The 144,179-nt window shown below is 42.8% G+C and overlaps 1 protein-coding gene across 4 annotated transcripts; it reads left to right on the top strand.

Moving 5' to 3' along the window:
• The first annotated feature begins 64,003 nt into the window (after positions 1 to 64,003).
• Positions 64,004 to 143,841, top strand: ST6GALNAC6 (ST6 N-acetylgalactosaminide alpha-2,6-sialyltransferase 6). Of its 4 annotated transcripts, none has more exons than XM_089669011.1 (5): positions 64,004 to 64,588; positions 117,772 to 117,948; positions 120,474 to 120,883; positions 129,691 to 129,798; positions 135,162 to 143,841. In XM_089669011.1, exons 1-5 carry the CDS (start codon positions 64,580 to 64,582, stop codon positions 135,370 to 135,372), a joined length of 915 nt encoding a protein of 304 aa, XP_089525137.1. In that variant the 5' UTR covers positions 64,004 to 64,579; the 3' UTR covers positions 135,373 to 143,841. The 4 variants fall into 4 exon arrangements, with proteins under 4 accessions (XP_089525137.1, XP_089525135.1, XP_089525138.1 ...); XM_089669009.1 differs by lacking the exon at positions 64,004 to 64,588 and adding an exon at positions 91,338 to 91,557; XM_089669012.1 differs by lacking the exon at positions 64,004 to 64,588 and adding an exon at positions 117,587 to 117,655.
• The last annotated feature ends 338 nt before the right edge of the window (positions 143,842 to 144,179 follow it).

Here is a 144,179-nt window from a genome sequence, read left to right as displayed (position 1 = left end):
ACAGCGTTTGAACCATGCATCGCCTATGGATATTGAAAATGTATGCAGCTTGTCACCATTGCACGGGGCGTTTGTCATGTTTGGTATCTATTTACTCGACATACCATCATCTTTTCTATTTTACCAAACAATTGGCCAGTATATTGTGTTTTTGTGCATTAAAAGTAAAAAAGTGTATTGTTTTTAAAATTGCGTTTGAAAAAACGTTTTGGAAAAATATATAATGTTTGGGGGGGTCAAAGGAATTTCCTAGCAAAAATTACTGATTTTATTCATGTGAACAAAAAGTGTCAGAACAGGCTTGGTCTTCAGGTGGTTAGAAGAGTGAGGAGTGAGTGATGTGTGGCATAAACATCTAATGCTCGGCATAAAATGCCACCCCCCCCCCCATGACCTCTTTTTGGAAAGTAGACACCGCAAACTATTTACTGAGAGGCATGTCCAGTCAATAGAAGAGATTATATTTTTACCACAAGTTTTTAAAATGACAAAAAAAATAATTTATATATATATATATATATATATATATATACACATATACATACATGCATACATACACACAGTGAAGGAAATAAGTATATGATCCCCTGCTGATTTTGAATGTTTGCCCTCGCAAAGAAATGATCAGTCTAAAAGTCAAATGGTAGGTGTATTGTAACACAGAGACAAAAGAGTAAAAAAAAAAATTCAAAAGAAATGCATGTCTAACAAATTATGCACTGATTTGCATGTTCATGAGGGAAATAATTATTTGATCCCCTTCACAAAACATGACTTAGTACTTGGTGGCAAATCCTTTGGCAATCACAGAGGTCAGACGTTTCCTGTAGTTGGCCACCAGGTTTGCACACATCTCAGGAGGGATTTTGGCCTACTCCTCATGGTACATTGCTCCATCCATCGTCCCTTTGATGCGGTGCAGTTGTCCTGTCCCCTTAGCAGAAAAACACCCCCAAAGCAGAATGTTTCCACCACCATGTTTGACAGTTGGGATGGTGTACTTGGGGTCATAGGTAGCATTCCTCCTCCTCCAAACACGGCGAGTTGAGCTGATGCCAAACAGCTCGATTTTGGTCTCATCTGACCACAACACTTTCAACCAGTCCTCCTCTGCATCATTCAGATGTTCAGTGGCAAACTTCAGACGGGCCTGACATGTGCTTTCTTGAGCAGAGGGACCTTGCTGGCACTGCAGGATTTCAATCCTTGTCAACGTAGTATGTTAACAACTGTTTGCTTGGTGACTGTGGTCCCAGCTGCCTGGAGATCATTGACAAACTCCTCACGTGTAGTTCTGGGATGATTCCTCATAATCATTGACACTCCACGAGGTGAGATCTTGCATGGTGCACCAGACCTAGGGAGACTGACAGTTGTTTTGTGTTTCTTCCATTTGCGAATGATTGCACCAACTGTTGTCACCTTCTCACCAAGCTGCTTGGCGATAGATTTGTAGCCCAGTACAGCCTTGTGTAGGTCTACAATCTTGTCCCTGACATCCTTGGACAGCTCTTTGGTCTTTGCCATGGTGGAGAGTGTGGAATCTGATTGTTTGATTGCTCCTGTGGACAGATGTCTTTTATACAGATAACATGAGATTAGCAGCACTCCCTTTAAGAGACTGCTTCTAATCTCAGCATGTTACCTGTATGAAAGACACCTGGTAGCCAGAAATCCTGCTGAATGGTAGGGGATCAAATACTTATTTCCCTCATGAACATGCAAATCAGTGCATAATTTGTTAGACATGCATTTCTTTTGAATTTTTTGTTGCTATTCTGTCTCAGTGTTTCAATACACCTACCATTCGATTTTTAGACTGATCATTTCTTTGTGAGTGGGCAAACATTCAAAATCAGCAGGGGATCAAATACTTATTTCCTTCACTGTATATATACCGTATTTTTCGCTCTATAAGATGCACTTTTTTCCCCCTCAAAAAGGGGGGAAAATGTCAGTGCGTCTTATGGAGCAAATATAAAGCGGCCGGTCCGTATTTCCGCCATCACCATGTCAGAATACCGGGCCAGCCGCTCAGCTGTTCTCTGCTGCAGGACCTTACCTGTTCCTCAGTCCAGCGCTGTACAGTCTTCCCGTGCCGGCTTCTTCCCGCGGCAGCATCTGTGACAGCCGGGTGCCCACTGCGCATGTGCGAGAAGCACTGCGCTTTGTGAATGGTCCGGCGTCTTCTGGGACACATGACAGGTCCCAGAAGACGCCGGGACATTCACAAAGTGCAGCGCAGTGGGCACCTGGCTGTCACAGCCGGGTGCCCACAGTAAAGGGAGGACAGCTCCGCAGAAGTGGGAGCGGGTACCTGTCAAATTCAGGTACCCACTCCCCCTCCCTCCCTAAAGGTCCGCAGTCTCTGGTCATCTCCTGTACTGTCTGCAGTCTCTTGGTCATCACCTGTACTGTCTGCAGTCTCTGGTCATCACCTGTACTGTCTGCAGTCTCTTGGTCATCCCCTGTACTGTGTCCGCAGTCTCTGGTCATCCCCTGTACTGTGTCCGCAGTCTCTGGTCATCCCCTGTACTGTGTCCGCAGTCTCTGGTCATCCCCTGTACTGTGTCCGCAGTCTCTGGTCATCCCCTGTACTGTGTCCGCAGTCTCTGGTCATCCCCTGTACTGTGTCCGCAGTCTCTGGTCATCCCCTGTACTGTGTCCGCAGTCTCTGGTCATCCCCTGTACTGTGTCCGCAGTCTCTGGTCATCCCCTGTACTGTGTCCGCAGTCTCTGGTCATCTCCTGTACTGTGTCCGCAGTCTCTGGTCATCTCCTATACTGTGTCCGCAGTCTCTGGTCATCTCCTATACTGTGTCCGCAGTCTCTGGTCATCTCCTGTACTGTGTCCGCAGTCTCTGGTCATCTCCTGTACTGTGTCCGCAGTCTCTGGTCATCTCCTGTACTGTGTCCGCAGTCTCTGGTCATCTCCTGTACTGTGTCCGCAGTCTCTGGTCATCTCCTGTACTGTGTCCGCAGTCTCTGGTCATCTCCTGTACTGTGTCCGCAGTCTCTGGTCATCTCCTGTACTATGTCTGCAGTCTCTGATCATCTCCTGTACTGTGTCCGCAGTCTCTGGTCATCTCCTGTACTGTGTCCGCAGTCTCTGGTCATCTCCTGTACTATGTCTGCAGTCTCTGATCATCTCCTGTACTGTGTCCGCAGTCTGTGGTCCATCCCCTGTACTGTGTCCGCAGTCTGTGGTCATTTCCTGTACTAGGTCTGCAGTCCATTGGTTCAGAATATTTTTTTTCTTGTTTTTCTCCTCTAAAACCTAGGCACGTCCTATGGTCACGTGCGTCTTATGGAGCGAAAAATACGGTATATATAATTTTTTTCTTTTTACACAAAGTTGTCACTTAAATTATATATTTGCTCACACATTCCATGGGTATATGTGGAATTAGTCCCCCAAATACATTCTGCTATTTCTCCCGAGTATAGGTATACCACATGTGAGAGACTTTTTGGCAGTCTAGACTTGTACAGGACCCCAAAATCCAATAAGCACCTTCAGGCTTATAAAGGGCTTTATTTCCTCATTACACTTCCTGACTACCCATTACAGAAAGTAGACACACCAAGGAATTTGATAAGAAGCATGGTGAGTATTTTGCAGATCTCGTTTGTTGTCACAAGTTTTTGGAAAATTAAGAAAGAAAACAAAAATATATATTTTCTTTTTTTATATTTCAAAACTTGGTGAGTATTTTACAGATCTCATTTTTTTCTCACAATGCCTCTTATTAAATTCCTTTGGATGTCTACTTTCCAAAAAAAGGGTAATTTGGGGGTGTTTGGTGCTATCCTGGCATTTCAGGGCCTCAGAAACTGTGATAGGTAGTGAGGAAGTGGAATGAGGAAGTTACGCACCTTCAGGCTTTTAAAGTGTTCTTTGGTTTTAAGGCTCCTGTATGTGGCAAGGCTCCCAAAAAGTCTCACATGTGGTATCCCCATATTCCGTAGAAGTAGCAGAAAGTATTTTGGGTTGAAAGTCCACATATACCCATGGCATATGTGAGCAATATATCATTTAAAATTACAACTTTGTGTAAAAAAAAAGAGAAAACATTTTTTGGTAATTTTCCAAAAACTTGTAGAAAAAAATAAATGTTCCATGGACTCAACATGCCTCTCAGCAAATAGCTTATGGTGTCTACTTTCCAAAAAGGGGTCATTTGGAGGGATGGGGGGGGGGGTTTACTGCCCTGGTATTTTAGCACCTAAAAATGTGACAGGCAGTCAGAAAGTAAAAGCTGATTAATATGCAGTTATTGGGAATTTTTGTTACCAAAGACATGTAGCTAAATACATTTTGACCTAAATTTATGACGAAATTTGAGTTTATTGGATATTTTTTATTATAGAAATGAGAAAATATAGTTTTTTCTAAAAAATTTGTCTTTTTTTTGTAGCACAAAAAAAAAGTCCAGAGGTGATCAAATAATACCACCAAAAGAAAGCTATATTTGTGTGAAAAAAGAACATAAATTTCAATTAATGTACAGTATTGCATGACCGCGCAATTGTCCGTTAGACTAGCGCAGCGCTGTATAGCAAAAAATGGCATAAATTCCAATATCTATACCACCATTTGTAGAAGCTATAACTTTCACACAAACCAATTATTATACACCTAATGGTTTTTTTTTTTTTTACCAAAGACATGTAGCAAAATACATTTTGGCCTAAATTTATGACAACATTTGAGTTTATTGGATATTTTTTATGACATCAATGAGAAAATAAAGTTTTTTCTCGAAAATTTCTGTCTTTTTTTTTTTGTAGAACAAAAAAAAAAGCCCATAGGTGATCAAATATAACAAAAAGAAAGATCTATTTTTGTGAAAAAAAAGGACATAAAATTAATTTATGTACAGTATTGCATCGCTGCACAATTGTCAGTTAAACTAGCGCAAAAACATGTAGCAGAATATATTTTGACCTAAATTTATGACCAACTTTGAGTTTTCTATTTTTTATAATCGAAAGTAAAAATTATCGCTTTTCAAAATTTTCGGTCTTTTTTTAGTTTATAGCACAAAAAATAAAAAACCCAGCAGTTATCAAATACCACCAAAAGAAAACTCTGTGTGAAAAAAAGGACATAAATTTCATTTGGGTACAGCTTTGCATGATCGCGCAATTACCAGTTGAAATAGCACAGACCCGTAACGCAAAAAAATAGCCTGGTCAGGAAGGGGGGTAAATCGTCTGGAGGGCAAGTGGTTAAGGTAATAGCAATGATCTCTACTAGCCTCATGTAACATGTTCCCAGTTTTGTATTGTCCTCTGCAGCATATCCCCATCGAAAAATGTCCACACTCTCTGACTCTGATCTGTTATTATGTCTGCCGTTTATGACCATCCACTCAAGCATTACATACACTGCTCAAAAAAATTAAAGGAACACCAGAATATAGCATCAAATCAATTAAACTCCTGGGATATTGATCTGGTCAGGTAAGTAGCAGAGGGGGTTGTTAATCAGTTTCAGCTGCTTTGGTGTTAATGAAATTAACAACAGGTGCACTAGATTGGCCACAATGAGGCGATCCCCAAAACAGGAGGGGTTTTACAGGTGGAGGCAACTGATATTTTCATTACAGTACTGGTAGCATGAGGCAATATCTGGACCCTACAGAGGTTGATCAGGCAGTCCAACTCCTCCAGGATGGCACATCAATATGTGCCATTGGCAGAAGGTTTGGGGTGTCTCCCAGCACAGTCTCAAGAGCATGGAGGAGATTCCAGAAGACAGGCAGTTACTCTAGGAGAGCTGGACAGCGCCATAGAAGGTCCTTAACCCATCAGCAGGACCACTATCTGGTCCTTTGTGCAAGGAGGAACAGGATGAGCACTGCCAGAGCCCTACAAAATTACCTCCAGCAGGTCACTGCTGTAAATGTCTCTGACCAAACAATCAGAAATATAGACTTCATGAGGGTGGCCTGGGGGCCCAACATCCTCTAGTGGACCCTGTGCTCACTGCCCGGCACCATAGAGCTCGATTGGCACCTTGAACACCAGAATTGGTAGGTCCGCCACTGGTGCCCTGTGCTTTTCACAGATGAGAGCAGGTTCACCCTGAGCACATGTGACAAATGTGAAAAGGTCTGGAGAAGCCATGGAGAACATTATGCTGCCTGTAACATCATTCAGCATGACCGTTTTGGTGGTGGGTCAGTGATGGTCTGGGGAGGCATATCCATGGAGGGACGCACAGACCTCTACAGGCTAGACAATGTCCTTTGACCCATTGTCAGATCCTACGTTGGTGTAGTGAGTCCTGGGTTCCTCCTTATGCACAACAATGCCTGGCCTCATGTGGCGAGAGTATGCAGGCAGTTCCTGGAGGATGAAGGAATTGATACTATTGAATGGACCACACGCTTGTCTGACCTAAATCCAATAGAACACCTCTGGGATTTCATGTTTCGGTCCATCCGACGACGCCAGGTTGCACCTCAGACTGTCCAGAAGCTCAGTGGTGCCCTGGTCCAGATCTGGGAGGAAATACCACAGGACACTATCCCTTGTTGTCAGACATGCATACAAGCATTTGGGGGCCATACAATCTACTTGAGTTGCTGCAATGAAATTTGAGCAAAATGGACTAGTCTGCTGCATCATTTTTTCACTTTGATTTTCAGGGTGTCTTTGAATTCAGTCTTCTGTAGGTTGATCATTTTCATTTCCATCAAACAATGGAGCATCCTTACATTCCTAACAAATTACCCAGTCCATAACAGTATAGATATCCAGCATGATATTTTTCCCCATTGAGATCTGATGTGTTTTCAAAGTGTTCCTTTAATTTTTTTGAGCAGTGTATATTGAATATTATGTGCAGCCCTTTGGTGATGTCAAGGGTCACATTTTAGCTCATAAGTTGGCAACCCCTGGCCTATGCAGTTAGGAGGCTATAGAAGATGAGAACAATCTGAGTCACTTTGAAAAATTATCATTATCCAGGTCTCCAGGACACTTTTCAGCAGTAAATTTCCTGCACTGGTTACTCCAACAAGTCTCCACCCTCATCACTCCTATTCCAGAAGCCTGGCTAATGAACTCCTAGTTAGGAACCCCTTGACTTGTTGCTAGGATGCAAAAACTGTTGGATGCTCTCTCCAAGTCTTGCAGAACTGGTTTCACGTCCAAGCAATGAGTCAAGATGTGGAGGTTAACTAGTTTATTAGCCAGGCTTCTGAGGGGACCCAAATGGCCTACAGGTAACACAATAAAATAATGATCATTTTACAAAGCAGCACAGATTTTTATTATCCCCTTGACTGCATGGGCTACTTTCTGGAAAAGTGAACGTAGTCATTATTATACTGCCATTACTTGGAAGTTCACCTAGGATCACTGATCTATCATATGCCAGTGAGGCACATACTATGTCCAAATAGTGGAGAGGTTAGTCAGATTTTTAGAATTATAGTGCCACTAACCATCAAGGAGGGTCCCAATATACTGCTTTCAATATTTATATACTTTCTATATGTCAGGTATTGACGTGGGGCAGGCGGCTTGCACCCCCCAGATTAGTGGGGAACCCCTCATCGATTGGCCCCTCAAGGTATGGCCGGACATTCCCTTCCATTGCTGTCTGGCGCTGGGCATTTATAGGTGATTCACACAATCAGGGCCTGCATCGTGGGAAGTTTCCAGCTTTAGTTTTTCCTTCAGTGATCCTTTGATACACTGATTTGGTTCCTATTTTCTTCTCCTTTTTCCTTCCATGTGTTTTTGGCGCCTCAATCTTTTCTCTCAGTTTCTTTCTTTCTGTTTGGGTTCGTCGCCTGGGATGTATACCTGCTTGCTATTTTTTTTATTTATTCGATGGCTAAGGTTACTGTGAGCACCCTGAAGGTTTGTGCTTTCATAATCCGAAGACGAGATCTCAAATTTTGTATCATATGCATAGGCAAAAGATGCATGTGCCTTTTTTGCAGAAAACTAATTTTACAGGGTTATCTCCCAAAATTTCCACACACTACTATAAACATTTCTACATGAGTAATTGTCCTAATAATAAAACCAAAAGGTGTGGCTATAGCACTTCATGTCAACCACTGTGAAAGATGACTCCAAGGGCTGCTACCTCTTCCTTAAAGGACAGGTTCACATTTAGGAACATGTTTCACACATTTTTAGGGTGTAACATGTAACATGTTCCCAATGCTGCAGCCACTGCCCAATCCCCCCTTCCTGTGACAACAGTATGGGGAGAAGCTCCCCATATTAACTGTTACTTTTTAAAAAACGTGTGGCCGTGCGGGGCTCTGCCCACATGGGCAGAATGAACTACAAGTGGAGAGCTGTGGTAGTTTATTGAATCTTCCTGTCAATATATCTGCTTGCTTGTACATTCCATAGGGGCAAGCAGATATCCTGACAGATCTGCAGAAGACCTGCATGGCACCAGCGATCTGCTGATCGCTGGTTCAATGCTTTACAGGCTCCTGCAACCAAAAATAATAAATGCACATTTTTTTACCTGGAAAAGAATGTGCATTTAATATTTTTGGTAAAAACTTAAACTTATCGTTTAAATGTACACTTTATAATCAACTTTTCACGCTCACGAATATTTATATTCCTACCACTGGTCAAAAATTTCTCTCTCCTCTCAATTTTTTAACAAAACTAGAACAATTTGCAGAGGGATGTATTATTAGGAGGCAATTTTAATTTCATTTTTGATCCCCTTTTGGGCTCCAGGAAAAACCGAGCCCCTCCATTCTATCAACCATAGGCTTCATGGCTTACAACTTGCAGATATCTCAGACACCCATAATCCAACTGTCAAACGTTGTACCTTCTATTCAGAGACCCACTCTTCTTATAGTCGCAGTGATTATATTTCCCATCATGGTCTGAGTCGATCCCCTACGGAAAGTATAGTTTCTCATACACAGTGCTGTGAAAAAGTATTTGCCCTCTTTTTTTTTGCATATTTGTCACACGTAAATGATTCAGATCAAACAAAGATAACCCAAGTAAATACAAAATGCAGTTTAATTAGGATTTCATTTATTAAGGGAGAAAGCTGTCCAAACCTGCCTGGCCTTATGTGAAAAAGTACAGTAACTGTCCCCTAAACATACTAACTGGTTGTGCCACCCTTGGCAGCAACAACTGCAATCAAGAGTTTGCGATAACTGGCAATGAGTCTATCACATCGCTGTGGAGGAATTTTGGCTCACTCCCTCTTTGCAGAATTGTTATAATTCAGCCACATTGGAGGGTTATCGAGCATGAACAGCCTGTATAAGGTCATGCCACAGCATCTCAAACTGGATTTGAGTACTGACTTTGGCTAGGTCACTCCAAAACCTTAATTTTCAAGTGTTTTTTGAGCCATTCAGGAGGTGGACTTGCTGGGGTATTTCGGATCACTGTCCTGCTGCATAACCCCTGTGAGCTTGAGGTTATGAACTGATAGCCGGAAATTCTCCTTCAGGATTTTCTGGTAGAGCGCAGAATTCATGGCTCCAACAATTATGGCAAGTCATCCAGGTCCTGAAGCTTCAAAGCCCCAGACTATCACACTACCACCACATTTGACCGTTGGTATGTTGTTCTTTTTATAAACTGCTATGTTAGTTTTACACCAGATGTTACGGGATGCACACCTTCCAAATAGTTCAACTTTTGTCTCATAAGTCCACAGAATATTTGCCCAAAAGTCTAGGGGATAATCAAGATGTTTTTTTAGCAAATGTGAGACAGGCCTTTGCATTCTTTTTGGTCAGCAGTGGCTTTCACCTTGGAAGTCTCCCATGGATGCCACTTTTGCCTAGTCTCTTTCTTATTGTTGAATCATGAACACTGACTTTAACTGAGGCAAGTGAGGCCTGCAGTTCTTTAGATGTTGTTCTGAGTTCTATTATGACCTCCTGAATTAATAGTCATTGTGCACTTGGAGTAATTTTGGTAGGCCAGCCACTCCTGGGAAGGTTCACCACTGTTCCAAGTTTTCTCAATTTACTGATAATGGCTCTCACCGTTGTTCATTGGAGTCCCAAAGCCTTAGAAATGGTTTTGTAACCCTTTACAGACTGATACATGTCAATCACTTTCTTTCTCATATGTTCTTGAACTTCTTTAGGATGCAGCATGATGAGTTGCTTTTAGCGCACTTCACTTTTCCAGACAGCTTCTATTTAAGCGATTTCTTGATTCAACAGGTCTGGCAATAATGAGGCCCGGGTGTGGCAAGTTAAATTAAACCCAGCTTTCCAAAAAATGTGCTTAATCACAGTTCATTCATGATTCAGCAGCGGCCGGGGGGGGGGGGGGTGTGTGTGTTTAGGCAGGTTTGGACTGCTTTTTTCCCCGTAATGAAATCATCATTTAAAAACTTAATTTTGTATTATTCGGGTTATCTTTATGTAGTATTAAAATTTGTTTGATGATCTGAATCATTTAAGTTGGACAAGTATGCAAAAAAAAGAAAAATCAGGAAGGGGGCAAATACTTTTTTTCACGGCACTGTATGGTTGGATCACATTCCAGTTCATACTTAATTCGGACTTCCGAATACTACAAAACGTGTTGCATCCTGGTGCCTGAATTAGAGGATTCTGGGAGACTGGGTATTACAAACAGATATTATGGTAGCTATACATGAATTTCAAATGATTCACATACAAAACCCTATTCCTAAACCATTCCAATGGGAAGCTCAAAAATGTGTACTGAAAGGATTAATTTTTAAACATGGCTCTAGGCTAAAAATAATCTTCTGAAGTTGTGACCTTAATTAGTGATATCCATATCTTATAGGCTATCCACAAAAAGGTCCCTGCCTCTGCTACACTACAGTTTCTCTTATTCAGACATACAGAACTTAGCAGATTATTTGGTCATACATACATACAGCATATAGAGCTAGCTTGCTGCCATATACATGGGTTCAGTAATTAAAATGGTTGGTTGCTAGCCCGCTCAATTAAACTCCAGTAGTCCCAGAACTATATCCCTAAGATATCATGCCCTTCCCAGGGTGTAGTATACACCTTTGATGTCATAGCCAAAGCCTTTCAATTACATTATTCATCTTTATATAATATCTCAGCTACCTCTACTGATATCCATGAATGTCCACCTATAGTCCCACTAACACATTATATACAGTCCACTGCCCTTCTAACCTTGTCAGCCAATGCTCTTATGGAACCCTCACAGAAATTGCATGTGCAATTAATTCTCTCCCGTCGGGGAAAAGTCCCGGCCTGGATGGTTTCACCTTTTTTTTTCTCAATTTCAGATTTTCTCATTTCAGCTATGAAAGAGGAATTTAATTCCACATTCCAATGTGCCCTTTCCAAGGCACTCTCAAGAAGCCAACATAAATGTTATACCAAAAGCTAACAAAGATCCAGTGTTATGTAGCAGCTATAGACTCATTTCCCCCATCAACTTGGACTGAAAGATTTATGCAAAAGTTATTGCACTCAGACTTCAGTCTCATATACCTTCCTTGATTTATCTGGATCAGGTAGGGTTTGTCCTCGGCAGAGAGGAGAGTGACAACACCACCAAAACCATCACCCTTATTGATAATGCCAGGAAAAAAATGCTTTCCCTTATGCCTTCTTGCAGTCAAAACCAAGAAGGTGTTTGACTGCGGTTCTAGGGATTTCATTTTTGCCTCCCCTACATAGATTGGCATACCATCAGGTTTGTTGACCAAATAAGGACCTTTTATGACTTGTCCTCAGCTAGAGACAGGATCAGTGTTGATCTCTCTGACTCCATTTGTATTCATAATGGCACATGCCAAGGCTACCCTCTGTTGCCTATTCTCTATATTCTGGCAATGGAGCATTTAGTGAATGCCATCAGATCGAACCACTCAATCCAAGGGTTTGTAATAGGAAGGTACAAGATTACATTAAGTCTCTATGCAGATGGCTTGCTAGTATGTTTATTAAACTCCTCAATGGCAATCTTGGCACTTACAACAGCAATCTTTGAACATCACAGCAATTTAAGGGTAAACATGCAGAAGTCCGAGGTGCTAAATGTCTCTATACTGGATTCCATTGTGGCCATTATGCTGTCCTACTAATGGTTAGCTGACAGCTAGCATGCAAAACTGACAGAAGCAGTGTTGTGTTTCATTCCAAAACTGAATTTACTTCTGTGAATAGTTCTGTAAAACTGTAATACGAACACAAACTCACTTGTACTCATGTCTCTCACAAATGTATATAATGAGCACACTTCTTACAGTTACCTACAAATCATATTGAATACATTGAAATGTGACCTAGATACACTGCTCAAAAAAAATTAAAGGATCACTTTGAAAACACAGCAGATCAATGGGGAAAAATATCATGCTTGATATCTATACTGATATGGACTGGGTAATGTGTTAGGAATGTAAAGATGCCCCATCGTTTAATGGAAATGAAAATTATCAACCTACAGAGGACTGAATTCAAAGACACCCCGAAAATCAAAGTGAAAAAATGATGCAGCAGGCTAGTCCATTTTGCTGAAATTTCATTGCAGCAACTCAAAATGGTACTCAGTAGTTTGTATGGCCCCCCGTGCTTGTATGCATGCCTGACAACATTGGGGCACGCTCCTAATGAGTTGACGGATGGTGTCCTTGGGGATTTCCTCCCAGATCTGGACCAGGGCATCACTGAGCTCCTGGACAGTCTGAGGTGCAACCTGGTGTCGTCGGATAGACATGATATCCCAGAGGTGTTCTATTGGATTTAGGTCAGCCGAACGTTGGAGCCATTCAATGGTATAATTTCCTTCATTCTCCAGGAACTGCCTGCATATTCACAGTGGCTAAATGGTTAGCACTTCCGCCTGGCAGTACTAGGGTTGTTGGTTTGAATCCCAACCACGGCACCACCTGCCTGGAGTTTGCATGTTCTCCCTGTGCCTGCTTGGGTCTCCTCTGGGTACTCCGGTTTCCTCCCACACTTTAAAGACATGCTGGTAAGTAATTGGTTCCTGTCTAAACTGGCCCTAGTTTGGATATGTATGAACGTGACTTAGTGACCTTAGATTGTATGCCCCTTGAGGGTAAAGGACAATACATGTATATATACACACACACACACGTAAAGCACTGTGTAAAATTGACGGCACTATATAAGTACCTGTAATAAATAATATTCTTGCCACATGAGGCTGGGCATTGTTGTGCACCAGGAGGAACTCAGGACCCACTGCACCAGCCTAGGGTCTGACAATGGGTCCAAGCATTTCATCCTGATACCTAATGACAGTCGGGGTGCCATTGTCTAGCCTGTAGAGGTCTGTGTGTCCCTCCCCAGACCATCACTGACCCACCATCAAAACAGTCATGCCGAACGATGTTACAGGGAGCATAATGTTCTCCATGGCTTCTGCAGACCCTTTCACATCTGCTTACAGGCAGCATAATGTTCTCCACAGCTTCTCCAGACCCTTTCACGTCTGTCACGTGTGCTCAGGGTGAACCTGCTCTCATCTGTGAAAAGCACAGGGTGCCAGTGGCGGACCTACCAATTCTGGTGTTCAATGGCAAATGCCAATCGAGCTCTCTGGTGCCAGGCAGTGAGCACAGGGCCCACTAGAGGACGTCGTGCCCTCAGGCCACCCTCATGAAGTCTGATTCTGATTGTTTAGTCAGAGACATTCACACCAGTGGCCTGCTGGAGGTCATTTTATAGAACTTTGGCAGTGCTCATCCTGTTCCTTCTTGCACAAAAGGAGCAGATACCGGTCCTGCTGATGGGTTAAGGACAGTCTCCAGCTCTCCTAGAGTAACTGCCTGTCTCCTGGAATCTCCTCCATGCTCTGGCAATGGCACATATTGATGTACCATCCTGGAGGAGCTGGACTGCAGGGTCCAGGTATCGCCTCATGCTACCAGTAGTGACACTGACCCTAGCCAAATGCAAAACTAGTGAAAAACAGTCAGAAAAGATGAGTAGGGTAAAAAATGTCAGTGGTCTCCACCTGTAAAACCATTCCGGTTTTGGAGGTCGTCTCATTATTGCCCATCTAGTGCACTTGTTGTTAATTTGATTAACACCAAAGAAGCTGAAACTGATTAACAACCCCCTCTTAACTACTTAACTGACCAGATCAATATCCCAGGTGTTTAATTGACTTGATACTATATTCCTTTTAATTTAATTTTTTGAGCAGTGTATATATGTGACATTGACAAACACAATGAAAGAACTTATAGGCATATGTGTATCAAAGGGAGAAGGGAATCCTTTACTTTGTGTTCTTCTGGAAGCTAAATTGGGACTGGACTGAAGTGTGAGTGAAACCTCTTGTTTCATGAATAAATAGACTGCAATTGCAGTGAATGCCCAATAGTTGGCTCCCTACTCAACACAATGATGTCAATACAGAACAACCATTCTATGTGATTCCTTCCCTTTTCTATGGAAACCAACTGTGATTAAGTATTTAGGAATACAAATTCCATTAGCTTGACTATCTATATGGCTTAAAAAATAAACCCTTTTGTCGTTTGTAAATAGTAAAGATAATGAATGGCGAACTCTGAAACATTCTTGGTTTGGACTGATGACCCTTTCAAAAAAAAAAAAACATCCTCGTATCCTTTGTGTTTTCCAAACTGCTCCCTCAGATCCCCACTGACTTTTTTTTAGTTTTGAAATTTCATTTCTGTGATACACATGGGTGACTCATTGGCCAGTATTGAATATGGAAATTATACCTAGGCCTAAATCATTGAGATGGGCAAGTTTTCCCCATCTGGGTTAATATTATAAAGCAACACATCTTTCCTGGATTTTAGACTGCTTTCATAACTATTCAAGGGAATTATGGGTCCAAATAGAGGAACAGATGTCTTCTTTTTCTCTTGCATCTCTACCATGGGTTTTGCCCTTGCTATGGCCGCATCCAAGCTCTATAACTCTAAGTGTTTCATGAACGCTTAAACTTTGGGACCATTTGCTCCAAACTTTCTCATGGTCCTCTTGTGTGGTCCCCTTTACTCCACTTATAGGCAACCCAGAGTATACCTGAGGCTAAATTCAACTGCCCTCTCCTCTTTTGCACCCACGTCTCGTCTCTTAATAGTTGATATTTTTAGGCCCAACTGATGTGAAACTTTTGGCACAATTGAATGATCACCTACCCCAGCACCCAGGTAGGTGGTTACTATATTTTCAGATTCAGGACTTCTATATGTCTTTGAACAAAACATGACCGCTAGGGCAGTTATATCCAGGCATTGGAGATCCCAGCTAGCACCCTCTGAATGGGTGAGTGAACTGAATAATCTCAGGAGTATGGATAAATTATCAGCACAATTACAATATCCTTATTTTAAGAAAATCTGGCTTCCTTGGATAGTTCTTATGGAAAGCCCACAATTTTTGCACCCTTTTTGTCTTAGAATTTACTTTGGCTATGTTCTCTGGTCTCTGCCATGCCTTACATTAATGAGCACCTGGCCAATGTGTCCCAAATTTAACTCCACCCCCCCCCCTTTTTTTTTCTCTACTCGCTTTCCTTCTTTATTTTTCTTTCATATACACTTACTTACGGAATTTAATTCAGGACTTTGATATGCTTCAATAGTATAGCCTTCTCGTTTACTTGGTGTTCATCTTAACAGCCCCAATTTTATCTGCCTAAATAGCCTCATTTTTTTTGTTAAAGTTAAAGTGTATCATAATTCAAACAAATGCTCCTTCAATGTATGTTCTGAAAGAACCTGTCATATTTACTATTAGCATGATTTTCACCTGTGTACTTCTTGAGATCTACCTAAAGCTGGGAGAGGAGATATTCCCCTGCTTACAGCTGGATCTCTTTCTAAGAACAAGTTCTTTCACTCTGCTACTGCTTCCGTAATGTTTTTCAAATAATTTGAAAAAAAAAAAACAAACAAACAGGTATTTCCATCTTAAAGTAGCTGTGACATCCTCACTGTGCTGTGCAGAGAAAAGAACTGTGGGAGGGATCCAATAGGCCCCACCCACTACAGGCTGCCTGCAGGAAACTACAGGAGGGGGCGAAGACAAGACCAATCACTCTGCACAAGGAGAGAGAGCAGCTGTGACTGGTCTTTATTACAGGAAGCTCCTGCACAGAGGTAAAGTTTCATGCTAGATTACTACACAGATCTGGAAGAAATAGGTTACTACACAGATCTGGAAGAAATAGGTTACTACACAGATCTGAAAGAAATAGATTACTACACAGATCTGGAAGAAATAGGCTACTACACAGATCTGGAAGAAATAGGCTACTACACAGATCTGGAAGAAAGAGATTACTACACAGATCTGGAAGAAATAGATTACTACACAGATCTGGAAGAAATAGATTACTACACAGATCTGGAAGAAATAGATTACTACACAGATCTGGAAGAAATAGGCTACTACACAGATCTGGAAGAAATAGATTACTACACAGATCTGGAAGAAAGAGATTACTACACAGATCTGGAAGAAATAGATTACTACACAGATCTGGAAGAAATAGGTTACTACACAGATCTGAAAGAAATAGATTACTACACAGATCTGGAAGAAATAGGCTACTACACAGATCTGGAAGAAATAGGCTACTACACAGATCTGGAAGAAAGAGATTACTACACAGATCTGGAAGAAATAGATTACTACACAGATCTGGAAGAAATAGATTACTACACAGATCTGGAAGAAATAGATTACTACACAGATCTGGAAGAAATAGGCTACTACACAGATCTGGAAGAAATAGATTACTACACAGATCTGGAAGAAAGAGATTACTACACAGATCTGGAAGAAATAGATTACTACACAGATCTGGAAGAAATAGATTACTACACAGATCTGGAAGAAATAGGCTACTACACAGATCTGGAAGAAATAGATTACTACACAGATCTGGAAGAAATAGATTACTTCACAGATCTGGAAGAAATAGGCTACTACACAGATCTGGAAGAAATAGATTACTACACAGATCTGGAAGAAATAGGCTACTACACAGATCTGGAAGAAATAGATTACTACACAGATCTGGAAGAAATAGGCTACTACACAGATCTGGAAGAAATAGATTACTACACAGATCTGGAAGAAATAGATTACTACACAGATCTGGAAGAAATAGATTACTACACAGATCTGGAAGAAATAGGCTACTACACAGATCTGGAAGAAATAGATTACTACACAGATCTGGAAGAAATAGATTACTACACAGATCTGGAAGAAATAGATTACTACACAGATCTGGAAGAAATAGGCTACTACACAGATCTGGAAGAAATAGATTACTACACAGATCTGGAAGAAATAGGCTACTACACAGATCTGGAAGAAATAGATTACTACACAGATCTGAAAGAAATAGATTACTACACAGATCTGGAAGAAATAGGCTACTACACAGATCTGGAAGAAATAGATTACTACACAGATCTGGAAGAAATAGGCTACTACACAGATCTGGAAGAAATAGATTACTACACAGATCTGAAAGAAATAGATTACTACACAGATCTGGAAGAAATAGGCTACTACACAGATCTGGAAGAAATAGATTACTACACAGATCTGGAAGAAATAGGCTACTACACAGATCTGGAAGAAATAGATTACTACACAGATCTGGAAGAAATAAATTACTACACAGATCTGGAAGAAATAGGTTACTACACAGATCTGGAAGAAATAGATTACTACACAGATCTGGAAGAAATAGATTACTACACAGATCTGGAAAAAATACACAAAGCACACCAAGAAATTAAAGTGTTGCTAAACCTGCAACAGTATAATCAGTCTGTATATGCAGTAAAGCATGCTTGTTATACTCACTGTGGAACCTAAGGGGTCAATACTCCGCATTGTGTAAAAATGCTGTTTGATCCTGACATCTCTGGTCCTCCTCTTCTCTCCTGATAAGACATATCGTGTGGAGACACTCTGCACATGCTCAATTTGGTAAGTATTTAGTATTTAGAGAGGTTTTTTTTTTTTTTTTTCTTGAGAGAGCATGTAATCAGCACAGGGCCAATCAGCACTGCCCAGAGAGAGGTCCGGGCTTCTGCATCCTCCTAGAGAAAACGCCACCTACAAGCTTTAACCAGGGCTCTGCTGGACACTGACAGAACTCACAAGACTGCTCTAACTACTGATGAGAAAAAGTATTTAACAGTTTATATTTACTAAAATAATTGCACTTCCATGTTCTGTGTACTGTGGGAGACCAGATATAGTGAATGCAGGGTCCGGGGAGACCAGATATAGTGAATGCAGGGTCCGGGTTTTAGTAACACTTTAAGTAAGAATACACATACACAAGCAGGTCTATCCTTAATAGCCACGTTCAAGCCAAAGCTGTCCTCCAAAGTACCTCTTATGTTCCACAAGATGCTGTCAATTATCCAGATTGAATGACATCAGTGTCACTGAGACTACTTCCTGTGTGCATAGGCTGTCAAGGACATACCTCCTGGAGGGTGGACATACCTCCATCACGCTGACCTAGGTGAACAGTACTAAAAAGAAGATGAGGGACCCAGCCATAAAGACTGTTGGAATCAAAGTATATACAATTATTTTTTTTTTACGTCACGGAGGAAGGGAGGGAAGAATGGAGGAAATGTGAAGTTGGGTTATGAGTTATGAGACAAAGCCACAGCACTGTGGGGCTCTAGGAGGTGGAATCATGCCAAACACATAATGGCAGGGCAAATGCAAATGGTAGGTACACTAGCAAACACAAATGGTTCGTTCCCATGATAGCAGCTCTGTAGTCACTCATTGTGAATGAAAGCTTCACATTCTGTCATTTTCAAGAATGTTTTTATTCACTGTGAGGAACAATGACACAGAGCTTGTACAGCGATAACTATTCCCTATAAAATTCCCCAACCCACGTCATATTGTTCAGTGCCAGAGCTGCTTCATTAGCAGACACAATGTAGAATTTGCTGGCATGCCTCTGTCAGAGCTGGGTATGAAGAAATAAGATACGAGGAAGAATTTGCATGGTGCACACATACTGAACGCATAGAGATGTTCCAGAGATTTTTACTCCCAAGTCCAACATTTTTATTAACAATTACAAAAAGCATTTCAACGACAAAATGAATTTGTTATGATTTGTGCGGCTGATCTGGCAAATGTAAACCTGTAACCTGCTTTGCTACGATTAAAGTGTATGTCCATCCAAAAACTTTTTTCCCCTCTGGATTGGGATAGTGGGGAAAGTTTGGAACAAGGATCCTGAAAGAGACGTGTTTGGGGACCATGCTGTGGTCAGTGTGAGCAAAAAATGCCAGTGTGTTAATAGGAGTACAAAATACCCCTGCATCAGTAGTCAATGGCAATAAAAAATGACCTCCCCCCCAGCACTGGTGTCAGTGAGAGCAGTAAAAATCCCCCCAGCAATTTGTTTGGCACCGCTCATTATTAATGTTGGGTATGTAAAACTATATTGTAGTGTATATACATGTTGAACAAATCCAATCTGGATATACAGCATAATCAAGAGTTTTTAAATCCTAAAAAATACTTATTTCAAATGCCTAGTTATATTTTGTAATTAAAATTGTATTTTATGTAAGTGATTGTCCACCGGGGGGGAACATCTGTGTTTTGGATGAGTTCCATGTCCAGACATGTGGCTGTGGGAGCTGCAGTGTACAGCTGACAGGTGTACATGTGCGTTCCCCCTCTGCCATGCATTGCAAAGCCTTTAGGAGGGCCGGGAGAGATACCATCTTCCCCCGCCCTCGACTGCGCACCCTTCGGTTGTGGGATCCGGCTCTCAGCCGGTCCCTCCGTGCATGTGTGGTCTTCCCAGGTCATCTGTTTGACTCTGGGGGATCGCCTTTTCAGTGAGCATGCATGGTTATCCCATGCATGCGCGGTCTTCTCAGCCAGATCATGTGACGTCATGCGGCGTGCGCGTCCAGATCGGGGCTATTTAGGGTCAGGCAGTGCGACGATGGTCTTGTTAGCCATATTTGTGGTTTGATCACCATAGGAGGATCTCAGTGTGTCGTTAGGATTCCAGGTAATAGATAAGGCTATGTTACCTCAGACCAATATTGCTCTTCATTCCTTCTTTTGGGAGCCAAATCCTATTGCTCATAAGGGCCAACCAGTTTACAAGGGAAGGAGATTGATTATGTGCTTTTTGTGTTTTTTACTTTGACAGTGCTACCCGCTCCGGGAGGCGAAGGGTAGACAGGCCTGCAGACCTTACCAGTATCCATTGTGTGTGGTTGGGATTATCTGGTCTGTATCATTGACCAAGGTGGGACCCCACAGTTACTTTTGTGGTTTGACCATCACATGAAGATCTAGTGTACTGGTAGGATTTCAGTTAATGGAAAAGTCTATAACAGCTTTGACTAACATCCCTTTTTTTCTCCCTTCCATTATTTGGGGGCCAATATCCTACTGTTTACAGGGGCTGACCATGTTATTAGCTAAGGAGATTGACTATTTCTTGTTGCTCCTCACAGTGCTACCTGCGGTGGGAGGCGAAGGGTATATGGGCCTGTAAACCTTACCAGTGCCCATTGTGTCTGGCTGGGATTAGATGGTCTGCATCAGTTGACTGAGTTGGACTACATCATTGAAGATCAGATATCTTGGATATCCGGACTACATCATTGAAGACCAGATATCTTGGATATCCACACTAAATGGAATCTGCACTGTTGATAACCAGACCTATATATTTTTCAAGGTATTTGTACTCATTTAACTATTTCTAAAGCCACTTCTAAGAAATGGTTCCTATATGTGTGTAGAGTGAAGGTCAACTAATCAACACACACATAATTTTTGAATCACATTACCTAGTGAATACGTATATATGTCCCGTCTTTCTTTTACAATGTTTTGATTTAGGTTCTACCTAGAACACACAATAATCAAAGGCCCACATGTCCTTGGCTTAATAGATATTGAGACAAATAATACTATGTTAGTTTTTATTACTCATTTATATTACTAGTCTATAAACTGGTTCCGTTCTCAACAGGCAGTCATGTTGTCCCCCTCATGCGCCCCCATACCTGGACACTCATCCTGATGCGGATTGTCCCTCCGGTGATGAATTACCAAATATATATGGTTTTATGGCAATGACTGTAAGCAAATATCAACAAATATCTGTCAAAGTGCTGCGTAAATGGACGGCGCTATATAAGTAGCTGAAATAAATAAATCTGTCCAATTTATATTTTATTATATGTTGTGATGGAATGCATGTACTATTATATACAGGCCAACAATTAAGTTCTGTTCTATTATAGATGCACCCTTTTCATATCTCCTGAAGAAGCGACTGAGAGTCGCGAAACATGTAGAGCCAATATTCAGCTGAGGTTGTACTAGCTCCGTACTATGACAATACACTTGCATTCCATCTTTTACAAAGTCATCATTTTCATCACTGATCCACATTTGGTACCAATAAAGTTATATGGTCATTTAGGAGTGGTAGGATCTTAATTTTGAGGTGCAATTTGATGTTAACTGTGGTACTTAACAGGTATCATTTTAGAAATCACTGTTAATTGTTATATCTATGTGACTTGTTAATAAAGAGTATGGAAATTTTATACAAAAATGGTGTCTTAAGTGCCTATAAAGTCCATTTAGTATCGAATATATTCTTGATAAGCTTTTTCAGGATGTGGCACATGTATGAGTTTTTGATCCATGGTACCACCCTGTGGACACACCCTTAATCTAGAATCCCTCCAGCAATGGTGTCTGTGAGAGCAGTAAAAGCACTGACAGTAATAAAATGTTCCTACATGGGTGGTAAGAGTGGTAAAGAAATAATAAATTACCCTATGTCAGCAAGAGTAGTAAAAACAGTTATATAAAAGTGCTGCACATAGTGTTACCTGGTTACTTATATCTACAAATATAAATAGGAGTGTCAATACTGTACAGTGAATATAAATTCCACTGTGAATCACGCACACTGTACTTACTGCCATATATAACAGAGCATCAATATTGCAAGGTGAGTATATATGTTACAAATCACTGTTAAACATAATCAGAATAAAGACCAATGGTGCTCAAAGCCCAAGAATGAATCTGTGCAGAAAATAAAAAGTCCTGCTCTGAATCCTCAAAGATGTGCTCTCATTGGACTGATTGACCTCACTACAAAGGTCAACAAATGCCTAGGAACCAAAATTCACAGCTCAACCAGATGGGTTCAATCAATGCAGGAAAAAATGTGGTCAGGATGTCACTCCCCAAATGACTTTTCCTACTGCGCTGTGGATCTTATGTCCAGATTTCGAGCTCAATAAAAACAAACAATCCATAGTGCTCACTGATAAACTCATTTTGTTAAAAGTAAAGAAATGCTTATCCATACCCATGCATGATTGAAAACAAGTGCCTTAAATACTGGGGAGATCTGCTCCTGCTCTCATTCACATGCTACACCCACCGCTGCTGCTAGATGTCAGAAAGCCTGCTCAGGGATGGGTCACACATATAGCCTGCAGGATCTCTTTCTCACAATTAGCTCTGCCCTATGCATTACATCGGAATCACGTCTTCAAGGGTGAGTAAAAACCCCCTTGCATTGTTGTCAATGGGAATAGTAAAAGCCCCTAACATTGGTGCTAGTGGGAGTGGCAAAAGCCCCCACACATGGGTGTTAGTGAGAGTAGTGAAAGACGCCTAGCATAGGTGTTAGTAGAGTGGTAAAAGCCCCCTTGCATGGGTGTCAGTGGCAGTTGTAAAAGCCCCCTAGCACTGGTGTCAGTGGAACTTGTAAAAGTTCCCTAGGACTGGTGTCAGTGGAACTTGTAAAAGTTCCCTAGCACTGGTGTCAGTGGAACTTGTAAAAGTTCCCTAGCACTGGTGTCAGTGGAACTTGTAAAAGCCCCCTAGCACTGGTGTCAGTGGAACTTGTAAAAGCCCCCCTAGCACTGGTGTCAGTGGAACTTGTAAAAGCCCCCTAGCACTGGTGTCAGTGGAACTTGTAAAAGCCCCCCTAGCACTGGTGTCAGTGGAACTTGTAAAAGCCCCCTAGCACTGGTGTCAGTGGAACTTGTAAAAGTTCCCTAGCACTGGTGTCAGTGGAACTTGTAAAAGTTCCCTAGCACTGGTGTCAGTGGGAGTGGTAAAGGCCCCTTATCACTGGTGTCAGTGAGGGTAGTAAAAGCCCCCCAGCATTGGTGTCAGTTGGAATGGCAAAAGCTCCCTAACATTGGTGTCAATGTGAAAAGTAAAAGCTCCCTAGCACTGCTGTTAGTTTGAGTAGTAAACCCCCCCCCAGCATTGCTGTCAGTGGGAGTAGTAAAAGCCCCTAGCATTGATATCAGTAGGTGTAGTAAAAGACTCTAGCATTGGTGTCAGTTTTAGTAGGTAAAGCTCTCCAGGATTGGTGTCAGTGAGAATGGTAAAAGCTAATCCCTAATGCAGTATACACAGTGCCCCATAATAGCAAAGTGAAAACAGAGTTTTAGAAATGTTTGCAAATGTGTGAAAAAGGAAAAACTGAAGTATCACATTGATGTAAGTATTCAGAGCTCAGAGACGGGATTGTTGCAAGAGACAGGGTTATTGCAAGGCATAGATCTGGGGAAGGCTAATAAAATGTTTCTGCTGCACTGAAGATTCTCAAGAGCACTGTGGCCTCGATTATTCTCAAATAAAAGAAGTTTGGTACAACCAGGACTCCTCTAAGAGCTGGTCGCCCAGCCAAACTGAGCAAGCAGAGTAGAAGGGCCTTAGTAAGAGAGGTGGCCAAGAACCCAATGGTCACTCTGAGTCAGCTCCAGAGATTCTGTGTGGAGATAGGACAAAGTTTCAGAAGTACAACCATCACTGCAGCCTGCCAGTGTTCTGGGCTTTATGGCAGAGTGGTTAGACAGAAGCCTCTCCTCTGCAAAACACATGAAAGTCGGCTTGGAGTTTGCAAAAAAAAAAAAAAAAACAACCTGAAGGATTCTCAGGCTGTGATTAACATGATTCTCTGGTCTGATAAAACCAAGATTGAACTGTTTGGCCTCAATTTTAAACATCATGTCTGGAGGAAACCAGGAGCCACTCATCTCCTGCCAATATCATTCCAACAGTGAAACATGGTGGTGGCAGCACCATGCTGTAGGGGTGTTTTTCAACAGCAAGGACTGGGAGACTGGTCAGGGTTAAAGGAAAGCTGAATGGAGCAAAGTACAGAGATATCCTCAATGAAAACCTGTTCCACGACGCTCAGGACCTCAGACCAGGCTGAAGGTTCACCTTCCAACATGACAACTATCCCAAGCACACAGTCAAGACAACACAGGAGTGGCTTAGGGACAATGTTGTGAATGTCCTAGAGTGACTTGAACCCTACTGAACATCTCTGGAGAGACCAGAAAATGACTGTCCACCGACAGTCCCCATCCAACCTGACTGAGCTTGAGAGGATGTGCAAAAAAGAATGGCAGAAAATCCCCCAATCCAGATGTGCAAAGTTTATCACATCATACCCAAAAAGACTTGAGGCTGTAATTCCTGCCACAGCTGCTTCAACAAAGTACTGAGTCTGAATATTTAAGTGCATGTGATATTTCAGTTTTTTATTTTTAACAAATTCACAGACATTTCTAAAATTCTGTTTTTACTTTGTCATTTTGGGGCACTGAGTGCAGATTAATGGTGGAAAAAATGAATTTAAACAACAGTATCAGGCTGCAACATAAAAAGTAAAGAGGGTCAGAATACTTTAGGAATGCACAGGACTTTAGGAATGCATGGAATTGCATATACTTTGCAATTCCATGTACGCAAAAAAGGGGAGAAAATGTCAGTGCGTCTTATGGAGCAAATATAAAGCGGCCGGTCCGGTATTTCCGCCGCCATCATGTCAGAATACCGGGCCAGCCGCACAGCTGTTCTCTGCGGCAGGAACTCACCTGTTCCTCGGTGCAGCGCTGTAGTCTTCCTGCGCCGGCTTCTTCCCGCCCCGGGATCTGTGACAGCCAGGTGCCCACTGCGCATGCGCAAGAAGCACTGCGCTTTGTGAATGCTCCGTTGTCTTCTGGGACACATGACAGGTCCCAGAAGGCGCCAGGCCATTCACAAAGCGCAGCGCTTCTCGTGCATGCGCAGTGGGCACCTGGCTGTCAAAGTCGGGTGCCCACAGTATAGGAAGGAGAACTCCGCGGAAGTGGGAGCGGGTACCTGTCAAATTCAGGTACCGGCTCCCCCTCCCTCCCTAAAGGTCCGCAGTGTCTGGTCATCCCTGTACTGTGTCCGCAGTGTCTGGTCATCTCCTCTACTGTGTCCGCAGTCTCTGGTCATCTCCTGTACTGTGTCCGCAGTCTCTGGTCATCTCCTGTACTGTGTCCGCAGTCTCTGGTCATCCCCTGTACTGTGTCCGCAGTCTCTGGTCATCTCCTGTAGTATGTCCGCAGTCTCTGGTCATCTCCTGTAGTGTGTCCGCAGTCTCTGGTCATCTCCTGTAGTGTGTCCGCAGTCTCTGGTCATCTCCTGTACTGTGTCCGCAGTCTCTGGTCATCCCCTGTACTGTGTCCGCAGTCTCTGGTCATCCCCTGTACTGTCTCCGCAGTCTCTGGTCATCCCCTGTACTGTCTCCGCAGTCTCTGGTCATCCCCTGTACTGTCTCCGCAGTCTCTGGTCATCCCCTGTACTGTCTCCGCAGTCTCTGGTCATCCCCTGTACTGTCTCCGCAGTCTCTGGTCATCCCTTGTACTGTCTCCGCAGTCTCTGGTCATCCCCTGTACTATCTCCGCAGTCTCTGGTCATCCCCTGTACTATCTCCGCAGTCTCTGGTCATCCCCTGTACTATCTCCTCAGTCTCTGGTCATCTCCTGTACTGTGTCCGCAGTCTCTGGTCATCTCCTGTACTATCTCCGCAGTCTCTGGTCATCTCCTGTACTATCTCCGCAGTCTCTGGTCATTTCCTGTACTGTGTCCGCAGTCTCTGGTCATCTCCTGTACTGTGTCCGCAGTCTCTGGTCATCTCCTGTACTATGTCTGCAGTCTCTGGTCATCTCTTGTACTGTCTGCAGTCTCTGGTCACCTCCTGTACTGTGTCCGCAGTCTCTGGTTATCTCCTGTACTATGTCCGCAGTCTCTGGTCATCTCCTGTACTGTGTCCGCAGTCTCTGGTCATCTCTTGTGCTGCATGCAGTCTCTGGTCATCTCCTGTACTGTGTCCACAGTGTCTGGTCACTTCCTGTACTATGTCTGCAGTCCATTGGTTCAGAATATTTTTTTTCTTGTTTTTCTCCTCTAAAACCTAGGCACGTCTTATGGTCAGGTGCGTCTTATGGAGCGAAAAATATGGTCATTTTTATTTTTAAATTCGATAGTCCCCTCAAAAATAAAATCCCAATACAGGTCTAATAATAACACCCTAGAATTAAAATCCTCTCAAAGAGAGTTCACAAACCCCATTTACACCCACCAGCATTCATGTCCATCAGAGTGAGGGACTGACCCAGATTTTATGGCAGATTGCAAATTCTAATTAATATGGACCTTTCAAAAATGTTCACGTCTCCATGAATTAATTCCTGACATGTCACACAGCCACAGCATACCGTATCAAAAAAAGTTATGTTTTCATTGAAAAGTTGTCATTGTGTTCCAGTCCAGTGACTTTGCCTTGGCACTCTGCCATAGCCAGTCTAGAAGGAGCATTTTCTCCCTCCTGTTTCCCAGAGATGACTCAGGTCTCATGCACAGTGCAGCTAAAAAACACCTGTTTTATAGGCATTTGGCTTTTTTCTGCCTCTAAACACCTAGATGTTAAAAAATAATAATAATAATTGTGCATTCAGTGTGTTTGGGCAGCAAAAACGTGCATAAAGACGTGCTAATGAATTACGATGCCAAAAATAAATGAATATTCTGACCAGCAGAATGCATCAGAAAAGGCATCAAATAGAGAACCGTGTGCTTGAAATCTCAGACTGTACAATGTTACTTTGTAGGAAGTCACAAGGCAAGCATCTTTGATATAATTAATCCCCTCCTCTTCCCCCATGATGTAAACCAGGGGTCTCCAAACTTTCTAAACAAAGGGCCAGTAAACTGTCCTTCAGACCTTAGGGGGGCCAAACTGTGGCCATTAGGAGTAGAAAAGGTCCAAACATAAGTGGGAAACAACAATGCCCCATCTTTTTAGTCAGTGGGATGAATTTTGCCCCATTGTTGGTGTCATTGGACCCCATTGTTGGTGTCAGTGGGAGAAATTGTGTCCCATGATTGATGTCATTGGAAGGTACTGTGATACATTGTGCCCCTTCATTGGTGTCAGTGGTGGCTAATTATTGTTGGCATCCAGTGGATGAAATAGTGCCCCAAAGGCCAATACAAGCAAGCAAAGGGCCACAGTTTGGAGACCACTGATGTAAAGCACAGTCGTCGTCTTATATAGAAGGGTTATGTGTCTTCTTTCTATGTCCAGCATGGTATAATCATAATTTCTCTGTCAAAACTGGCATCTCCCCCCCCCCCCATCATTTCTAACCATTCGGTTCTTTGGATTTTAAAATCTAAGTGTAACACTACCACTTTAAGGTCGCTGAGTTATATTTGGGCTCCCTGTCACTCTTGACCCCACTCTGAAAGCCCAACCGCTGCTGACACCACAGTACACTACTGGCCAGAGTAAACTCACTCAATATTACCAGAAAATAGACTTCACATTAGATTGAACTGATACTTTGTTTATATTAGAGGTAGGTATGAGCACCGTAAATTAGCACAAAATTATAGGAGTGCAAATAATAACAGTTATCACTCTTAGTTACTTTAACCAAAATCGTGGCTTCGTATGGCGTAACGCGCAAGGGTGTGGAGATAGTGATACAGAGCTTGCTAGCGTAGTCTGCATAGACGCCTATTACAGGAGAAGAGCGGGGAATGCACGGATGCACCGTAGAAGGTACGCTCAGAGCACCAGTGTTTCCACCAGGTGCCTGCATCCATACTCAACACTGTAGAAGTTGTATGACCTGTATGGGCGGTGCACCAGGATAGTGCACCACATTTGTAAGTGTGTTTTTAACATTTTAGTAAATCAGATTTTATGTGGTACACACTATGTCAGTTTATGTCTTCATACACATGCATCAGTGGGTCCTGTGAAAGAAAGAGAGGAGCTACCTACAAGGAGAAGAGATCCCCATAACCCAGGGCTAAAAGGGGTTAAAGGCACTTTTAGACTGAAAGTGGAGTAGGTCTAAACAATCAGGTGAGAGGCCGAAGGTGGTGGTTACTCACGAGGTGGTGGTACTACATTGAGCTTCTATTTATACACCTGGACTGGACTGATTTTTCATATAATTTTCGTAGTACTGAGGATTCTGGATTGGACTGATACCTGTATGAAGACTGCAATAATATGTAATATTTTATGTATAGATCTGTTTTATTTGCTACTTTATGTGTAGTGCTGTCCCTTGCAAAATTGTTTTAACGTTTATGTAATGTGATCATATTGGGATACAGCAGCAGCCATTCTGCAAGGGTTTTTATTTTATTTATAAGTTAAAAAAAAAATGTAATGCCCCACTATTTTCTGAGCATCCCTCCTACCCACCTATAACCAATCCTATTAGGCTTTTCCCCCCTTACATTGTGAAGCCATATACAGTGGATAAAATAAGTATTGAACACGTCACCATTTTTCTAGGTAAATATATTTCTAAAAAGGTGCTGTTGACATGAAATTTTTACCACATGTTGGTAACAACCCATACAATCCATACATTCAAAGTAAACAAGATAAAATAAATTCAGAAATTAGGTTGTGTGTAATAAAATGGAATGACATAGGGAAAAAGTAATGAACACGCTAACTGAAATTTATTTAGTACAAAATCCTTTGTTTGTAATGACAGCTTCAAGACGCCTCTTGTATGCAGAAGCTAGTCGCATGCATTGCTCAGGTGTGATTTTGGCCTATTCTTCCACACAAACAGTCTTCAAATCTTAAAGGTTCCGTGGGTCTCTTCTTTGAACTCTGATCTTTAGTTCTTTCCATAGATTTTCTATTGGATTCAAGTCAGCTGATTGGCTGGGCCATTCTAGCAGCTTTATTTTCTTTCTTTGCAAACAATTGAGAGTTTCCTTGGCTTTGAGTTTGGGATTATTGTCTTGCTGAGACGTCCACCCTCGTTTTATCTTCATCATCCTGGTAGATGGCAGCAGATTTTTATCAAGAATGTCTTGGTACATTTTTCCATTCATCCTTCCTTTAATGACATGAATCTTGCCAGTACTGTATGCTGAAAAACAGCCCCACACCATGGTGTTCCCACCTCCAAACTTCACTGTTGGTATGGTGTTTTAGGGGTGATGTGCAGTGCAATTTGACCTCCAAACATGGTGTGTATAATGGCATCCAAAGAGTTCAATGGAGTCTTGGGAGGTGAGAATGCATACAGGCCATGGTGGTTGAGTGCATTACTTGTTTTCTTTGGAACAATTGCACCTGCTAATTCGAGGTTTTTGTGAAGCTCTCCACAAGTGGTCCTTGAACAACTCTTCTGATAATTCTTTTCACTCCCCTGTCAGAAATCTTGCAAGGAGCACCTGGTCATGACTGGTTTATGGTGAATTGATGTTCTTTCCACTTCCGAATTATGGCCCCAACAGCGCTCACTGGAACATTCAGAAGTTTAGAAATCCTTCTGTAACCAATGCCATTAGTATATTTTGCAACAATAAGGTTGCAAAGGTCTTGAGATAGCCCTTTGCTTTTACTCATCATGACATGTCACCTTGGTAATGAGACACTTTTTATAGGCCATCAGCTGTGACTGAACCAGCTGATATGAATTGGCAAAGACCAGAGGCAGGATTGCTTTCTAATTAGTTATAGATTTCAGCTGATGTCTTGGCTTTCCATGCCTTTTTGCACCTCCCTTCATGTGTTCAATACTTTTTCCCTGTGTCATTCCATTTTATTACACATAACTTAATTTATGAACTTATTTGTTTTGGTTTCTTTGTATGAATGGATTGCATGGGTTGTTACCATATGTGGTGAAAATTTAATTTCAATAGCACCTTTAGAAATATATTTACTGAGAAAAATGGTCCCCTATTCAGGTCCCTTGCTGTCTCCAGTTCTGGGTTGGAGGAATAACTGATCCAGCAACTAAAGAGTGGAAAAGACTTGGACCAGATCATCATGTGACCGCAGCTACAGTAGGCAAAAAGGGCTTTTAGACAGGGTTATTGTTATTTTTTTTTAACATAACGATTAATTAAAGGGAGTTGATGGGTGGGCTGAGAATTTTATACTGGAGTGTCCTGTGTGCTGTGGGAGACCAGATATAGTGAATACAGGGTCCTGGGTTTAGCAACACTTTAAGCTTTAATGCTGATCCCAGCATTTCCAGACTGTCCAACTTTGAGCACCGATAGAAAACGGAATCAATGCATCCTATTTCACGTTTTTTTATAATAATTCAAAATTATCACTTTTTACATCAATTAGTTCATGATGGGACATGTAGTACTTTGTCCTATCTTCTCAGGTGCCCTAAAACACTAGCTGCAATGGCAGGCAGGGCGCCCCCCCGCTTGGCACACAGCTTGGAACACCTGTCTCCAGCTCTCAGCACTTGCCTATGGCAAGTACAGTCAAGAGGAATTCAGAGCGAGGTGATATGTGTCAGCCTCCGATCTCTCTGCTTTTTTGTTGCCAGTGTTTGCCTGCAAGCAAGGAGTGGGAGCCGGAGACAGGTTTTCACTATCAAAGCACCCTTCTCCTTGCTAGCTGCAGTGTCGGGATGCTGTGCGCCAAGGGGGGGCACCCTCTTTGACACTGCAGATAGTGTTAAAGGGCACCTAGAAGGATGGCACATAGTACAACATGTACATTGTCCCATCATTAACTAAATAATGTAAACAAAAATTGTGATAGCTCCTTTAAATAAAAAAAATGCATTCTCTAACAGTCATACAGATGCTTAAAATCCTTTTTACAAAAGTTTGAAACAAAGTTACAAAATTACAACCTATGAGCTGGAACCGTGCAAAGAACAGGATTGTGTATCATAGAAAAAGTGACAAGATGTAAAAAGTAAATTAGGTATGAGTATGCGTTTATATTGCCACCTCTGAAAGAGCCCATTGGCAACTTGGGTTCTCTGCTCTGCACCCTGACTCTGATAGCATCCTCAGCCCCTGACGCACCTAGTTGAATGAAAATCGCCACAAACACTGAAAGAGTCAAAAGTAACAACACCCTTGGCTTGGCAGTGAGCTAATACCAGGAAATGAGCACAAGTCCATTTAGCAGTAAAGGAACTCAATATGTATTGACATAGATTGGAGAAAATGAAGGCTTGAGCATCAATGAACATACAAGAGTCACTATGCTGGAGTTGACATATAAACCAGCAAGATCAGTAGTAGACAGTGAACATGAATATTACTTGTTTGAGAAGAGGGATACTGCAACCATTAAGATTCACACAAAAGAATGACAAAGTCCTGTGTGATACCCCTGGGCAGTACTTCTGAACCAATCAACTAGCAAAGGTCTTTATGAGGCAACTGTAAATGGCGAGTTATTAGTCCTGGATCTTCAGCCGGCTAACACTGAGGCCCAATCATACTGTTGGCATACATAACAGTCACAGTAGGGCCTCCAGGCAGTAATGAGCTGTATGGTCAATTGCTAAAGGCTCAGTCTCTCTACAGCAGCAGGCCATGGCCACAAGGTCCTCTCACCAGACTCAGCGACCCAAAACGGAAATCCCACTGCTTGAGAAGGAATCGTCTGCCCCTGGTTCAGTGTGGCTCTGTATTCTGGCTCACCAGGTGGTACTTTGGTGTGGGTGAAGCATGTGAAGCTTTCAGCAGTGGTAACACTGGATCAGTCCACACACTTTCCAATGCTCTCTCTCTCTGTGGTCTCAGTGATGTGCTCGAGGCCTCAGCACTAACCACCAGCAGGTCCGACTCTGGGGATGTGCTCACTACTGCTTCCCGTGGCAAAAGTTCACACAATTCAGCCCGGGAAGGTACCACTGCTCTCTCCTCCCTGATCCCAAAACCTTCTGGGAGCTGTAGTCCATTGGATAATAGAGGCCCTTAATAATTCTCTCTGCCTGGACTTCAAATCCCATTGTCCACTGCCGCCAGCTTCACAGTCATTGGACAATGCTGGCACTCCAGCTCCCCCTGTTGATGGGGGGGGGGGGGCAGCAGGGCATTTAGGATCAGCTTGTTTAATTGCTTCCAATGCACTAGTAATTATTATTAATGTTAGTGCTTGGCTACAAAAATATACAGTATTAACCGTAAACATTTGGGCAATCAAATATGATTTATAAAACATAGCTTAAATAGAGCTGCATGGCTAAACATAGCTACAAAGCTGGTAAAGACTACAAAAGAGAAAACTTCAAAGTTGAAAACAGGAAGCCTAACAGGAAGCCAAGAACAGATAATCTAATATACTTTTCAAATTATGTCCCGTTACTAGTTATGCCTGATTTCACTCCTTTGCAGCTGTTCTTTAGGGTGGTTTTTACTTTAGTATATTTAGCAGCACTTTGAATTTAGGAGCGGATTTCTTGATAAGCCAGGTCTCAAGTTTAAAAAGGTTATTGTTAAAGATGTGAAAGAGTTTTCATCAGACAACCCAAAAATGATCAAATAGGTAAGGGTTCCCTGCTAAGTGCTTACAGTGGCTCCAACATCCACCCTGTTTTCTGTTAAAAGAATTTCTCAAAATTAGATCTAATGTCAGAAATTGTCTTTTTATCCATGAAAATTGTCTTCCTCTAACAAAATTCCAATTTAACACTATTCTATAAAGAGTGCCAAAAAATGTCATGATGGAGCCAAAAAGCATCATGTCTAATAGGTCTTGATGCTCTCCTTTGAGCCCAAAATATGAGGGAGTATCCAATAATGTCAAATAATGCAAGATAACGTTTAAAACACATACACAATATGTAATGTATAACTGTTTGAATTACATCTACCAATTTTTTGATGGTACCAGCTTCTAATATTAAAAAGGATACTAGAATAACAACATATGAATGATGGTGGAAACCCCTCAAGTCAAAATATTACTTTTTTTAAAATTTCATCTCACTTAGAGAGTAGCGCGGTGGTATTTTGCCTAATTAACCAGCTTCTAAGATGGGTCAATGATGCTTCTGTCCAAGAGGTAGTGGCAGAGGGGCGCTTGACTGTTTTTTCCACAGGTTGTCAAAATGTGGACAAAGACATTACTTGAGCCCAATTGGCCTCTATTTGCCAGCATACCACAAAGGCAGGTATCCCCCAGGAGAGAACATTCACCCAAGTTGAGAAATCCAAGTGTGATAGGTCAAAGACAGTGCCAAATTAAAAATCATTGGGACTTTAAAGTCTTTATTGTTCAACTATTACAACAAGCAGGGCAAAGGAGAACATACCCATTCTGGGGGACTGTGTGGTCCCCAAAATGCATTTATATATTTTGCCTAGTTTTTGTAATCCGTTGAAGAAAGACTTGGGACATCAAAAGATTTTTCATTTGGTGCTTTCTTTGACCTATTACACTTGGATTTCTCAGATCAGGTGAATGGCCTCTCCTGGGGTATCACGAGCCTTGTGGCGAGCTACCGGATACAACCCACTTGGTCTCAAGTAATGACTTTATCCACATTTAATAACCTGTGAAAATCCAGCACCCCTCTACTACATGGACAGATGTACCATAAAAAAACTGAGAGATGGAATTCAAACTGTTTTAAATGACAAATTGACCCGAACACGTGTTTCATTCATTATTTCAGCTCAATCTTGCATTATTTGGATTAATGGACAGTCCTCCATATTTTGGGCTGAAAGGAGAGCGTTAAAGGTATACACACATTTTGTTTAGCTCTGCATCCAGGTATTTGGAATAATTTGAGTGGTAAAAAGGTATAAGGTATAGGGGGTATATTTTTTTTGAACCAGCTCAAAATATCTTAATTTTGCACCTTGCAGTAAACAATGGCCAGCAAAAACACCTGGATCTAATGTAATATCAGGAATGACATTCATTGTATTAAAAACGTCATTCCCTGGTATGATGATTGTTTTTATGGGGACCATTCCCAGGCTTTGCTAGCTTGATGCCCATAATCTACAACTGGCCACACATATACATTTTATTCTCCCAGGCTGAACAGATAAAATCCAACAGATTTCTCCAGCCACACTACACAGAACAAATGGAAGAAACTCCTCCTGCAGCTGGCCCTACCAGATGTAAAAAATACCCATACACTACCTGCATCTGATTGGATGCAGTTGCTGTTCAGCTAGCAATTTTTCTCCTTGGTCCTTCCATTTATCAACTGATCGATGTTGGGTCAGAGGCAGGTGGCCCTGTTGGCCGCACCATTTATCAGGAACTAGACAAAATTTCCTCCATGTATGGTCAGCTAAAAGCTTTTAGAAAGATCAGGAAAAGAGAAAACAGAGCTGTACAATAGTTCAAGCCTTTATTAAATGTCTTATTTTATGCATTTGGAGTTGGAGTGGGTGGCATAGCCTGTCTCTATAGAAGGGACGCTATCCATCTATCGAACATAGGCTTTGTTTTCTTAAATCAGCCTCATAACTTTTACCATGAAGAAACCCTTAAAATTTGTGGGTCTCTGAAAACACTTTCTAATTATTATATCTACAACATAATGGGATGACCATGGGTGCATGGGTGTTTATGTCACTGCTTTGGTGATGTGGAAACTTCCCACTGGCTGTCCAGTAGTAGGGGGTTTCCAGGCTACAGAGCTGAAGCGATGTGATGACATCACAATAAGGAAAATGGCACAAGTTGCAGCACTGGATCACTGGTCTCCACTCCCAGAAAAGGAGCAGACCAGGGACACAAGGTAGGGTAAAAAAGGGGTTGTAACCTATTTTTTTTAAGAGCAATTTGCTGAATAGGTGTAAGGGATTGGGGGGAGGGGTAAAATTTGAGCACAAATTATCTTTAAGGTCAATTTTAGCAGAGCTTGCTGGTTAGAAGCTATAGGCGTAGTCACACATTTCACTTACTGTCTTGAATTGTTTTTTACATAATAGACTTGTTATACAACCACCAAATACTGCTGTACCAATAATTTACTGAATGCGAGTTCACACTGCTAGAGATTTTCTCTCCCCCTCGCTGACAATATACTGCTCTCTTGTCTGTGCAGCTCTGTGTGCATGCAGTGGAGGATCTCTAGGACTGAATGGACTATTATCAAGTAATTAACTGAAGGGATAGTTCATTGTAAAGAATTTCCAGAGCATGGCTTTTAAAAAGAACTCTACAGATAGGAGTATGCGAAAACCAATAGTAGACCAGCAAATACAAATTTTCAATTGTATCTTTAATTTTTTCTATTTTTAAATAAATCCAACATTTGACTATGCTTTTGCCATATTTTATATCAGGGTTTCTCAACCGGGGTTTTCATGGAACCCTATTGTCCCTCCAGAGGTTGCTTGAGCAATGAGCAATTTCTGCCTCTCAGATCAGCTCCCACTTTACAGCTATCTACATATAAAAGGGGATAATTCTTCTCAATGACCACAAGTGTAAGCAGCATTCTTCCCACTGACCATCACACTAATGTATCATGAGTTGTAGATATAGTAAGTTTTGAGACTGGAAGATTATTTCAAGGGTTCCTTTGTGTTGAAAAGACAGAGAAAGGCCAATTTAAATAGACATGGAAGCAGATATAAAAAAAAAAAAACATCCTTTTAACATGGTTATCTATTCATTTTATGGTTTTAGAGCCAATTACACTGTTCAACAGGTAAAAAGTTTTGGGCATAAAATTAGCTAATCTTACATAATTTTGGGGTGCTGAAAACGAAAATGACCCTAAAAAATGTTGATTGGCTCTAGTTTCCATGATATATTCACCCATCTAATGACGTAAGCCATTCAAAATTATGATGCAACTTCAGCTGCATATTGCGCAATTGATACTGGTGACCAATAGAAAATTGCATGTATACTGAGATGATGCAATATTAGCCTTTAATTGCATCACTTCACTGCATAAAAGCTGCAGTATCTGTAGCTAATTGTAGTTCGACAGCGTCTTTACATTTCGTTTTATGCTTATATAGGCTACTCAGTAATGCCTCGAACTTGTGTGAATAAAGCAGATAATTTCTGCTATATCTGCGGTGAAATAACTTTTATCTCACAAAAAAGGAGGATAACAGGAATGATTAAGAAAGCCTACAACTTGTATTTTGGCTGCAAGATAGGAGACCAGGACAAGAGCTGGGCACCACATATATGCTGCAATTCTTGTGGGACGGCACTGGAGCAATGGTTGAATGGAAAAAAGGCATCTATGCCTTTCGCTGTGCCAATGATTTGGAGAGAGCCAACAGATCATGTTAGTAATTGTTACTTTTGTATGGTGCCTCCAATTGTAAAAGGGCTAAATAAGAAGAAAAAGTTATCTGTGCACTATCCAAATATTCCATCGGCAATACGTCCAGTTCCTCATGGAGAGGGGCTACCAATTCCTAAAGCACCAGAATCCTTCGTGGTTGAGTCAAGTGAGGAAGAACCTGAAGCGTGTAGTCACGTGCAGTTGTAAGAGATAGCCCTTTCCTCGAATACAAGAGAAAAGCCAAGAGAAGCAAAACCGACACAAACTGAAGACAAAACTAGTGAGAATCCTAAGTATTAAAATGATTCAACTTAGCTTATGGCTATAATTTTTCTTGGTAATCCTATGCAATATATTATGCCATTTAGGCTTTGTTATGTAGTCAATATCACTTGCTTTATATTTGTGAAAAGACATCTATCTATATAATTATTGTGCATTATGTAGTCATTACGCCTATAGTAGAAAACTTTCCGTTTACAGAAAAACTAGAGCCAATTGACAAATTTCATTGTTATATTTGAACTCAGAATGTGAAATTCATTAAGAAATGGATCCTTTTGTTTCCAAAACTGGCAAAAAATAAAAATTTGTTGAACAGTGTTATTAACATCTCAGATAAGCTTTATCCGGTAAATGTCATCGTAAAGTCTTTTTCCTGACAAGCATGACAGCATATACGCAGTGTTATGGCTGCACCCCCCCCGCCCAATTACAGGACCAGTTATACTATAAATTAGTCACCTCCCACAAGGCGGCATTCTCCATTTTAGTCCTTGCTGCTGTTAAGAAGAGTTTTATTTTTGCCCTCATCTTGCCAGGTTCATCTGGCCAGGATTACAGAATCAGCCTCTCCTACGACGAAGTTCCTTCTGTACAGGCTGTAAATCTCCTATATTAAGGAAGTCTCCCCCCTATTCAGGACCTTGGAGTTCTAGGTTATTGGTCTCTAGTGATTGCACAAATGCCTCCTTCATGACTGCATGTTTGGACATCCATTGGACTTCCAGCTGGCTATGAAGAATTCTGATGGTAAGGCACACAAGACAATAGTACTTAGCTAGTGTTATACGGTTAAGCGTGTCCTACAGGTATATGTGGTTATGTCCATATTCTGGACCCTGGGGTTGTAGGTTGCTGGTCTCTAGGGATTGCACAAGAGCCTCCTTCATGACTCCATGTTCGCACATCCATTGGACTTCCTGCTGGCTATGAAGAATTCTGATGGTAAGGCACACAAGACAATAGTACTCAGCTACTGTTATATGGTTAAGAGTGTCCTACAGGTATATGTGGTTATGTCCCTATTCTGGACCCTGGGGTTGTAGATTGCTGGTCTCTAGGGATTGCATGAGAGCCTCCTTCATCATGACTCCATGTTCGCACATCCATTGGACTTCCTGCTGGCTATGAAGCATTCAGGTGGTGAACAAAATGATAGTACTCAGCTACTGGTAAACTGTTAAGAGTTGCCTGCAGGTATATACGGTTATGTCCATATTCTGGACCCTGGTGTTGTAGGTTGCTGGTCTCTAGGGATTGCATGAGAGCCTCCTTCATCATGACTCCATGTTCGCACATCTATTGGACTTCCTGCTGGCTATGAAGCATTCAGGTGGTAAGGCACACTCCTTGGTGCACAAGACGATAGTACTCAGCTACTGGTAAACTGTTAAAGAGTTGCCTGCAGGTATATACGGTTATGTCGTTCACTGCTAAACGCAGTCATCACAAATGTGAATATTTGACTTGTCCAAAGTTCTGTTGGTTTTGTCATTGCCTCACAGGGTGTGGCTAGTGTCTGCGGCATACCTTCCAACTGTCCTGGGTTCCGCAGGACTGTCCTGAGATTTCACGTAAGTCCCGCAGATCTGGGCTGGAAGATGTTCCAGCACTGGGATCCAGTCAGTGGTGGAATCCCCAATGGGTACAATGTGTGATCTCACACACAGCACTAAGTAAGGACTACTGACAGCAGAGCTTGCCAGCAATCTCTGCTCCCCCCCAATCTTCAATTCAGTCATTGGTTGCTAGGACTGTCAGCATCCTAGCAACTGCCCCAGCCTTCAGCTCCTGCTTCCTGCCTCTCAGTGGCTCCCACCTACTAAGAGGAGTCTTGGAGCCCTGCTCTTTTCAGCTTGTCACACAGAAGCCAATAGATGATGTTTTTCCACTTGCTTCCTCCACCAGCTTCTGTGTGCTAGGCACCCAGTGCACATGCTCCACATTTGCTTGTGGGTGCCCCGGGTCCCGGTGCCACAAGCACCCACATTGGTTTTTTTTTGTTTGTTTTTTAAATTAGGGAATTCTGAGGAGGCTTCTTTCTCCAACTGTCAGGACTGTAGCATGGAGCCGAGTGAAATGCTGTGAAGCTCCTCCTCGGATCTCAGCTACATCTCTGTCAGTGGCATTGGACTGGAAAAAAAGCAAAGGAATACGGTGTCATAACATTCTGCATTTGTGAAAGAGCTGGGGGGAGAGCTATGGTTAGAGAGCTGGAGGGGTGGGGGGCATTGATGAGAGAGCTGATGGGGGGGCATTAGTGAGAAAGCTGGGAGGGTGGCACTAATGAGAGAGCTGGGAGGGGCATTGGTGAGAGAGGTGGGAAATTTGTGAGAGAGCTGGGGGAGGGGGAGATTTGTGAGAGAGCTGGGGGGGGGGGGCATTGGTGAAAGAGCTGGGGGAGGTGAGAGCTGAGGGGGGATTTATGAGAGAGCTGAGGGGGGGATTTGTGAGAAAGCTGGGGGGGGGGGGTTTGTGAGATAGCTGGGAGGGCACTGGTGAGAAGTGAGAGGTGTGGAGGGCATTGGTGAGAGGTGAGGGGGGAGGGCCTTTGTGAGAGAGCTGAGGGAAATGATGAGAGAGCTGGGGGGGAGCATTAGTGAGAGAGCTGAGGGGGGGGGGATTGGTGAGAGAGCTGAGGGGGGGAATTGGTGAGAGAGCTGAGGGTGGGCATTGGTGAGAGAACTGAGGGGGGGCATTGGTGAGAAAGTTGGGAGGGCCTTTGTGAGAGGTGAGAGAGCTGAGGGAATTGATGAGAGAGCTGAGGGGGGGGGGGCATTAGTGAGAGAGCTGGGGGGGGGATTGGTAAGAGAGCTGAGGGGGGGAATTGGTGAGAGAGCTGAGGGGGGGAATTGGTGAGAGAACTGAGGGGGGGCATTGGTGAGAGAGTTGGGAGGGCCTTTGTGAGAGGTGAGAGAGCTGAGGGAATTGATGAGAGAGCTGAGGGGGGGGGGGGCATTGGTGAGAGAAAAGAGGGGGGAGGCATTGGTGAGAGAGCTGAGGGTGGGCATTGGTGAGAGAACTGAGGGGGGGCATTGGTGAGAAAGTTGGGAGGGCCTTTGTGAGAGGTGAGAGGGGGGGGCATTAGTGAGAGAGCTGAGGGGGGGGCATTAGTGAGAGAGCTGGGGGGGGATTGGTGAGAGAGCTGAGGGGGGAATTGGTGAGAGAGCTGAGGGGGGGCATTGGTGAGAGAACTGAGGGGGGCATTGGTGAGAGAGTTGGGAGGGCCTTTGTGAGAGGTGAGAGAGCTGAGGAAATTGATGAGAGAGCTGAGGGGGGGGCATTGGTGAGAGAACTGAGGAGGGGGGCATTGGTGAGAGAGCTGAGGGGGGGCATTGGTGAGAGAACTGAGGGGGGGCATTGGTGAGAAAGTTGGGAGGGCCTTTGTGAGAGGTGAGGGGGGTGCATTAGTGAGAGAGCTGAGGGGGGGGGGCATTAGTGAGAGAGCTGGGGGGGATTGGTGAGAGAGCTGAGGGGGGGAATTGGTGAGAGAGCTGAGGGGGGGCATTGGTGAGAGAACTGAGGGGGGGCATTGGTGAGAGAGTTGGGAGGGCCTTTGTGAGAGGTGAGAGAGCTGAGGGAATTGATGAGAGAGCTGAGGGGGGGGGGCATTGGTGAGAGAACTGAGGAGGGGGGCATTGGTGAGAGAGCTAAGGGGGGGCATTGGTGAGAGAGCTGAGGGGGGGCATTGGTGAGAGAGCTGGGGGGGGGGCATTGGTGAGAGAGCTGGAGGGAGAACATTGGTGAGAGAGCTGAGGGGGGGCATTGGTGAGATAACTGAGGAGGGGGGCATTGGTGAGAGAGCTGGGGGGGAGGGAATTGGTGAGAGAGCTGGAGGGAGGACATTGGTGAGAGAGCTGAGGGGGGGGGGGCAATGGTGAGAGAGCTGGGGGGAGGGCATTGGTGAGAGAGCTGAGGGGGGGAATTGATGAGGGAGCTGAGGGGGGGCATTGGTGAGAGAACTGAGGGGGGGAGCATTGGTGAGAGAGCTGAGGGGGGGAGCATTGGTGAGAGAGCTGAGAGGGGGGCATTGGTGAGAGAGCTGGGGGGAGGGCCTTGGTGAGAGAGCTGAGGGGGGGGATTGATGAGGGAGCTGAGGGGGGGGGCATTGGTGAGGGAGCTGAGTGGGGGGCATTGGTGAGGAAGCTGAGGGGGGGCATAGGTGAGAGAGCTGGGGGAGGGCATTGGTGAGAGAGCTGGGGGGAGGGCATTGGTGAGAGAGCTGGGGGGAGGGCATTGGTGAGAGAGCTGGGGGGAGGGCATTGGTGAGAGAGCTGGGGGGAGGGCATTGGTGAGAGAGCTGGGGGGAGGGCATTGGTGAGAGAGTTGGGGGGGGGGGATTGATGAGGGAGCTGAAGGGGGAAATTGATGAGAGAGAGCTGGGGGGGGGGGAATTGATGAGAGAGCTGGGGGGGGGGAATTGATGAGAGAGCTGAGGGGGGGAATTGATGAGAGAGCTGAGGGGGGGAATTGATTAGAGAGCTGAGGGGGGGAATTGATGAGAGAGCTGAGGGGGGGGGGATTGATGAGAGAGCTGAGGGGGGCATTGATGAGAGCTGGGGGGGATTTGAGAGAGTTGGGGCGCATCAAAAACGCATCAGAACAGAGTGTGGTGTAAACTGAAAGTAAAAAAGCATCCAGGGCACGTTTTTGTGGTGTGAACTGCCCTCTGCAGGGCTCAGACTGCTATGTATTCACTCTTTAATGCTTAGTCTGTTGTGTATTAACCCTTGCAGTACCTTTGCCTGTTGTACGTTAACCTGCTAGTGCCAATTATCTGGTGTCCATTACCCCTCCAGTGCTTTACCTGTGGTATAGTAAACCTTCAGCACTACTGACTGTTGTGTGTTAATACGTCGATCCTAATGCCTGGGTGAACGTCAGTGCTTCTGCTCAGCATACATGCCTGCCGGACATCAATCTGTAACTGCTTCTATCGTGCCTTGGACCTCACTCACACTTGCGGGAGGGTCTGTTTGCTGCGGTTCGGGGGACCCCATGGGTGTCTGCAGCTGGTTGCAGAAGGCACCTTTCGCATTGTGAATAGGGCTTTATCCTTTATTGCTCTGCAGATTGTGCAATAATGTTCCACAGGTGACTCTGGATTGCCATTTATACTGTATTACTGCTAATATCCTAGCCAGTATGGACAGGTATTGATTATGCCTACACTCCTTCAGCTCATACGTGAGCTAGTATCAATGAGCTTATGTAGAGACCAGCCATGTTCATTAAGGGGAGAATCAGGTAGGTATGTACGATCCTAAAAGAAAAAAAAGGCACATCATGGGCATAACTGATTATAAATCTCTGTATCCCTCAATACCAGCATCACGTCTCAAGACGAAAAAAGGCAACTCATTCTCTCCACAATGACAAGTCCTCTTTAGCCCGAACCTCTATGCATTTGAAGACACCACCATAGGAGGTAGGCTAAAAGAGACCTCACACTACAATGATCATCCAACTTTTGAGCGATGCTTGACTTGTGGTTAGCTAGCGTACTTGCCAAGATGCTATGCAGAGGCAGCAGTGGATAAGGAAGCAAAGGTTTTCACTCCTGGTCAAACAGACTGGGAAGATCTCTAGTCAGATGCTAAACCTTATCAAACAGCTACATCATTTAAAGGCTACTTCTGCCTCATTAGCAGTCAGCCAAATAGTCTTCATCAGACTGGTTAGTTGTGTCATCATGAGCTTATAGTAGCTGGCTTCCGGACAAGACACTATGCCAACCTGAATGGCAAAGGCAGCAATGGACTGGGAGGCAAAGAAAGCAGGTGTTTGAGATCTTCAGCCCGTTTGATCAGAATCAAAGTCAAAATACATAGTTGGAAAGGTTGAATAAAGGTATCAGTCCATCCAGTTCAATCTGTGTATGTGTTTATGTCAATAACAGTTCCCATATCCCTGTATATTGCATTCACTAAGATGACCATCTAAGAGGTTTTTTTTCTAGTTCCACCTTTACCTCAGGAGTCTTCATCAGACTAGTCACATGTGTCATCCTGCCAACAGACAATGCAATATTACATTGCAGAGGTCCTGGAACAGCAGAATAGGGATGGAAATTAAGAAGGCCTATACTACCTCAGGAAGTGTTTTGTGGCCTGCGTTGGAGCTCACTTCAGTAGCCAAAGCTATTGGTATCTTTTTCTTTTTTGGGGGGGCAATCAAAGTTCCAGGCTGCAAAAACTGCTCAGTGTGAAAGCAGCCTATTGGCCGAAAGGTGCTGAATTTATATTCATTTAAATTCATAATAATAATTAAAAAGTTGAATACAAGAAAATTATATATAAAAAAAATTTTCGTTTAAAAAACTCAGTTTTGGTTTTCGGCCAAATGCACACTGAATTTTCGGTTTCGGTCCAAGAATTTTCATTTCAGTGCACCACTATTCAGAACTGGATCTGAAGGCGTGAAGCAGATGGAAGAATCAAGATCCAAACATTTTATATAGAGTCACTGCAGTCAATCACTCAAGTCATCACATCGGACAGCTGGATGTTGTCTCTAGATCTTGCAGATCTGTACATCCACGTTCCGCAAATACCTTCTCTTGGCCGATTGAGAGGTTAATTTACAATTCATTGAACAATCTTTGGCTTTCTATATACCCAGGACACTTTGGAACATTATTTTCCATACATGATAACCAAAAATATAAATTGATGCAGCGCTACCTAAATATAACTATAAATAATAAGTGGATAAATATACATACATATACTTATGAGTGATAATCAGAACATAATATAAAGTGAAGCCAATACACGTGTATAAAAGTGACGTGATCCTCTAGGGATCCAATGAAAAAGAAAGAAGGTGTATACAAATCCACTAAGGGATCTAATGTGATATCAATAGCATGAAAGTGTATCCACACATATAGAAGAAACAATGATGTGTACGTGAACTGATCCACTTAACCTCCCTAGCGGTATGATTATGTCCATATTTCTGTGCTCAAAGCGGTACATTTTTTTGCATGGAAATATGTATTTGTTTTATTGTAGGCCTATAATTTTTAGGAATAACTCACTGAAATCTGTCCGAACAAGAGTCTAGTATACATCCCGGGTATGTTAAAATTTGAAACAGGAAATCATAAATTATAATTTAATAAATAATCATAAAAAATAATATAATAATGAATTTAATTCAATAATATAATATAACCAAAAACACTGAAATCTGAAATATAGCGCCAAGTTCGCACATCACTGAGCTCAGTCGCAGAATCGTTTTCAGTGTCTGATGACGAATTTCCCCACAAATCATTATCACTCAATTCTGCAAGTGGTTCTAATTTACTATCGCTGTTCTCTAGCTGGTCTAAAACCGCTTTTGACCTAAAGGGACGCTTTTTTGGACGCCATGGACGTTTCTCAGTTTCCAGGCAGAAAGAACGGTAAAAATGCAGGCAGGGCGCCGGACAAAGCACTAGGGACAATATGTATGTGAAATGGTTTGATACAGTAATGTTATACTATGTTATTTTAGTTAATTTAGTGAATGTCACTTTTTGTCATTTTCAAATTTCCCGCCAGTTCCGTCCCCGTGCGTCCCGACGTCGCAGGGGACGGAACCCAGAAGACAGATGCCGGCATCCGCCGGAGGACATTACAGGAGGGACATCGCGGGAGCGCAGGACAAGGTAACAGAAGAACAGATCCCGGAGCAGCGCCGCATGGTAAGCCCAAGTGTAGCTCGGGGTTACCGCTTGTGGTACTGAAACTTTACCCCGAGCTACACTCGGGAATACCGCCAGGGAGGTTAAAGGATCTACTAGTGATAATCTGATAAGTGATAATTTCAACCAATAGGTGAGAACATAAAAACTAGTCCAAATGGGACTATATAGTGAGCACTGTCACAAACAGACTGAAGACTTATGGAACCACACAGATGTCAATGAAAAAAACTCCTCAATTGGATGTGAGCAGTCACTCCCCCACAAATAAACAAATGCACATACAAAACTTGTGACCTAAAAAACATAGTGAACTTCAATAAATACCACGTGACAAAAAAACAGAAGCACGGTAATGAACTAACACACCGTGCTACATTAGATCCAAATAAATGTGCACATATAATAAACGCATAAACATAGAAATAAAAATGAAATGCATAAATCAAAAAAATTCAACAAATAGTTCAAATTGATGTTGAGCCACCACGTAGTCCAAATATAAAGCACTCGTGCAGGTGAAAAAAAAGAGATGTGCGTGACCACGAAAGAAATCCACAAATGGCTGAAATGCCCGCTCACCTCCTTGCTACAACCCCCAAGGGCCAAAACACCTGTAGGATCACCCAATTGGATCCTTCATGTATATGACTCCTCTGCCACTGCAAGCCTCTCCCTGCAGCGAAATCCCCTCCAGGTGTATGTGTTTGGATAGCAAGATCCTCTACAGATAGGTTAAATGTAGTATGGCCAATTACCCAGTAAAAGACATAAACAGAATCTCCCATAGAGTAATACCTTTTTAATTGAGTAAAACAACAGAACCCCATTCACAAATTCCCACTCACATTTTTAAAAAAATATCTACAAGCATTTAACCTCATGCTATGGGTGTACTTGCATGGGTTGGATGTAGTAAGATGGCGTCCACGCTGGAAGTACGTCACCACGTGCCTGCCAAGGAGTTTTTTATGTCATCAGTGTTGAGTTAGGAGCGCAGGAGGTTCACACCATTATTTTCCATAGATGATATCTTGCATGAGCATGGGTTACATGTGTTTCATTATTTGGACAACATCCTTCTGGTGGCTTAATATCCTCAGGTCCTGAAAATTCTGGTTCAGATTCTGACCAAGTTTGGATGAATCATCAACTGAAAATGCCAACTAATCTCATAACAGTAACGACATTTCTGGAAACAGTCCTGGATAATACTATAGTGTTTTGCCTCAGTGAAGGCGACAGTATTAGTATCTCATTTGGGACAGGGTATGGCTCTACCCCATCTGTTAGCATTTCACGATCTTGAAGTGGAAGAGAAGCTGTCTGCAGCAATCCATGTGGTCTGAGGAGCTCACTGGAGTCTGAGAATTTTATAAACAGGATTTTTAAAGTAATGGAGGATTTGCTTCCTGCACCAGAGAATCAGGTTGTGCCCACATATGAGACAGTCTCTTTGGTGGTGGCTAATGCCAGTTAATCTTTCAATTGTCATCAGCTTCCTGACATACAAATCATCACATCTGTGATCTCTTCTCATGTTGGGGTACTCACCTCAATGATCTTCTAGGTCGGTACCATGTGTTAATAGAGGAAAAAGTGTCCAACATCAGAGCGGACAGTGGCTCCCAGGCATTGAAAGCATTTTGGCACCACAGCCTAGGGAGCTTCAGTTATGCTCTAAATAGACAACAAGATGATAGTGTCCTACCTACGCTGTCAAGAAGGGATGCAAGGTTATTCATTTGTTAGAGGTATCACTCTTTCATATTTGGCAACAGTAGGACCTGTCTCTTCCTTGAATGTCAAGTGATTGTCTCTAAACAAACAAGCAGTTCAGTGGATGTACAACAAAGGTTATCAGGCTCTCAACCTGACAGTAACCCTTATGAACATGAATTGTAGTTAATTCCTGGCAAGAGTGAACTTCCCAGAAGTGGAAGTGGTGGGCCTGTTGACATCTAGCTGGGTCTGCATCTTAGCCTATGTACTGTATATCCAACAGACCCAGCAATCATCATGCTCCTCAACAGGAGCTGTAGTCATCCAGGTGTGATGATGGAAATGATTTCCCTGTAGCCTTGCAAATGCAGTCTTTGCTCCTGGAACCTCCTATTCTTCTTCTGGAGATTCCAGATCTTGTACAGTATGGCTTTTTACTTCATTCAAATCCAGCCACTTACATCTAGCTACTGGGAAACCTAGATATTGTGACTCATCAAAATGTCACGTACACTAGGACATGGGAACATTTGAAAAATGTAAAAGATTGAATCCTCTGTTTCCTGCTGTAATGATTATGAATTTTCTTCAAGTAGACCTTGATATGGGATTAAGTGTTAGTTGAGTCTCGGTCATGTCCTAGAATCCAGTGGCTGTTACATACCCTGGTCTAAAGATCTGAGTCACGACAAGCATTGGGTATGCATGCCATGCTGAAGAAATACGTGGTGATGGCCCTTCTTTCAGAAGGTCAGACAATGGGCTCTTCAGGCTTGGCAGTGTCAGAAGAAGACTTTTTACTGTGCACTAGGACAAATGCATTGCCACTGGTCAAGGTAGTCTGGTGGGCTTATATGGCAAAGATGGCTCCATCAATTGATTGCAGAGCCCACCTCACCAGACATATTGCCTACTCATTGGAGGAATTCAGAGGTCCAGAATAATTCTGTAGAACAGCGACCAGGTCCACGTATAGAACATTTCTAGCGGATTACAAATAATTTCAAGCCTATTACAGAGTTGATCAAACAACACTGACAACAAGGGAGTTTAGTGTCAGTTCTAAACGAACCTTATGATATGTTGATTAAAACACAGTATGTTGTCTGTGGCGTGCTACATCCCATACGTATATGCTGTCATGCTTTCGTCAGGAAAAAAGAATACTTACCCAATGGGTAAGCTTCCCTTCCTGACGCATAAGTATGACACCATACAAATCCCTCCCAAAGCTTCTCGTTGAGTATAATTATGAGACTTCCTCCTTGTGGGAGATGACTAATTTATATTATAAACTTGTCCTGTAATTAGGGGGGGACTGGGCGGAACCATACCCCTGCGTATATGCTGTCATGCTTGTGTCTTTAACAGGTAAATGCCATTATAAAGTCTTTGTGCCATTATAAAGCTTATATGAGATGTTAATGATTGGCTTTAAAGACCTTAAAATGAATAGATAACCATGTTAAACAGATGTTTGTTATATCTGTTTACATGTCTATTTAAAAACGGCCTCTCTCATCCTTTTCAACACAGAGAAACCCTTAAAATAATTGCTTATGCATCAGGAAAGGAAAATTAGCGTTGAGCAAGTATGCAGTTTTTTTATTTTTCTGTCTGGCAATAGCGTTCTGACATTGTCACCCTGTCACACATATTACGCGGGTGTGGTCTGCTTTTGTCCTTGTAAAGAAGGAGAAATGCCATCCAGCCATCTCTGAAGTTCATGCATGTAGTCAGTAAGTGGCTGCAAAGATGCTGGTTGCATGAGATCAGCAGCAATCATGGATTTAAATAAAAAAAAAAAAAAAAAAAAGTGAATGAAACGGTCTCATTTAAACAAAACTAGCAACTGTTTGATACAGAAATATTTAACTAAATAAAGGTCGTTTGCCTTTATTTACTTGTAAAAGTTATGATGACATCATCACTGAGCTGCATATATCCGGTGCAGTAAACAGAGCTGTGGGAGGGAACCAGTAGGCTTCCCCTAGTACAAGCTGCCAGCAATAAACTACAGGAGGGGAGGAGACAAGACCAGTCACCCTGCACAAGAAGAGACAAAAGCAGTGACTGGTCTTTATTACAGGAAAATCCTGCACTCCTGTATTTTTTTTTAACTTTAATTTGGCCTTTGAATGTGCTTTGAAGAGGTGGTTGGAGGGATGAGCAAGGAGGCAGATCTGAGATGGGTGAGAGGGTAAGCCAGAGGTCCCCTTTTCTCTTATGGAAGGTGCAGCTCACACTGGGGAAGCTTTTCCACAATATTATTGCGCTTCCATATTGCGCATCTGGTGAGTGCGCATTTCTTATATTTCCTGCACGGTTTTTGAGTGAGTGCCTCACTGGGAAGTAACGAAGTCACCGTTTCATCTATTTGTTACTATCATTGGACATTATTTCTTTGGACTTCATACTGTATATTTAGGTTGTGGTTAGCCATATATCCAGTATAAACATACAGTTTATTAGCGCTGCACTATTTTATAATTTTATAAATGCATATTATTTTTAACTGCAAACATATCCTTTAAACAATCCCACCGTATCCATCTCCTCCTGAGCCTGCTCTTCAGCTCCTGGTTGCATTCCAGCAACCTCTACTGCTCTGGATCTACACTGCCAGAGAGCAGGCAAAGAAGGAGACGGCTACAGTGGGACTGTCATCCACTCATTGGGCTTTTTTACCCAAGAACCCCTGTGGACCACAAAGTGCTATTACTTTGTGGAACGTTTCGCTGAATGGTTCACGAAAAGTCGGCGTTTTTGTGGTGAAATTGGTCCCATAGGAATGAATGGCGGAATGTTCAAAACTAAAGTGGGAGCTGACAAAAGCTAGAGTGTGAGCTGAAAAATCAGGACATGATTTCTAAACTGACATCACTCCCTCATTTTCAAGCCCATCTACACAAATCTTATATCAAAATGTTCAGCTATCCCTGCTGCCACTAAAAATGTCCATGGCTAAGCCATAGTCCTGATAGTTTTCACAATATGACCATTTGTTTGCAACTCATGCCGCCCATTGACATTCATTGAAACTCCACTCTAGCCACCTCAAATTTGAAGGACAATTTCTAAACTGTGACTGTGCCTTCATTTTTAATATTTCATCTTCGTTTGAAGATGGCAATCGCCAGTGAAGTGAGCAAGTTGGAGCAGTTTGTTTTTAACCGCTCTTCTCTGCCCTTGCTGTAGAGTGAGTTGCCATAGGAACCCAGTTGTGTGAGCAGGCAGCAGAGTGACAAAAGCTAGAGGGTGAGCTGAAAAATAAAAGTTGAAATGCATTTCTCACTCTATCAAGCTTGCCATGTGCACTTTTTAAATTTGATCAATCAATTGGTTAGTGTAATGTTTACTATCTTTACTCACTCCAAACACTCCACACAGTTACTCTGCCCACTCCATAAAGTTACTCTGCCCAGTCCAACCTTTTCACAGTTACTCCAGCCACTCCAACCACACAACAGTTACTCAAGCCACTCCACCCAGTTACTCCGCCCACTCCAGTTGTAGACTACTGGTGGAGGCAAGAACACTTCACACAATTTCCCCAGAAATTGTAGCTTTTCTAGTTATAATTGAAGTTTTATAGTCTAAATAATTTATAATAAGGAAAAGTATCCAATATTAACCATTGGCCATCTGGCCTATAGCCGTTTGGCGGCCGCAAAAGTGCTGCAAATTTCCGGGGTATATGCCATTTGACATCCTCCCGTACATGCGCAGTTCGTGCGGTTGCAGAGCCAGCCGTGTACCTCGGACACGGCCGATGACAGATCTGAGTATCGGCCCCGTTGCCGGTACCATGTGACCTGCTGTGACCAATCACAGCAGGTCACATGACAGTTGTATACAATGGATGGCTTCATTCATGCCATCCATTGTATACTAGTGTCTAGCTGTGAATGGTCACAGCAGGTCACATGCACATGTCATGTGATTAGCTGTGGCCACATCACAGCTAAACACAAAAAAAAAAAAAACCTGAATGAATCGGTCATTCAGGTAAATGCTTGCTTATAGCAAAGTAATTCTTTGCTATAAGCAAATTGTGTAAAAAAAAAAAAATTCTGATCACTTCCCCAAAGTAGTACAATGTTACTATGGTAACATTGTACTACTTTGGTCATAGTAAAATATGAAAAAAAAAATCTTAAAAAAATTTAAAAAAATGTAATAAAAAATTAAAAAAAAAAACAAATACCGTATTTTCCGGCGTATAAGACGACTGGGCGTATAAGACGACCCCCTACTTTTCCTGTTTAAAATGTAGTGTTTGGGCTATACTCGCTGTATAAGACTACCCCTCTTCCAGTGCACACCAGTGGGAAGAATCGTGCCCCATCATTGGTATTAGTGGGAGGAATAGTGCCCATCATTGGTGTCAGTGGGAGGAATAGTGCCCCATCATTGGTGTCAGTGGGAGGAATAGTGCCCCATCATTGGTGTCAGTGGGAAGAATAGTGCCCCATCATTGGTGTCAGTGGGAAGAATAGTGCCCCATCATTGGTGTCAATGGGAGGAATAGTGCCCCATCATTGGTGTCAGTGGGAGGAATAGTGTCCCATCATTGGTATCAGTGGGAAGAATAGTGCCCCATCATTAGTTTCAGTGGGAGGAATAGTGCCCCATCATTGGTGTCAGTGGGAGGAATAGTGCCCCATCATTGGTGTCAGTGGGAGGAATAGCGTCCCATCATTGGCATCAGTGGGAAGAATAGCGCCCCATCATTAGTAGCAGTGGCAGGAATAGTGCCCCATCATTGGTGTCAGTGGAAGGAATAGTGTCCCATCATTGGTATCAGTGGGAGGAATAGTGCCCCATCATTGGTATCAGTGGGAGGAATAGTGTCCCATCATTGGTGTCAGTGGGAGGAATAGTGCCCCATCATTGGTATCAGTGGGAGGAATAGTGTCCCATCATTGATATCAGTGGCAGGAATAGTGCCCCATCATTAGTATCATTGGGGGGAATAGCACCCCATCATTGGTGTCAGTGGAATAGTGCCCCATCTTTGGTGTCAGTAGGAGGAATAGCACCCCATCATTGGTGTCAGTGGAATAGTGCCCCATCTTTGGTGTCAGTGGGAGGAATAGTATCCCATCATTGGTGTCAGTGGGGGGGGGGGGGGAGGGAGGAATAGTGCCCCATCGTTGGTGTCAGTGGGGGGGGGGGGAATAGTATCCCATCATTGGTGTCAGTGGGGGGGGGGGAATAGTGCCCCATCATTGGTGTCAGTGGGGGGGGGGAATAGTGCCCAATCGTTGGTGTCAGTGGGGGGGGGGAATAGTGCCCCATCGTTGGTGTCAGTGGGGGGGGGGGAATAGTGCCCCATCGTTGGTGTCAGTGGGAGGAATAATGCCCCATCATTGGTATCAGTGGGAGGAATAGTGCCCCATCATTGGTATCAGTGGGAGGAATAGTGCCCCATCGTTGGTGTCAGTGGGAGGAATAATGCCCCATCATTGGTATCAGTGACACCAACGATGGGGCACTATTCCTCCCACTGACACTTGCTGAGCCCTGTTCCAGTACGGTGCTGCTGCAGCCAGCATATGTGGTTGAAGCAGCACCTAAGCACGGTACACTTACCTGCATCTCCACTGGATTTTCGTGGGGCCGCTCAGCTCCGCCTCCTCGCCGGTGATTGGCCGTCTGTGTGCCTTTCCTGAGCTACAGTTCTGGCGGCCAATCACCTGTGAGGAGGCGGAGCCGAGCAGCCGCGCGAACATCCAGTGGACGAACCGAAGGAAGGAGCAGCCGCGCTTCCTGGACCGGATCGTCGTGGGACTGGAGCCAGGTAAGAGACAGCAGCCCCTGCCCACCCCTGTACTTAGTTTCCCTTCTGTTGGAAGGGGGGGGGGCGGCGGCGGCACCGCGCCGCCACCCTAAAAAGTGTCAGCATGCCGTTACCGGCGTATAAGACGACCCCCGACTTTTGAGAAGATTTTCAAGGGGTAAAAAGTCGTCTTATACGCCGGAAAATATGGTATATATATATTTTTTTTTCATACTGTCACCAGTCAGTGTCCCTGTTCACTGCCATGCCAGTTATATGATGACGCTGTACTGCACTGGTGACAGTATGTAAAAAAAAAATAGTGAAAATAGTGAAAATAATTTGAATTTTTTCATTTTCCGAAAAATTATGACAAAAAAAATACAACTTCAAAAAACTCGCCATTCCTCTTATGAAGTACGTCGGACTGTCTAATCTACAAAAAGGGGTCATTTAGGGATATCTGTACTATTCTGACTTTCTTGGACCTCAAGAAATTAGATTGGCTGTCAGTACTTCAGGATTGATCAATTTTCAGATCTATACCATAGTTTGTGAACTCTATAACTTTCCTACAAACTAAATAATACATCCTAATTTGGGTTACTTTCACCAAAGACATGTAGCAGAATACATCTCGGCCTAAATTTATGAAGAACAATTATTTGTAAACTTTTATAACAGAAACAAAGAAAAACGTGTTTTTTTTTCAAAATGTTTGGTATTTTTTTGTTAATTTAGCAAAAAATAAAAACCCCAGCGGTGATTAAATACCACCAAAAGAAAGCTCTAGTTGTGTGAAGAAATTTTAGTTTGGGTACAATGTTGTATGACCGCGCAATTGTCATTCAAAGTGTGAGAGCGCTGAAACGTGAAAACTGGCCTGGGCAGGAAGGTGTAAAATTGCCCGGTATTGAAATGGTTAAAATTCCTGCAAAATATGAAAAATTTCAGTTTTAAAGTGGAACTACTGTAGCCATACAAGAACAAATTGTACAAATGATGAAATGATCATATTATTCATAATTATCAGCTTCTTACAGTAAAAAACAATCTGGGTTAAGCCCTGCTTATGTTGAAACATTTTGAGCTGTTTTGTAGGACATGTGCACTCCAAGCTGGCATTTATGTGATAAGTGAGACAATCTGGGTTGATATACACAGATACAACGCTGGCAGTCAGCAGATCACAGGACAGCTCAGTCCACCCCTTATTGAAGTATACATCTTGCCTAGCAACCTTCCTCCTGTTCAGTGAGGGTAGAGGTACCCATTCTAATTAATAATGACACAAGAGTCATGGAGCAAGGGCAGGAAAAGCTATTTTGTGAGTGAACATATGACCACTGTGTTTTGCAGATCTCAGTCATTGTACAGCTCTAATTTAAAGTGTATGCACAGCCAATTTTTTTTGTGTGTGTAGTGTAGGGAAGGCTTAAAAAGCCTGTTAATTTATTCCATCTGTGTCCCATTGGGGGCATTTCCAGTCATTTTCAGACATGCAACAGGAATTCAAGGAAATTCCTCATACAGCTGTCATTGGAGTTCACGTGTCCATTGGATGGTTTAGCCTTACCTTAAAAAAAAATGATGGCCAAAGCTTTTTTGGTCATACTTCTCTCGAGGGTCACAGGAGTGCACTTTTGTTCTCCGGAGACCCAGTATCAGCTGAGGAGGCAGAGCCATTAAAACGTTCTGGAAACATCATGACATTATTGTTGGGATCCACCCAACTGCCTGATTAAAAACTGGCTTTGCCTCTCAGCACACAGCCAGAGCCTGCTCGCCCACCCCCTCCCCAGCCCAGTGGTCCAATGAGCACTGGAGAAGCAGAGCAGAGAGTAATGACTGACGGCCATCACTCTCTGCTTTGATCAGGCTTCCAGCTGAGTGATCAGAGGTCATGTCACCGCTTAATTCTCAGTTTTAGAGTCGACGTGGGACAGCTGTAGCATCACACCAGTGCTGCAGCCCAGAGGTGAGTATGGATGTTTGTCTATTCATAACCCCATGTTTCTCCTTTATTCCCCATCTGAGTAAGAATGTTCATCTGGACACAGAGGGGGGACCTACGTAATGAACAAGGATTAGGTTGTGGTTTTTCTGCTACTATGGGATTGTAGCGAATCCTTGGGATTCCCAAATCACTAACTTTTGGCCAGTAGTTTTTTTGGCAGGTTTGCTGCCAGAAATAGGAAACAGCCTATAATGTGGTGCAAAGTCTTTCCCTTGATCAACTGAGTCACAAAAAGAATGGGGGAATAGATGACCTAGTCATGTTGTCCTACAATCAGCCTGAACTAAATAAATCACCTTGTAATGGTTGTGCGCATTAAGCGCATGGAATGTGTAGACGACAGCCATCTTGTTGGGTCTCAGCCATTTTTTTTTCCTGAGCCCAGGGATCTTACCCCATCCCTACTTCTGCAATCTATGGAATTCATAGCCTTAACTTTTAACATACTTCAAGAGAGCCTGTTATCTCAACTTAGGGACAGCAGACACCAGCACACAGGCCTTGGTCAGAGCTGTAAACAGCTAATTGAGGCCTGGCAGGATGCCTGTTTCTACAGATCATAAAAAATTCTACAGATTAACACATCCCTCTTACCCACCGTAAAACAATGACAAAATACGTCCGTTCTGTTACATGATGTGTAGGGCTATTAAAGCACTAAGAACACATAGCGTGCCATAAAATATCTGCACAGAAAGCAGCAAAAACAGAGACCACTGCCCAATTCACGACTTAACAAAATTTACACACAATTCATAAGACCCAACAGCACCAAGACACATTAATACTAAGTATATATTTGAATGGGGAAGATCATACAGAACAAATCAAGGTCATACATGAGTAAGCTAACACATATGAAAGGGGAAGACAGCAGTCTCCTATTTCCTGGATGACAGACCCCTCTGAAATACTCTGTGTTTGGTAGCCCTGGACACGAAATATAACTGACTTGAACCTTGGGGTACACCACTGACAACCCCAGACCATTCAGAGTATGAATCATTAACCACTACTCTTTTACCAGTTTTCTATCCTTTTACACACCAATTTTTCCAAGACTGTAGACTTTACCTTTCACATTAGCTGTGTGTGTGGAATTGTGTCAAAGGCTTTTGCAAAGTCCAAGTATATCACGTCCACCGCCACCCCTCTGTCCAAGGTTTTGCTCCATGCTATCTGTTGCTTAAAATATTTTTTTCCAGCAAGAACTCATCTATGTGGTCTTTTATTAAACTCTCCAGTATCTTCCCAACTTTAGATGTTAAACTAACAGGCCTAACAGGGTGAAGATTTTGACCCAGTTTTAAATATTGGCACCCCATTTGCCTTACGCCAATCCAGTGGTACTATGCCAGTCATTAAAGAATCCCCAAAAATAGAAACAATGGCTTTGAAATGACAGAGCTCAATTCTTTAAGGACCCATGGGTGTATCACAGAAACCTGACATTTTAACAGGGGTGTGTAGACATTTTATATCCATTGTATAAGTAAATAGTCTATACCAGAATCTAGCTTTCCTATATCCCTCATAATACGATTATTAATAATAAATAACTGCTAAATAAAAAGAAAAGAAAAATCCAATTTATTTACACAGAATAGAAGTTTGCTGCTTTAAAGTATATCTAAAACATTTTTTTCCTTTTGTTTTAATCAGGATAAGGAATGATGCAGATTTTTTTATAACGGGGAATCATAAAGGATATTTGCACGGCTCCTCTGCTATTTGGTTAAGCCTGCATTTACTAGCATGCATATGAACATGTACAGTGGGGAAAATTATTATTTGATCCCCTGCATATTTTGTACATTTGCCCACTTGCAAAGAAATGAAGGGTCTGTAAATTTTATTATAGGTGTATTTTAAATGATCCAGAAAATCCAAAAATCCAGAAGAAAAAAAAAAAAAAAAAAGACAATACAAATGTTATAAATTGAGTTGCAGTTCAGTAGTAAAATAAGTATTTGATTCCCAAGCAAGAAATGACTTCGTACTTGATGGAGAAACCCTTGTTGGCAAGCACAGAGGAAAGACGTTTCTTATAGTTGGTTACCAGGTTTGCACAAATCTTAGGAGGGATTTTGGTTCACTCTTCTTTACAGATCTTCTCTAAATCCTTAAGGTTTCTTGGCTGTCACTTGGCAACTCGAAGTTTCAGCTCCCTCCATAAATTTCCTATAGGATTAAGGTCTGGAGACCAGCTAGGCCACTCCATGACCTTAATGTGCTTTTCTTGAGCCACTCGTTTGTTGCCTTGGTGGTATGTTTTGGGTCATTGTCATGCTGGAAGACCTATCCATGACCCATCTTCAGTGTTCTGGCTGAGGGAAGAAGGTTTTCATCCAAGATTTTACAATACATGTCCATTGGCCCCTCAATGCGGCAAAGGCGGCCTGTGCCTTAGGCAGAGACACAGCCCCAAAGCATATTGTTTCCACCTCCGTGCTTGACTGTAGGGATGGTGTTCTTAGGGTCATAGTCAGCATTTTTCTTCCTCCAGACACGGCGAGTTAATTCCAAAGAGCTCAATTTTGGTCTTATCTGACCACAGTACTTTCTCCCAATCCTTCTCTGAATCATTTAGATGTTCATTGGCAAACTTCAGACAGGTCTGTACATGTGCCATTTTAAGGACGGGGAACTTGTGGGTGCTGCAGGATTTCAATTCATATGGTGGCATATTGTGTTACCAATGATTTCTTTGCTGACTGGTCCCAACTGCCTTGACATTATTCACAAGCTCCTCTTGTGTAATTCTGGGCTGATCCCTCACTTTTCTCATAATCATTACCCCATGAGATTAAATCTGGCATGGAGCTCCAGATGGAGGGGGACTGATGGCTATTTTGTATTTCTTCCGTTTGCAAATAATCGCTCCAACTGTTGTCTTCTTCTCACCAAGCTTCTTGTCGATGGTCTTATAGCCCATTCCTTGTGCAGGTCTACAATCTTGTCCCAAAAGTCCTTTGACAGCTCTTCGGTCTTCCCATGGTGGGGAGCTTTGAATGGAAGAAAGATGCTGTGGACAGGTGTCTTTTATACACATAATGAGTTATTGTTAGAAGCACTTTCTTAAATTGACAGGGCTAATCTGTGTACCACATGAGCACATAGCCAGCCTGTGGGAGCCAGAATTATTGCTGGTTGGTAGGGGATCAAATACTTATTTTACTCACTGAACTGCAACTCAGTTTATACCATTTGTATCTTGTGTTTATTTCTGGATATGGGGCTCATATTCTGTCTCTATCATTTAAATTACACCTAAGGTGAAAATTACAGACCCTTTATGTCTATGTAAGCGGGCAAATGTACAAAATCTGCAGGGAATCAAATAATTATTTTCCCCACTGTAAATCTCTATATATGTTATATATATGATACCGTTTCAGCTACATCAGTGGTCTTCAAACTGAAGCCTGCAAACCAGATTCAGGCCTTTGCTTGCCTTTATGTGGCTCTTAAGGCACTATTCCTCCCACTGACACCAATGATGGAGCACTGTTCCTCCCACTGACACCAACAATGGTGGGGCACTGTGCCTCCCACTGACATCAACAATGGTGGAGCACTGTTCCTCCCACTGACACCAACAATGTGACACTATCCCCTTCCACTGACATCAACAATGGGGCACCAACCTTCCACTGACACCAGCGATAGGGCAGTATTCCTCCTACTAAAACCAATAATGCGGCACTAACCTCCCACTGATACCATTGATGGGGCACTATCCCTCCCACTAACACCAACAATGGGGCACTATCCCTCCCACTGACACCAATGATGGGGCACTATTCCTCCCACTGATGCCAACGATGGGGTGCTATCCCCCTCACTGACGACAAACAAATTGATCTTGTGACAGTTCATACAGTTGTGGCCAAAATTATTCAACCCCCAATGCTGTAAAGGGGTTTAGGGACTATAGTGTACATTTGGAATTGTATTCAGAATCAAATCCTACAAGGACGTTGTAACTACCCAAATGCAACTAAAATGACATCAATTGTTTATGTAATACAGTAGTAAATGGTTCTTATGTGGTTTCTTCATTGCCACAATTATTCAACCCCTTAAAGACTACCACTCTGAAGAACAGAGGTTCATACAGGTGCTTTCCATCAGGTATTGAAAACACCTGTGGATGTCACCGAGCAGCAATCAAGCATAATAAGCACCAATTAGGCAGCTTTAAAATGACTGTGATACTCAGCTCCTTCTAGACATTTACTGGTGTGGTTACAAACATGGTGAAGGCAAGAGAATGGTCCAGGAAGACAAGAGAAGAGGTGATTTCTCTTCACAGGAAGGGCAATGGCTATAAGAAGATTGCAAAGATGTTAAACATACCAAGAGACACCTTAGGAAGCATCATTCGCAAATTCAAGGCAAAGGGCACTGTTGAAACGCTACCTGGTCGTGGCAGAAAGAAGATGCTGACTTCGACTGCTGTGCGCTACCTGAAGCGTAGAGTGGAGAGAAGTCCCCGTGTGACTGCTGAGGAACTGAGAAAAGATTTGTCAGATGTGGGTACAGAAGTTTCAGCCCAGACAATAAGACGCACACTGCGTAATGAAGGCCTCCGTGCCAGAACTCCCAGGCGTACCCCCTTGCTGTCTCCAAAGAATAAGAAGAGTCGACTGCAGTATGCCAAAAGCCATGTGGACAAACCACAAAAGTTGTGGGATAGTGTTCTGTGGACTGATGAAACAAAATTAGAACTGTTTGGGCCCATGGATCAACGCTATGTTTGGAGGAGGAAGAACAAGGCCTATGATGAAAAGAACACCTTGCCTACTGTGAAGCATGGTGGAGGGTCAATCATGCTTTGGGGCTGTTTTGCTTCTGCAGGTACAGGGAAGCTTCAGCGTGTGCAAGGTACCATGAATTCTCTTCAGTACCAGGAGATATTGGATGGAAACGTGATGCAGTCCGTCACACACCTGAGGCTTGGGAGACGTTGGACCTTTCAACAGGACAATGATCCCAAGCATACCTCCAAGTCCACTAGAGCATGGTTGCAGAGGAAAGGCTGGAACATTTTGGAGTGGCCATCGCAGTCACCAGACTTAAATCCGATTGAGAACCTCTGGTGGGACTTAAAGAAAGCAGTTGCAGTGCGCAAGCCTAAGAATGTGACTGAACTGGAGGCCTTTGCCCATGAAGAATGGGCGAAGATACCCGTAGATCGCTGCAAGACACTTGTGTCAAGCTATGCTTCACGTTTAAAAGCTGTTATAACTGTAAAAGGATGCTGTACTAAGTACTAAGATTGAATGTCACTTGGGGGTTGAATAAAACTGATAATGCTGTGAGCACAGAAAAGACATTTGTGGTTATTTCATTATAACTGTTATGTTATATTTGTCTGACCTACAAGTGCCTCTTTAATGTAAATGTAAGCAAGATGACTGAATGATCAAAAGCAATGTCAAACTGGCCAAAACACTCAATTTCAGTGGGGGTTGAATAATTTTGGCCACAACTGTATCTACTGGCCAAGCACAATGGGGGTTTTGAATGTAAAAGTTAAAAAAACAAAAACACAGGTTAACTGTCCACTGTCTATATGGAATGTGTATATCTCATTGGCTATGCAGTGTGTTACGTAATAGCAACTCACTCATTTTGGGACGTAATTTTTTGACCTTGAAATCTGATGTACAATGGAGAAATCCTCAGAACAGTTGCCTTATTTTATTGGTTTCCAAACACAAATACAACTTCTTTTAGGGCCTATTCACGCTAGGAACTGCACGTGAATCGCACAGGAACGGCATAGCGTTCCTGTGCAATTCACATGCAGTTCTGTGCTGTGCAATTTCAGCCCATTTATTCCGAATGGGCTGAAATTGCACTGCACCAAAAGCAGTACATGCACTACTTTTTGAAACGCACTGCAACCAAAACGCCTGGTACTTTTGTACCATGAAGGCCGATTTGGGAAAATGCACTGCGTTTGGGACCTGTGCTTGGGGTGTGCAAGGGCAGTGTAACTAAAATGCAGTGTGGGAAACAAGCTTTCCTGTACCACATTTTAGTGTGAACGGGCCCTTAAGGTGGTATCATACACAAAAGCAAACATTTATCATATTGCAGCTTACTAATTCTTAGATATATTGTCTACATTCATTCTTTTTTTATACCCCATTTACATTTGGTGAAGAGGAAACCTGCAGTCCTGCTTGTGATTTTATGTGGGTGATTTTCATGCAATTCCACATGTTGCACATAGGTCAGCCCATTGCCTTCAATAGGCTAAGCTATGAACGCTTGTTGCCCAAAAAAAGCTCCTGCTTCTTTTTGGGCAACAAGCTTCATGTGATTTTTAAAGGTGCATTTAGCTGCACGATTCTTTTGCAAAACAATTCCAGCAAAATCGCACCACATTTGGGGGTGCCATTTAGAATGAATGGCACCCAAACACGCGTTGCACGTTTTTGAGCGATTGCCAGGCGATTTGGAATTATGGCTAGAATCAGAGTGATTCCACATAGCCAATGGGACCTAAGACTTTGTTTTCTTTTATTTTCACCTGGTGACCTGGCCAGTAAGTCTGTTGCTTTCTAATAGAACAAGCCCTCCTGCAAATGTATCATTTAGGAGTGTTGAGACAAGCCATTTACCACTGACAGGGGTGCTTACAGTGAACAGCTTTTATTTATGTAAAACCTTTATCCCAAAAAAGGAAAAAAATGTTTCTGTAACTGCTTATCTAACTGATTAAAAAGTGTTAGCTGTAGTTTGGCTTCAATTTGTTACTGTATCTAAAACTGCTAGTACATCTAACACTCCCTTCCCCCCAGACTGACAATGTTACTGTCTTTTGTGTCCCCTCTGCTCCTTCATCCAAAGTGAGGACACTCCAATACAGGAGTTGTGTTACTGACCAGATCACCAGGTGAAAACAGACAGGAACAAATCCTAAAAAAAACTAATACAGCCACCACCTCTAATGATCAGTAAGCTTCAATATATTAAATGTTTTTATTTGGGCTTTATACCGCTTTAATCTTGCCATGCACTAAGAGATCGATCGTCAAATGCACATGTGTATAAAAACTCTCAACATACTTGATGACTTGATGAATGTTGTTCAAAAGTACATGACATTTTCTTAGCTTTAAAGCGGAACTCCACCCAAAAGGGGAAGTTCTGCTTCAAGCCTTTGTCCCCCGCTCCCTCTTCTGCTGCGATCACCTAGGCAATCGGAAGTTGTCCTCCTCCCCTCCCTCCCTGTAGTCTTCTGGGACACGTGACATGTCCCAAAAGACTACGGGGCCATTCACAAAGCGCAGCACTTCTCGCGCATGCGCAGTGGACACCCGGCTATGAAGCTGCAAGCTGTCACAGCCGGGTGCCCACACTGAAGATGTGTGCCAGGGAGAGAAGACAGCCAGTGAAACCAGCGGTGGTGAGGACATCGCTGGACCGAGGGACAGGTAAGTGTCTGTATTTTAAAAGTCAGCAGCTACAGTTTTTGTAGCTGCTGACCTTTATTTTTAATTTTTTTCCAGCTTGAACTCCGCTTTAAGCATGTGATTTGGATACAAAGACTTTACCGAATGCAAACCCCATACACTGTTAGAAATTCAATCAAGAAAAATTTTCCATCCTGCTACTTCAAATTTTCTCATCACTTTGAATTGTTGAAAATGATCGTAGATTTGATCTCACTAAAGATTCCAAAACCGGACAATCTTAACCGCCTCCCGCCCGCCATATAGTACAATGAGGGCGCAAGGCGGTTCTCTCGTTCTGGGATGACGTCATAGGACGTCCTCCCATTCTACCTCAGCATGTGTGGCTCCGGGAGCACGCAGCACGGTGATCGGCGGTGCACTGTGTCCCTCGGACACAGCAGATCACCGATCAATGGAAACAGCCGAAGATGTCGGCTCGGTCATGTGATCAGCTGTGTCCAATCACAGCTGATCACATGTAAACAGGGAAATGCCGGTATTTCTCTCCTCACGAGCTGTCACGGTAATCGGCATTCCTCGGAGGGGACATGTACACGGATCATCAGAGCACTGATGATCAGTGTGCCCTGATGATCTGTGTAGCCCCAGCAGTGCCACCTGTCAGTGTCCATCAGTGCCAGTCAGTGCCGCCTATCAGTGTGCATCAGTGCCGCCTATCAGTGCCCATCAGTGCTGCCTATCAGTGCCACCTAACAGTGCCAGTCAGTGCCGTCTATCAGTGTTGCCTATCAGTGCCATATATGAGTGCTGCCTTTCAGTGCCCATCAGTGATGCCTGTCAATGCCCATCAGTGCCACCTACCGGTGCCTCCTCATCAGTGCAGCCTATCAGTGCCCATCACTACAGCCTCATTAACACACATCAGTGAAGGAGAAAAATCACTTATTTACAACATTTTATAACAAAAACTAAGAAAAAACTTTTTTTTTTTCAAACTTTTCAGTGGTTTTTGGTTTAAGAAAAAATAAAAAAAACCCAGAGGTGATTAAATACCACCAAAATAAAGCTCTGTCACAAAAAAATGATAAACATTTCATACGAGTACAGTGTTGCATGACCACGCAATTGTCATTCAAAGTGTGACAGCGCTGAGAGCTGGAAATTGGTCTGGTCAGGAAGGGGGTATAAGTGCCCTGTAGGCTAGTGGTTCAAACAAAAAATCGTGAACAAAAAAGTCTACTAGTATATGGGCAGCATTACTATTGCACAAAGTCAAAGTCAAGGGAATCGTCTGTCCCAGTCAGGAATGACAAGACCTCCTGGAAGGATTTACTAATGTCAGTGGAGATTCACCTTCTCCATTTGTCCCAATGACAGAATGTGATCCAACATGTTATGGATTTCACTGGCACAGAAGGTGGTGGTGACATCTTCCAAAGGGGACACCTGTTCTGGTGACAACTGTTTAGGATTGGATTTTCCCAACTTATGAGAGATATTCCTCACTTCCTGTTGCATCTCTTGAACAGGAAGTGAAGGGAAATCTTCCCAACAGGTTTTATTTACACTTTATCCCTTTTGCTGCCAGAGCCATTTTTGCACTGTTTTGCACATTTTTAGAAAATCATTTTAGGCCTGAAGATTACACAAAAACTCCAAAACATATGTTCCTGAAAGCAGACACCCTAGAGAAAAAGACAGTGGAAGTTCAAATATATTATGTCACACAGAATTCATGTCCTCATTGCAAGCATTTTCCTTACATCCTTTTCCAGTGATGACAATAACAATTTTTCTGCCCCAGGGACAATGATCGCCATGACAAATAAAAATAAAATGCGTATATTTGTGATATAAACAGAAGCAGACCCAGTATGTATAGATGGTAAAAATTAGAAATACCATTTTAATTGTTTATATATCTGGGGCAATCCACTGATTTTTTTTTTAATTCAATATTTTAGTTGTATTCTGGACATAGCTTATAGTAGTAGGTGGAGTAAATGGTTTCAATAATCATTATATGTTCAGTGTAAGAAATAGATCCCTGCATTGGGAACACAGGCAGCAAAAACGAAAACACAAAAATATTGGCTGGAGCACCTATATAAGCTGCCAAAGTGGAGGGGTTTGTATACATAATAAATAAATATATATATATATTTATTATTATTATACAGGATTTTTATAGCGCCAACAGTTTGCTCAGCGCTTTATAATATAATGGGAGACAATACAATTCAATACAAGAGGTTTATTAGAGCCCTGCTCCTTGGAGCTTACAATCTAATATATATATATATATATATATATATATATATATATATATATATATATATATATATATATATATATATATATTCTGATTACCTGTATAGACAACGCTTTTTACCTGCTGTTGTTGTCCACCCCTTTAAACATTTTCTAAGTATGTATACAGTACACAAAGTATGGACAGGGTCTGTCTGAATGAAACCAGTTGACTCTCTGCAGTCTGTAATGAGATAAAAATGCACGGGTAACTAAAGACCACCTGATCTCTTTATGTCATGCGATGAAGCTCACGTTTTGTTTTTATAGATCCTTTTTATATAAAATAATAACGGGGCTATAGCTGTATAGCCTTAGTAGAGCAGAGTCATGACAGGCACTAGGACCCAGCTGTCATGTAGCCAGGCTGCCAGTGCTTGCATGTAGCAGCTGCAGACTTTTACACTCAGTGCTCTGCAGAGGGGAGAGACCCTTACAGAGAAGGGGGAGACCCTCACACTAAGGCATAGGAGATCAGACACTTAAACACAAGAGATCTGCGTTGTGAATCCCACCAGCAAAGGACAAAGAAAGAGCCGGACCCCTGGAATAGAAGGAGACCACCAATTCTGGATTACACTGGGAGGCCTGTAGAGAAGAGAGGACCCCAAGCTGGACCTTGCAGAAAGGGGGATTTTTGTTTTGGTTGGGTTCGAAGGCAATGTGACCCTAGATGTACACAGTGGTAGATCCTCCAAATGCATTGGAAGGCGTGAGAACTGAGAGACCTCCAGAATAAAAAGGTAGAGGGTCTCCTGGGCTGCGAACACATAGATGCCCCCCAGATCTCAGCACAGAGGGCTTTATCTGGGAAAGGACCATCTGAAAAAGAGAGGAATACCGTGACAGCAGTCAAGACAGACAATTGTGACATCACAGATCAGGCCCGGCGGTGACCCCGATCCATAGGGACCATCAGAGGTGACAGTCTTGATCTGTCTATGGCTCCGGTGAGTGCAGGGGGAGGGTAAGGCAGCAGCTGATGTTATCAATGAGAAATAAAGCGTATGTTCATTACAGAAGCGCCAGATGCTCAATGGATTGGTCACCAAGGACTGAACCATTGTTTGCTGGATTTTAATGTTCTTTTTTTATTTTATTGTAGTATTGTGTTTGTTGGCTTCTGACTTTCTGCCAGTTGCAAAAGCTTAGGTTATGGCTGAAGGCCCAGCCTGATACCTGCAAGAGGCATATCTAAAATCAGGTATTGCTTGTGGCAGGAGTTAACGGCTCCTGAGCAACATCAAGCCAGGCGATCGATCAGGGATGGTTCCATTTTCTATAAAGAAAAGGGAACAGTGACTTGACCATAAGTTCACTGTTTGCAGAGTCTAGTTCTCCAGGTTCCGGCAACACTTCATAAAGATGGGCATGCACTGATCTCAAGATGGGCATGTATGGATCTCAAGATGTCAATCCTGTTGAGATATCTGCCCATGTATGGCAGTTTTAGGTTGCCCATGATCAGGTACATCTCACCGCCAGGACGTGCTACAACTTTTCAGTATAATTCTCCGATGCCCAGAAATATTGTGACATTGCAGTTAACCCCTTTCATGCCCAACTTGGGCATTTGGTATCATCATGTGCAAATTTTAGCTGCTTTTTATATGCCCAATCTTTACTGATCAATCTGTGCTTCGCGAAGTAACAATCAATCAGTTTACTGTATGGAGATCAGTGAGCAATGGATCCTAAATACTGGTAGCTGTGGGTTATTGCGTAATGATCTTTGTCTTGTCAAAAAAGCCAAATGACAAGTGACTGTTGTCAGTGTTTGCACTTGTCCTTGCTAACTGCTTATGAGAGATTTGAAAAGGAAAATTATACTTAGAGAAGTAGAGAGGCAGCCACTATGGACCTCATTCTGAAAATGCTAGCTGCCTGGCTTTGATATTTCGAGACGTGGCTTAGCAAAAGCATGTAGATTAGGATGACCAAGAACAATCTCTTTCTAAAACCAAGGTCTACACCATTTAAACGATACACATGCAAATAATCTTACTGAAGACACAGAAAGACTATATATGTGGGAGCACAAGTATAAAGAAGTGCACATGTAGAGAAGACTCAAATCAAATAAAAGCACACAACAAACTTCTAAAAAAACCACTACTGAAAGTCCTAGAGGGTGCCTCCTGGGAATCTGGTTGGCAGTACTGAAGCCAACTCCACGCGTATCATCGCTAACCCAACTTCCAGTTTCCCATGACACAGAGTAGGTGGCCTTGATGTACACAGACGTCACTCTACTACTCCTCAGACTCCTGGGAGGCACCCTCCAGTACATTTAGGTTTATCTAGACTTTCAAGGGGACTCTGCAGGCTTCATCTATATTTTGTTTCTTCACTGCATTATACCTTCTCCCTCACACTTTATCTAGTTTCTAGTTCACTGTGCAAGTTCATTGGTTCTTTTTCATTCATTACACACATACATTATTTCCCTTCACTGTTCTAAGGGCTGCATATTACCTTAGGTTCATTTCACAAAGCTTTATATGAGCAGAAGAGATTATATTTTCGCCAATGTGATTAATTTTCAAATATCCTTGGACTCAACTAAAAATAATTGTCGCTTAAAAAAAAAAAAAGGTATCCTGGTGTATTAGCTTTGTGAATTGAACCTCCGAGTAGGTCACTCATACTTTTGACTATAAACACTGGGTGTATTACTATTTAGCTGCTTCATCATTCTGATTTGTTAACCATTATCTCACTGATTTGATATTATTGTATATGATAATATATCCTAATTTAAAGTGGTTGTAAACCTCAGACATAAAATATGAACAAAGCATACCCCTCTACAGTGTGTATTTGTCTCATTCCAGAGCACTAAGGGGTTTATTTACTAAAGCTGGAGAGGTTTTTTTTTTTGTTTTCTAACCTCAGCTTGTTCAATTACGCTGTGACAATAAAACCTGGAAGTGGACTGGCTTCTATGCAGAAGTGAGCCTGATTTTGCACTCTCCAACTTTAGTAAATAAACCCCTAAGTGTCATTTCTGTCTGCTGCTTTATTCCTCTGTTGGCGCAAATCAATGACAAGTTTTCCAAACACCAAGAGAAAAATTGGAGTTAGATTTACCAGTAACTCTATTTCAGGAGTCTTCCAGGACAGCCCATGAGATCTAGGCACCTCCTCCACCAGTAACAGGAACCACATCACCAAATACACTTTAAAAGGAAATCCCTCTGCTGAACTGGTCACTTTTAAACAAGAACCTAAGGACGAAACAATATAGGGCGGGAATATGGCTGTCCTGGAAGACTCCTAGAAATACAGTTTAAGTCTAGCTCCGGTTTTCCCAACTCATCTTCCAGGACAGCCCATGAGATGATTAACAAGAGTCATTAAAAGCCCAAAGACCTTTACCACCCTTGGGATTACCATAAATATCATAGATATGGTGGGCCTAGTTATTAAAATTCTCAATACAGAGAAAAACCAAGGAAGGGGACCTGGTTGCAGGGAAAACTCTAAGCCATATCAGGAAATAGGAGCTCAAAGTTACACAGGACTGATTAACAAAAAAAAAATCAATAATCATACTAAAAAAAGCCAGTTCTAGTGCGGCATTGGTCAACTAAGGACAGATGAATGCCCCTAAAGCCTGTGGCCAAAGAAACAGGGTAATTGAAGAACACTGTAGGTGAAGACTTGACAGCAAAGGAAAAAAGACTAGCCCCAACAGATCCTACATGGAATGACTAGGTCTGAACTATGGTGGAGATATAAAAACACCATCCATTATAGAATATAAGCACATAAGGATCTGCTTCAAAAGCAAGTCTACGTCTAGTGACCTTCCACCACCTACAGCTTTGTATATGAATGTGACAAAGCCCAGTGCTTGAGACATACATTGTCATTCAGAGACCCATGTTAAAGCGGAGCTCCACCCAAAAGGGGAAGTTCCGCTTTAAGTCTTTGTCCCCCGCTCCCCATTAAGGATTGGCACCTTTGGGGAGCAGGGGGGGAAGTGGGTACCTGAATTTGACAGGTACCCGCTCCCACTTTGAGGGCGATCGGAAGCACAAGTTGTCCTCCAACCTTCCTACCCATAGTCTTCAGGTCCCTGAAGACTATGGGGCCATTCACAAAACGCAGCACTTCTCGCGCATGCGCAGTGGGCACCTGGCTGTGAAGCTGCAAGCTGTCACAGTTGGGTGCCCACACTGAAGATGCCAGCTCCGGGGAGAGAAGACAGCCAGTGAAACCAGCCATGGTGAGGACACTGCTGGACCAAGGGACAGGTAAGTGGCTGTATTTTAAAAGTCAGCAGCTACAGTTTTTATAGCTGGTGACTTTTATTTATTTTTATTTCAGCTGGAACTCTGCTTTAATCTCTACTGTGTAAGAACAACAAGCTATACACAAACATTTCTTACATGCGATACTCCAAGATACTATGCACCTAAGACTAAGCAGTAGGGTGTTGGCCTAAAATGCCAAAATAACTACAGAAATTCAGGAATATTAGGGGATGCCAAAAATCCACTGGAATAAGCCTCCAATGCCCCCTTTTTCTGTGGAGGGAGAACAATGGTGCATAACATCACCAAGGTAACTGAAAACCATAAACAAATTGTAGAAACATAATCAACTATCAGTTAGGCTTGGTTCACTCTGCAACTTATAGGGCGACTTAGCCAGGTGACTTCCTGGCGATTTGCTGGTGACTTGATGCAACTTTCATGCCATGTGACTTTGCCTGGGTAATCATCCTGTAATGTCGGATCCAAATCACCTCAAAACAGATGGAGGGTCCGACTTGCAGGAGACCTCCAGTAAAGTATATGGGCACAAATCGGATAGAAGTCACCTTGAAGTAGTACAAAAACCCTTCTAAAGTTGGAGTGACTTCAGTAGTGCTAATTAAGACAGCTCTCATTGACTAACATGGGATTTCACATGTCATGCGAAGGGGTCTCACAAGTCGGATCCCAAGTTGTGGCAGTGTGAACCGAGCCCAAGACAAAAACCTGAAATGAAGTCTGTAATGACACAAAAATTACAGAATTGCAACATATCCAAGGCATGTACAAGGGTTACCATGCAACCTGCGACATGTAAAATATGGTCATACCCTGTACCAAACATCTGTTGTAGCACAAGGAGAGACACTACATAAGTGCAGCAATACAAGTTATAACGCCATCTACACATGAAACCATGGAAGAGGTAAAACATTGGGATACAGTATAGATACCACATGTGTCCCCACCAAAGTGTCCTATGTTGCAGACAGTGCATGCACTCAGAAACCCAGACTGGGAACCCACGCTGCCCATGCTGATCCTTGTCAATGTGGTGTGTCCCTTCCAGACATGGCCTTCCCCAGGCACAGAAGGAGAAAGGAACCAAGCTACCTCCTTTGCCATCCAGGCCTACTCCTCAGTATTCAATCTTGCAGTAAATCCTACTAGCTGCTCCCAGCGGAGCAAGGTAGGTAAAGTATTGGGTGGAAGAAAAGGATAGCCAGAGAACAGAGGCCCTCCCTCACCCAGGTTCCAAGTGATGCATCTTCTTCATCCGGAGGAAACAAAAACTGACCAGTTCAGCAGAGGAGCTTCCTTTTAAAGTGTATTTGGTGATACGTGTACTGTTCCTGTTGAAGGAGGTGCCTATGGGCTTGTTCACACTTGACAAAATTTGTAACTCTACCAAATGCTCCTATAGTTTTAGTATAGGTGTTAGACAGGCGTTAATGAGTATGGGCATTAGATAAGCGTTAAAAACGCTCTCCAAATGTCCAATGTGCAGTTTTGAAGCTTTTTACAAGCAGTAAATCCACACCACAAACTAAGTAAACTGTAATGATATTGAAGCTCTGCAACCGCACAGCAAATACCCCACAAATGCCTGCCAGTGCGTTTGAGAAGTGTCACCATAGACCTAAATGGAAGGCGTTAAGAGGCTTCAAACTCCTCCAGACTCGATATATGGCTTCAATTTGAAGAAACGCACCACTAACGCTTAATGTTTTGATAATGTGTTCAAAACGCCCCTCAAATGCCTGCTTTCAACGCCAGTGTGAACTAGGCCTATATCTCATGGGCTGCCCTGGAAGACAATTTGGGAAAATGGTGACAGGGGAGGGACCTCCAGCAGATTGACAGCCTCAGCTCTGTTCCTGTGTGGAGGGGGTGTGTCTCTTTACTCCAATCAGCTCTTGGAGCTCTCCTTATTGAGCTCTGCAGTTTGTAATTTAAGCTCTCCACCTCCTTTTTTCTAACTCTCAAACAAGCTTTCAAAATTCAGCACATTGAATGGTTGTAGAGAAGAAAAGACTACAGATAGACAGGTACAACTTTTATGAGAGGATCTGTTTCATCTCTGTATCACCTGAGGCTAGTCACTAAAGGTTTACAACAACTTTAAGCGCTCAGGTCTGTATTTGAGTGCCTAGCTGCTGGCTTTAAATGGTAGAATTTCAGTAGTGGCTTTCAGGACAGTTTTAGTATATGGTTAATTGATTTTAATCTTCCATACATGTGCACTTTTGTATTGATGTGCTTCTACATTTACAGCCTTTCTAGATTTTTAATCAAATATTTGGGTTATATTTTTTTGATTATCATATGTAATGGTGTAGACCTTGGTTTTAGGATTTTCTTGTGTTGGATTATGTTTTGAGTTCCTGTCCTGTCTGGCACGCTCAGTGGTGCAGGTCCACAAGTGACAGAAAGTGTGTGAAATCTGAACTTCTGTTCTGCATACTTCTTCCATGTCATTGCCTATGGTGTACTCAGACAAGAAAACAGTGCCTTATACGGTACCAAAGTAGTATTGTCCCCCCTCCCCACTCCCCCTCTGGCCAGCACTCACATTGTACTGGGCCCAAGCACACTTACGTCATCACCTCTACCAGCCAGACCACAGTGATCCCTGCTTCTGTGCTCTATGAGTGACCTACGAGAGTTCTGTGATTGGGCATCATCAGCAATCACACAAATGTACAATGCTTGTGTCCAAGTGACCACACCAAAAACCACCTCTTTCAAGTGGGCCAGGGAATGGTATGCTTTAAGAGGAAATGCAGTTAAAAAAAAAAATAAGTCCGCAGCAACAAATACTGTAGCTGCCGATTTAAATAAAGACACTTACCAGTCCAGGGATCCAGCGTTATCTTTACCCAGGCCAGTTCTTCACCAGTCTTTCAGTCTCCGAAGCCACCAGGTTGACTGTTGGAACCCACCTGGGAATCTCTATGGCTTTACAGCCAACTTCACACTGTGCATGCACGAGCTGCACTCTGAATTGTTCCAGAGCCTCCTATGACCTTTAACGTGTCAACTGTGGCCACTAACATCACCAATGGGCTACACAAAATATTCATTATATGCATCTGATCGCTGCTCATCTTTGGTACTAGAGGAACCTTACAAAGGACTGATTGTCCTCTGCACTGGGCTCCTAGTGGCCATCGTTGGGGAGCCAATGTCTGATTTGACATGGAGTTCTCCTAAGATCTGGTCAGCCATTTTAAACTCAAAAACCAAAAAAATATTTTTATATCTCCAAAAAACGCACAACTGTGAACGGAGCCTTGAACCAGGTCAACAGTGGTAAGGGATCACAGACTTCTTGGCTTCCTGGATAAATTTGTTGTATTTACTGCACCAAGTACAACACCACCAATCTCTTAAAGCTAAAGACTACTGCACCAGCACATTATGGAATAAGGTACTCAACAGGTTCATAAAGGCTTTTAAAAATAAAATGCTAAAGAGCAGTCCCACTGTAGAAAGCCTCAGGACTACACTACCAGCAGAGTACAAGGAAACCATTTCTCTTTTAGGGTTCATGTACACTGCAGCTGATAAACTCACGTTCAGGAGCTTTTCTGCGGTTTTTTTGTGTCCATGTACACTATATCGTTTACAGTCATTTACAGGAAGTTGAGTTTACAGGTTTATTTTTGAGTGCACCAAACTTGCGTTCAGGAGATTTTATCAGCGTTTCAAACACCAAACGCTTGTAAACGCGGCTAAGCATTTGCGTTTAAAGCGTTTTTTAACTGTTCCATATTCAAATTCTGTCCAGAGCCTTTTTTCCATCATCAGAAATGCATGCAAAGTGTTTTCCATGTATTCAAATAGACCTAGCACACCAGCGCAGTCAGTTCCAGGTTTTGCATAAAGGAAAACATGGTAGAACGTGCTGCATTATGCTCATGATGGGATCCATAGTGAATACAACCAGAAAAGACAGGTCATCTTAACACATGCTGCTCTCTCTATTTCGCTCAAAATGTCTGAAATAGGTCATTTTTTACTGTTTTTCAGTGCATTCTGAGCATTTTTGAAGGTCTCCTGATGTTCTCTTTAAAACAAGCTTCTAAACGCAAATGCACATAAACGTGGTATGGGGCTAAACAGACGTTTTTTACCTACGTTTTCCAGCAGTCAGTTTCCATCGTTCAGAAGAGTTTTCAAAACGCCCCGTGTACATGAGCCCTTAGGAAGTTTAAGTTTATGCAATATCTCGGTCCCCTTCTCAACTTATTGGGTGGTATTACCTCACATCACAAAGTAATCACGATGACACACTGTAGACTGTAGCCTATTATTGAAAGTTAACTAATAACTATCACAACTTAAAAATCATAGTTGAATCCTTCAGGGGGCCAAGCACATTTAGCACCTGGTCCTGTTTTGATCCATGGTCCTGTTGTGTATTAAAAGCCAATTTTTATTAGAGCCTTTATATCTTCATCGCATGCTACAACAATCCTTTTTCACATGTAGGCTAGTGTCCGCCATGGGGGGTGGTGCTTTGCCTTTTTACAAAGCAAAGCACTGTTTAATTTCTTTTAAAACTTTACTGAAAGGTTAAAAGGAAATTTCATTCATGTCTGTCTACCACAGCAGAGCTATGGTGCTCTTACTGGTGCTGACATCAGGGGATCTCTGGTGCACTACAGAAAAATGCATCATGATTGCATTTTTCCACAATGTACTGTAACCCACATGAAGGCAATGTTGCAGTGTGAACTAGGAACATAGAAAACAGTTACTTTCTATGTTGACTGGTATTAGTCCAGTGCAGAAAAATGGCAGTCACTGCACAGTGCAAATGTAGCCTTATTAGCTGTTCTGGCTGTAGCTCCACCCCATACTTGAGACCAGTTTGTGGGCATTCCTATGGGGGAGTTACACTCTAACCACAAAATGGATGTCATACCATAAACTTGTTATAATGGAACGTCTGCGGGGCTTGTAATTCCACAGGGTTAGTATAGTTACAGGTTCTTCTGTGTTGAGCAGTATGCGGACTGGCACTCCTTTGCCCATGGTCTGTATGGCTCTGATCAGCAGCTTCTGCACCATACAGCTCTGTTCTCTCCCAGTGGCTATGAAGCTCTCCAGCACCCTCACCACTTACAGGACCTCTCTGGACACAGATTCTGGTCTGTACTGCCTTGGAAGGCTCTGCAGCTCTGAGCCGAGGCTCTAGGTCTGCATTGTAAGCATCCAGCATGGCCCTGCACACAGTCCCACATTGCTGAATAAAATTTTACTTTTTTGAATAAACAGTCAACACTGTCAGGGCTTTGTGATCTGCTGCTGGCACAGTGTATGTTTATGTAGCATTCATCTCTGGAGGGGCAGCTAAGAATATGCCCAGGTCTCCTTTGCTAATGGAGAGGCTGACTGCCACAGGCAACACAGGCTCAGGCTAAGGGGTGGCTTTTTGTGCATTTTATTGCAAAAAACTTGAACGGGGGGGGAGGTTTAAGGCATTCAGTCCAAATGATATCAGAAATCAACAGGACGACAACTTCTTACCACAAATCCTGAATCAATAGCCTTTGACTGGAGATAGTAGGGAATGGCCAGTAACTCTAGATCTCTATAAGAGCAGAACCTGTCCATATAGCAACCCCTGGCACTTGACTCCTTATATCACATGAAATCACAAGCAAAATTTTACTCACAATATCTTTGGACAGCTGTATGCTACCCAGCTTCTATTTGACTCATTTCAGTGAGGGAGACAAGAAAAGAAAAACAAAGACCCTTCTCCAGATCAGAATCCCAGGTGATGCCCTCCAGCAGAAACCCTTTAGCAACTCTTCTGTAGGCCCTCAGCCCAGCAGCTGTTGTGGTCCTCAGCCACCTTCTGGCTGCCCCCTCCCAGAGATTGGACAAGGTCTGAAAAATATACATAATTGTAAATAATGATTGCCCTCCCTTCTCTCTTTTCTGGAAACTCCCTTCAGAAACAAGCAGGAACAATCACCCTGCCTAGGAAACCTTGACCAGACCTAGATACAGATCACCACTCCACTGAGTACAATGAAGCAAAAATAAATGGATAAATAAATTTGAGCCTAAATTTTCGGCAGGGCGCTGCATCTACTAGCAGCCTCAGGTAACTTACACAGCCCTGACTATTCACAAAAGTAAAAGATCATTTAGTGCTCCATGGCTGTGTAGTCTATCTTTTGTCTGCTTGTAGGCATCCACAGCAACAGCAAAATAAGTCACACAGCCCTGACAGCACTGAATGGTCTTTTTTTGCTAGTTGTTGTGTAATGAATGGAACTGATCCTGTCCCCTGCTGTGCTAAATGGTGGCGCTCATCTTCAGAGTGTGCTAAACAGACGAGCACTGTCAATCAGCCCCCAGATGGGGAAAACTGTTACCCACACCAACCCAGCAAAATGGGTGCTCTATGCACTTGGTCCCCTGGCAGGTTTAACCATTTCAATAGTGGGCACTTTTACCCCCTTACTGCCCAGGCCAAATTTTCAGGTTTCAGCGCTCTCACACTTTGAATGACAATTGCGCGGTCATACAACACTATACTCAAACTAACATTTTATCATTTTGTTCACACAACTAGAGCTTTCTTTTGGTGGAATTAATCACCACTGGGGTTTTTATTTTTTGCTAAATTAACAAAAAAAAGACCAAAAAAAAAAAAAAAAAAAAAAAAAAAAAAACACGTTTCTTTGTTTCTGTTATAAAAGTTTGCAAATAAATAATTGTTTTTATAAATTTAGGCCGAGATGTATTCTGCTACATTTCTTTGGTGAAAATAACCCAAATCAGTGTTTATTATTTAGTCTGTAGGAAAATTGATCAATCCTGAAGTACTGACGGCCAATCTAAGTTCTTGAGGCCCAAAAATGTCAGAACAGTACAGATATCCCCCAAATGACCCCTTTTTGCAAAGTAGACAGTCCGACGTATTTCATAAGAGGCACGTTGAGTTTTTTGAAGTTGTAATTTTTTTGTCATACTTTTTTTGGAAAATGGAGAAATTAAAAAAAAAAATATTTTCATAATTTTTTTTTTTACATATTGTCACTGACACTGACTGGTGACAGTACAAAAAAAAAATTGATAATTTTTAAATAACATTTTTTAATTTTTTTTATCATATTACACTATGACCAAAGTAGTATAATGTTGCCATAGTAACATTGTACTATTGTACTGGGGAAGAGATCAGTATTTTTTTCCTTTTTTTTACACAATTTGATTGATTATAGCAAAGAATTTCTTTGCTATAAGCAGCATTTAACTGAATGAAATCGGCTAATACCATGACACAGATGGGCTGTGACTGGCCCAGCCTGTGCATGTGATCACTAAGACCATTCACAGCTAGACACACTTGTATACAATGGATGGCATGAAAGGAAGCCATCCATTGTATGCAACTGTCATGTGACCTGCTGTGATTGGTCACAGCAGGTCACATGGTACTGGCAATGGGGCCTGCACACAGATCTGTCATCGGCCGTGTCCAAGGTACACAGCCAGTGACAGATCTCACCACAGTGCGGCTCTGCAGGCATGCGCACTGCACGACCCAGGAAATACGTCATATGACACCCTCCCAGAGGGACGAGAGGTTTGTCCGGCCGTCATATTACTATAGGCCAGGCAGAAAGTGGTTAATAACCGTTTATATCATATAGTGGTACTTCTTTAATTCCAGCCAAAGATTTTTTAAAATCTTGATTAATTAGGGAAAATTCAGAACCTGTGTAAGGTTTTTTTTTTTTTTCTGCTGTCTGTATGCTCATTGGGGGGAATTTCCCTTCACATCCAGTCCCCGGAGACAAGATGTATGAAATGATTGTAGCACTACCCCCTTAGGAGTCCAGGGTTTTTTCTTCTTGGAGAGCTCTCTGTCCACTCCTGGTTTATCACCTCAAACCCCAGATAGGTCTCCTCTATCCAGCTGTCTGGATGAATCCCTGGACAAGGGGATCTAGAGTCTGCAAATTTAAAGCACAGTCCAGCTGGGGTTAGTTAGGTTTCCCACTCAAATGCCTTACCCCTACTCTAGACCAAGGGGTGTAGAAGTACTCACTATCTCTCGTCTACAAGCTGCAGGTTGGTAGCTGCTTTCAGGCCTTCTGCTGGGCTGGCTCCTTCCTCAGCTCTACAGATGGTACTCATTCAGGGGGCTGGTGAGGTTCAGCTTTCCCTTTGTCCTACTGGGACTCCTCTACACTCCAGCTTCTGCTCTCATACTCTTCCACCTAAACTCTCCTGCTTCTGAGTGGGCTCTGCCACTCTTAAGGACTGTCCTGACTCCATGCCAAGCTTCCTGCTTGAGGATTCATCAGGATCCCTTATGAGTGCAGAACAGAACCTCCTCAACCCCACCCACTGCGTTCTAGAGATTTCTCCAAGTCCCTAGATCATGGCAAGGTATCAGAGAGCTGATCTGCAGAACCTCTGACTATAACCCAGACTGCTACTCAGCCCTTTATCTAAAAAATAATCAGCTAGCTCTCCCTAACTAACTAGGAGGGTGCTACATGATGAAAGTGCCAATCAGCCGGTAAATATCCAGAACAGATGTTATAAACATCCTCTACCAGAATACTTTATAGCTTTTATCTTCTACCACAGTCCAGATGATTTTCTAACTCTGATGAAAGAAGATTGTTGATTCGGGGAATATCCCATCACCTGCTGGGTGTTAAGGAAAGTATTTTTTCCCCCACTGGAGCAAATTGGATCATGCTTTATAGGGTGTTTTGCCATCCTCTGGATCATCTGTGGGTATAGGATTCTGTAAATAGAGGTTTCCTAATTATTTATATTTTTCTATGGTTGAAGTAGATGGACTTATGCCTTTAAACCTGACTAACTATATAATTCCCAAAATGTGTTGGGTGATTTTGTTCATTACAGGTACTTAGATTGTAAGCTCCACGAGGGCAGGGACTGATGTGAATGTACTATATATGTAAAGCTACCTAAATTGATAGCACTATCTAAAAGGTCCCTAATGCACATTCATACATACAAATACTAGGGCCAATTTAGACAGGAGCCAATTAACCAATTAACAGTGAGAGCTGTGAAAATGTGGAATAAACTCCCTCAAGAGTAGGTTCTGGCCAGCTCAGTGGATAGCTTTAAAAAAGTCCTGGATTGTTTCTTGGATACACAGAATATAACTGGATACTAACATTTATAGGTAAAGTTGATCCAGGGAATATCCGATTGCCTCTCAGGGGATCAGGAAGGAATTTTTTCCCTGCAGGAGCAAATTGGATCATGCTTTGTTGGGGTTTTTTTCCTTCCTCTAGATCAACTGTGGGTATAGGATTATAACTTTTTTTTATTTTTTTTTAATGTTTGAACTAAATGGTCTTTTTTTTTTTGTTTTTGTCAGACTAACTATGTAACCTACCAGCATGTTTATTAAAGCAGTTTAAATATTGGCTGCAGCCATTTTGTGATGGTCTGACCAGTAATAGCCAATTGGGGCTTAAGGCAGAGTATATAAGGCCCTGGGAAAACGGTGGAGTGAAGCTTCCTGAGGACACCAGTTTGGCGAAACATGTAGAGGCAGAGCAACACATCTGTCACTTCTGGGTCTATGGATTGACGTCACTTCCGGTTCCGGTGACTGGAACGCATGTTGGCTCTACAGTGCACAGCGGCGGTGACATATTACGGCTGAGTGTATTAGTGTCGAGATATTGGGCACTGGATCATGTGAGTGCATACCTGTTTTTATATTGCCTTATTTTAATAAAACTACTACACTATGAGATATATCTCCTTTGGTATATGATGATTTGCTGCTGAGGGATATGGCCATATTGGGATGATATCTGGAAATACAGATGGGAAACCCACTGGAATTTAAAACACTGGGTAAACAAGTGAATATGACCTCCTTGTAATTAAGGGGTCATGGATGGTCACTGAGTGCATTATTAGTGGCAGAAGGTGGTGGAGCATATAGAAAGGTTGCATGAAGATTTATTTGAAGCACCAGGATAATTTGTTTGCACACTATATGGTGTGGGACTTTCATTTATTGATTATGTTTGTGTTATTGGTATATAGCACTTTTTGGTATGTATATGCGCCAGACCTTTTTTGTATCTTATTGCATTTTGGAGTGTATTTACAGGGAGGCAGCTAACACATATTATGACAATTTTTTTCAAAATTTTGGGATTAGGTTAAGGTTTAATTTATTTAATTTCTGTTGAAGGTTTGTTAAGGGAAGGTGCTCAGTTTAATTTTCTTTTAACCTACCAGCATGTCTTTGGGGTGTGGGAGGAAACCGAAGTAGGCACAGGGAGAACATGAATATTCCAGACAGATAGTGATGTGGTTGGTATTTGAACCAACAACCCTAGTGCTTCTAGGCAGAGGTGCTAACCATTTAGCCACTGTTGCCTGCTACAACTAATAAAATCTATTATGGGTACTTACCAGTAATTGGCACATTTAATAATTTACCCCTTTTGCATTTTTTACATCAACCCCTTCAGAGGTTCCTGTATGACTAGAAAGCTCCCAGTAAGCCCATACCTATATTTGGGATACTTCCAAACACAGCCATTAGTTTACTCACGGTTCCAGTGTGCCTCCTTCATATCAAAACACTATTCTATCCCCAAACAAATAGCATAGGCTACCATTAATTATAGCTAAGATTACAGACTGGGTTGCAATCTAAAATGCAAAAAGGATGGTGAATATATGTGTTGCGGACATGTTGTGATGCTGCTCAATACATTGTGCAGTTAAGGTCTTGACTAGTTCTCTTTAAACTGGGTTTGTAAAACAGAATATTTAGTCGTGGAATGAAATTCTGGTCTGTCGGAGTATTTATTTTTGATGTTATATAAGCATGCAGGTCAGAGACTTAAGCTGTGGAACTGATTAAAGCTTTGCTGTGGTCATATGGCCTAGAGGTCTGGGGGATAATGTTTTTCCATGAGATGCTGAGCTGTCTATTGATCTGCGGGGCGAAGGAGAAGATTTGTTATTTACCACTGTTTGCATGTACCAGTACAAGAACAATCAAAAAAAAAATTACCCACACCACCAATACATTTAGCAACCTAACCCATAAAATCAGTTAAAACCATACATATAACCAACAAATCCTCCCCAACATAGTAAAGATGGTAGCATATACCATTACTGTACATCCTGTACCAGGAAAAGAAATTCTTCAGGGGATACCATGCACTTGAAGACCCGGATCTGAATAACAATGGCTGCAGTTTACAAATTGCAATGGAGGATACCAAAAATAATAAACAGTAACAGCATCTTCATACAACAGTGAAAGCATGTATTGATCCAGTCATTAAACAGAAAGCACCTTCACTGTTTTCTGAATGGATCAATAAATGTGTTCACTGCTTACTGAGGATGCAATGCATAGCAACGCACCTTCTTTATGTGTGGCGCGTTGCATTTATTGTGAACGGCACCCCAACACACGCTACACTAGACTGCAACACAAAACGCACCACAGTGCTACATTGCAAAAATGCGTCCTATGCATTGTGGTGTGTTGGTTAATAATGAATGGGCTGTCATAACATAATGCATGTTAACACGTTTTATTGCACGTTAATATATTGCAACGAATCACTAGGGTATGTCACTGCCTTAATATATACCTGAATTTTTTTTTTTTTAAATGCAAACAGTATACATTTGAACTAGATGGGTTTGTGTCTTTTTTTTCAGTCTATGTAACTACGTTCTTGAGTTTGTAATGTCTTTACTGACAAGTATAGATGAGCAAAATGTGCCTGGATTTGGTTTAACCACCTCCCGTCCAGCTGTTGTATATAAACGGCCGGACGGTGGCACTGCAGGGTCGGGTGGCCGTTTATAAACGGCCTCCCCGCACCCTGCTTGTGCGCGCTCCCTGGGAGCGTGCAGCACCACAATCCGGTGCCCGCTGTGTCCTCCAGACACAGTGAAACACTGATCGTCGGACGGGACCCCTGTACGAGGTCCCGATCATGTGATCACCGATTGGCCAATCAGTGATCACATGCAAAGTAGTAAGCAAGATGTCACTTGTGACATCATTGCTTACTACGTGTGAAATCTGTGAATGATCACAGAGGTCACATGGTACAAGGCTATTCACAACAGCCTTGTACCATGTGACAAGCTGTGACCAATCACAGCTCACTCAGTACTTCTCAATGGCTGCAAGAATGCAGCCAGAGAGAAAGAGAAATGATTGCTTTTACATCCTATGTGGGTATAAAAGCAATCAGTGTAAAAAAAAAAAAAAAATCATCACCTCCCACATGGTGACACTGTACTGCTAGGGTGACAGTATGTAAAAAAAAAAAAAAAAAAAAGAAATAAAACGAATAATATAAAAAAATTAAATAAAAATGTAAAAAAAAAAAAATTTTTAAAAATGATAATTTTGGTTATAAACTAATTTGGCTTATTTTGTTTTTTACTAAAAAAAGATAACGGAATACATTTTGGCCAAGATTTATGATGAAATATTATTTATTTGCAAAAGTTTATAAGAAAAACACTTTTTTCTAAATTTTTGGACATTTCATTTACATAGCAAAAAAAATACAAATCCCAGTGGTGAATAAATACCACCAAAATAAAGCTTTATCTGTCTCAAAAAAATTGTAAAAAATTCATATGGGTACAGTGTTGCATGATCGCGCAATTGTCATTCAAAGTGTCATAGCGCTGAAAGCTGAATATTGCCCTGGACAGCAAGGGGGTAAAAGTGTCCGGACAGGAAGTGGTTAAGGAAAGTTTGCCGAACAGTAAAAAAAAAAAATAAAGAGCTTGGAAATGGAGAATGTTCCCCAAGCCCCATTGAAGTTTATGGGGGACAAATCTTGCCCATTTTTAAGGCTAATAGAAAGTTAGTCAAGCAAAATGCATAGGGAGCTGAGCATTGCTAGGGGAGCATGTACCAATGCAAAACATTAAACACTTGCTTACAAATCATCATCTTTTTTTTTTTTGCTAGAAACTGGCTTAGAACCCCAAAACATTATATATGGAATAAAATGGTGAGTGTTGCAATTTTTTAACCACTTGCCTACCGGGCACTTTTACCCCCTTTCAGCCCAGGCCAATTTTCAGCTTTCAGCGCTGTCGCACATTAACCACTTCCTGTCCGGACACTTTTACCCCTTCCTGTCCAGGGCAATTTTTAGCTTTCAGCGCTATCACACTTTGAATGACAATTGCGCGGTCATGCAATACTGTACCCATATGAATTTTTTACCATTTTTTTGAGACAGATAAAGCTTTATTTTGGTGGTATTTATTCACCGCTGGGATTTTTATTTTTTTTACTATGTAAATGAAAAAGTCCAAAAATTTTGAAAAAAAGTGTTTTTTTTTAATAAACTTTTGCAAATAAATAATATTTCATCATAAATCTTGGCCAAAATTTATTCCGTTAATTTTTAGTAAAAAAAAAAAATCCAAATTAGTTTATAACCAAAAATTATAATTTTTAAACATTTTTTTTTACATTTTATTTTATTTTTTTTATATTATTTTTTATTTTTTTTTTACATACTGTCACCCTAGCAGTACAGTGTCACCATGGTGACACTGTACTACTTGTGGGGGGTGATGAAGAAATTTTTTTTTTTTTTTTTTTTTTTACACTGATTGCTTTTATACCCATATAGGATGTAAAAGCAATCATTTCTCTTTCTCTCTGTCTGCATTCTTGCAGTCATTGAGAATTACTGAGTGAGCTGTGAGTGGTCACAGCTCATGGTACAAGGCTGTTGTGAATAGCCTTGTACCATGTGACCTCTGTGATCATTCACAGATTTCACACAGAGTAAGCAATGATGTCACAAGTGACATCTTGCTTACTACTTTGCATGTGATCACTGATTCGCCAATCAGTGATCACATGATCGGGACCTCGTACAGAGGTCCCGTCCGACGATCGGTGTTTCACTGTGTCCGGAGGACACAGCGGGCACCGGATCGCGGTGGCGCGCGCTCCCAGGGAGCGCGCACAGCTAGAAAAGGCGGGTGCCGTTTATGAACGGCAACCCGACCCTGGACTGCCACCGCCCTGCCGTTTATAAACAGCAGGCGGACGGCAAGAGGTTAAATGACAATTGCGCGGTCATACAACACTGTACCCATATAAAATTTTTATCTTTTTTTTTTTTTATATATAGACATATAGAGCTTTATTTTGGTGGTATTTAATCACCACTGGGTTTTTAATTTTTCATTAAACAAACTAAAAAAAGACTGAAAATGTTGAAAAAAAAGTTTTTTCTTAGTTTCTGTTATAACATTTTGTAAAGAAGTAATTTTCCTCCTTCACTGATGTGTGCTAATGAGGCTGCAGTGATGGGTACTGATAAGCAGCAATGACAGGCATCATTGATGGGCACTGAAAGGCAGCACTCATATTTGGCACTGATGGGAACTGTTAGGCGGCACTGACTGGCACTGATAGTTGGCACTGAAAGGCAGCTCTGGTAGGCACTGATATGTGGCATTGATGGGCACTGACAGGTGGCATTGATGGGGCTACACTGATCATCAGGGCACTGATGATCAGTGTAGATGTTCCCAATGAGAAATGCCACTTACCGGCTCTCCTCTGCTCACAATCTGTCAGCATGAGGAGAGGACTGACGATAACCGGCACTTCCGGTTTACATGCGATGAGCTGTGATTGGACACAGCTGATCACATGACAGAGCCTGTGTCATCGGCTCTGTACTGTGATTGGTGATCCTATGGACATAGTGCACCACCGATTGTCGCACATGCGCAGTTAGAGTGGGAGGACGTTATACGACGTCCTCCCAGAACTAGAGCCGCCGCCCGCCCGTCATTTCCTTATATGGAAATTTTGTTGGGAAATTTAATGCACAAAAGCACAATACAGTATGATATCCATTATTTTTGTAAGATATAAAAGACCCCAGTTGTCTCCTCTGCCCTTAACAGCATCAGATCAGACCAAGATCGGTCTGATCCAATGCTTGTACAAGCTAGTAATAGCTCGTATACAAAAGACTGGAACTGGGAGTGACATAATATCTGCTGCTTCCAATTCCTAACACCATAGAGGTGACTGGAGACAATCTGGTCTCCGGAAACCTCTATGGTAAGCCGGTGCAACTGCCCACTTCAATACCTGGCTCCCCGATCACACGAGAGAGCCCGGAGAGATATGGCTGAAAACAAAAATACTGGAATGATGCTTGTAGCTGCAGGTATCATCCCGATAGAACCACTTCAACCAGAGGACGTATGCGTATGGGCAAATGACAGTTCAGTGAGGAGGAGCACTGTTAAAAAGGCAACATTTAAAGGATAAGTTCACCTTTAGTAACATGTTACACCCATATGTCTCCCTGCACCTGTTGTCACAAATCAAAACCAGCATAGTCATGTGCGGCTCCTACCATACAGCAGTCATTCATTCACAGAGTTCCCTGAATGAATGAACTACAACCACCATTGCGCCAGACAGCTTGCAGTTTTCAATGAACTGCGAGTGCAATTTGTTGATCTTCCTGGACTTCAGTAGTGGTCTGCCCGTATTGGAGGTACAGGCATTTCACCTGCGATCTGCTTCACAGGCTCTTTAGAAAAATAAATAAATGCTTTTTTTTTTTACCTGCAAAAAAATGTGCATTTTTTTATTTTTTTTTTTGTGAACATAGCCTTTAAAGTGTTACTAAACCCACAATGGTAAAATTTAGTGGTGCACCAAAATGAAAATTCTGGTGCAGAAACCAAAAATTCAGGATGCACTTGGCCGAAAACCTAAATGGACTATTTTTAAAAATTAATATATTTTTCAAATGCAATTTTTTTAAAAAAAATATACACTTTAAAGATTTAAAAACCAGACCCCCCCCCAATATATACCCCAATTTTTGGTAAAATATAAAAAATGATGTTATGGCGAGTAAATAGATACCCAACATGTCATGCTTTAAAATTGCGCATGCTCGTGGAATGGCTTCAAACTGCGGTACTTAAAAATCTCCATGGGTGACGCTTCAAAAATGTCTACAGGTTACCAGTTTAAAGTTACAGAGGAGGTCTAGTGCGAGAATTATTGTTCTCGCTCTGATGTTCGCGGCGATACCTCACGTGTGGTTTGAACACTGTTTACATATGTAGGCCTACGTATGCATTCACCACTACACGTGAGCAGGGGGGGGAGGGGGGGGACACCTTAAACATTTTTTAATTATTTAATTAATTTGTTTATTTTACGCTGTCCCTTTAAAATGTTTAATTTTTTTTTTTTAATCACTTTTATTCCTATCACAAACAATGCAAACATCCCTTGTGATAGAAAGAAGCAGTGACAGGTCCTTCTTATGGAGAGATACGGCGTTAATAAGACCCCACATCTCTCCTCTACAAAAAAGCATTGATCTAGTGCTTTAAAAAAATGGCCTTGTTTACAAGGCATCAGAACCAGAAGTGACGTCGCTCCGGTCCTCCAAGGGCATAGAGGTGAGTGGAGGCCATCTTTCCTTCACTGATCTCTATGCCCAGTGTCCAATGGGTGGCATTATTTTCCGGACCTGTATCGGTGCTCATTTTCTTATTGGCCAAAGGCCTATAGGGGTGTTTTCAGACGAAACGTTTCAGCCATTAAAATTTCGGTGCATCCCTAGTAAAATCCATCTGTATATGCAATAAAGCATGCTTGTTATACCCACTGTGGAACCTAAGGGGTTACTGTTTGATCCTGTCTTCTCTGATCCTCACCTTCTTCCCCTGATAAGACATATCCTGTGGAGACACTTTGCACTTGCTCAGTTTGATGTGTATTGTTAGAGAGGCTTGGGGTTTTTTTTCTTGGGAGAGTGCATGTGATCAGCACACGGCCAATCAGCACTGTCCAGACAGAGTTCAGGGGTCCTGCATCCTCCTAGAGCAAAATGAAAACTCCTTCTACAAGCTTTAACCAGTGCTCTGCTGGACACTGATAGAAGCCACAAGACTGCTTTAAGTGCTGATGAGAAAAGTTATTTAGCAGTTTCTATTTACTAAAATAATTGCATTTCCATGTTGTGTGTACTGTAGGAGATAAGATATAGTGAATGCAGGGTCCTGGGTTTAGGAACACTTTAACAATAAAGGATAAGAGGCTGTGCCGAGTGAGGATGTTGTAAGTAAAAAAAACATATTCTTTATAATTCTTATGAGAAAAAGAGCATATTAAATTAAAAAATCAATAGGCATCAAATACTAATTTTATGAAATGTAAACATGTAAGGAAGCTAGATCTACAGGATCCATAAATTACATAGCACACGTTCTCTGCACAGTATCTCATAGCACAAGCTCTCTGTTCAGTATCTCGCTGCGTTTCGTGAAGCAACGTTCACTTCTTCAGGAGAAAACAAAGCTTGTAGATATGGTAACTGGAATGGTATCACCAATTCAGTCCATACCATATAACTTGGAAAGAACATACAGCGGGTAAAATAGGTAATTGTCATTCCACTGCCGGTAATTTTAACGTCCTTTTCTCATAATAATACAGAATGTGATTTTTTACTCACAACTTAGTGTTCCTCGTAAAGTCCCTTGGGCAATTTTTCTTCTATTCAAAACTTAGCCTTTAACCACTTCAGCCCCCAAGATGTCCCAGCATGTTGCAAGGTTGAAGTGCTTATACCGGGATGATGCCTACAGCTGCCATTGCTCTTTTCATTCTGCAGTCACAGGGTGGAGGTGGAGGTGGAGAGAAGACCTGCAAGTTAAACTACAGTGAAGAAAGATCAGGTCCCCTCTCGTGTTAGACAGGACTGTGCTGAGTGGCAGCACCAAGTACATCTCAGCAGTGGGTGGACAGATGCATAAATCCTTTGGTAGGTAAAACACTTCTCATAAATTATTTTCATTGGTGTATTTAGTGGTTTGCCTGGAGTTAAACTTTATTTCACCCTGAGGTTGGGAAGTGAGGCATTTTCTTAATTTTCAAGAACCGATTTCTCTGACCGATATGGTGTGCCAGCTGGGGAATAACATGGACCTTACCCGGCCTATATGCCCTCTTTCCTTTCTTCTCTTTAGAGGTTGAGTGTCCAGTTCTCCTCTGCCCTTCACTTTCTTTCCTCTTTTCTCTCCCCTGATCTCAGTTTATCTTTCCTACGTCTGAACATGACCTCAGGCTCAATGTATAATGGGGGCTCCTCTCTTTTCCTATTACTAACCAGTTCCGCACTATATAGCATACTTCGCTTGTGTCGCTATGTATGACCTCAAAGATATCCCCAACATTATTTGTATGGTCACGTTGTTTCTCATACACTTAATTCAGACATTTAATTGCCTATGTATGTTATATAGTTTTGTATCCCCTATGACAACTAATAAACACATTTGCCTAGAAAATGTTACTTATCCAAGTATAAAGAATAAAGTACAGAATTTTAATATTTTTAAATCTGCAGCTTTCATTAAAATGATTGGTGATTTGGCCATGAAAGTCGAGATGGGGAGGGAGTGGGGATTAACTTCCCCACTTCCTCTTATAGGGTGACAACTCTGTCCCTGTCTCTCACAATCACTCTAATGCCTAGTCTCCCTGTCACATTTGCTACCATTAAACACTAAAATCTGCAATGCTTACTGCGCAGGCAGGGTCCACTTTAGTCCCTATAAGGAAGCCCCACTTGATGGATGCCATGCAGCCAGGGGCGGACTGACAACTTATGGGGCCCCCAGGCAATAGGGGATCATGGGGCCCCTGTGTCCTTGCCCAAACTAAAAAAAGCCTATGAAAAAGGTACCAGGGGCATCTCATGGGGCCCCCTACTGAGCCCGGGCCCTTGGGCAGTGCCTGAGTTTCCAAATGGTCAGTCCGCCCCTGCATGTAGCCATTGCTGGAGTAAACAAGGAGTGGCTGGAAAAGATCAGCTTCATTGAAAAATGCAACAAACAAATGAAAAAAGTGTCATCCAGTAGGGGTTAAAGCCATTTTAGTTGCTTTGCTGGAAAGGCCTTTTTACAGTGCTCAATAGCTGAAGCTCAGATAACACACAATTGAATGACTGTGTGAGTGATTAATCCCTACTCCCTCCCTACTCTTTGCTCAGCTATGATCAGAGTGACAGCCTAAAATTAAAAGGTTTTTTTTTTATCTCTAGCAAACGCACAAAGCATCCATTTCAAAGCTGCACCTTGTATTAAATGTTTGCGTGTAAAATAAAGATTTTACATAATGAAAAAGAAAATAATTTAAAAAAGTAAAACAAATTGTGAAAAATGAGTTTAAAAACATGAGTAACACGGACTCAAAATAATTATGGTTTCCTATTAAGATGTAAAAAAACCCCTCTTTTATACAACTGATTGTTTGAGATGTTATGGTGCCAATCCTAGTGGTAAGGTAAATAGACTAATAAAGTTGGATAGAGGTTATATTTTAGTCCTTGGGAGGAGAGACATGGTGATGGGAAAGTGTGCAATCTACATTACTGTTATAATTGATTTGATCTGGAACAATTACCCTAGGAAATGACACAGATGTTTGATGTCAATAAAAAAATATGGCGCAGGTTGACTAACAGTATATGTGAACACAATCATAAAATCTCCCATCAGCTTTACTGTAATTTCAGAAAGCATTGCCAATCATTTTAAATACTTGGCAATCCTGCCATTAAGGTCCTTGTTAGGAACTTCCTGTTATGGAGTGACACTCTGTCCCTGTCTCCTGTCACACAGCAGACTTCAGATAGAGACAACGCCTTACACAGACATTGTCAACTGTTGTCACTATCAGAAAACTGAGAAATGCCCTACAGCCACCACTGGAGAGCAAGAAGACAGGAAGTGGCTGCAAAGAGGTTGCAAAAATTCAGCAATGCTGAACCAGACACTGACCACCACTATAAGGGGGCAAGAAGCTGACCATTAATGTAAGAGGTCACTGATATTGAACACCAATGTAAGGGGGCATAGACAGTGACCGCCAATGTATGGAGGCACAAACACCAAGTGGGGTGAAAGCATTAAACACCACTGAAGAGAAAAGAAGAGAAAAAAGATGAAATATTTTATTTCAAAAATGGAAAGTGTTGATGCAGTGCTTTTGCAAACCATGGTTTAAGGTTTACTTTTACGACCAAGCAAAACATTGATTTCTTTTAATAGAATGGATAAGGGTTGGAGCCTTGTGTGTGACTATATTGGGGAGATTTTTCATCAAGAAATTAGGGAAGTCGGTGTCACCGGGACAAGACGCAATAGCAATAAAAAGCTGTCAAAGATTCTAACCCTTTTCCACAATTCAAAAAATAAATAATACATTTTTTTTTATCTCTCTGTTCCTGTTGGAGAGCTCTCAGTGTCACAGGCATGGGAAGTGAAGGACAGCGTAGACACAGTCTGCATTAAAAAAAAATGAGGGCCACTCTTTCTAAACAAAATGTTTTACTGAAGTTAGACTTTTAAGGGGCAAGTAGAAAAAACAATGGCCCCTTACATTGGTGGTCAGTGGTATAAAGATTACCTCCTTACAGTTGTGGCTATTGTAAGGAAGATGTCTTCTGTTGCAATGGTATTCAGTGGGAAGAATCCCTCCTACTATATTGATGGTCGATGGAAAAATGTTCCCCATTAAAATGGTAGCCAGTGGGAGAAATGCCCCCGGGTACATATGTAGTCAGGGGGAGTAATGCCTATTACAAATGTGCAATGGATTGACTAGCTAAATGCTAGCTGATGACACAAACTGTGGATGACCAACGTGAGGGGGGCACAGACACTTACAACCAATGGCAATGTAAGGTGGCGCAGACACTGACAACCAATGGCAATGTAAGGTGGCAAAGACACTGACCACCAATAGCAATGTAAGGTGGCACAGACCCTGACCACCAACGGCAATGTAAGTTGGCACAGACACTGACCACCAACATAAGGGGGCACAGACACTGACCACCAACATAAGGGGGCACAGACACTGACCACCAACGGCAATGTAAGGTGGCACAGACACTGACCACCAACAGCAATGTAAGGTGGCACAGACACTGACCACCAACGGCAATGTAAGGTGGCACAGACACTGACCACCAACATAAGGGGGGCACAGACACTGACCACCAACATAAGGGGGGCACAGACACTGACCACCAACATAAGGGGGGCACAGACACTGACTACCAACATAAGGGGGCACAGACACTGACCAGCAACATAAGGGGGGCACAGACACTGGCCACCAACATAAGGGGGGAACAGACACTGGCCACCAACATAAGGGGGGAACAGACACTGACCACCAATGGCAATGTAAGGTGGCACAGACACTGAACCCCAAAGGCAATGTAAGGTGGCACAGACACTGACCACCAACATCAGGGGGGCACAGACACTGACCACCACTATAAGGGGGAAGAAGCTGACCATTAATGTAAGAGGTCACTGATATTGAACACCAATGTAAGAGGGGCATAGACAATGTAAGGAGGCACAAACACCAAGTGGGGTGAAAGCATTAAACACCATTGTGCTGGGGCACAGATACTAGTTACCAATGTAAAGGGGGCAATGACCACGCTGATCACGGATGTATGGTGGCATGGTGAGCATTAATGAAAAGAGCACATTGACCAACAACCAAGGGAGCACATACTCTTGATCAATACACTCTGGAAGCTGTGCAATCACATAGTCCCGTCCCTCTGCACAGTGTAGGCTACACAGTATGCGCGGTTTTGCATTACATAATCTTAACTGCTGCACTTTACATGCAATGTTGTGTGTGTATATATATATATATATATATATATATACAGTATATATATATACACACACACCTGATCACCGCACTCTTCACACTACATAGTCCTCACCCCTATTCTCTATACAATACATAGTCCTGAACGCTGCATTATATACACTGTGAGTTGCATATTATACAATGAAGGAGGCACAACGACCTCACAGTCCTGACTCCTATACTGTTTACACCTTCGATAGGTGAGGCCCTCTAGCAGATATCTTTCAATCCAAATTCCTCCAGGCCCTTAGTCAAGCACCTGCTTAGGCCTAACATCAGCTCTCCAGTACACAGACTGCATCCCAGGGGCAGCAGCCCCAGAACAAGAACAATCTTATCAAGCCTATCTAATGTATCTTCTATCTCAACCATCTTCTGGATGCCCCCTCCCAAGGACTGGTTTAGAGCAGATACATATTCATAACAGCAGTGGTTGACCCTCCTACTTTATTCTCTGCAATATTCTTCCAGAGATAGGCAGGAGTAAATCGACCACCAAGCTTAGGGAAACCTGGCCAGACCTAGAAACAGATCACTACTCCACTGAGCACAGCAAAGCCAAGAACTAAAATTTAGCCTAGCTAGTGCAGGGTACTACACAAATAAAAAGACAAGGACCAGAAATAAATATATTGACCTAAAATGGCCATGGTTAGAGCTTAAGGGAAAGAGGGAAGGGTGGAGAAAAGGAGGTCCTGCGTGCAATCCCATGGGGTTCCTCACAACATGTTTGGTCCTGTTGCCATTGTATAGGACTTGGATGTCTTGAAATAGACCCTCTGTTCATTTGAAAGCTTTGGAGGGCCTAAAGGTATCCTTGTACATTTACATCCTTGCAGAGCTCAGGAGCCCCAAAGTCCAGGTTCCTGGATATGTGCTTAAACGTGCCTCCTCCCACCTTGTTACTGAACTACCACCATGAAAAGCTTTATTGACCAAATAGTCTATCCCAACTCACCCATCCTCTCTAATTTTCTAGCATTCTGCAGTCTCCCACTGTCCACTACTGGGCACATGTGCTGTAAAACATTAAATAGTAGATGGCTCCTCTTTTGGTCTATATTGGCATTGCAGTGCATGAGAAAATCACATTATTGTAAATTATTTTCGGTTTATTTTTTGTATGATGCAATTTTGATAATTTAGTATAATGCACTTTTTGTAATACCTACAAACTGAACAATTGAATTTAAAAATGAATAGAGCAACATCTGAATATAGGAATTACAAGGTATTAATGCATTTTAGATTTTTCTTTCGTTTATACAGTATGTGAATCCCACATATTATAGTCTTTGGACGTGCAACCTGATAGTCTGATATTCTTTCTGTGTTCCGTGGTTCATATAAATTTTGGTACTCAGTATGCTTGTTACAAAAAAGCACAATTTCCAAAACTCTGTACAAATTAAAAGCTTTTCAGCCAATTAAATATTTTTATACAACACAAGCATATGTTTTAGGGCTCACATTACTTTAAACGCAATACTAAATACTTCAAAGCTGTTTTAAGCTGTTTTATTTAGCTACGAAAATCAATGAACAAGATCATGTGATAATACAGGATGAAAACACTTAGGGAGTGCGCACGCAGCTAGGGGCGTGGACGGTGTGGACGTGATGACGGGCGGTATAACTGTGAGCACACTATAGAGCCGGAGACAGAATAGCCGAGGAGCTTTTGCTTGCAGAATCCTGATCTTGGAATCCTACACCTAATTGGGGAGAGGAGGATCTGTTGCTGCATCCACAGAGGAGGGATCCACCATTCCTGTAACTGGACCAGCTTTATTCCCTTCTGGATTGAGGATCCATGAGCTCTAGATGCACACTGCGTTTATGTGTCTTGCTTCTGGTGAGTGCGTTTTTCAGCCGTTTCCACACGGATCACCAATTTTGAATCCTCATTTGTCACTGGACACGTTCTTATGACCAAGACTTTTAGTGGACTTATATCTGTCTTATTATCACTACCTTTAGCGCTGCACTATTTTTATGTTAATCTTTTTGTGGTAGTTGTCCTTTAACCACTAGCCTACTGGGCACTTGTACCCCCTTCCTGCTCAGGCCAATTTCCAGCTCTCAGTGCTGTCACACTTTGAATGACAACTGCGCGGTCATGCAACACTGTACCCATATGAAATTTTTATCATTTTTTTGTGACAGATAGAGCTTTATTTCGGTGGTATTTAATCACCTCTGGGTTTTTTATTTTTTCATAAACAAACCAAAAACCACTGAAAAGTTTGAAAAAAAAAAAGTTTTTTCTTAGGTTTTTGTTATAAAATGTTGTAAATAAGTGATTTTTCTCCTTCATTGATGTGCGCTAATGAGGCTGTAGTGATGGCCACTGATAAGATGCACTGATGGACACTGATAGGTGGCACTGATGGGCACTGATGAGGAGTCACTTGTAGGTGGCACTGATGGGCATTGACAGGCATTACTGATGGGCACTGAAAGGCAGCACTGATATATGGCACTGACTGGCACTGATAGGCAGCACTGACTGGCACTGATAGGCAGCACTGACTGGCACTGATAGGGGGCACTGATGCGCACTGATAGGTGCCACTGATTGGCAGCACTGATAGGTGGCACTGACTGGCACTGTTGGGTGACACTGAAAGGCAGCTAAGACGGGCACTGATAGGCACTGATATGTGGCATTGATGTGGCACCGATGGGCACTGGCAGGTGGCACTGTTCATCACTGACAGCTGGAACTGATTGACACTGACAGTTGGCACTTCTAGGGCCACACTGATCATCAGGGCACACTGATCATCAGTGCCCTGATGATCAGTGTACCTGTCCCCTCCGCGGAATGCCGATTACCAGCTCTCCTCTCCTCTCGAGCTGTCAGCGTGACAGCTCGAGAGGAGAGAAATGCTGATAACCGGCATTTCCCTGTTTACATGTGATCAGCTGTGATTGGACACAGCTGATCACATGACCGAGCCGACATCTTTGGCTCTTTCCGTGGTTCGGGGATCTGCTGTGTCCGAGGGACACAGAGCAGCGCCGATCGCTGCGCTGCGCGCTCCGAGCCGTGCATGCGCGGTGAGAATGGAAGGATGTCATATGACGTCCTATCAGAACGATAGAACTACCTTGCGCCCGTCATTGAACTATATGGCAGGCGGGAGGTGGTTAAATTGTTAAAGTAAACAAAGAGTGCCATTATGCTTAACCTAGGAAATAATCTGAATAAAAGTGATGTTTTAAGTTGGCCTTCTTGGGTGAGAGACTGAATTCTCCATAGTATTGCCTTACAGGGTTATCCAAGAGGTGTGAATGGGACAAGGTGACAGAAAAGGACAAGTGACTCAAAGCTAAGGTTGCTACAGAACGTGTAGACCAGAGATAAAAGTGTGATTGCAGATTGTACTACAGGGGAAAGGTTCAGATCCCCCCTCTTCTACCTGCAATTTATTTTTATTATTTAGGATTTATATAGCACCATCAGTTTATGCAGCGCTTTACAACGTAAGGGCAGACAGTACAATTACAATACAATTCAATCAGAGGCCCCTGCTAGTTACAGCTTATTATTTCAAAATTTACACCAAGCTTAGCTCTTCTCACTTTGTATGTACAGAACAATATGGACACTAAAAATCACACTATTTAGCTTTAATCAGGGCCTACAAATGAATGATATTTTCTAAGAAACTAATTTCACCCAACAACAACTGTGTCACAACTGATACTGCCCTTCATACATATGGGGCATGGCTGGGGATGCATTCCCCTCCTACCTGTTCCTATTTTAGAGGGATAGATAGATGCGCAGACAGATGGATGAAAAGATAGTTTTTAGTGTCATTTAGATAGAAATTGATAGCTCTGTCTCCTTGTTATCTATCTCTCCTCGGTCTCCCCAGCTCCTCTCCTCTTTCTGTTTCCCTCTCTCCCCATATGGAAGAAAAATATATTTGAAATATATTTTTAAAATATTCTTCCCAAAGATATTGCCATATATTTAAAAGGCTACAGTTTTGGCCATATTCAATATATTTCAAAATATATTTCAATAAACAAATATATATACACACACATACAGTGAGGAACAGAAGTATTTGAACACCCTGCGATTTTGCAAGTTTTCCCACTTAGAAATCATGGAGGGGTCTGAAATTCACATTGTAGGTGCATTCCCACTCTGAGAAAAAGAATTTAAAAAAAAAAAAAAAAAAAAAAAAGGAAAATCACATTGTATGATTTTTAAAGAATTTATTTGTCTTGCATTGCTGAACATAAGTATTTGAACACCTAAGAAACAGCAAGAATTCTGGCTCTTAAAGACCTATTACTGTGCCTTTAAGAAGTCCACCTCTACTCCGCTCATTAATCTAACTTAGTAGCACCTGTCTGAGCTCTTTAAAGACACCTGTCCACCCCACAGTCAGTCAGACACCAACTACTACCATGGGCAAGACCAAAGAGCTGTCAAAAGACACCAGAGACAAAATTGTGGGCCTCCACAAGGCTGGAAGGGGCAATTGCCAAGCAGCTTGGTGAAAATAGATCAACTGTTGGAGCAATTGTTAGAAAATGGAAGAGGCTAAAGACGACTGTCAGTCTCCCTCGGACTGGGGCTCCATGCAGGTTCTCACCTCGTGGGATATCACTGATAAGAAAGGTGAGGAATCAGCCCAGAACTACAAGGGAGGAGCTGGTCAATGACATGAAGAGAGCTGGGACCACAGTTTCAAAGGTCACTGTCGGTAGAACACTACGCTGTCATGGTTTCAAATCATGCATTGCACGGAAGGTTCCCCTGCTCAAGTCATCACATGTCCAGGCCCGTCTGAAGTTTGCCAATGACCATCTGGATGATCCAGAGGAGGCATGGGAGAAAGTCATGTGGTCAGATGAGACCAAAGTAGAACTTTTTGGTCTAAACTTCACTCATCGTGTTTGGAGGAAAAAGAAGGATGAGTTGCACCCAAGAACACCATCCCTAATGTGAAGCACGGGGGTGGTAACATCATGCTTTGGGGGTGCTTTTCTGCAAAGGGGACAGGACGACTGCACTGTATTAAGGAGAGGATGAATGGGTCCATTTATTGTGAGATTTTGAGCAACAACCTCCTTCCCTCAGTCAGAGCATTGAAGATGGGTTATGGCTGGGTCTTCCAACATGACAACGACCCGAAGCACACAGCCAGGATAACCAAGGAGTGGCTCCGTAAGAAGCATATCAAGGTTCTGGAATGGCCTAGCCAGTCTCCAGACCTAAATCCAATAGAACATCTTTGGAGGGAGCTGAAACTCCATGTTGCTCAGCGACAGCTCCGAAACCTGACAGATCTAGAGGAGATCTGTGTGGAGGAGTGGGCCAAAATCCCTGTTGCTGTGTGTGCAAACCTGGTCAAGAACTACAGGAAACGTTTGACCTCTGTAATTGCAGACAAAGGCTTCTGTACCAAATATTAACACTGATTTTCTCAGGTGTTCAAATACTTATGTTCAGCAGTGCAAGACAAATACATTCTTTAAAAATCATACAATGTGATTTCCTGAATTTTTTTTCTAAATTCTGTCTCTCAGAGTGGGAATGCACCTACAATGTGACCCCTCCATGATTTCTAAGTGGGAGAACTTGCACATTGCAGGGTGTTAAAATACGTCTGTTAATATATATATATATATATATATATATATATATATATATATATATATATATATATATATATATATATATATATATATATATATATATATATACACACACACACATATATATACATACACATACACACACACATATACACATACAACATACATATACATACACACACACACACACATACACTGCATTTTGAAATGCGTTTTTGTTACGAAATATATGAAAAATGTTTCAAAATACATTTCAAAGATACTGTATGTCTTTAAGAATACAGATCTACATTTTTAGATGTTAAGAAAAATCTGCAGAATATATTTTTGAAAAAATATATTTCTAAAAATATATTCTTCAGATTTTTTTTTTTAACATAGGAAAAAGTCATTTTAACATATATTTTTACATATATTTGCAAATGCATTCCAAAAATGTAGATTTGTATATTTAAAGACATACAGTATATTTTAATAAAATATTTCTCATATATTTTGTATCAACATGCAGTATATATATATATATATATATATATATATATATATATATATATATACATACATACACACACACATACAGTCAGGTCCATAAATATTGGGACATCGACACAATTCTAACATTTTTGGCTCTATACACCACCACAATGGATTTGAAATGAAACAAATAAGATGTGCTTTAACTGAAGACTGTCAGCTTTAATTTGAGGGTATTTACATCCAAATCAGGTGAACGGTGTAGGAATTACAACAGTTTGCATATGTGCCTCCCACTTTTTAAGGGACCAAAAGTAATGGGACAGAATAATAATCATAAATCAAACTTTCACTTTTTAATACTTGGTTGCAAATCCTTTGCAGTCAATTACAGCCTGAAGTCTGGAACGCATAGACATCACCAGACGCTGGGTTTCATCCCTGGTGATGCTCTGCCAGGCCTCTACTGCAACTGTCTTCAGTTCCTGCTTGTTCTTGGGGCATTTTCCCTTCAGTTTTGTCTTCAGCAAGTGAAATGCATGCTCAATCGGATTCAGGTCAGGTGATGGACTTGGCCATTGCATAACATTCCACTTCTTTCCCTTAAAAAACTCTTTGGTTGCTTTTGCAGTATGCTTTGGGTCATTGTCCATCTGCACTGTGAAGCGGCGTCCAATGAGTTTGGCTGAATATGAGCAGATAATATTGCCCGAAACACTTCAGAATTCATCCTGCTGCTTTTGTCAGCAATCACATCATCAATAAATACAAGAGAACCAGTTCCATTGGCAGCCATACATGCCCACGCCATGACACTACCACCACCATGCTTCACTGATGAGGTGGTATGCTTAGGATCATGAGCAGTTCCTTTCCTTCTCCATACTCTTCTCTTCCCATCACTCTGGTACAAGTTGATCTTGGTCTCATCTGTCTATAGGATGTTGTTCCAGAACTGTGAAGGCTTTTTTAGATGTTGTTTGGCAAACTCTAATCTGGCCTTCCTGTTTTTGAGGCTCACCAATGGTTTCCATCTTGTGGTGAACCCTCTGTATTCACTCTGGTGAAGTCTTCTCTTGATTGTTGACTTTGACACACATATATACCTATCTCCTGGAGAGTGTTCTTGATCTGGCCAACTGTTGTGAAGGGTGTTTTCTTCACCAAGGAAAGAATTCTTCGGTCATCCACCACAGTTGTTTTCCGTGGTCTTCTGGGTCTTTTGGTGTTGCTGGGCTCACCGATGCGTTCCTTCTTTTTAAAAATGTTCCAAACAGTTGTTTTGGCCACGGCTAATGTTTTTTCTATCTCTCGGATGGGTTTGTTTTTTCAGCCTAATGATGGTTTGCTTCACTGATAGTGACAGCTCTTTGGATTTCATCTTGAGAGTTGACAGCAACAGATTCCAAATGCAAACAGCACACTTGAAATTACCTCTGGACCTTTTATCTGCTCATTGTAATTGGGATAATGAGGGAATAACACACCCCTGGCCATGGAACAGCTGAGAAGCCAATTGTCCCATTACTTTTGGTCCCTTAACAAGTGGGAGGCACATATGCAAACTGTTGTAATTCCTACACTGTTCACCTGATTTGGATGTAAATACCCTCAAATTAAAGCTGACAGTCTGCAGTTAAAGCACAACTTGTTCGTTTCATTTCAAATCCATTGTGGTGGTGTATAGAGCCAAAAATGTTAGAATTGTGTCGATGTCCCAATATTTATGGACCTGACTGTATATATATATATATATATATATATATTTATTTATATATTGATTATGGTCAAAATTGTAGCATTTCAAATATATGGCAATATATTTGGGAAGAATATTTTTAAAATATATATTTCTTCTATGTGGGTCTCCCCTCTTCAAACTAAATGTAATTCTTTTTATTCTTATTTTGGATAGAGCATGGAGGGTTGTAGCCCATTAGGTTTCTTGCCATCTTTGTCCCATTGGAGAGGTTTCTCTTTACTTCCTGTCCCATAGTCAAACAGGAAGTGAGAAGAAATCCCTCCAAAGTGAGGGAAAAGCTGGTTGTCACCAAGACTAGTGTCCCCATTGGAAGATTTTCTGTTCTGGCGACAACCCAAAGCTTGGGATTTTCTTTCACTTTCACACTCTGTGATAATGGAAAAGAAGACAAATAGGGTGAATCTCCCTAACGGGGGGTACAGACAATGGTGAAAACCAGACAGGTGTTCTAATCCCTCTCCACTCTTTCCAAAACTAAAAAAGTTTTGCCTTTAGTTATAATTTAAGCTGCCCATGCACCAGTAGAATTTTGTTCAAACATTCTTGTTTTCACTATGTCCTTTTGATTTTCTAATAGTTAGTGAGGTCAAACTGGTGTACAAGAATCTTAGAAAATCAAAAGAACAAAAATGGAGTACCAAGATTCTTGTACACCAGTTTGACCCACTAACCATTAGAAAATCAAAAGGATAAAGAAATTGTGTACCAATAGTTAGTGGGGTCAAATTGGTGTACAAAAATCTTGGTATATAATTTTTGTTCTTTTGCTGTTTGAATGGTTAGTGGGTCAAATCAACATTCGTTTTCAACCATAGTTACCCAACTGTGAATGTCGTTTTACAAGGCGTACATATTGTAATGAACCTGCTTAATAAGTCTGGGATTCCATTCCAATAGTAGGTCTGGATAAATATCTAAAGTGGAGGAATAGCCTAAAGCCAGCCATACATTAAAGTAGAACTTTACCCATAACAACTTGGTAACAAATAATGTTCTTTAGCAAGGAACATACATTCCACACAAATAATTATGCTACCAAAATCAGTGTGTTCTGTAAATTGCCTCCAGAATTGCCATTTTGCTGAAGCCCAGAACCCCTGAGCAGCAGTAAATCTTTAGGCTCGGCAGATCAGCCTCTACAATTTCAGCACAGTTCCAAATAATAGAGAGCAACTGAGCATGTGCAGAGCAGAGTGAGACAGTGTGTTACTGGATTTTAAACAGTATAGGCAATTATTTGTAATGTTTTACATAGCTATACCTGCAAAAGGGGGCTGAAAAGATCTAGCAAAACTTAATTTTCTGACTGAAGTTCCACTTTAAAGTGGAAGAAAAGCCTAAGCCAACCTATTCTATAAGAGCTGATTCACACATGTGCAGGGCAGATCGAAGCTCAGGTTTCACAGCTAATTGATACAGACGTTATTTACCAGTTCATGTCAGGTTTACATCAGGTTCAGGACAGGATTAGTGCTCAGGATTATCCTGTTCACACATATGCGGTTTAGAAACAGTTCCCTTAGAAGTCAATAGGCTTCAGTCACCTGAACTGAACCGCACTGCTCAGAAATCGTACATGACTCTTTTTCAAACTGCACCTAACCGCAACGCTAGTGCAACAGACACATATGAACAGGCACCATAGAAAGCAATGTTTTTTTACATGTCGTGCGGATTGGATGAGGTTCAAACCACATCCAATCCGCATATATATGAACTGGCACTGAATTAAAAAAAATATTAAAAAAAAAAAAAAGAAGGAAGGAAGGATATGTGTACTTACCCATTTTTAATTTGCACCAGTCATGTGACCCTACACGTCTCGGGCTCAGGAAGTGCTCAAAAATAGTTGGGAATTCTGAGATCCATGACATTGCCCATGGTCAAGCTGTTGTTGGCTTTCCCTCCCCTGGCGCAGCCACTCACTGACAAAGGGGAGTTAGAGCTACGGTATCATGTGACCAGACCGGAGCAGAGTGAAAGTAGGCAAGTACACAGAGATTTTTTTTTTTCTACAGTTTAGGCAGGATAGGTAGGAAGAAGGTGGAGGGAACATTTGGGAATAGATAGTGTGCTTCCTTTCCATTTACTCTGTGATGGCAAGAATGAATGTTCGGATGGAAGATTTGTCTACAAACATTTGAATGAAACTCGAACCACATATGGCCGGCTTTACTTTCTCCTCTCGTTTTTTTTCTCTCTGTCTCCGTTTTTCTTCCTCTCTTTCTATCCCTCGCTCTTCTCGCAGTCCCCCTTTTTTGGTCTCTCTCCTCTCTATCTCTACTCTATCATTTTCTCTCTCTCCTCATTTTCTCATTCTCTATCTCTCCCTCTCCTCCTTCCTTTGCTCTCTGTCCTCCTCTATCCTTACCCTTTAATATTTTTCCCTCTCTCCTCCTCTATCATATTTTCCCATTGGATTACTCTCTCCCCTCTCACAATCTCTTTCTTCATTTCTTTCATACTCTGTCCCCTTTTGTTCTCTTTCCTCTCTCGTCTTTCTTGCTCTCTCCGTCTCCCTCTCCCCCTTTCTTAGCTCTCCCTCTTTTCTGCCTTTAGGTGCCCAAAGACTGGCAGATATCCCCTTGAGCGTGATGGGAGGGGAGATTCTGATCAAACACGCTAAAACTTCCCAACAGAACACTTCAGCACAATGTTATATAGAGATTTTTTTTTGTTCATTTAACTGTGTAACCACCAGAGCTAACCCAGTACCAGTGCCTAAATGGATAGCACTTCCGCCTGGCAGTACTAGGGTCGATGGTTCGAATCCTAACCACGGCACCAACTGCCTGGAGTTTGCATGTTCTCTCTGTGCCTGCGTGGGTTTCCTCCGGGTACTCCGGTTTCCTCCTACACTCCAAAGACATGCTGGTAGGTTAATTGGCTCTTGTCTAAATTGGCCCTAGTATGTGTATGTATGAATGTAAGTTAGGGACCTTAGATTGTACACCCCTTGAGTGTTAGGGACTGATGTGAATGTACAATATACATGTACAGTGCTGCGTAAATTGACGGCGCTATATAAGTACCTGGAATAAATAAATTCCAGAATTGTTAAATCTTGATACAAGTCAACTGAGTGCTAGGACCAGCTGTAGTCCTTCCAGGGGTGTGCAAAGTACTTCTCCATGGATAGAGGATAGAGTCCATTTGCAGGGAAAAGTTAATCTTCCTGTCCATTGAGGCTCAAGAGGCACTCACTAGCCTTGGGGATGGCTGCAGGCAAGTCCACAAATAGGACACCTTTTCATTACATTCTACAGCAACAAAAGTTGTATAAACTGTATATAAAAACATTTTTGCAGAAGAGAATGTGCTGATTTGGAGGTCATGTTACCGGAAAACATATTGTTATCCTTAAAGGGCCCATGCACAAAGTCATATGAAACTATGGCAACTATTACGTACCATCCTGTTTAAACAGGGCTCTGTATGTCACATTTGAACACTGTTTATGTGCAATCGGTGTTAGGATTCCTTCACATGTGCGGCTAAGGGATGGCAAAAGCAAGCAGTTGAGCTGCAGTGTTACTGTGCCCTAGCTGTCCACATGAATGAGGGAATGCAGTCACTCGGGACTGTACTCATGCCGTGGCCCAGATGCATCACTTCGTGACCATGGCAAAAAAAATGAGACCGCATGTCACATTTTGCAGGAGTTACCTCCACCAATGTGATCTATGCAAGTCTATGCGGCCATGCTGTAACCGTGTGCAATGCAATTCAGGTTCAAATTATGTGGTAATGGGAGGGGAGATTGAGATGAGAGAGGAATCCCTACAGGCCCATATAACAATAATATCAAAAGAAGGAAGAGATGGTACGCAATGTTCTAGTTATAGACCAATATCCCTGTTAAACATAGACACTAAATTATACGCAAAAGTGTTAGCAGATAGGCTAAAAGATTTAATGCCGGAATGGGTTCATATGGATCAGGTGGGGTTTGTCCCTGGGAGAGAGGGTAGGGACAATGGATTAAGATCGTTGTTGCTTATACAAAAATGTAAAAGAGAAAAGTCTCCTGTTGTGTTAATGTCGATAGATGCTGAGAAAGCATTTGATAGATTAGATTGAGTTTATATGGTAGATACTCTGAAAGCTTTAGGAATAGGTCCGACAATGAGAACATGGATAGAGAAATTGTATAGAAAGCCAACTGCGGCAATAAAGGTTAATGGGGAAATATCAGAGGACTTTAAGATGTATAATGGTACCCGGCAGGGATGTCCACTGTCACCTTTGTTATTTGTTTTATCCTTGAAATCTTTTTTGGCAAAAATAAAAAAAAAAACATAGATATTAGGGGAATTCGTGTGGGAGAGATAGAACATAAAGTAGCAGCAAATTATGTGGTAAGGAAGCAACATGTCTCCTCCACACTATCTGTTAAGTGCTTCTGAAGAGAAATCCACCACTGATTGCTTTCCAGAGGAGTATCAAGGGCTCCTTTACATGTGAACAAGCCCTTACAGTGTAAATGGCCCTGTTAGAAGGATTCTCAAGAAAGCTGCTTAGAATTCTCTGTTGCTAGGGCGCAGTGACTATTGCAGCCTAGCATCCTCTTGTTGCTAGAATGCAGATGGCTTCTCAACGAAATTGCCTAGCACCCTTCGTTGCTAGGACACAGGTGACCACTAGTGCTTAGCACCCTTCAGTTGCTATGATGCAGGCAGCTTCTTAAGGCAGTTGTCTAGCGCCCTCCATTGCTAGGACGTGACTAATGCTGTCTAGCATCATTCCATTGCTAGGACGCAGGTGGCTCTTGTACCCCAATTTAGGACATTTGCACAGTACACAGGTAAATGTTTGCAAAAACATTTACAGACATACTTTGTAAAATATTGTCTTTACACAAGCCCTCACATGCAGATTTGTTTTTCTTTTTTCTTTTAATGGATCAGGTCCTCCTGCCCGTTTTTTTTCAAGCAAACCCAAATGGACGCTGCATGGAGCAGCGGGTGTCAGTTTACACCCACCTGCATCCAATCCAATCCTGTCCATTAAAAACAGACAAATAGGGATCCGTTCCCTATCCATCTGGCGGATCGTATCAAATGACTATTGGATGGAAATGGACAGGTGCTCCGTTTCCATCAGGCAGCCCATAGAGGACAGCGGGCTGTGTCTGTGTCCACTCTGCATAAGCAGGCAGATCAACTGCTGAGCAAGCGGATCTTCTGATGGGTCGGCTGTATGTGAAAGGGGCCTAAGTCCTCATGCACACTGGATGTTTTTACAGCGGCTGTTTTTGGCTTTTGGTGTTTTTTTCTACAGCCAGTAAACTCCCCAGCATGTTATCCTATGTGTCCATGCACACATAGAATTTAATCAGTGCTTTTTAGCAGGGGCGTTTTTTGGCTGGAAAAAAAACCTAGAACTAGTGGGTTTCTAGAGGAGTTTTTTAGCTGTAAAAATGCTCCAATGCTGTAAAACGCAGCAAAATGTGGTAAAATGCAGCAAAGTTTTTGGACTTTTTTTGAGCAAAATATTTTTTGTGTGTGTAAAAAAATTCTAAAAATGTGGCAAAACACTGCAAAATGCTGATGCAAAAACGCTGAAAAACTTGGATTTTTAATGTGACTTTATACAGCTAATGCTACCAGCGTTATTAAAACGCCACGTGTGCATGGAGCCCGATACTGAACAATTGTGGTCGCTTCAAAGTCTGCGTTCATACCCAGACCAGCAGCCTATTAATTCTGGCATGAGCAACAAGGATTGGTGCATTTTTGGAATATTGATGAGCTGAGGAGCGCCAACTCCAATACTATTCTAGATAGATAGAGGTGACTATACTTCAGTATTACAGCTCAGCCTGCTTAGCAAACTTTGGCTCTGTGTCTAAAGGGGTCATGCATGTAACTATCTGATCTGAAAAATACTGCAGAATCAGACCGAAGGATTAAATCTATGAATTATCGAATACACACATGCTGTGTCCTCAATTGTTGTTGAGCAAAACTAACATTCTGATTGGTCTTGGTGGAAAATCTGTTTGAGGAAAAGTAGGTGCTTTACATGGCCCACACTGAATGATGTTTTCAGTCTTCTGACCGTATTTTACTCCTGGACAATATGATTGTATATGACGTCATTCCATGTATGGCCACCAAAAGTGTTGGCTGCTGTACTAAATAAATATATATTCTATATCAGGGTGGATTGTGAGCCCCGTTGAGTCTGCTTTGATCGCCAGCAGTGGTACCTCATTCTCATTAACACTTCTCCTTCTCCTCAGTCTATTCCCACCTCCCCATTCCCTCTCTTCATCCTAGCGAAGGATGGGGGGGATGCAATCTCGCAGCCTTGCAATTTGGTTGCCATAGAAACACATTCAGCTTGTGTTAATGCAGCACGGGGATCTCGCAGTACAATAAGTAGGTGCAGGCTTGGAAAGCATCATAATGAGAAGTAGGATCAGATCACTGCAATGCACAACAATGCACACAAGTGGGGCACTTACACGCTTATTACAAAAGGCGGTAAAAACAGCGACAGCAAGGAGAAAAGTACCATAACCTAAAGCAACCAATCAAATATTATCCTTCATTAGAAGGGAAGAAAAATGAATAATTAATGGCGACCGGTAACTACGGGCTAGAGTGCTATGCATGGCATTTTTGGGCTTATTAAATACAGTTAAGTACTTTTCAGGCCAGCATGTCAACAAGAGCGTATCATGGCTGTCTGTATCAGTGAATTTATTTATGAAGGCTGAACAAAATCGCTGTGACAAGCAAAAATCCACTTGCTAGATCTGCTCTCATAAATCAAGCCCACATTAGTTACAAATGAGGACGAAACAAATAGAGCTTCTAAAAGGGGAAGTACCGAGCACTTTCAAGATCATATTTTGAATTATCATTGCGCACCATCCAACTCTAGAAATTGAGAAAAAGGGACAAAAATGGTGGAGACGAGTCAGAGTAGGTGTGGCCAAAATGCATGCCATGGCAACCACTGGGTGTGGCTTAAAGTTTGCCATGCTTATTGTATGCAAGATGTCCTTGTACCCACAAAATACTCCTTAGTTACTGTCCTACTAGCAAGAAACCTGAGGTTACACATGAACTTCAAGACATACAGTTGTGTTCAAAATAATAGCAGTCACACATCACTAACCTGATCAATCACTGTTTTTGGTAGAAATGATATTTCTACATGGCAAATAATTTACTATCAGGTGTAGCAGAGTAATAGAAATCCAACAGACCCAACAGTCATGACATGCATGCTGCTGATTCTGTGTAATTGAATCACTAATTGAAAGGGGCATGTTCAAAATAATAGCAGTGTGGAGTTATATTAGTGAGGTCATTCATTCTTTGAAAAACAGGTGGCAATTATTGCCCTTATTTAAGGAAGGAAGGCAGCAAATGTTGTACATGCTGGTTACAGTGCATTTCTCTCTGAAATTCTGAGGAAAATGGGTCGTTCCAGACATTGTTCAGAAGAACAGCGTACCTTGATTAAAAAGTTGATTGGAGAGGGGAAAACATATAAAGAAGTGCAGAAAATGATAGGCTGCTCAGCTAAAATGATCGCAAATGCTTTAAAATGACGACCAAAACCTGAAAGATGTGGAAGAAAGCGAAAACTACCATTCGAATGGATAGAAGAATAGCCAAAATGGCAAGGACTCAGCCAACAATCAGCTCCAGGAAGATCAAAGAAGGTGTAAAGTTACCTGTGAGTACTGTTACAATTAGAAGACGCCTATGTGAAGCCAAGCTATCTGCATGAAGCCCCCGCAAAGTCCCACTGTTGAAAAAAAGACATGTGCTGAAGAGGTTACAATTTGCCAAAGAGCACATTGACTGGCCTAAAGAGAAATGGCGCAACATTTTGTGGACTGATGAGAGTAAGATTGTTCTTTTTGGGTCTAGTGGCCGGAGACAGTTTGTCAGACGACCCCCAAACACTGAATTCAAGCCACAGTATACTGTGAAGACAGTGAAGCATGGTGGTGCAAGCATCATGATATGGGGATGTTTCTCATACTACGGTGTTGGGCCTATTTATCGCATACCAGGGATCATGGATCAGTTTGAATACATCAGAATACTTGAAGAGGTCATGCTGCCTTATGCTGAAGAGGAAATGCCCTTGAAATGGGTGTTCCAACAAGACAACGACCCCAAACACACCAGTAAACGTGCAACATCTTGGTTCCAGACCAACAAGATTGACGTTATGGAGTGGCCTGCCCAATCCCCAAATCTTAATCCAATAGAAAACTTGTGGGATGACATAAAAAATGCAGTTTCTGAGGCAAAACCAAGAAATAGAGAAGAACTGTGGAATGTAGTCCAATCATCCTGGGCTGGAATACCTGTTCACAGGTGCCAGAAGTTGGTTGACTCCATACAACACAGATGTACAGCAGTTCTCAGAAACAATGCTTATACAACTAAATATTCATTAAGTGATTCAAAGGAAAGCAAAATCTTCAAACATTTTTCAGTTTATATAGTGAATGTTTGAGTTTGTAAAGAAGAATACAAACACTGCTATTTTTTTGAACAGTCTAATATTCACTTTTCTTCAATTTTTTTAGAGGAACAACACAAATTTGATGTATTTTTCTTCATGTTTTGATTTGGAATAGAATGTGTCGTGTTCCCAATGCATTTGTGTGTATGGAAATAAAAGCTATTAGAAGGATTTTGAGCTTTATTCACTTTTTTCAACGCACTGCTATTATTTTGAACACAACTGTACATGTAACTAGACATACATGTAACTATCTGATCAAAAAATACTGCAGAATCAGACAGTAGGTTTGAATCTATGAATTATCGAATACACACATACTGTGTCCTCAATTGTCCTTGAGCAAAACTAACATTATTCTGATTGGTCTTGGTGGAAAATCCACAAGAGGAAAAGTAGGCGCTTTATTCTAGAACTTGAGAAAAAGGGACAAAATGGTGGAGACGAGTCAGAGTAGGTGTGGCCACAACGCATGCCATGGCAAATGGTGGGTGTGGCTTAAAAGTTGCCATGCTTATTTAATGCATGGTGTCCTTGTACCCACAAAATACTCCTTAGTTACTGTCCTACTAGCAAGAAACTTGAGGATACACATGAACCTCAAGACAAAGAACTTTTAAAAAAGAAAAAAAAAATTCTTCCATTACATATTTCTCTCTACACACAAACTTTAGACAAGGAGCTAACACTTTGTCTCATCTTACCTTAAAAGAAAGCTTCATTTGCAGTAGGGAACTACTTGGCAACCAGAACCTGTTGAGACAAAAACACGTTGGTCAGAATGACGTAATGTACAACATAGCATATAGAGTGCAGGGGTTACAGTACATAACATACAACATAGTATATACAATACAGCGGTCAAAACTATGTATCATTCAACTCCGTATACAGTAATGGAGTCAAGAGTATGTAACAGTGTCTTTACACCTCTGGTTAGTGACAGTAAAAAGTACCTTTCCATCATTGGTGGCCAACAGCAAGAAATCCCCCCCAATAATCATGCTCAGTGGCAGGTAGATCCCCGCAAATCCACCTCCTTAAAACATTGGTGGTCTTTGTAACCTCTGCAGCCCGCCCCCTTCCCCATCACAGCATTCATTAGAGGTCAGTGGGTTCTCTCCCTCCCTCCCAAAGAATTCGTGGTCAAAGGATTCTCCTCACAAAGCATTATTGGTAATTAGTGGAGTCTCCACAATCCGCCAAAGGTATTGGTGAGCATTGGTAGCCATTAGATTCATCCTCTCTCCCCAAGGCTTTGGTAGATGATGGTATCTTCCCTCCCCCCAAGGCATTCCTAAACTTTGGTGGTCAATGGAATCTTCCCTTACTCCAAGGCATTAGTGAACTTTGGTGGTCAATGGAATCTTCCCTTACTCCAAGGCATTAGTGAACTTTGGTGGTCAATGGAATCTTCCCTTACTCCAAGGCATTAGTGAACTTTGGTGGTCAATGGAATCTTCCCTTACTCCAAGGCATTAGTGAACTTTGGTGGTCAATGGAATCTTCCCTTACTCCAAGGCATTAGTGAACTTTGGTGGTCAATGGAATCTTCCCTTACTCCAAGGCATTAGTGAACTTTGGTGGTCAATGGAATCTTCCCTCACCCCAAGACATTATTAAACTTTGGTGGTCAATGGAATCTTCCCTTACCCCAAGGCATTAGAAAACTTTGGTGGTCAATGGATTTTCCCCTCAAGGCATAAGCCAGAAGAGTCAAAGCTCCTCCCTAAAACACAATTAGCAATAGCTTACAGTACTTAACTATGCAAGAAATCCTTGTCCCATGCTGCCACCTGTGTGAGGACATCACTGCTGGAATTATGCAGCTACTGTCAGGCAGAAGATCACTCTGGAGTACTACTATAGAGACCCTGAGTCAAGTGCAGGAAACAGTGTTCTGGTGCTCGGTTCTGGGACATGGCTGATATATATTAGATTTGAATCCAGAGACAGTCCCAATGAACTGGGAGGTTGGGAGGTATGCATGTTCACTATATGGCTAGAAATTACCTGGATACCTGGCCATCACAGGTCTTCTGGGAAGGTTTTATGCAAGAATTTGGAGTCTGTCTGTGGGGATTTGAACCTATTCAGCAAAAAGAACATCTCTGAGATGAAATACTGATATAGAGTGAGAAGACCTGGTCCTCAGTCTGCATTCCAGATCATCCCAAGGGTGATCAATGAGGTTGGGATCAGTGCTCTGTGCAGGCCATCTGAGTCGCTTCATACCAAACTTATTAAACCATGCCTTCTTGGGGCTGACTTTCTGTACAGAGACACGGCCATGCTGGAACAGAGAAGAGCTTTCTCCAAGGCTAAAAGGCCACCATTGTCTATAGTGCCTGTGTTTTATTCCTCACTGGAAACATCTGAACTCCATACGTTAGAGGGGTGACCACATACTTTTGGCCATATAGGTACATTTGGTGCGATTTGCCTATATAGTGTAAAAGCATGTTTCCTTTGCTCTTTGTGTTGTAATGTTCAGCATGCAGATTTGTTATTTAGTGGAGGGAACTTCAACTACTCTGCCTGTCTTTATTGCTGATCTCCTTCTGAAAATGCTAAGACAAACAAGTTTAGTAGAGCGGGCAAGAGTAAGAACTTATGGCAATGCTTTTATTGCTGTCTGTGACTTGCTGTCTTAGAGACAACCAAACACCATACTTCTTTGGTGGCACAGAACAAGAAGTGGTGGTGGTGGTGGGGAGGAGGTCTCCCTAACAGGGCCCCAAATAGAAACAAAAACCTGACAGAAATGTTAACTCTTTCGCACTATAAGAGCACACAGGAGGATGCACACGCATAGTGCATTACCAAGGGTTCATTGTATATAACAGAACATATAGCGGAATGGATTCTCACAAAAATAAGTGTGTACAGGCGTTGTATGACACGAAGCCTTAATACAATGCAGGAATAACGTGGCCAAACACACCAAGTTGACATGTTTCAGGGGATGTACCCCCTTCTACAGCCAAGACTTGGTTTAGCTTCTTAGTTTAGAAGGGAGTACATCCCCCAAAATGCGTCAGCTTGGCCATGCTATTCCTGCACAAAATTTTGTATCATACAATGCCTGTATACACTTATTTTTGTGAGTATTTATTTGGCTGTGTGCTTTGTTTTTATGAAAGGAGGTGGGAGATCTTTCAATCGTCTGCCCATCCGCCATCTCATAGATCCTGTTTTATACATAGAAGTTGTACTACAACTCCTGTGAATGGAGGTACTGGGTGGAAAGGACAAGCATAGTTGGGCACTCTTGATGGGGGCATATGACAAGTTCTTCTGATTAACCCTCACCGCACCAGAAGAATATGGTAATGGGGGCAGCGGCGTTTTATGAAACCTGTGTGCAAGACCATAAGCTGGGCCCCATTGCTTGATTAAAATATAATAATAATAATAGGGTCTGATTAGTTCACTGTGTGCAAAGAGTGGGCATGGTTTTTATTGTGGCTGGGGAGTTCTAAAAGACCTCGGACATGTTTGGGAACCTTAACCTAGAATAGTAATGCTGAGTTTGGCCAAATTGTATTAACATTGGGAGCGGCTTAAAGGGGCCAAGAGACCTGTATAAACCTCAGTACAATCATTTAAAAAAACCTCTTCCATTACTTATAACTTTGTGTACACTGAATATAGAGATAGAGCTGACATTTCATCTGAGCCTACCTTACAGAAGAACTTCATTAGAATAGTCAAGGACTGCTCAACTATCCCCCCTGCCCCTCATCCACAGGCTTCACCGTCCCCCCCCCACCCCAGGCTTTCCAGCATCCCCCCTCATCCTCAGTTCCCCCCACCCTCAGGCTCTATAGCACCCCCCATCCTCAGTCTTCACAGCCCCCCTCCAGCTTATCTGCACACTCCACCTCATTGTCAGGCTTAACAGTCCCTCCCCCCCCCCATCTCAGGCTCCACTGTTCTCCCCCCATTCTCACTCCTTACAGTCCCCCCCCCATCCTTAGTCTTCACAGTCTCCCTCCATCCTCAAGCTCCACAGCCGCCCCCATCCTCAGGCTTCGCAGCCTCTCTCCAGCTCATCTGCACAGTTGATGGGGAAATGAACCCCTCATTGTCAGGCTTTACAGTCCACCTCCCGTTCAGGCTTTCCAGCATCCCCACTCATCCAAAGTTCCCCCCCATCCTCAGGCTTCACAGCTCCCCTCCAGCTCATCTGCACACCTCCCTCATTGTCAGGCTTTACAGTCCCCCCATCCTCAGGCCTCACAGGCCCTCCATCCAGCTTTCCAGATCCTCCCATCCTCAGTCTTCACAGCCTCTCCCCCTCATCCTCAAGCTTTACAGCCCCCCTCCAGCTCATTTTCACAGTCCCCCTCATCTTCAGACTTTACAGTCCCCGTCCCCCCCATCCTCATGTTCTACAGTCTCCCAATGTCAGGGCTCCAGGTATGACCAGAGGTGTGTGGCCTGACACAGGGAAACGCAGGCTTCAGATATGGTATAAACAATATAATTTATTAAGACTAACAATACAAAACGCAGTGCAAAACTAAGCATAAACACAGTGCAAACAAACCAAACCTCCAACAGATAACAAAACATACAATACAAAGAGTTGTCAGGCAGGTCGGGTCAGTAGCAAACGGAGTACCAGGAACAGGCGGGAGAGTGGCCGGGATCACAAGCTGGGTTCAGTAACTCACGGGCAGCGCGGTACAGAGGATCGGGCAGAGAATGGTCAGGGTCACAAGCCAAGGATCAAGCAGGAGAAGTCAGCAGAGGTCAGGATCAGGCAAGGTCGGCAACAAGTCAGACAGGAACAGGAATACAGGATACAAGGTACAGGGGCCCATGGAAAAACACACACCAAGGCCCTGACTGTGAGTCTGGCCATTCCTTAAATACAACCCCTGCAATCAGCTTCAGGTGCTTGGCTGATTGCAGGGGTGAGTCTCTGATTGCTGAGAGCACCCGCTGGCCAGCCCTGGTACTGCAGCCCACAAGGCAGGTGAGTCCCACCATTATTGGCAAGTCCATTCCTGACACCCCCCATCCGCAGGCTCTACAGTCTCCCCCCATCCTCAGGCTCTACAGTCTCCGCCCATCCTCAGGCTCTACAGTCTCCGCCCATCCTCAGGCTCTACAGTCTCCGCCCATCCTCAGGCTCTACAGTCTCCGCCCATCCTCAGGCTCTACAGTCTCCCCCCCCTTCCTCATGCTTCACAGCCCCACTCCAGCTCATCTGCATAGTCCTCAGACTTCATAGCCCGCCTCCCCTTCAGGCTTTCCAGCATCCTCCATCCTCCGGCTTCACAGCCCCCCTTCAGGACATCATCTGCACAGTCCCCCTCATCGTCAGGCTTTAGAGTTCCCCACATCCTCAGTCTTCCCAACTTCCTCCCTCATTCTCCATTCCCTCCATCCTCAGTCCTCACAGTCTCTCCCCATCCTCACAGTCTTCCCAGCCCCCTCCTGCTCATCTGCACAATCCCACCCCTCCAGCCCCCCCTCAAACTCCCAGACCTCACATTATTGTCAGGTCTCTCTGACACATGGTAGATTTCTGTCTCCCAGGCTCCAGTGGATGACATCAGTGCCCTGCCCCCCACAGAGCAGTACCCGCCCCCAGCTCCAGTAACAGGATCTGTGTGTGAGAATGGAGGCGCACAGATCCTGTGACAGGAGGCAGGGAGGGCAGTGACAGGCAGGAAGGGCAGTGACAGGCAAGGAGGGCAGTGACAGGCAGAGGGGGCAGTGACAGACAGGGAGGGGGCAGTGACAGGCAGGGAGGACAGTGACAGGAAGGGAGGGCAGTGAAAGACAGAGAGGGCAGTGACAGGCAGGGAGGGCAGTGACAGGCAGGGAGGGCAGTGACAGGCAGGGAGGGCAGTGAAAGGCAGGGAGGGCAGTGAAAGGCAGGGAGGGCAGTGAAAGGCAGGGAGGGCAGTGAAAGGCAGGGAGGGCAGTGAAGGGCAGTGACAGGCAGGGAGGGCAGTGACAGGAAGGACTGCAGCCTCAGGCTTGTCTCCTCCATGGGTGCAGAGAGGGTGAGAGCAGAGTGGGCCCCATCCCCTGTGCACAGTACTCATGGAGAAGACACCACTGGGTGGGGGTGGGTGTATCAGAGGAGGAAGATTTCTACTAAACCAGGAGTCAGCAGTACAAGGCACATTACCTACCATTAGTGCCATGTGCGGATTTATATTACAATGCTTGTTTGGTCTGGCTGGGTGAGTGTCCTGATGGTGGCAATGGAAACCAGGAAGCCATGTCTGAGCACTGTTAGTGGAAAAGGCCGCTTTTATTCACCTATGTGATGGTGGAAGACACAGGAACACAATTGGGAGACAGGGACAGATGTCACCTTATAACAGGAAGTGCCTGAATGAGGACCTTAAAGTGTTCCTAAACCTCGGACCCTGCAATCACTATAACTGGTCTCCCCGGACCCTGCATTCACTATATCTGGTCTCCCCGGACCCCGCATTCACTATATCCGGTCTCCCCAGACCCTGCATTCACTATTTCTGGTCTCCCCGGACCCTGCATTCACTATATCTGGTCTCCCCGGACCCTGCATTCACTATATCTGGTCTCCCCGGATCCTGCATTCACTATATCTGGTCTCCCTGGACCCCGCATTCACTATATCTGGTCTCCCACAGTACACACAACACGGAAGTGCAATTATTTTAGTAAATATAACTGCTAAATACCTTTGCTCATCAGCAGTTAGAGCAGTCTTGTGACTTCTATCAGTCTCCAGCAGGGCACTGGTTAAAGCTTGTAGGATGAGTTTTCTCTAGGAGGATGCAGAACCCCTGACCTCTGTCTGGACAGTGCTGATCACATGTACTCTCCCAAGAAAAAAAAAATCTCTCTAGCAATACACACTAAACTGAGCATGTACAGAATAGCTACGGATTCAGTCTGTCTTATCAGGAGGTAAGGCGTGGACATTTTAACAAGAAGAGGAGCAGAGAAGACAGGATCAAACTTTTTTTTTTTTTTTTACACAATGCAGAGGTATAACCCCTTAGATTCCACAGTGAACATAACAAGCATGCTTTACTGCATATACAGACTGATTTACTATTGTGGGTTTAGTAACGCTTTAATGAAAGGATCACCAGATATTATTTACACAAAGCTGCAGATTTAATAAATATTAAAAAGGACAATGAGATTGTAGTGATTGGGGTTGACATGTACTTTAACATCAGAGCACTACTATGTCATTAAAGAAAGGATAGAACATGAGCGAGGTCTGTAATTTATTACACTGAACCTTTTCTTCGCTGTAGGTGGAAGATGTAAGAAAAGGACAGCGCCGTAATCAGACTCACCTGGGAGATGACTAACACAAGTGTAATAATCTCTGCACACGGACCTCCCTACACCTTCTGTACACTGCAGCCCCGCCATTAGATCACACTGACCTACAGAGCCGTGCCCTAGTCCCGTACGTAAGGAGTCTATTCTGTCCTATGAATGCATATTTTCACCTTTCATGTACATGCTGCATAAAAGGATGTGCAATGATTGTTATTGCAGACAAATACAGCAGTAAAGAAATCAACGTATTTGTCTGTATAAAACAATATAAAAAAGTGCCCTAGTCCCGTACACTGACCTCCCTACACCTACTGTACACCGCAACCCCGCCATTAGATCACACTGACCTGCAGAGCCGTGCCCTAGTCCCATACACTGACCTCCCTGCACCTACTGTACACCGCAACCCCGCCATTAGATCGCACTGACCTACAGAGCCGTGCCCTAGTCCCGTACACTGACCTCCCTACACCTACTGTACACCGCAACCCCGCCATTAGATCACACTGACCTACAGAGCCGTGCCCTAGTCCCGTACACTGACCTCCCTACACCTTCTGTACACCGCAGCCCCGCCATTAGATCGCACTGACCTGCAGAGCCGTGCCCTAGTCCCATACACTGACCTCCCTGCACCTTCTGTACACCGCAACCCCCGCCATTAGATCACACTGACCTACAGAGCCGTGCCCTAGTCCCATACGTAAGGAGTCTATTCTGTCCTATGAATGCATATTTTCACCTTTCATGTACATGCTGCATAAAAGGATGTGCAATGATTGTTATTGCAGACAAATACAGCAGTAAAGAAATCAATGTATTTGTCTGTATAAAACATAAAAAAGCAAAAAATATCCTCATGGTTTGTAAACTGCATAGCTGCAAAACCAAGGGCTTAGATCCTGACCCCAGGAAACTATAAAATGCTGCTGGTTTTGTCTATGGCAGTGGTCTCCAAACTGCAGCCCAGGGGCCGGATACAGACCTTTGCGTGCCTTTATTTAGCCCTTGGGCTATTATTCCCTCCACTGTCAGCAAGGGGCATAGTTCCCGACACCAACAACAAGGCACTAATCCTGCCAATGGCTCCAAAGGACAACTTTAGAGGGCATTTGACAGGTGGTGAGGAGGCGATATGGTGCCTCCTCATTGCCTGTTTTAACCCCACCACACGCGGTTGCAGAGCGGTTCCTCCCTTCCTCCCACTGACACCAAGAATGGAGTACTAATTCTCCCACTGACACCAAGGATGGGGCGCTATTCCTCCCACTGACACCAAGGATGGGGACACTATTCCTCCCACTGACACCAAGGATGGGGACACTATTCCTCCCACCGACACCAAGGATGGGGACACTATTCCTCCCACCGACACCAAGGATGGGGACACTATTCCTCCCACCGACACCAAGGATGGGGACACTATTCCTCCCACCGACACCAAGGATGGGGACACTATTCCTCCCACCGACACCAAGGATGGGGACACTATTCCTCCCACCGACACCAAGGATGGGGACACTATTCCTCCCACCGACACCAAGGATGGGGACACTATTCCTCCCACCGACACCAAGGATGGGGACACTATTCCTCCCACCGACACCAAGGATGGGGACACTATTCCTCCCACCGACACCAAGGATGGGGACACTATTCCTCCCACCGACACCAAGGATGGGGACACTATTCCTCCCACCGACACCAAGGATGGGGACACTATTCCTCCCACCGACACCAAGGATGGGGACACTATTCCTCCCACCGACACCAAGGATGGGGACACTATTCCTCCCACCGACACCAAGGATGGGGACACTATTCCTCCCACCGACACCAAGGATGGGGACACTATTCCTCCCACCGACACCAAGGATGGGGCACAATTCCTCCCACCGACATCAAGGATGGGACACAATTCCTCCCACCGACACCAAGGATGGGGCACTATTCCTCCCACCGACACCAAGGATGGGGACACAATTCCTCCCACTGACACCAAGGATGGGGACACAATTCCTCCCCACTGACACCAAGGATGGGGACACAATTCCTCCCCACTGACACCAAGGATGGGGCACTATTCCTCCCACTGACGCCAAGGATGGGGACACAATTCCTCCCACTGACGCCAAGGATGGGGACACAATTCCTCCCACTGACGCCAAGGATGGGGCACTATTTCTCCCACTGATGCCAAGAATGGAGTACTATTTCTCCCACTGATGCCAAGAATGGAGTGCTAGTTATCCCACTGAAACCAAGAATGGGGTGCTAGTTCTCCCACTGACACCAAGGATGGGGGGCTATTCCTCCCACTGACACCAAGGATGGGGGGCTATTCCTCCCACTGACACCAAGGATGGGGGGCTATTCCTCCCACTGACACCAAGGATGGGGGGCTATTCCTCCCACTGACACCAAGGATGGGGGGCTATTCCTCCCACTGACACCAAGGATGGGGGGCTATTCCTCCCACTGACACCAAGGATGGGGGGCTATTCCTCCCACTGACACCAAGGATGGGGGGCTATTCCTCCCACTGACACCAAGGATGGGGGGCTATTCCTCCCACTGACACCAAGGATGGGGGGCTATTCCTCCCACTGACACCAAGGATGGGGGGCTATTCCTCCCACTGACACCAAGGATGGGGGGCTATTCCTCCCACTGACACCAAGGATGGGGGGCTATTCCTCCCACTGACACCAAGGATGGGGGGCTATTCCTCCCACTGACACCAAGGATGGGGGGCTATTCCTCCCACTGACACTAAGGATGGGGGGCTATTCCTCCCACTGACACCAAGGATGGGGGGCTATTTCTCCCACTGACACCAAGGATGGGGTGCAAATTCTCCCACTGACACCAAGGATGGGGTGCAAATTCTCCCATTGACACCAAGGATGGGGTGCAAATTCTCCCATTGACACCAAGGATGGGGCACTATTCCTCCCACTGACACCAAGAATGGGGCACAAATTGGCTGTAGGCAGTTTGTGTAGGAGCCTGACACTGCACTCTCAATCTGCTGACCGCAGATGCAATACTTTGCACTTTTCTAACCTACATTTATTATTTTTTAATGAAAAGTGAACTTTAAATCTGAATTGCCATTAAATCTGAATTGCATTTTTTTATTTTGTAACATTGGTCCAGCTTGGGATCCCTCTAGAAGCTAAAAATCACTGTAGAAGACACCGCTACTCCAGTGATCTTCACTTTCTTCTGAGCGGTGATTGGCTGCTTGCTGCATTGTGAATTCATCGTCCAATCGGAAAACACTTTACATTCATTGAGAAAATTCAAAGACTTCTCTATATGGCTTCCATACCAAGCGGCCAAGCTCAGGTTTGGTCAGTAGGAAAAATACCCCCTTACAGCTAAAAAAAGATTTATTGGAGAGCCATGGCTGGTGTCAAAACTGATCACATGTGCAGCACCATGGCAACTGCAGATCAAACAGAGGCTAAGATGGCAGCTTCCTTGGCTGTAAAGGATAGGAGGGTTTAGTTCCACTTTAAGTGATTTACAATTAAAGTGGTTACATATACTCAGTGAAGTGACTGGCTTCAGGTGATACACAGAGATTAAACAAATCCTCCTACATAAGTTGTACCTGTTTATCTGCTGCCTCTCTTCTCTACATCCATTTAAGGTGCTGAATTTATAAAGAATTTATAAAGCTTTTCTAGAGTTCAGAAAGAAGAGGGCGGAGAGCTGGATTTAAACTCTGCAGAGCTCAGTGAGGAGAGCTCTGAGAGCTGATTGGAGGGAAGAGACACACACCCCCTCCATACAGCACACAGGAACAGAGCTGAGGCTGTCAATCTGCTGGAGGTCCCTCCCCGCCACCATTTTTCTCTTGGTGTCAGGAACACTTGTCACAAGTAATTCATGCTGATAGCAGAGAAATTAAATAGCAGACAGAATTGACACATGGGGGTTGATTTAATAAAGGCAAATAGGCTGTGCAGTTGGAAGTGCAGTTGCTCTAGATGTAAGGGGAACATGCAAGGGAAAAAAAAAAAAACAGCATTTTTGCTGGCACATCATTGGATGAAGGAAATCAGCAGAGCTTTGCCTCACTGCAGAGCCTCCCATTGGATGTAAAGCAACTGTACAATATATTTACCTTTAGTAAATCAAGCCCTTAGTGTTCTTAATTGCGACAAGTACACACTATAGATGGCTCTGCTTTGTTCATATTGCAGGTCTGAGGTGTACAACCACTTTAATTCCATAACTGCCCCCTTTCAATGAATGGAGGATGTAAGATATGGTAGATATGCGCCTCTTTCATCATTTCATAGCACAGCAGCCATCTTGTTCACAGAGCCAACATCTAACTCTCTTCTCTCCTTTTTTTTCTTTTGTATGTCTGATGGAATGGCTCAGGGCCGTACCGCTGCCCTCCTATTCCTGTTTGCTTTAGTCACCTTCCTCATTATTCTGAGCTCCAACAACAGTGAGGAACCCTTCAACTACAAAGATCTCAAAATCAAGCACCACAACCCACCAAATATTAGAAAATGGGGGATTCAAGATGGCTACATCCCAGTGTCTGGAAACAAGGTGAGATGCCTGCTTATCTTCAGAGATGTAGTATATTGTCGTGTTGCTGCTTTTTGTTTTTACTGGCTCCATAATCTGATATTTAGGCTATTAGTTACAGACAAAAGAAAAAAACATGCAGTGGTACGTTAAATCTGCCACCATAGATGTAAAACCAAACACCCTCTTCCATATACAGAGCAGTCCTGCTGCACTTACCCTTAGCTTTTCACTTTGCTTCACTAATCTACTGCTACAACCTGGTGAAGACTGAGAACCCTTGTCCTGGAGGGTAAACACAACCAATCAGCCCTTTCATGGTTTCTGTGGGCTAAAGAAAAGGCATCATGCAATGTGTACCATGGTGACCTATTGGTTGGTGGCCATGATAAAAGCTCCTGAAGGACATCATTTATTGTAGCCAGAGCAGGGACAAGGGGGGAAGGCAGAAGGGCTATGTGCCCTGGGAACAGAGTTAATATGGGGAAAAGTAGGCGGGGGGGGGTATTACATTGGGTGCTTTGGCCGTTCCAATCTCCAGCACTTCACTGCTGTCAGTGATTGCAGCATCACTCCTGTCAGGAGGAGCAGAGACCTTGATAGCTGCCAGAGGGAGGATTCTGCTCTTTCCTCTCTCCAATAATGTCCTACATACACTTTGCTTCACTAATCTACTGCTACAACCTGGTGAAGACTGAGAACCCTTGTCCTGGAGGGTAAACACAACCAATCAGCCCTTTCATGGTTTCTGTGGGCTAAAGAAAAGGCATCATGCAATGTGTACCATGGTGACCTATTGGTTGGTGGCCATGATAAAAGCTCCTGAAGGACATCATTTATTGTAGCCAGAGCAGGGACAAGGGGGGAAGGCAGAAGGGCTATGTGCCCTGGGAACAGAGTTAATATGGGGAAAAGTAGGCGGGGGGGGGTATTACATTGGGTGCTTTGGCCGTTCCAATCTCCAGCACTTCACTGCTGTCAGTGATTGCAGCATCACTCCTGTCAGGAGGAGCAGAGACCTTGATAGCTGCCAGAGGGAGGATTCTGCTCTTTCCTCTCTCCAATATTGTCCTACATACAGAATGGCCAGCTGCTGAGAACACACCTCCAACTCATGGCAGCATGAAGGCAGGCTTCTTTTCCTCCTGTTGTCCTTTGTTATGTGACATATTGCATAAACTGAGATGGGAATAAGGAGAAGTTGCCTTTATTCCTGGTGGGCGTCATGCATGGAGGTCTGAACTGAGTGAAAAGGAGGTCTAGGGTTGAGTTGTCCCCCCCACCCTCTGTAAATTCAGAGTCTCAAAAGTCATTAACCTCCTCCCTTCCTTAGAGCTCTTTAGCCCACTTCCTCCATCAAGTAGAACTCATCCAGGTCCCTTTAGTTCTATGCGCCCCCCAGAGCCCACCTCCAAGAGCACTTCCCCTCTTCATCCTACTGACATAGATGCCAAAGCAGTCCTTCTCAGACTGGTGCCACCAACGCAGGAACATTTTTTCCCCTACTGATACAGGGCCATTTTTCCTTTCAGCAACACCACCAATACAGGAACTTTTTTTCATTCCAGTGACACCACTGACGCGGGGACATATTTCCTTCCAGTGACAACACTGATGCAGGCATATTTTTTACTTTGCCACTGTAAGCCCCATATTCGTGCACCGATTTTAAACTCTTCAGTTCTCTGCACATACCACAAACACTGCACACATTTGGACAGTTTTCAATCTTCACCCTGGTTACTAGCTGACCTTGTCTAAGCACCGATTGTGACACAAATTTTTCAGCAACATCTTCCCATCTTCCCTTGGGGTTCTCTCCATTCAGTCATATGAATAGGTTAAACTAAATAAACTTGTGTCTTTTTTCAACCTCATAATTTATGCAACGATGTAACATGACATCTTAGAGCTACAACATACAGCTGGCCATACATTGTTATATTTTGTCCGATTTACAGGAATCAGTGTCTCTGCTCCCTCTACAGAAGTTTATTACTACATCGGCTTTTGTCAAAGGAGCTAGACTGAAAATTGTCAGCCAAACAGCTGTGGATACCATTTAGGTATTGTGACTGTCAGAATACAATAGGCTGGCAGGGGGGATTCCTTCAACAATGCCAGACGCTTCTGTCCAATATCCAAATGGCAAAGTATCTCCATTTGGGGACATCAGCCAGATATATCCTAATATTGACCTTGGGGCTGGGAAAGAAGAGGCAAATGTTCACCTGTTCTGCATCCCAGTCTGGCCCTGGCTGCAGCCCTGACAAACACCAAGTACATATCAGTATGGGGACTCCTTCCATCCTCCCACAATACTAGCTTGGTTGCATGAGTGGTTATCTCCAGGCCCAAGGACCATCACATGGTGGGTCTGCCTAGTCATATTGAAATATTAACTTTTTAGAAAGTCAATTTTTGTTTATGTCTTTTGGGGAGGTGCATACTGTATAGCTCTACATAATTGCCTAGAGTAATTACTGATTGATATCACTTAATGATTTAAAGTCTAACCTAAATGTGGACCTCTGAACCTTCTTTAGACTCTACACTCCAAATGCAACAGTTGTGTCCTCGTCACCAGCTCCAGCCATTTGCTGAACACCGGTTTGGGTCCTAAGATCGATCAGGCAGAATGCATCATCCGCATGAACGATGCTCCCACCACTGGCTATGAAAAGGACGTGGGGAACAAAACAACCTTCCGGGTGGTCGCCCACTCTAGCGTATACCGGGTCCTGCGAAGGCCACAGGAATTCCTGAGCCGAGCTCCAAGACAGACACTTATCTTCTGGGGGCCTCCGATCAAGATGCTTCAAAACAGCAAAGCTAACCTGTATCACATCATCGAGAGAGCCAGCTCTGCTTTCCCCAATGTGTCAGCCTTCGTTTTGTCTCCTCGAAATATGATGAGGTTTGACGAGCTGTTTCGGGGAGAGACTGGACGAGACCGGTTAGAATAAAGCTTTTCAGAATTGTTACTAATACAGTTTTATATGAGTCTTTCTGGAAACAGATATGATGTCCAGCCATATGCAGGTTGCTTGACAATTTCAGAGTGACCTTCCTTATCTAATTAGATGAATTCCAGGTATGGACATTATGTTGTTACATTGGCACAGCTTGGACCAATGTAACTATGCATATACAGTATACCATAACTGTTGGATCCCTCTGAAAGCTGGAAATCACTGTAGTAAACACCACTACACTACTCCAGTGATCTCCACTTGTTTCTGGTTCCTGTGCTGCGTGGTTGCCATGATGCATTTTAGATGCAGGTCAGCTGCTCTACACAGGCGCCATTCAGAGATCACTTTGCTGTTTCTCAATGGATGCAATGTGTTCTCTGATTGGATGAGGTGGAGAGGTGGGGGCAGTGACATCTCCACCTCATCTAATCAGACAATGCTGTTCCTAAATACAGTACAGCAAGTAAGAGTTTCCCCCTAATGAAAAGTTGACAGGTTAAAATAAAAATGAATATAAATCAAAACCAACAATAGCACCACATCTAAGGATTGGTAAACGAATATAATAAATCTTTTTTTTTTGGATTGAGTTGCAAGATCTTGATGATTTGCTGGTGGAAACACTATTTAAACTATCATTTAAGATTTGGAAAAAGGAAAGTGTAAAGATTTTTTTATCCCACAAGGCTGAATTGGGTTTTTTTTCAAAACCTGTCATGAGAGAGTCATGGCTGACCACTCTTTCTGAAAATGCCAGTTGGCTGGTAGTCATACTGATGTGTTGGTCTCAATACTTTGAGTCAGCAACCCAAACAATTGAGTACTGTCCGTGATACTTTTTTATTTGCACTAACATACAATTTCGAGGACAGGTTTTCGGGGAGTGTCCCCTTCTTCAAGGTCCAAGCAGTACTATACAAATCACAAAGTTTTAGCAGAATGTTAGGAGATGAAAAAAAAAGAAGAGGCTAGAGATAAGACACAGCAAAAGCAAAGGGGGGGGGGAGAAATTGTTTCTGTCGCAAATGCACTAATACGGCTACAATCACCTCAAGTCAGCAACCCAGAAACGTTTCTGATATTTATCTATATTTATCTTATCTGCGGCAAAAGACAAGCACGGCCAGGAATGCAAGCCCTGTAGATTTCTTATTATAGGTTCACTTTAAACATAGGACTTTTTGGACTGAAAAATAACGTTTCATTAATTTTGCCTTACCTTCATCCTAAAGAGGAACTGAACTGAATAAGTTGCGCAAAAAACCCCCCAAAAAAACAAAACAAAAAAAAATGCAAGCAGGGGCAAAGAACCAGTCAGTAGCATTGCCTATGATCTCCCAGCAGAGGATCTTTTCCCCATTACTGATTTAAAGGCAGGGCTTTACTTATTGTGAGAGCTGTTTCCCTGATGACACCTAGAAGGAAGCACAGATCCACAGAATGGATAAGGCATATGCAGGGAGATTCTTGCACTGCAGGATCTCAGGTACAGCTTCCTCTCCAGTAAGAACAGTGAGCATCACAATAGTGACATCTCCAAATCTCATAAGACTAGCAGTCATAGAAAGCAGTGCTATAGATGATCTCACACAGCAGATATACAACTATGAAGCTACAGAATAGGCTGCCTAGGCACAGTCACATTATAGGTGCACTGCTAATTTTCCTTTCAATCATTTTTATTGGATTTTTTGTATTTTTAAATACAAAGTACAGTTTTAACCATATAATAATACATAAACAGAATTGTAAGTACAAACAGTCAATAGCGATTGTGTGCAAAAGGCACATAGTTAGAATAGGTAACGTTCAAATCAACTGATCAGAAGGTAAAAATAGGGCATACAATGTTGTGCCGCTTGGTTAGCCAGTGCATGAAAAAAGTAGTCTGGCAGTAATCCAACCAACAATACTAGTCAAAGAGTATATCATTTTAGAAACACTAATATATTCCATACTAAGAGACGTATAGGATGTCTCGCAGGTTGTAGGGCATCCCTGTGGGAGAGCCAAAAAATCAAAAATATAGGAAAAAAAAAAAGGGGGGGGGAGACAGAGAAAGGGAGAGAGAAAAAGATATAGGCAGATTAAAGAGAATGGACATCTAGAATATCTAAATCCTACCTGAAGGGTTGAATGGATTGAAGGGAAGTAAAGCTGTTCGCTGAAATCTCAGGATGGACATACTGGATCCATGGAGTCCAGGTTTTGAGGAATCTCTCATGGGTGTCTGAGAGGATACTAGACAGTAGTCTTGTTCATTTAAAAAAAAATCTTACCGGCGATGGACTTCCGAAAAGGACACAAACTGTTGTTTCCAGGCTTCCGCTATGGTTCGTTTGCCCACCAACAGTACATGGGTGGCAAATTTAAATTGGTGTTTAGATAAGCCCATAGGTTTTAAATGTAAGAGAGGGTGCACTTCTAATTTTTAAGAGAAGTTCAAGGAAAAAAAGTAGTTTTTTTTCAGGGTACTGCTTAGACACAATTAACATCTCTATAAATACCCTATAAGATAATAAATCTTCACTTTTTCAGTTGACATCCACTTTAAAGTGTACACATATTTTGAGTTCTTATAGCATGTTCACCCAAGAGTCATTTTAGATAAGCCTTTCAAAGCCCGGTGCTTAGGCCATAGCTAGCTGGTATTTCTTCTGTCTTCAGTAGCCCCCCCGTCCCCTTAATGCAGGCAGGTCTAACTGTACTTGCCAGCCCCCAGGTCTTAGAACACAATGCTATAGTTCCTGGCCAAATGGCACCAGGACTGAGCACCTGAGACAAGTTAGGGTAGCTGTAGTCGTGAGGCTGGCCAGGCAGTAGACAGACTGATAGCAGAATTATGGGACAGTCCAATATCAGGGCAGGTAGCAAGCAAACGTATTTCGAAAACAGTTCCAAGGTCAGGGCTGATAGCAAGCAAGCATAGTCCAGTAAGCAATCCAAAGAGTAATCCGGGTACAAGACAAAGGCTGGCAACAAGGGAATCCAAGATAATAGAAGAGCTGGTCAGCCAAGGAAACAGACAAGGAACCCAGGAAGCTAACAGTACTGCAAGCACAGGCTGATGAGGTTTAAAAAGGGTGCCTACTATGATAAGGACTAATCCAGCTAGGGAAAGTGTGGCAAGACTTGTTACCTCGCAGCTGATGGGAGCAGCCAGAAGCTTGAGAAGAGATTTTAACCCTTAGCTGATGGGAGAAGCTGGAAAACTGACTAACAAGAGAATTGTAAATTGGCGACTAGAGGGAGAACAATTCACTGCCATCACTCATCCTGCGTCCATAACTGCTAAAATAAAAAATTTCCCACATAAGAAGTTTTCAAAGAGTTTGCCAGCTCATACACCTTCACAATAAGCAGCAGAAAAGCATACCCATTGTGCAGCACTGCACAGCAGGAAGCAGAACCTGCATATGAAATTCATATCAGGCTGATGTCTTTTACAAATATACTATGTATAAAACAAACATTTTTTGCAAGGACCCTTTAACAGCCTTGCCTCTAACACAACCCCAATCTAACTCTTAAAGTGATATTAAAGGCAATTTTTGAAGAAATAAAATAACAAATGTAATACCTGCTGTGTGCAATGGTTTTGCACAGGGCAGCTCCAATCCTCCGCTTCTCAGGTTCCCTCCTAGCGCTCTTGGCCCCTCCCTCCTGCCAAGTGCCCACAGAGCAAGCAGCTTGCTTTTGGGGGCACCCAAGAAGGCTCGCTCCTAAGTTGCTATTCTGCATGTCCAGGTACACACAGAGCCATGGCTCGGCCCAGCCCTATCTCTCCTCATAAGCTCACTGAATGTGATTGACGTTGGCTCCCGCTGAGGTTTTAGCCAGTGAGGATGGAGAGTCCCTGGAGAGCTGAGGCTCTCGTGCACATTTCTGGATCGCGATGTGCCTCAGGCAAGTTTTAGGGGGGCTGAGGAGGTGGCTGAACACAGAATGTTTTTTTACCTTCATGCATAGAATGCATGAAGGTAAAAAACCTTGAGCCTTTACAAGAACTTTAACCACCTCCCGCCCGCCATATAGTAATATGACGGACGCAAGGTGGTTCTCTCGTTCTGGGAGGACGTCATATGACGTCCTCCCATTCTCACCGTGCATGCGCAGCTCAGAGAGTGTGCAGCGCGGCAATCGGCGGGGCGCTGTGTCCCTCGGTCACAGCGGATCACCGATCACGGAAAGAGCCGAAGATGTCGACTCGGTCATGTGATCAGCTGTGTCCAATCACAGCTGATCACATGTAAACAGGGAAATGCCGGTTATCGGCATTTCTCTCCTCTCGAGCTGTCACGCTGATAGGTCGAGAGGAGAGCCGGTAATTGGGTTTCCGCTGAGGGGACATGTACACTGATCATCAGGGCACTGATGATCAGTGTGCCCTGATGATCAGTGTAGCCCCAGCAGTGCCACCTGTCAGTGTCCATCAGTGCCAGCTGCCAGTGCCTCAGTGCCTACTAGTGCACATCAATGCCCATCTGAGCTGCCTTTCAGTGTCCCCATCAGTGCCAATCAGTGCCACCTATCAGTGCTGCCAATCAGTGCCACCTATCAGTGCCAGTCAGTGCCGCCTAACAGTGCTGCCTATCAGTGCCATGTATCAGTGCTGCCTTTCAGTGCCCATCAGTGATGCCTGTCAATGCCCATCAGTGCCACCTACCAGTGCCTCCTCATCAGTGTCCATCAGTGCAGCCTATCAGTGCCCATCAGTGCAGCCTCATTAGCGCACATCAGTGATGGAGAAAAATCACTTATTTACAAAATTTTATAACAAAAACTAAGAAAAAACTTTTTTTTTTTCAAAATTTTCAGTGGATTTTGCTTTTTTAAAGAAAAATTAAAAACCCCCAAGGTGATTAAATACCACCAAAATAAAGCTCTATTTGTCACAAAAAAATGCTAAAAATTTCATATGGGTACAGTGTTACATGACCGCGCAATTTTCATTCAAAGTGCGACAGCGCTGAAAGCTGACCTGGGCAGGAAGGGGGTAAAAGTGCCCTGTAGGCTAGCGGTTAAAGTGGAACTAAACTGTATCTGAGCACCACAAAATTAATACACTATTTAATTCATTTTAATATTCAAAAGCAAACTCACACATCCATCCAGGTCTCCATTCTTTTCTTTGTTGAGAAATCAGTCTGAAAAACACCTCTTAGCATTTCTAGCTATCTTGAGTAAAAGGCAGATGATTCATGTAGCAGTTTCTTCCTAGAATTCATCTGTCCTTAGCTCAGACATGCGGGCAGGAGGGTATGCTAAGATGAGAAAGCTCCTGGTCAAGATGAAAGAAAGAAAATACCCATGAAGACACCTCGGATATATGATATCAATTTGGCCTAGGCCAGAAACCAGGAAGCAACCAAAGAAATATTAAAATTTATTTTAAAACAAATAAATATAATATACCTTCCCATCTATTTTCTAATGCTAGCAGTATAAAGATTAAAAATATTTAATGTTGATTGAGAGAGTTTATTCCTGCTTTAACCTAACTCCTAACAACCACTAAAGAACCATACGTGTCTAGTGATTGAAGTATTGATGTTGAAAGCTTTTTGGATTTGGATTTGAATGCAATTCTATGCTTTCAAATCCAAAAACAAAAATATTATATATTGCAGCTTACTAAACCCTTAGATGTGGTGTGGTGGCTGATTTAGTTTCCTTTTTTCAGTTATTATTTATTTTAATTTCACCTGGTGATGCTTTCTGTCCTATGGTGACCACGCTCACTCACTGTACACACGCACTGTATCTATGGAGGAGCCATGGTTGTCACCCTAGGCCGCTCTCATAATTTGGACTACAAACACGTCTGCCTCTCCATTGCATAGGAGGGAGTTGTTTTGTAGGTCATGGAAGGTGGCTAGAAAAGTTGATTTAAATTAAGTGCACTGTAAGTTACGAGGACACAAGGTTTTCAGCAGAATCAACAGGCGCTTTTCTGTACTTGTATTTAAATGTACTTAGCCTGAAAAAAAGAAGACTAATGCAGCCACCATATGTAAGCTGCAATATATTAGGCTTTTGGTCTTGGGTTTAGATAAGTGCACTCTTACTACACCTTTTATAACCAACCCTTTGCTTCCTTCTCCAGCACTTTCAACATTTAAAATACAAAATCATTGCTGTCTTGAGATCTTCAGTGCGCAGATCTGTACTACCTCTGGCTAAAATCTTCCAGACTGTACTGCGGTCTCTAGTCACTTACTGTAGAGGTGTATGGAGGCCTGAGGTGCAAGCAGAAGCACAGCTCCAAAGATTTCTGATGTCAAATATTTCACATGCTGCTCCAGACAAGATCAGGCTCCATCACATCTCAGGTGCTAGCTCGTATTGTCTCCACTGAAGCAATCAATTACATCAGCAACAGGAATGCCACACACTGAGATGCAAAACAGTCTTCCTTTATTAAAACAGCCAGCAGGAACCAATTCGATTCTGCCATGTTTTGCACTTTCTCAATTAATTTTCTTTGTGACAGCGCTGTGCCTACCGAGAAACATGTCAGAACAGAACTTGTTCCTGCTGGCTGTTTTAATAAAGGAATATTATTTTGCACTCAGTGTGTGGCATTCCTGTTGCTGATCCAATTAAAAGATTTCTGAAGCATTGAGCCAAAGGCTGTGCAGATCCGGGTAGTAAAGATCTAGTTCTAGATAATTATTTCATACGCTGAACGCCGTTGATGATACAGAGAAGGAGTTAGTGCATTAAAGTGAAATGATCTTTTAAAGTGTTACTAAACCCCGGAACCCTGCATTCACTATATCTGGTCTCCCCGGACCCTGCATTCACTATATCTGGTCTCCCCGGACCCTGCATTCACTATATCTGGTATCCCCGGACCCAGCATTCACTATATCTGGTATCCCCGGACCCAGCATTCACTAGATCTGGTCTCCCCGGACCCAGCATTCACTAGATCTGGTCTCCCCAGACCCTGCATTCACTATATCTGGTCTTCCCGGACCCTGCATTCACTATATCTGGTCTCCCAGGACCCTGCACTCACTATATCTGGTCTCCCAGGACCCTGCACTCACTATATCTGGTCTCCCAGGACCCTGCACTCACTATATCTGGTCTCCTCGGACCCTGCATTCACTATATCTGGTATCCCCGGACCCAGCATTCACTATATCTGGTCTCCCCAGACCCTGCATTCACTATATTTGCTCTCCCCGGACCCTACATTCACTATATCTGGTCTCCCCGGACCCTGCATTCACTATATCTGGTCTCCAAGGACCCTGCACTCACTATATCTGGTCTCCCCGGACCCTGCATTCACTATCTGGTCTCCCCGGACCCTGCCTTCACTATATCTGGTCTCCCCAGACCCTGCATTCACTATATCTGGTCTCCCAGGACCCTGCACTCACTATATCTGGTCTCCTCGGACCCCGCATTCACTATATCTGGTCTTCCCGGACCCTGCATTCACTATATCTGGTCTCCCTGGACCCAGCACTCACTATATCTGGTCTCCCAGGACCCTGCATTCACTATATCTGGTCTCCTCGGACCCAGCACTCACTATATCTGGTCTCCCCGGACCCTGCATTCACTATATCTGGTCTCCCCGGACCCAGCATTCACTATATCTGGTCTCCTCGGACCCAGCACTCACTATATCTGGTCTCCCCGGACCCTGCATTCACTATATCTGGTCTCCTCGGACCCAGCACTCACTATATCTGGTCTCCCCGGACCCTGCATTCACTATATCTGGTCTCCCCGGACCCAGCATTCACTATATCTGGTCTCCCAGGACCCTGCATTCACTATATCTGCTCTTCCACAGTACACACAACATGGAAATACAATTATTTTAGTAAATAAAAACTGCTAAATACCTTTTCTAATCAGAAGTTAGAGCAGTCTTGTGACTTTTAACAGTGTCCAGCAGATGCTTGTAGCTTGTAGGAGAAGTTTTCTATTTGCTCTAGGACACAGGTGTCAAACTGTTGCCAAACTACAAGTCCCATGAGGCATTGCAAGATTGACAGTTACAAGTATGACCCCTAAAGGCAGAGGCATGATGGAACTTGTAGTTTTGCAACAGCTGGAGGGCCGCCAGTGTGACACCCCTGCACTAGGAGGATGCAAAACCCCTGACCCTCAGTCTGGACAGTGCTGATTGGCCACGTGCTGATCACATGCACTCTCCCAAGAAAAAAAAAAACTCTCTAGCAATACACACCAAACTGAGCATCTGTAGAATGGCTACGGTTCAATCTGTCTTATCAGGAGATAAGCTGTGGACACTTGAACAAGAGGAGGAGTAGAGAAGACAGGGTCAAACGGCCTTTTTACGCAATGCAGAGGATTAACCCCTTAGGTTCCACAGTGAGTATAACAAGCATGCTTTACTGCATATACAGACTGATTTTACTGTGGTAGGCTTAGTATTATATTATTATTATACAGGATTTATATAGCGCCAACAGTTTGCTCAGCACTTTACAATAAATCGGCAGACAATTCAGCAATATTACAGTTCAATGAAAGAGGGTTAGGAGGACCCTGCTCCTTGGAGCTTACAATCTAGGAGACACTTTACATCCTCTTCTAACCAGCGTATGAGCTCACCTGTTTAAAATAAACCACATGGAAGCTTTGTCTTATCATCTATAATAATGTCATATCATATCAATCATATCATATCTCATCATAATAGAATAGATTATTATAATAAAATTGAACAAAAATTATTCACGCCATATTCTAATAAAAAATTATAAGTGTTTAGTAACTATATTTTTGTCTCCGGCAGGGAAAAGTCTCACTCCTGGCTGAGCACAGGCTGGTTTACAATGGTGATTGCGGTGGAGCTATGTAATAATGTTCACGTATATGGAATGGTGCCACCTAACTACTGCAGGTAATGGATCTCTTACTCACACTCTAACCTTGCTAAGGATTTCCTATTAAATAGCAATCAGGGTGATATTATCATCAGTTTGGTTTAGGTTGCAGAGAAGCTATTTCGGCAGAATAAAAGAGTCTGAGTAGGTGATGAGAATTGTAATGGCCAATTTTCGCTCGCTGGGATAAAGAATAATGAAGAACAAATGCCGCACATCACATGGTGGTACAATTGTGTTCAGCACAAGTTTTCAGACAGTCATGTGTGGGATTCATGATTGTGTGATGTCACTGTTCCAACAGAAAACGGGGACTCTAACTGTATACTGTATCAGTGGTCAAGGGACGCCTGTGAAAGACCAATTTATGTCCCCCGATTCATCTTCAGTATCTGTCACTTTTCTGGGTGTCAGATGTGTGGTTTCTCACTGCATGCTATGGTTACATCCACCGACCTCTATACTATTTCTGTGTCCTGTAGTGAGGTTCTGGCAGATGGAATCACAACAATTAGCCTTTCAAGGACTGGTGGTACAACGTTCTGTATACCAGGCCTTGAAATTTCCACTTGCCTGCTCACCAATGGCGAGTGGAAATTATGGTGGGGGCGAGTGTGTCCTCTAGGGCTGTCTTGCTGAGCAGGCTCGGAGCTCAGTCCAGATCTGTCATTGGCACTGGGAGCCGTCAGACTGCTCATTAGCTGAGCGCAGTGAAAGCAAAGGAAGGAGTGTGTGCTGTGCTCTCTGCCTCCCCCTAGAGTGCAGTACCCAGCTCTGTGAGTGAACAACGAAGTACTGCAACTTTTTATGGGGCGGGGGGTGGTGTGTGTGTGTACATGTGTGTGTGTTTGTGTGTATGTACATGTGTGTATCTGTACATGTGTTTGCGTGTATGTACATGTATGTGTGTGTGTACATGTGTGTTTGTGTGTATGGACGTACATGTGACTGTGTGTACGTGTCTGTGCGTGTGTATTTCTGTGTATGTACATGTATCTGTGTGTATGCGTGTCTGTACGTACCTGTGTGTGTACACATGTGTCTGTGTGTGTGTGTGTGTGTGTGTGTACACAGGTGTCTCTGTGTGTGTTTGTTGGTGGCGAGTAACTCTTAAGGCCTGGCTAGTAGCTCAGGACTTGAAATTTTAAGCCCTGCTGTATATCATAACAATTTAAGTAAAAAGGAATCCCCCCCTCTGAAAAAAACTTTACTAATGGGTCAAGTTTTTATGTAAAAAAACACCACTCCTTTACATCGTGTCCATCCTATGTATAAAGAAAGCCTGGAACAATGACAGCGGCAGAGAGGCGATAAAATATGGACCTGTAATAGCTAGAGGTGTTCAAACTTAGGCTCGCTATACACTTTTAAGCCTGATACACACAAGCCGAAATTTGGCCAATTCATCAGAAACCGGCCAACGTTTGGTCCATGTGTAAAGCTGTCTATTCAACAGAAGGCAGTATAAAGACTGGCTTCAGTCGAATAGTCTACCTGGAAAACCATCATTCATTCAGTGCTTGAATCTAATGTCAGTTTTTTTTCATTCAATCCACTGGTTGAATTATAAAAAAAAAAAAAACTGCCGGTGTGAACCTATTTTAGGATTTCTCCCACGGAGCTGAACAGGAGAAATGTATGGATTCCCCCAGCATGGATGAACGAATCTCCCTCGCTGGCTGTTATATTCTGACAGCAGCTCATTGACTGCATTTACTGTTAGGTTGCATTCACACCAGCAATTAAGGCTGGTGCGAACTGAACGGCAGGAGTCTTTTGAGTCCAGCAAAGTCCATCCAGCAGCAATCACCGCAGGTAATCACTGGCTGTGTGGAAAGCCATTAATACCTGTGGCTTCCAGCGACCTCTCCTTATAATGGCTGGGGCCCGGCGGCTGCATCTGGCTGCTGAGAGCTGCATCAGGAATCAAAAGATTCCTGCCACTACACTTCACACCAGCCTTAATCAGCCGTGTGCATGAGGACTTAGGCTGAAATTTTACACCAAGCTCCTTAGATTTTCAGATTGCAGTGGTGCTGGCATGGCCACCCATGGCTCATATTTATTTATTATTTTATTTATTTCAGGTACTTATATAGCGCCGTCAATTTACACAGCGCTTTACATATACATTGTACATTCACATCAGTCCCCAAACCTCATGGGGCGCACAATCTAAGGTATATTATGACTAGTTTATAAAGGACCGGTCACAATTAACTGTATGTATGGCCAGCTTAAGAAGCAACCTTGCTGTACTGTGCAAGTATGAAATGCTTACTTTATGGGAACATTATGAGAAGTGCTCCAATGGACCACCAGCGGCTCAGTTCTGCTTTAACGGCAGGGGGCAAGGAACGTTGTAAGCCAATCTCACAGGCTCATACTACGCAGATAAAGTAGAAAACGGAACGCAATCCCGTTTATTCAATGTAGAGTCACAAAAGATGTTCTAGTTTGAAGATGAAACTAGTTTGTATGATATGTTTTACACTTTCTTTTGATCTGAATTTGCATTTAATGAACCGGATTGCTTACCCTTTGGGCTGCAGGTTGAGATTTACGGCTTCTCATCTTCTTGGCTTTCTGCGCACAGTGTACAGAATGGTTTCAGTTGCCATGGTTACAGTGAAGCAACATTTAAATTTCTTTTGTCAGCTTTAGAAAATCGGAGCTGTCTACAGAATGAAATAGAACGGCAATTGTAATAACATGAAATTACAAAATGGCTTGTGTAGCAATGATTAATGTTATAGCAATATTTTTTAATAAACGTGGTGTCACTCTTTAAAGGGACAAAAAAAAAAACTTTTTTTTTTTTTAAAAGGACCGCTGTTTTAATAAAATATTGAGGTTACCAATGCTGCTATTCCTAGTTCTCTGGCTGTCATACTGATCCAGTGGCTTCTGTACTTTTGGAGTCATTGACATGGAAGAAGCAAACAGATCAGGAGTTTTGAATTTACATGCTGCACATCAGGGGCGGACTGACAACTCATGGGGCCCCCGGGTAATAGGGGATCATGGGGCCCGTGTCCTTGCCCAAACTCAAAAAAGCCTATGAAAAAGGTACCAGGGGCATCTCATGGGGCCCCCTACTGACCCCGGGCAGTGCCCTAGTTTCCAAATGGTCAGTCCGCCCCTGCTGCACATTTGCTCTTGGTCAGTGACTGTTCCGAAATCAAAGACAGCTAGGCAATCAGAATTAGTAGATTGGTGATGACAGTCTACCTATTTCTCTTAGTACAGGTGCTTTAAGATGCTCAACTGCAAGATGATATATTAAAGTGTTGTGTGAGCCACTGATAATGAAGGGAGGATGTGGTGCTGGTCCTTATGCTATTACATTTTTTTTTTTGGCTATTGAAGCTGGAAGGACTTCAATTAATTTTTTTTTTTTCGTGCACATCTATATTATTATTATACAGTATTTATATAGCACCAAAAAATTTGCTCAGCACTGTACATTATAGTGGGGGACAGTACATGACAGAATACAGTAACAATACAATACACGAGGGGTTCAAGCGCCCTGCTCCTTGGAGCTTACAATCTAAGAGGGAGGGGGTAATGGTACAGAAGGAAATGGCTGTGGGGGATGGAGTGGTAGGAGGAGTGGAGGAGATCGGCTGTTAGGTGAGGGCGGGGTAGGCTTTGCTGAAGAGATGGGTTTTCAGGGTGCGCCTAAAGGTGAGGACGATAGATGACAGTCTGATGGATTGGGGTAATGAGTTCCAGAGGATGGAGGAAGACCTGGAGAAGTCCTGGAGTCGAGCATGGGAGGAGGAGACCAGGGAACTGGAGAGTAGGAGGTCATGTGAGGAGCAAAGAGTACGTGTTAGGTGGTATTTGGATTTTAGGTATAAGATAATTCCCATCAGAACATAAAATTCAGCCCTAAATATGCAAAGTATCATCAAAACCATTGGGACCCATTCACACTTATGCATTGTGTGTTACCACAAAAAACATACATTGCAGTTACAATCATTTTGAATGCCATGTCAATGTACTACTACATTAGTGTATCTGCACTGCACCAAATTGCTCACACAATGCATTGCCATGTACTGTATTGCTAAAAATAATACAGGTTTGCTTTTTGTGCATTGAGAATTGCCTACTCAAAGTCAATGGGGTGCTTTAACCCGACACGCGCCAATGCATGGAAAAAACACACATTAACACATGTATTAATTACTGGATTACAGTTTTAAAGTTATATCAGACTATCTGCCATTAAAGCTTGATTGTATCAAATACATTCCTGAGTTCATCAAAGTAAATGATGTTTAATGTTGATAGTTCATTTTCATGCAAAACAGTCAGAGAAAAAAAGTGTGATAAAGTGCCAAACACTGAAAATGCTTCAAAATGTTTTTCAATGTATAATTTTGACTTTGAATTATTGACTATCTGAACTACCACTACAAGGCTAATAGGGGCTTTAGATAGTTCTCTTCTCACTGAACCCACCATTTATTCTTTCTTTATTCCCCATCTCTTCCCACCTCTCAGTTCCTCACGGTTCCTGTTTACATCACTCTTATTTCTTATGTTTAATGCCATGACCTAACTATATGAGCTGTCAAGATACTCCCATAACATTGGAAACACACATAAGGAATAGATGGCTGTGAAGACTCTATCTGGTTAGCACTAGATATTCTCCATTATGCCACTTGTATCTCAATCTTGTAGCTGCATATAATGTTTGTTGTACTTATAGAGTATTGTGGCCATGAGCCAGATGCTTTTGCTTACCTTTATTCAGCTCTGGGGGCACTTTTTCTACTCCTGATATGTGGAACTATTCTTCTCACTGACACCAACGATGAGGCACCATTCATTTCATTGACACCAACAGTAGGGCACTATTCCTCCCCACTGACACCAATAGGGCACGATTCCTCCCACCTAAAACAACAATGGGGCATAATTCCCATGGATATAAATGACTGAACATAATTTATCCCATTAATAACAATAATGGGGTACAATTTCTCCTCCTGCTGAACACAGGTATTATGTAATTTATTTACCGCCACTGACCACCAAGCCTAAAACACTGTCTACTTCCACTGACTCCGGGGTATTTTTTGCTCCTACTGTCTACAGTTTAACCCCCCCTCCTAAAGTCTGAAGGACAGTAAACTGGCCCTTTGTTTAGAAAGTTTGGAGAGCCGTGTTATAGAACTTTGCCTGTTGTATCATGTTGCTCAAGTCATTTTATTCTTATAAAAATGTTTAAAAACAAATTGTGAATCATCATATTAACGATGGACATAAAGGTCAATGTACTAAGTTTCATTAGTTATTTTGAAACTATGATTTATCTGTTTTAGTCAACTTCTAACAAAGTATTTGTTCTCTTTTCCAGCCTTAGCAAGAGACAGCACAAGATGCCGTACCATTACTATGAGCCCAGAGGTTCCGATGAGTGTACGACTTACATTCAGAATGAACGTGGACGAAGAGGCAATCACCACCGCTTCATCACAGAGAAACTGGTGTTTGCCCGCTGGGCATCTGTATATAACATCTCTTTCTCGCACCCCGAGTGGTTCAAAGATCCAGACAACTCAAACTAAATAGTGATTTTAATGTCTTGTCTGTCCTTGTTCCACCTTCACTGGTCTCCTGTGTACGGAATAGAGTGCTCTCCACCCTAAGGTGAAGCTCAGACACAGGATGTCCCGAGTGCCGGAACCGGTCTTTTCTGTAGACCAGTTCACACTGTATAGATTTGATTGTGAAGCAAAAGATTCTGGGAGGATGTATGTGCTTCAATTAACTCAGGCACTGCAGTCGATGGACAAATCAGTCACAGTGGGCCTCATGATCGATACTGTCGCAAAGGAGTGATGTCTAGGTTGGTCCCAGCAACCAGTGAGTGTCTCCTTTACTTCTTTCCCGGTCTAGTCAGAAGATAAAAGAAACTGATTGGTTGCTGGGAAACCAAAAAATTGTTTTAGAAACCTTTGGTCATGATGGGTCTTTTTGACCAGGAACGGTGAGGAAATTTTGAAGATACCCCTATTTTTGTCTATTTTACAAACGCAATTTAAACAATGGTGAAAAAGAACAAAGCCAGTTTAGATTGGCCTTTGATCCACAATTTATAACCCTTTTGTGTTTTAAATTTCAGTGATAATTGGTAATTTAAAGAGGTTCTCCAAGACACCTACCTTTACTATTTTCTTTTTAGAAGGGGGTGCTTAGAAAGTTTTAAGCTCTTTCACGCACCATTTTAAAAGGTTGGCAGATTGGGATTGATTTACTGTGGCAATGGTAGTAGGGGTGGAATTAATTTGAGTAACCAATCTCCACCAAGAGCACATCAAACAAGTATGGGCTGCACTATGCGATGATCCCTAATCATGGCCATCACGTCAGCCCTCATGGTAACATTTGACATGCACGCAAATGACCGTAATCTACTACACAATCAACACCCCACAGCATAATCTGAAAACAAGATAAAGTAAGGGAAGGTGGTGTTCGGGCAGAGCTGTAAGATCAAGGCAAACACCATCCATCATGCATCAACAATTCTTATTCAGTTCAAGCAGACAGTGTTCAGGCACAGATGTTACACAGGAATGCTATTCAAGCAGGAGATAGATGAACTAGAGAATCCAAAAACATGCTGGGTCATTCCTAGAGTTCAGATCAAACACTGATCCTGGAGGAATCTTTTTGCATACGCACTGTTGAAGACCACTGAGCATAGTTTATATTTTTGATGGATGATATCACTGGAACACTCAAATTTACCTGTGCTGTATCCTCGATTATATGACACAAGATCAGCCTTCCTCAACCTTTGTAACACAGAGGAACCCTTGAAATAACTTTCCAGTCTCTGTGAACACCTGTTAATAACTACTATATCTATAGCTCATGGTACATTAGTGCAGTGATCAGTGAGAAGAATATTTCTTACATCTGTGGTCAGAAGGAAGAATCCTTCATTACAGAGAGCTAAAAAGATCATTGGTGTCAGTGGTTACTTATCCAGGAGACAGAAATTGTTCACTGCCTAAAGAAACCCCTAGAAACCTTTGGAGGAACCCTGGTTGAGAATAACTGCACTAGATGGTAAGCACCAAGCAACAAGACCCCTGGCCATAGCATAGGAGCCCCAGCAAAAGAACCTGACCCAGAGACTGAGTTTGGTTGGTGGCCATAAAGTGGTAAAATGTTGACTGATGACACTGAAGAGGAGTGACGAAGAGGATACCTACCTGAGCATCTATGATAGCACCCCACTTAACAGCCAATACAATTTAACACTGTTGAATTCAGTTAAGGGCTCCGGCTAACATCACCCTTGGCTCTTGTGGAAGAATGTCCAGGCATTACCCGAATTTAGCCCCAAACCTCCTTTTTCCACTCTAGATCATGTCTCTGAATGTTTTTTAGCTTGTTCCTGTAATGAAAAATGGCTTTCATTACTCCCTATGACATCATCACCAGGCTTGTGAAATTTATGTAGAGGCAACAGTGTGTGAGATAAGGTCTTTGGATGTCAAGGAAGACACATCGGTTTTCTAGGACAGAAATCAATATATACATTATATATGAAGAGGAACAGAGAGGGGCGAGGGATGGGCAAAGTTCTGTAGTCCAGAAGGATGGGCTGACGACACCTCTGCAGATTTCAGTTCTACAGAGGAACTGTGTTGTCAGGCAAAACAGGATGTTAGGAGTGCTCTGGATTTTTGGCAGATCATTTGTTATTTTCTGTACTACATAGAAATGTGCATATATTACAGAGATGTACTTATTATGATTTTTTTGCCCTGACACACTTTAAAGAGATGAAATATGTAAATCTTTTAAATCTTAAAATATTTAACATTATCCCAGAGAACCTCTTTAAATTCTAATGTTGCTGACTGACATTAGCTAGTAGCACATAAGTAAATCAGTGTCACATTTTATAAATGTTGATACTACTAAAACATTGAAAATACCCTGCAATTGGTAGCATTCAATTGCCCTTAAGAGGTAAGAGGTGTACGTTCAGAGATTTTTCTCCCTAGGAAGGCAAGACTTGGCACATGGTGGCTGTGATTTTGTTCAAGTTAGGATGCAATCACTTGTGGACTTTAGCACGGGCCTTAAATGTGTCTTAATTGTGGGTATTAAAGGGTCTAAAGTTGTACTGATACCCTCTAGCTCCCAATATCTGATTTTTCTGTGTTTCAGAAATGACAGGTTAGGGAGCCATTTTGTTGTAGTCCAGGTGTCTTCTCTTTGTCTTGTCTAGCCCTTCACTAGCATGGAAGAGTGGTGATTAGTGCAATGCACACATAGCTGTAGATTATAGATTTATTTCTGTGTGAGTGATATTCTGAAAGATTCTGAGCATATAAATATTTTATATAAAAAAACAAGGCAGGTCATGGTTAAATATGTGAAGCGCATGTTATTGGACGCTATAAACCAAAGTGAGGCTCTTCTGTATTAAAAATGGAATTGTTGAAATACTGTCAGAAAACACCTACCCGTCAGGTCATACGTCAGATTCCAGATTGCCAGTCCAGACCGGTGTAGTTCCCCTGAGGATTGCTGCCTCCAAATAGGGAATCCTCTAAAACCAAGACAAACAGGGGAAGTGAGAGGAGGCCCTCAATGGAAGAAGTTTGAGTGCTGGATTTTACTACTGGTAAATACAAATATAATTTTATACATAAACCTCCCGTCACCAGCCACCCAAACAAAGCCATCTTTGTTTCACCATTATCCAGGGCTCTCTTATACAGATTTAGATGAATTCCCCGTCCTGTCGGTAACATATTACCAGACAGGAAGTGAGGGGAACTCTTTAACAGCAACACACAAGAATAAAAACCTATCATGGGCAGAGCCTTCCCCTACCTTAAGTAGTAAAAAATTTCCAATTTGTGTTGCTGTTGATGATTTCTCCTCACTTCCTGTCTGGTAAAATGTTGTCAGGACAGGAAGTCAGAGATAATTGGAACTGTAGATAGCAGTACAAACCAGCCAGGGTTCTAACCTTTGCTCACGCTATCTAACCTGCACACTTCAATTTCATTTCCGAAGGCCTCGTAGTTATTTTTTATGTCAAGCTCACCCATAATGCCGGTGGTCAGGCACTACAGCTGGCTCCTGTGTTCTTCACCTACAGCAAGCTTTCCCATAAGGCAAGCAGGCCTAATGGTACTTGGTTGCCCCCAGGACACAATGCTATAGTGCCTGGCTACCACGCTGGGGCAGGTGCGAAGCGAACATAGCAAACAGGTACATGCAGTTGGCAGAGTGCTACAATGACAGTCCTGGTACAAGGCAGGCAGGTTTCAGAATAGTCGGTCAAATACATAGTGAAAAGGAAGGCAGAGTTCAGAGAGTAGTCGATATCCAGTCTGAGGTCAGAAATGAGGGATTCCAAACAGCAGAGCAGGACAGACAGACAGGGAGCTTGAGCATATATTACACATGCTATTACAAGCATGAGACTGCAGGCTTGGCTGGCTTAAATCAGGTTTGGTCTCCACCCAGAGACTGGCCACATCAATCACCTTGCAGGTGGACAGGCAGACAGGGAGAATGTATCAGAGCCAAAATCAGGATGCTGGAATGAGACCAACGGCTGTGGTGAAGCAGGAGTACTAGATGCTCCTGACAGTTTAAACCTAGGATTACTAGAACATTAAAGCGATACTAAAAGCTTACATTTTTTTTCTAAACATAACAAACATGTTTATAATTACCTGCTGTGTGTAGTAGTTTTGCACAGAGCAGCCCGGATCCTCCTCTTCCCGGATCCCCCGGTGTCCCTCCTGGCTCCTCCCTCCTGTCGGCTGCGCCCACAGCAAGCTAGGGGGGAACCTGATGCTCTGTGTATCCATTCACACATGTAGCCATGGCTCGGCCACGCCCCCTCTTCTCATTGCCCCACTGGCTGTGATTGACAGCAGTGGGAGCCAATGGTTCCCGCAGCTGTCTGAGCCAATGAGGAGAGGAAGCCCCGGTATTGAGACTCCAGTGCACATTGCTAGATCAAGAGGGGGCTTGAGTGAGAATTAGAGGGGCTGGGGGGACTAGTGCACAGAGAAGGTTTTTTGCCTTCATGCATAGAATACATAAAGGTAAAAAACCATGAGCCTTTACAACCACTCTAAAGCACAGTCTGATTATCATTGCTGCCTAGATGTCTATAGCCTGAATGTATGCCTCACATGTTCACATGAACACTTGCTTGTAAAAATAGTCTGAATTACATCAGAGTGCATTTACAAAGCATTTAAAGGTTTCAAGCAGCTTTCTTGAAGCCAATCAAGTGTATGGAAACCCAAAATCCATTTGATATCTAGCATCATGCCTCAATTTATACAGTTTTCTTATAGAATTATTTATCTTTATAAAGAACGTTGTGATACGCTGCTTGGGTGACATAGACTGGGCCCTGCGTTGCCATCTTGGTCCTCTTCAGCTGGATGCCACCTTTGGGTTCAAGCAATAAAATAGAAATATACACAAGCACAAAAAAACAGCATTTTGGCTTGCGGATGGATCAAGGAATTAAATGGAACAAACTTTTGGGAGCTCAATTCCGCTTTAACCAAATCATTTTTTGTCTGATATGTGCACTCTTTTAGTTTACCATTGGGCTGTCTTGCAGGTGTAGAGGAGGCATGGGCATTAGACACAACCAGGGGCAGACTGACCATTTGGAAACTCGGGCACTGCCCGAGGGCCCGGGGTCAGTAGGGGGCCCCATGAGATGTCCCTGGTACCTTTTTCATAGGATTTTTTGAGTTTGGGCAAGGACACAGGGGCCCCATGATCCCCTATTGCCTGGGGGCCCCATGAGTTGTCAGTCCACCCCTGGACACAACTAATAGGCAGCCCAAAGGCCAACCGAAAGAGTGCACACAGCAGGCTGACAACACTGCTGCTAATTGCAAGGCAACGGCATAGCACTGTCAACCTGAAACCTAAAGTGCTGTTACTAACAGATCTCCAGGCAAGAAACTCTAGGCAAGGCAAAGCAACATTTTCACAACAAAATGTTTTGCTTAGAAAAACTGAGATGTGATGCTCAATATACAAAAAAGATTTGGCATTTCCATAGACTTTAAAGTAGAACAATAGGCAAAACATTTTTTTAAAATTTTGGATAGAGAAAAGAATATTTTTTTTCCGTCATCTGTGTCCCATTACAGAGATTTCCCTTCACTTCCTGTCCTATAGCCAAAGAAAAGGTGAGAGGAAATCCCTGAAAATTAAGGGAATTCCTTGAGGACCCCCAGGTCACCAGTCCTAGTGTCCCCAGTGGAAGATTTCCTATTACTTTTCTGGGGTTGTGTTGGCTGTAGTTTTAAATCTGTACTTCCGGTATGGCTATTTTTGCCTAGTCACATTGGTCCAGCTAGGACCATTGCAAGTATGTATGTGTCCCTCCTGTGGAATCCCGGTGGAAGCTGGAAATCACTGTAGTAGGCACTGCTACTCCAGTGATCTCCACCAGCTTCCTGGTCATGTACCGTCAGCTGCCCTCCTGCATCACACTTTGCATTCTCCCGTTAATGCGAAGCATTATCCAACTGGACAAGGTAGAGAGGCAGGGTGGTGACATCACAATCCCACCTTGACCAATCAGAGAACACTTTGCATTCATCAAGAAAATGGAACGTGTTCTCTGAATGGTGCCCATGTCAAGCAGGTGACCTCCTATGTTCAATAGGCAAGATGGCAACTGCTCAGCACAGGAACTGGAAGCCACTAGAGAGCACTGGAATGGTGATGCCTACTACAGTGTTTTCCATGGGGATCCCACAGGTATAGCACATACGTATTTTGTATGTAATCATACAAATATAGCCATACTTGGAATATAGCTTTAAAAGAGAAGTATGGGAATTTTTTTTAAAATCATACCTCGGTGGATGCCACATTGGTGCGATGCTGTATCTGCCCCCCTCGGCTCTAAGTGTGAGAACTCAGCGATCACATGACCACTGAATTCTCACAACCGCTCTGAGCAGAAAGCAGTGACTGTCAGTCACCGCTGTCTGGCCTACCCACCAAGTGGCGGAGGGAGCGGTTGGCTCAGGCTCTCAGTGACTCGCAGTGTATCACTGTGATACACAGGAGAAGTACAGCCAAAAGAGCTTTGGCTGTACTTCTCCTTTAAGGAAGCATTTTCCCAGCATCAGCCGCCATTTATACAAGCTGCAACTCCTACTACTCTAAAGTCTGGAAGGGTGTACTGCAGCTTGTATATGCAATGGGCCACATTTTGCCCTGGTGAAAGTTAAATAATTTATTTTTTATTGTAATGCTGCTTTTAAATGGTACAGCAGAGACTTCGTCTTTTGTTAAAAATCTTAACTTACAAATATATAACTTTTTTGGGGTGCGGAAGACAATTCTTTTTTTTAACCTTTAAATTACAATAATAATGATTAGGGTAACACCAATTTATTTTTTTATTCTAGGTAAATAATGCAAAATAATGATAATAAGTATTTAAGAGAGGGTTGCCCTTTTGTTTGCATACATTCACTCTGAATATTTTGTCTAGTGCATTAAAAAAAAAAATCTTGCTTGCTGCATATTTAATGTGATTTTCATCCAAATGCCCCATCCATGGAGATGAATGGTAATGCATCTAAAATGCATTACATTACAGCTGTTCTGCACAAAAGAACAAAAGAAAAAGGAGTGTGACTGTAGCCGTTGGCAGCAGAATGGCTAGGCCCTCCAGTTATACAAGTTATTCTACTATATTTTTGAAATGTTAGTAAAAAAAGGAACAAAAACTTGTAAAATCAAAATTCTATACTTTTTAAGATCAATTTGTGAAAAAAAATTGTGAAACGGTTTCAGCCAGGGCCAAAGTGGGAGCCAAAAGTGATCTTGGTGGGCAACGCCACATTGGTGTACCATAATTAGGTAAGCCAAACTCGGTGGAGCAAAAGTGGTTCTATATTACAAGCCAATATGATAGATTTCATTTCTACATGGCGACTGGCAAGTTGTGTCACATATCGGCTTGTTAAACATCTTTGGAGCACCATGGCTAATTAGTCAAACTAGAATCCCTAACTCCACCCAATAACCATGGTCATAACATTTATCTGATGGCTTCTCCACATTGTAGACCCCTACAGTGTGAATGAACCAGGGATAGAAGATCCTATCATAGCTCTGATCCCCCTACTCTCACTGATGACAGGAGCATGTTCTTTACAGTCATAGACTCCTAGGATTGACTTTACAGCAGCTCCAAAAGACGAAAGTGAACAGCTTAATGTATTAAACACCTCATACCCATTTATTCATCAGTCCAACAAAGAGACCAAACAAAGACACCTTTCACACAGCAAGGAGATTAAACATCTAATTAAGCACCTTGCAGAGTGAAACATGTTTGGATGTTTGTATCTTGGATGGACTGATGAATAAATAGATATGTGGCATTTAATACAGTGAGCGGTTCACTTTCTTCCTTTGGTCCTACAGTGAGAAGTTGGGTTCTTTATGTAGCTCTCATGAAAAGGGGCTGTGTCTATGAGAAATAAAATAAAACAGAGGGTGATTAACTGGTATCTACCAAGAATGGAAATATATGTGTAGGTTGACTAATGCTGTGCAGCATGTGTCATATGTACATCATAATGATATAGGAATTGTGCTTTTTTATTTAAAAAAAAGGTTTCTTGAAGATAGGCGCAAGATTGAGCCCAGAATGTCTCATCAGCCCCTCTGGCAAATGCCACAATTGCCAGGTGGTCAGGCTGGGTCAGGCTAAAACCTTCCCCCATATAGAACACTACTTATTGCGCCATGTTGCTACTAAACTGGGCACAAGATTTTTGTGGGTGGTGTGTCCTGATACCCTGCCCAAACCCCATGATTGGTCTATAAGTAACACAAGAGGTGTGGCATGTTACCAAACACAGCTGCTTTTTAAACAATGACTATAAACTGTGATAAACACTGATGGCGATAACCGCAGCAACAATAAATGAAGAGTGTATGGTTTTGCAGAAAAATGAATAAATCTTAATTTTAATACCAAACAACGCGTGGTTTCTTTGTGCTGTGCTTACATGATCTAATACAGTGTTTCTCAAGCTTTTTGCAGTTTTGTAGTCTTTAGGCCTCACGCACACTGATGTTTAATTTTAAATTCCCCCAAAAGCCAACAGTGTTTTGGCCAAAAAAAACCCTGACACTTGTAAAAGCGTGTGCCGCGTTTACACGTTTACCTGCGTCAAGCGTTCGGGCGTTAATTAGATTTATTTGCTAGAATAAATAATTTATTCTGGCCATTGAAATAAATTAATGCTCAAGTGCTAAAAGTGTCTACATGCGTTTAACCTCCCTAGCGGTCTGATTATTTCAGATTTTTGGTGCTGAA

Source organism: Staurois parvus, unplaced genomic scaffold (assembly GCF_062004578.1).
Source record: "Staurois parvus isolate SC_StPar_1 unplaced genomic scaffold, SC_StPar_1.0 ptg000068l, whole genome shotgun sequence".
Classification (NCBI taxonomy): domain Eukaryota; kingdom Metazoa; phylum Chordata; class Amphibia; order Anura; family Ranidae; genus Staurois; species Staurois parvus.
Note: the sequence above shows the minus strand (reverse complement) of the source record. Positions and strands in the feature narration are given on the sequence as shown.

Excerpts from the sequence above, each read along its gene's own strand:
- ST6GALNAC6 (XM_089669009.1), top strand. The coding sequence starts at position 91,516 with ATGAGCTCTAGATGCACACTGCGTTTATGTGTCTTGCTTCTG. Across the intron at positions 117,949-120,473 it reads TCCCAGTGTCTGGAAACAAG|ACTCTACACTCCAAATGCAA; the intron begins GTGAGATGCCTG and ends AACCTTCTTTAG. Across the intron at positions 120,884-129,690 it reads GGAGAGACTGGACGAGACCG|GGAAAAGTCTCACTCCTGGC; the intron begins GTTAGAATAAAG and ends TGTCTCCGGCAG.